This window comes from Cupressus sempervirens, chromosome 6 (assembly GCF_028749045.1).
Source record: "Cupressus sempervirens isolate cs-2001-9-10 chromosome 6, ASM2874904v1, whole genome shotgun sequence".
Taxonomy (NCBI): domain Eukaryota; kingdom Viridiplantae; phylum Streptophyta; class Pinopsida; order Cupressales; family Cupressaceae; genus Cupressus; species Cupressus sempervirens.
Genome location: NC_143123.1, coordinates 11120137 through 11264315, shown reverse-complemented (window position 1 = coordinate 11264315; position 144179 = coordinate 11120137). Strand labels below are relative to the sequence as shown.

The 144179-nt window shown below is 36.5% G+C and overlaps 2 protein-coding genes across 4 annotated transcripts; one reads left to right on the top strand and one right to left on the bottom strand.

The window, feature by feature from the left end:
• Positions 1–33811: 33811 nt before the first annotated feature.
• On the bottom strand, positions 33812–125296 carry PRP40C (pre-mRNA-processing protein 40C). 3 transcript variants are annotated; one of them, XM_089786325.1, is made up of 16 exons: positions 125194–125296; positions 124969–125039; positions 71390–71680; positions 70992–71276; positions 69651–70880; positions 69509–69546; positions 66796–66874; positions 61824–62297; positions 45714–45797; positions 37228–37368; positions 36883–36989; positions 36357–36480; positions 36114–36257; positions 34601–34747; positions 34376–34498; positions 33812–34279 (listed from the first exon to the last, which is right to left on the bottom strand). In XM_089786325.1, exons 3-16 carry the CDS (start codon positions 71672–71674, stop codon positions 33953–33955), a joined length of 3588 nt encoding a protein of 1195 aa, XP_089642451.1. In that variant the 5' UTR covers positions 71675–71680; positions 124969–125039; positions 125194–125296; the 3' UTR covers positions 33812–33952. The 3 variants fall into 3 exon arrangements, with proteins under 3 accessions (XP_089642451.1, XP_089642453.1, XP_089642450.1); XM_089786327.1 differs by lacking the exon at positions 125194–125296 and having other exon boundaries at positions 71390–71684; positions 124969–125181; XM_089786324.1 differs by lacking the exon at positions 125194–125296 and having other exon boundaries at positions 124969–125180.
• Positions 100447–102249, top strand: LOC149550763 (uncharacterized). The gene is made up of 4 exons (XM_089786323.1): positions 100447–100764; positions 100883–101106; positions 101232–101419; positions 101526–102249. Exons 1-4 carry the CDS (start codon positions 100447–100449, stop codon positions 101828–101830), a joined length of 1035 nt encoding a protein of 344 aa, XP_089642449.1. The 3' UTR covers positions 101831–102249.
• Positions 125297–144179: the final 18883 nt, after the last annotated feature.

Below are 144179 nucleotides of genomic sequence, written 5' to 3'. Positions count from 1 at the left end.
TAAAACTATGATTTAATATATTTTTTTAAACTTTTTTATGATTAACTATTAATATCAAAAATTATTTCAAAAATTTAATAAATAATACTACATATTTTCTTATAAGTGGGTTTTTAATATTAATTATTTTTAAAACTCTTAGTAGATTATAACTTGTTTTATAATTATTAATGCAAGTGGTTTTTAATACTACTAAATAATATCAAAAATTATTTCAAAAATTTAATAAATAATACTACATATTTTCTTATAAGTGGGTTTTTAACATTAATTATTTTTAAAACTCTTAGTAGATTATAACTTGTTTTATAATTATTAATGCAAGTGGAGTTATAAGTTAATAAATATGTATTTGTGTTCGTAGTTATATTTTAATAGAAGTTATAGTGAAGTTCGCTATATAATCATCTAGTTATGAATATTTAATATAATGAGAGTAATTATAAATAATTTTATTATTATTATAATTTCAAGTTTGAGTTATCTCTAGTTGCATTATGAATTAAATGAAAAGTAAATATTAATATTGGACTTAAATAGAAGTCAAATTATTATTATTTTAAAATAAAATTGATATTAATATTTAATCTAATAATATACATTTAAGTTATTAATTAAATTATTTGTGATTTAAGATTATTTAAATTAATAACATGATAATGTTGCATGATACTTTATATGCACAAAGAGATCTGACATTTAAATACTTATTTATTTAAATAAGTATATTACCCTAACTATTAATCTAGATATTTATATTGTTACTTTAATGCTAAACATGTCTTTATGGCCCAAACTAAAGAATAGAAAATTATGAAATTAAACTATATGGTTAAAAGCTATGTGTTTTCTCATGTTCTATTTATAGTTTTGTGATGTTTATTTTCGTGATAGTTTTTCTTTGTGGGTTGTTTAGTTGGCCAAGTTAGGATGTGCACAAGAAGCGTTTTTTAGATTTCTTTGATGATTATTTGACTGGATATCATAATGTATTTTGACGAGCAATTATGAGAACTTGGGTTTTGAGAACTAATTTATTTTTGTGTTACATGTTAAGGAATCAAATTTGATTAATATTAATTTTGTGATATTGAACCCAATTGTGATTTACCAGTTTTGGGAAGGTAATCTAGGTGCACGTCTATGAGAGTGTCTTGCAATGGGGCCAAAGTCCAAAGTGGTTGTTAGGGTAGTGTTACATATTGTGCCCCCTCGCCAAATATTTGAATTTTTAAATATTTTCCCATCCAACGGTCACTTCCCAGTTTAATGTTATTTTTAAACATCCCAGGAATATCGAAAAAATTAAATGATCGAACCTTATGATATTCCTTATTTCTTAGGTTTATTTCTGCGAGCCCACAAGTCAAGATCATCAAATCAGTCTAAATCCATGGTCGACACTATCTCTCTATGGGAAGTTGTGAGGATATTATGCATAGCTACATAGTACCTCGGTGACACATGTCCCAGTGGGTTCGGTGGAGGCAGTAATGGTTAGATGCGCTAGCAGTTAATGTGACTGTCGCAGTTGGAGTTTGAGGAATTGGTGCAGTTAGTAAAGAAAGATTGGTCAACCTCTGGAAGACATTATGGGGTGGCAAAGTGAAAAGAGATCGTTGGTCCACGTGGCTCATTCTGCTGCCAGGGTTATGTTGACCTGCTGACCATGCTGGTTCGTGAACTGGGAATAGGGGATACCGAGGTTTTTGCATAATCTGATCTTATGATTGATTCCAATCACCCTGGAGTAAATATGAAACAAAGAGGAACACTCTACCCCCCAATCCAACCTATCTACCTGGTCAGAGCACAGTTATGGCACCGTTTCTATCTTTTTGAGGCCCTATTTTAGTTAAAAATCAGATTTCATGGCACCAAAAAGCTATATTCAGATCAGATTTTCTTCTGGATCCCCATGATTTTTCTCTATAGAACTTCAATGTAGTGGTTGGGGAGTAACTTCAATTGGAGGACATCTCAGTTATGCCTGAGCTATAAAGGCAACTTCTAAAAAATTTGAAGGGTCGACCTTTCTCTGTTTTCTCTGATATTGCTCTACAGATTCTCAATGTAAATTCCCTTGTGCCTCTGAACTACATGATTTTTTGCCTTATCTCTTTCAACCATTGGTATGAAAGTGCAAGAACTCTTTGCCTCTTATTGGTGTTTTGTAGAGATCTATGATCTGCATGACTATATCTCCTTGGCCTATGAATGATAATATAAGTGAATCTCTCTTTCCTTGTGTCATTCATCTTGGTCTTCTGATCTGAATGTGATTATTAGATTAAAGCAAGTCTGAATGTGTATATCATTAGTTTCATTCTAGTTCAATAGTGCATATATGGGCAAAGTTTGGTCCGAACACTCTATTTTGGTGCATCGCCTCTTTAGATTAGATTAGGTAGGTTTTCTTTCATGCTCTCCTTCTCCCTTTTCCTCTCTAGGAGTAGTTAGGTGCATCTTGATAGTAAGAGGAAGTTGGCTTTCTCTAGAGACTCAACCTCATAGTTCAAGTCTCACAGCTTGGTGGTTGTTTCCATGTTTCACGAGGTCATCCTTAGGTAACAACTTTGGACAAGGGTGCAGACTTCAGTGACAATAGTTTTTGGCACGCCCGATGGGACAACTTTTCAGAAAACTTCAAGCCTACTGGTGTCAAAAGGGAAGATTTCAAGATCAATGTCGAGGAGATAGTATTGGCTTCAGTGTTTAAGCCTTCAAGAGGCTCATTCTTCAAAGTACTTGGTGACTCTGAGCTTCAAATACATATCTGGTTCCAGACCAAAGTTGCAATGATTTATGCCCAGAGTTGAAACAAGGGCATCTTCTACAGGTAAGTTTCAGTATCAATAGCTTTCATTTTCAAACCCTAGAAGAAGGAAGACTAGAATATCTTTATCACCAATTAGGAGTGCAATAGTAACAAATACACCTACAAGATCTATCTCTACTCCTCCTGTTGTTAGATCTTAGCCTAGACTACCATCAATACATATCAATAGATCACTTGTCTCTATGGCATTGCCTAGAGCTTATAATTTTGCCACCGTTAATGGTGGGAGCCCTCTCTTATTAGCCCAAAGACATGACATACCAGTAACTACTCTCAAAAGTATACCAGAGTTTACTAGTGAAACTTCTATCTCTCCCTCAGGACACATTCAAGAGGTTGCAAATGTCTGCAATATCCATGGTATTATAGAGGATGATGTTGTAGTTAGGCTCCTAGCCTCATCCTTGAAAGGAAAAGCATTACAATGGTATAGAGGTTTAGCTCATGGTTCTATAACAGATTGGGATGGATTAGAAGCAGGATTGTGCAAACATTTTGAGGATAAAAGTGACTATTTGTCACTTTTAGAGCAGTTGAATACTATAAAAATAGTCCCCCATGAATTTATGACTAATTTTAATTATAGATTTCAAAAGACATGGGATAGAATACCTACTTCAATGAAGCCTACCCCTGGTATGCCTTCTTGCATTACCTTAGAGCTTTTAATAGTGATATTGCCACTACAATCCAAACTATGGGAGGAGATACCTTGCCTAATTCTTATGACATAGCAATAAAATCAGAGAACATCCTAATACAAGGAGGTAATCTAGCTCCAAGGCCTCCTATGCCTTTCTTCCCTGATGTTCCAAATCATCAACTGGCAATGGCTCCTCTTCCCACAACTTCTACATCACAATTCCTTATCCCAGTCCCTCAAGCTTCCACATCTTCAAATGGGATAGATGAAATAAAAGAGATGATGCAATCTTTGATGCAGAACATGGATAAAAGAGAAAAGAACCTAGAGAAAAGATTGCAAGATTATGGGAAGAAGTTGGAGGATAACTCCTCTACGATTCAGAAAGTAAGCAACAAGGTGGTGACTTTAGAAAGACAACAAGATCAAGGTAATAAGCCTCATAAATTGCCATATCAAACTCCAAGCAGTGGTAGGCCTCCAAATCCTAATCATTGGAACAATTCCTTTGATCAGAACAGGCAGGGTAGCCATGCTTCAACCTCAAATGTAAACAAAGTAGGGCCATAGTCCCTCAAAACAATATGGCTCAAGATCAAGATTTTTGTCCCTCATGTAACTACTCCTATGCCTATTGTATGTGTCAGAAGGCTAAATCTTTTATGGCTTTGATAGTCCAAGAACCTACAGCAAAAAAATCATACAAGGAGGACCAATTTAAAGATGCCTCAGATATGCAAAGACAGGGCAATTGCTCTTTTATGAATCATCAGATGGAGGAGCATTGTAATGTAAACTAGGATTCCATTACTCATAACACTAGAAGCAAAAGAAAAGCTATGGAAGATCTTGTCCCACCTCCTCTCAATCAGGCCTCAACTTCAAATGTGATATCTCATGAGCAAGTAGCAAATAATCATTCAAGTACCTTTCAATAGCAAAGGCAAAATCATGGCAGAAAAGATACAAGTGATCCTCAGGTTATTCCATCTCAACCTCATACAATTGTAGCTCCCAAAGCTTCTACCAAAGAACCTGCTATGCCATTCAGTGTGATAAAGCAAATGAAGAAGACAAATGTGAATATCTCCATGTGGGATGTTGTTGCTACTATACCCATGTAAAAGAGGTTGCTGCAACAAGAATTGGAAAGAATTGAACCAAAGGATCAGACACTCAGCATGGAAAGTGCCACAAGCCTAGTACAACCATCAAGGGAGGTAGAAACAAGTAAAAATGTTAGACCTCCACCATTCTATGTTTCTCTAATTATAGGGGGCAAACTAGTCCATAATTGCATGATTGATTCAGGGGCTAGCAGTTCAGTGATGCCTAGGTGTGTTGTTGATGCTTTGGGAATGAAATATGAGCCCGTTGTTAGGGATGTATTACAGTTGGATGGTAGTACTTTCAAGACTGTAGGGATCCTTAGGAATGTGGAGATGGCCTTACATGCATACCCTGGTTGTATTGTAACCCAGGATATCTTTGTTGCTGAGGTCAAGCCATATTTTGTCATCTATCTATCAAGAGACTTTACTGCCCAAATAGGTGGTTTCATATCTTCTGATTGGTCATATATGTCTTTTAAAATGAGATATGGAGCCAACACTTCAATTAGAGTAGAGCCTCAATCCCTCCATCATACTGAATCTTACACCCCCGACCCCATCAACATAAATTGCCCTATTCTAGAGATGGATGAGAACGACATGGTGAATGAGCCCACCACTCCCCTAGCAGAGATACCTAATTTTTTCTTGGATGAATGGACTAATGCATATCAACTTGACTTTATGTCAGAAACCCTTGAGACAAGCCTCGGTACATATTGTATATTAGAAAAGGATGCTCTAGTTCCCAATCTTGTGGGGACTAAAGAAGATATGAGTGGGATATGGAGTATGTACTTTGATGGATCAAGGAATAAAAATGGATTAGGGGCTGGTGTGATGTTAATTTCTCCTACACAAGTAAGGTACTATTTCTCCTTTAGGCTCTAGTTCAGTTGCACTAATCATGTGGCCGAGTACGAATCCTTGATTCAAGGTCTCCTACTTGCTCAAAAAAGAGGAATTCAAGCTTTAAGCATTTATGGAGACAGTGAGTTGGTGGTCAATCAAGTGAGAAATCAGAATACCACCAAGAATAGTTTTCTTAAGTCTTATAAAAATAGGATATGGGATTTGCTTGAAGGTGTCAATGCATTTAATATTCAAAGCATCCCTAGAAAGGAAAATAGATATGTTGATAGACTTGCAACAATAGGTGCATCTTATGATGTGCCAGGGAATCTTGAGGAGGAGGAGAAGCAAAAAATCAGAGTGGTAGTAAGGCTTGCTATCCCTGATAACAACATCCATTGGCAACTGTTTGAATCTGATGAGAAAATTGTCAACTTCTTGCAGAATGAAGTAGAGTTTTTAGGAAGGAACCAGTTGATATTGTAGGATCGGTATGGTGATCAGATTATTCATCTTAGTTCTAACAAATTTCCTAAGGGTGTCATTACCTTAGAGAGTTTTTTTAATCCTGATGACCAAGCAAGAGGCAGAGGTATGAACCTAGCTACTAAAAAGGATGATCACATTCCAGTCATGGTTGCTGATGGAAAATCCTTGAACATGGGTAAGGTATGTTCTGAAATTGAGCAGGAGAGTTTTATTCATCTATATCAAGAATTTAATGATATATTTGCCTAGACATATGATGATTTAAAGGGTTTTGACCCAAGGTTATTTCAGCATACTATAGATTTAGTTGATAATGGCAAACCAGTAAGACAAAAGCAGAGCCCAGTGAATCCTAAAATTGAACCCTTAATGAGAAAGGAGCTATCCAAATTGATTGATGCCCACATAATTTTCCCTATCAAGCACTCATCATGGGTAGCAAACCTTGTCCCTGTTAGGAAGAAGAACAAAGAAATTAGATTGTGTGTGGACTTTAGGGACCTTAACCAAGCTTCCCTTAAATATCACCATCCTCTCCCTTCTATGGAGCAGATTTTCTCCAAGGTCAGTGGTTCAAAGAGATTTTCATTTCTTGATGGATTTTTTGGCTACAATCATGTGTTGGTTAAAGAGTCTGATACATACAAGATTGCATTTACCACTAAATGGGGTGCCTATGCTTATTGTAAGATGCCATTTGGGCTAACCAATGTAGGTGCTACATTTCAAAAGGCAATGGAGATGGCCTTCAAAAATTGATTGACAAGTTTGTCTTAGTTTACCTTGATGATATTACAGTGTATTCTAAGAATGCAAAGGCTCATTTTGATCATCTAAGACAGGTATTCCTAAGATGCAAAGAGTTTGGGGTTTCCCTTAACCCAAGCAAGTGTTTCTTTGCTACTAACCAAAGAAAATTATTAGGACACATTGTATCTAAGGATGGCTTAACCATTGATCCAGAGAGAACAAAAGCAATACTTGCCCTCCCTCTTCCTAGACACAAGAAAGGGCTGCAAAGTTTCCTAGGTAGAATAAATTTTGTGAGAAGATTTATTCCAAATCTTTCTACCATGGTGAAACCTCTTATAGCTATGCTCAAGAAAAGTATGGTCTTTGCATGGACCAAGGAAGGGAAGGAAAGTTTTGAAGAGATCAAGGCAGCCATAGCCTCGGCCCCTACTCTCATGAATCCAAATTTTGAGAAAGATTTCATCCTTTATACCTTAGGTGGTGAGTCAAGCATTTCTACTGCCCTAACTCAAAGAAATGATAAAGGTGACGAGTAGCCCATAGCTTTCTTTAGTGAAGGGCTTAAGGAATATGAAGATAAATACAGCTATGTAGAGAAGCAAGCCCTTGCAGTCATTAGAGCTTTAAAAAAATTTAGACACCTCCTGTCTCATAATAAGATTCATTTGTTAGTACCCCATGCCAGTGTGAAGGATTTCCTTTTGAGAAAATATATTAGTGAGAAAAGAGCTGGTTGGATTACAAGAGTGATGGAATATGATGTTGACATCCAAATCACCAAGCTAGTAAGAAGGAGGGGGTTGTGTAAACAGATGTTATCATCTCAAGAACCTGATGAGGAAGTTGCTATGATACTGATAGAGAAACAAGAGTTAAGAAATAGAGACCCAAGGAGTTAGATGGGTGATATGATGAATTTCTTATTAGGCAATGGATACCCTCAAGGATTAGATAGAACTAAAGGGAGACAGTATAGATTACAATCAATTCCTTATGTCATAATTGATGGTGTCCTTTTTAGAAAAGATTTTAATGGAGCCCTATTAAAATTCCTTGATACATACCAGGATGAAAGAATGATCAAAGAACTTCATGATGGTCTTGATGGTGGTCATTTCTTAGCAAGGAAAACTGCAACGAAGATCATGAGAGCTGGTTATTATTGGTCATCCCTGTTTCATGATTGTCATAGGTATGTGAGGAAGTGTGAGAAATACACTTTCTTCTCTGGTAAATAGAAGCTTGTAGCTCTTCCCCTTCATCCCATTCCAGTGGACTAGCCTTTTTCCCAATGGGGATTGGATTTCATAGGCCCTATTAATCCTCCTTCTAATTCAAGTCACAAATGGATTTTAGCTACTACAGATTACTTCACTAGATGGATAGAGGCAGTTGCATTGAAGGATGCCACTGAATCTTCAGTTGTTGAGTTCCTTGATGGAATTGTGACCAGGTTTGGTGCCCCTTCAACCATTATTTCAAATAATGCAAAGTCTTTTTTTGGAGCTTAGATTTGTGCATGGGTAGTGGACCATAATATCTATTTGAGCACATCCTCAAATTATTACCCCCAGGGTAATGGTTTGGCTGAGTCCTCCAACAAGAACCTGATCGAGCTCATGAAAAGGACAATAGAAGATAACCAGAGGTGTTGGCATAAAAAATTGAAGACTGCACTATAGGCTGACAGAATAACACCTAAAAGGTCAATAGGAAATTCACCATTTGTGTTAGTTTATGGCAGAGAAGAAAGACTTCCAATTTTATTAGAGTTCCCATCCCTAGAGCTAGCTTGTCAGTTGAAGTTGATTGAAGATGATGCCATGACAGTAAGAATGGCAGAGCTGATGGAGCTGGAAGAGAAGAGAAGTAAGCTATGTAGACCCTAGAAACACACCAGTAGCAGGTAAAAAAGAGTTTTGACAGGAAGGCTAGGGTCAGAATCTTCTGAGAGGGAGATTTGGTTCTGAAATGGGATGTAGATAGGGCAAAACTAGGAAGACACTCAAAGTTTGATGCATTATGGAGTGGTCCCTATCTGATTGGCAATTGCAAGCAGGGCAATGCTTTCCAATTAAGTAAGCCTGGTAGTGAAATTTTGCCCATCCCAGTCAATGGGATCCATCTCAGGCCATGTGCGTAGCTAGAGTAGTTTTGTTTCCTGTTAGTTCCCTATTTTCCAAGAAGTACAGGAGCACAGGATTGTCTCTGTGAGGCAGCAAGTTTTGAAATTTTGAAGGTTGCAGAAGGAGATTTTGGTCTCTAGTTCCAGTTGTAGAGACAGGGGTTTCAGGGTTTTCCTCTCAAAGGTAGGGTTATGGTTTCACAGTATACACAAGATCCACATCTTTTTGACTCTGTAGCCCAATGGATGTTTTAGGTCATTGGTCTTATGCATAGCAGGCTAACATCCCCTATGAGTCACCAGAAATGTTACATATTGTGCCCCTCGCCAAATATTTGAATTTTTAAATATTTTCCTACCCAATGGTCACTTCTCGGTTTAATGTTATTTTTAAACATCCCAAGAATATCAAAAAAATTAAATGATATTCCCTATTTCTTAGGTTTTTTTTACGGGCCCACAAGTCACGATCGTCAGATCAATCTAAATCCACGGTCGATGCTATCTCGCTATGGGAAGTTGCACTTTGTTTTTCCATAGCGACATAGCACCTTTTGGTCACATAGCCGATGGGTCCTTCTTTTCCTTGTTGTTTCTCCAGCATCGAGTTTTGATAGATCCACGGCGGGCGCTATGGCGCTATCAAAAAATCTATGTTCCTCACCATTAGTGACATAGCACCTAGACGAAAAGTGATCTTGTGACGACATCAGAAGGAAGGTGGGTCCCAAGTATGCCCTGTCAAATATCAATGATGAAATTTGGCACACACGGTGAGACCTCAGGCAACATGGAAGGATGATTATGCTTGAAACGAAGCTTTGATTCGTTGCCAGCTGGGCAGTTTGTTGATGTCAGCAGTTACCTAGACCCACGCCCCTTTCAAATGCATGAAGATTTCCTCACCCTCAGATCAATCTGGATCAACGGTGGACGTTATCTCGCTATGGAAAGCTACAAGGATATTACCCATAGTGACATAGCACCTCGGTGATGTGTGGAACTGATGACATCATGGGCCCGCCCTTCTCCAAAATAATATTACATCTCATCCTCAGTGGTAGTTGTCAGGTGGGTCATAGTACAATGGCAATATTTCATTGGTCCACTCAACCAACTCGGTGTGCAGTCATACAATTTTATTGATCACCATAGATCTAAGGAAAATCAACAGTGGGTGCTATCTCGCTATGGAAAACTGTGAGGATATTATGCATAGTGACATAGCGCCTCAATGACATGTGTCCCAATGGGTCTAATGGAAGTAGTAACGGTTAGATGCGCTGGCAATTAATATGATCATCACAGTTGGAGTTTGAGGAATTGGCGCAGTTAGTAAAGAAAGATTGGTCAACCTCAGGAAGACCTTGTGGGGTGGAAAAGTGAAAAGAGATCGTTGGTCCATGTGGCTCATTCTGGCGCTAGGGTTATGTTGACCTTCTGACCACGCTGGTTCATGAATTGGGAATAGGGGATACCGAGATTTTTTGCATAATCCGATCTTATGATCAATTCCAACCACCCTGGAGTAAATATGAAACAAAGAGGAACACTCTAACCCCCAATCCAACCTATCTACCTGGTCAAAGAATAGTTATGGCACCATTTCTATCTTTTTGAGGCCCTATTTTAGTTAAAAATCAGATTTCATGTTACCAAAAAGCTATATTTAGATCGGATTTTTTTCTGGATCCCCATGATTGTTTTATGTAGGACTTCAATGTAGTGGTTGGGGAGTAACTTCAATTGGAGGACATCTCAGTTATGCCTAAGCTATAAAGGCAACTTCTAAAAATTTTGAAGGGTCAACCTTTCTTTGTTTTCTCTAATATTGCTCTGTAGATTCTCAGTGTAAATTCCCCTGTGCCTCTGAACTACATGATTTTTTGCCTTATCTCTTTCAGCCACTGGTATGAAAGTGCAAGAACTCTTTGCCTTTTACTGGTGTTTTGTAGAGATCTATGATTTGCATGACTATATCTCCTTGGCCTATGAATGATTATATAAGTGAATCTCTCTTTCCTTGTGTCATTCATCTTGGTATTCTGATCTGCATGTGATTATTAGATTAAAGCAAGTCTGAATGTGTATATCCTTAGTTTCATTCTGGTTCAATAGTGCATATATGGGCAGAGTTTGGTCCGAACACTCTATTTTGGTGCATCACCTCTTTAGATTAGATTAGGTAGGTTTTCTTTCATGCTCTCCTTCTTTTTCCTCTCCAAGAGTAGTTAGGTGCATCCTGATAGTAAGAGGAAGCTGGCCTTCTTTGGAGACTCAACCTCATAGTTCAAGTCCCATAGCTTGGAGATTGTTTCCATGTTTCACGAGGTTGTCCTTAGGTAACAAATTTGGACAAGGGTGCAGACTTCAGTGACAACAGGTAGCTCATTGTAAGTTGTGTAACAAGCGATAACATAGTAATTAAAATACTTTCCTCCCCCATGCCTTGAGATAAATCAAAAAGATAAGTAAAAGATTTTGCTTCGTCTATGCCTTGAGTGCTTGTATAGGCTAAGGATGACAATGGGATGATACCTTGAGAGGTATGACTAGTTTCCTTTTCTTCACGAGGGGTATTTTGGTACCTCATAGATTCACTAGGGGGGCAAGGTCTTGAGAGACTACCAAGGTAACCTTAGATTTGGCTCATGTGATGACACTCCATAGTATGTAGCCTGAGTCTCCTTCATTTATTCTTTATCTTTGCCTCTAGTAGTGTACTTGTTGGATGTTACTTTTGATGGTGTATTTATTGTGAGTTACTAATTATTCATTGGATGTCAATTATTGTTGAAAGTTGACTTTTATTGATGAGTGTCAGTTTTTCATTGGTGGTATTTTTATTGTTGGAGTTAGTGATTAGTGGTTTACTTTTATTGATAATAGTTTTTATATGTTAGTTATTGTGCATGTGACAATTGACATTGATTTGGAGGTTGTTGCATCTTTTTGGTTTTGATATTTGATTTGTACTTTGTATCTATTGTTGATTTTGGTATGTGATGTTAGTTTGGATTAGTGCCTTTTCTACTTTGGTTATCTTTTCTTCATCAACAGTTTGCATACCCTTGAGGGAGATTTGGCTATTAGAGTTCATTGCCTAGGATTAATTCTATGATCTGATAGTCTTATGTGAATTATACATTATCTCCCCTGCACAGTGGGAGTGGGAGTCTGATTAGGTGACCACGTGGCTGGGGAGGTAGTGACTCCTTACCATTTGGGTCCCCCTCAAATTGATAGATGTTGGATGCTCGTTGATGTAGTTGTACCACTATCATTCTTATTTATATCTTGGAGATTTCTATTCATTTAATGTATCTATGCATTATGTATCTTGTATTTTGAGATCCTACAAGATGTTGTATTGTATATTGATGTACTTGTATTTATTATTGTATACCCTGCAACATGTGCAGTGAATGATACTATCTAAATGTACCTTATCATATCACCTATTTTTATGTATGTGTAAATGAGATTATGTATTTATTTATTCATTTTATGATTATGGACATTGTGATTGAGGCTTAAACTTATTAATAAAACATTCTTAAATGTGACCCAACACGAAGAAACCCTCCAGGAATGAAATATGTATTGTAATTGCATTTGTGTAAATGTTGTGTTTGTGTATATTGCTTTCGCATTGTTACTATGATGTTGTTCAAACCCTTTTTTTTAAATAGTTTAGTAAACTTTTTAATATATTAAATTTATTTATTTTGGGTACCCAAGTCGGGCGTTATAGAAAAATTCTAAAGAAATATGCCTATTCAGAGCCTTTCACCAATTATGACTTAACATCACCAGTATGTTTCAGGGATGTCCACCACTTGGATGTCAATAACACTGGAGACCTAGGGTTCTTGGACAAGTTGGATTTGAACATTTTTTAGCTTGCCCAGCATTTTGATGATAGTCTTATCAAGTTGTGCTATCGCACCTTTAGATGGGGTGGGGACCAATCTGAGCTTCTTGCAAATGGAAAGAAGCATGACATTACTAAAGGCTCCAGATTCAACCAAGCAATTATGTGAGATTTTACCATAAATTTTAAGGCTGAGCAGGAAGGGAGGATCCTCAGTATTTCTCTAAAAGATGGCTTCATTGGACACCTGAGGTTCTTGGACAAGATGGATTTGAAGATTTTTTAGCTCGCCATCATTTTGATGCCATTCTTATCGAGCTAGACTAACACACCTTTGAATGGCATGGGGACCAATCCGACCTTCTTGTAGATGGAAAGAGGCATGACATTACTAGAGGCCCTAAAGTCAACTAGGTAGTTGTACAAGTTTTCATCATTAATTTTGAGGTTGAATAGGAAGGGAGGATCCTTGTTATTTCCTTGAAAGATGGTTACATTGGCATTGTTAAAGGTTACATTCTTGGTAGCAGTTAGGCATGTTTCGCGCAAGTCAAGTTGGTGTATGAGGACCTTCTATTGTTTGGGGCAGCCCAACAACATGTCCATCAATGACATTGTAATATCAGTATTCTCCATCACTGGCTTGATGTCAAATTTCACTGTAAAGGAGCCAAACATCCTCATTATGGAGTTGTGAGCTTGTCGGGCTAGTCACATAGGAGAAGGTGGATTTACGTTGGTATGAGGGTCCGGTAGTATGTATGTGTTCTTAGGCAAGATTGGCATTCTAAAGGGGCCCCTATTAAATTGGCTCCTAGTATTGTAAGGAGGTCGTGAGTTAATTAAATTATTGAACTCAAAGAAAGGATGGAGTTATCAAAGAATCCTTGGAGAATAGGCTCCTCATCCTCTTGTTCACCTTGCCCATAAAAGATAGTCTTGCAAACAAAGGCAGAGTTGGAGGGTTCCACCGAAGTCTTTGGAGATGTCTGTTCAAACTGTGCTTGCGAGTCTGAGTGGGAAATCTAAATTACTTGCTCTAGGATGGCACAAGTGGCCTTTGAATGTGATCTAGTATCATGCAACTAGAACCAATTAGTCAAGCGGTGGAATTCTTTCATGTGAGTGGAATGAATGTGTCCTGCATGCCCTTGATTATCTGGCAGACTCAAGTGGACATCCCCATTGTTCGACATGTTATTCCATTATTGGTTTCCTGGTTGTTGGTTGTAATCTCTATTATTGGTGTCATGGGGACCAGAGTTATAGAAACCTCTTTGTTACAACAATATATTCCCTTTGTTGCGGGGGAGCAAACTATTGATTGGTTGTCATAGTTTTGTCTATCTTGAGTTGGCTCATGTCATCAGCCATACTAGTGACAATCCTCTAGAAGGCTTCTATGTGAGTCGTGAGACATATAACTTGATCAGGTAATTATGATGACTGCATCTGCATGTCCACCAAGATAATGGGTACATAAGGGTTTTTCCCACTTAGTTCAATAGATAAAGGCAAGGACTTTGTATGGCAACATGACCTTTGGGGTTATAGTGGGGAATGAAGTCTCAGGTACCTATCCAATTAGAATGTTCTAGAGTGGAAGTAGGAGTTTCTTGTGGTGCATAAGTATAATGGGAAGTGCGATAGGCTTGAAGTCCTACCACAAGTATTGTGTTATAACTGCTCATGTGAGGAGCCACTCCAGGCTGAGGATGACAAGGCATGCTTTGTCGAGAATCAAATAGGTTATCAATTAGTTGTAGAGAGACCTCCAAGTCCAAGGATTAAACATTTTCAAAAGTATCTCGGTCCCCTTGAGGTATGATATGCATGATAATAATTGACACGACTCGGTCAATATCATCCAAGTAAGTCCTCAGGGCAAGTTTCGATTGGATGTGAAAGCATCTAAACATCGAGTGAGAGCACATTGAAATTGGCAAATTGAATATAAGAAGAGGTTAGTCAAGTTCCTTTTGGATTCCAATTAACTGATAGTGGAACAAGGTGGGGTCGATTTGGGACTGAAATGTCAAGAGAAAGATTCTCTCCATATCGATCCATCCACTGATGAAATTAGCAAGAAGGTTAAGGTACCAATTCCGCAGATTAGGACCCAGTGTCATCAAGAACAGGCAATAAGAAACATCTTCATATTTCACATTATTCCTAACCACAAAATCCTTGAGTGTCTGGATATGTTCTTTTTTTGTTTGGGGACCTAGATAATCATATTTCAAACATAGTTTTTTAGGGTGAATGGCATATTATGAATTGTAGGAAAACTTGCCACGGGTGAAAACTGACCTTCGACAAATGTGAGTTTTTGTGGAATAGCCATTATCCCTATTGTTAATTGGGATGCAATTATACTCTAAATAGTAGTAGGTTGAGATACGGATGCCTTACCCTTCTTATTCTATTTGTTTTTATTCTTTCAAATGATGGGTCCAAGTTCTACAAACTCTGCAGAGATGGCAGACGATTACAACTATCGAAAGTGAGTTGCAGAAAAGGAGTCAAGTCAATGCAATTTTTGGACGTTGTGATATTTTCTAAATTTTCATTTGGGTGGAGACTAGTCAGGATCTTCAAACCCAAAATCGAAATCGGGTTGAGCTAGCGAACTTGAATGTCCTTGTGCAAGTTTTTACACTGCACAAAATTGAACAATGTCGAGACTGAACACGGTATACAATAAAGTTGTGTGAAGGCTTGATTGTGCCCTTCTTCTACCACCATTAAATCTGTTGACAAGATTTTACTTTGCATAATGCCGACAAATGTAACAATTGTCACTGGACTAGAATGTTCGGCCAATATAGCCTGAAAGAGTAGAAAACAAAAACTCTCTACTTCCAAGCTCCTTGTAGATAGGTTCTCGGTCATGTGACGATAGGAAAAAGTGGATGAGGAGGTGATTGAATGTATAATAGGTGGGTGAGGACTTTAGCAGTTCTCTATGCATCTTGGTTTAGACAATGAATCACTTGAAGTGCGTTAGGCAAATATCTTAGGATGTAACCAGGGGGGTATAAGGAAATTAAATAGCAGAAATGAAAAAGTTTACAAGTTTAGAGATTTAATCTGCCTATAGTCTATTTTTGTGCTATTATTATCAACAATACATAATTGAACAGTAGGATAACTTAAATACATGTTTGATCAATCAACCTAACATAAATAAGTGTTGTTGATGAAATAGTACTGAAGTAAAAAAGATCATTTATGGAGATTGAACTAACTTATATTGGCAGAAATATTGTACTGATTAGATATATATGTATATGTATATGTATATATATATGTGTGTGTGTGTCTGTGTATGTGTATGTGTATGTGTATGTGTATATGATATATACATGTGTATGTGTGTGTGTATGTTGATGTGTACGTGTATGTGTACGTGTATGTGTATGTGTATGTGTATGTGTATGTATATGTGTATGTGTATATTAGATCAGACTTTCATATATTATATTTTCATCAACACACACACACACATATTAACATATAGAATTTATAGAATTGGCTTCAATTCACTATGAGGCTAATTTCTTAGCACTCCCTCTTTAGTAAAGAGGGAATTGAAGCAATCTCCATAACTTTAATATAAGTTTAAAAACCACCTTAAGTATGGCATCATCTTAAGCTTTACCATAAACCAATTAGCCATGAAGAGTTCCTGCAGCAATTCCAGCACAATGAGGACATTGTCGTTCCTGTAGCCATAGAGTTTGGGTCTCCTACCCTGATTCCTGATACTTCTTGACTCTGATCAAGGCATTCATAATAAATACTTTCTTTTTCAAAGAACTTTCTTCACATCCATTCCATTTCAACTTCTCTCTCTTCCATCTTACCATTCCATCCCATCACTCTGTAAATTCGGATGATCTTTCCAGAACATCTTTCCTACAGCGGTTGCCAATCACCTCCAGCATAACTTCGCATGCATTTTATTCTATTTTATTCATGCTTTTTTATGATTCAGTATTGTTTATAAATTTTTACTCTTGCCTATCCTGGCCTGGTGGGACCCATGCTTTTCTTTAGTTGGGGGGAGGGAAATATTTAAATGTTTATTTTTAAAATTTTCAAATCTCATGTACCTTCAAAGTGCATTGAGATGACTGGAAATAAGTGCATATTTAATATCACATGTTGGTGACATGTCCTTCTGCAATTCTGTCATTATGAAATTAAGGACATTAAAAGTAATTACTTAACTTTTAATGATGGTTTGCAACGTGTTCGAGTGACGAACCTATACACAAGAAAAAATTATGAAATTTGATGCAAGAAGGATATTATGAGATATGGTGCATTAAACTCTCCAAGTAGATTTCGTTTATTTTTGAAAAACTAGGGTTGACGTTGTAAACCTTGATCTGCTAAGCTTTGAAACATCACGGTTTTTCCACAATTCAATTGGAATTAACCATGGGTGGAGGTATACAGAGGAATGAGCCCATTGATCATCAAGTTCTTTTGGGAGATGCAGTTAGCTATGAAATGTTTAGGAGAAGAGGATGGTTGGATTATTGTCTTAGTTTGAATGGATTTGATGAAGAGATAGCTCTTTAATTCAAGACCACCTTAAGAGATGGTGTTGCAGTGGTTAAAGGTTTGAGAATTGAGTTCTTAGAGAAGGTAATAGTCGAGATCACTGGGTTGCCCCAAGAACGTAAAAAATGGGAGAAAGAATTTGACCCAAATATAGCTAGGGCATAATTCAGTATACACTAGGACCTACCATTGGACATTGATAATAAATAAGGTACTTCTAGGCTATCCTTGCCAATGGAGTTTACTCAACCTTACACGTTTATCATCTGGTAATTCACATGTGAGGGATGTTACAAATACCTGCATGCTCTACATTTCAAAATGTTGGCTCACCTATGGCATGAATAAAAATAGGTAAACCTTCCAAATTTCATGTTTAACATTATTAAGAAGCAAGCTTCTCTAGTGTAGTCAAGAAGGGATCAATCTATCTCTCACCATGGTTTAATAATATTAATTGTAGAAAGGGAATTAAATAATCAAGCAATTGGATCATGGGAGGAGTTCTTGTAGTTAAAAGAGGTAGAGCCTACGCATGTCGGCCCTAGAAGCCAGGGCGTAGGACGAAGGGAAAGAACATCCACAGGTTTTTGTAAAATTTTCCCCATAACTAAAAATGCTCTTGAAGCCTCTCCCTCTAGTCTTAAACCAACTAAGAAGAGGATTTACAAGGCTGAACCCTCCATTGTTAACAAAATGAAAAGCAAAAATGTAGAAGTTGCTAGTGCTCCTAAGGCCCCATCATCTATTAAGAATAGGTCTTCCACAGAGAAAGAAAAAGGTAAAATTTTGAAACCTCAAGCAGAAAGGCTAGAACAACTAGATGAGGAGAGTAACCTTAATGAACCTCTGCACACTCAAGAGGAGGAAGATCTAGAAAAACCTCCTAAAGTGCATATGGTGGAAACATCTGTAAGCATGAGGAAAAGAAAGAATCCTTCATGCTTGTCAGCACCATCGATGAGGTGAAGTGCGAGACTCTCCGAGAGTAGGGTTCCAAAAGCCTATGTTCCCATAGTTACCCCTGAAGTGTCTAAAAGTGTAACGGAGTCCTCTCCGGAGGAAAAATTGTAGCAAACTGAAGCCAGTGAAACTCAGAGCAAAACCTAAAATCTACAACTAGAAGTTGACTGTAGTGTTCATTATGTGCTTATCGACAGTGATAAGGAATCTGGTGAGCTTGAAATGTCTAAGGAATTTCAAGAAAACCTTGCTATACAAGACATTAGTGAAAATTCTAGAGAACTCCCTTCAGAGGATTATCTAGAATTTAGACCTGAAATTGTTAAAGTACTAGAAAAACTAGATCAAGAAGGGTTAGATACATTAGTTGCAACAGCCAAAGAATTTGGTAGGGAAGGAAAGGAGGAAACAACTATTGTCATAAGAAAAAGAGGGTGCTCCACACCACAAAGTCTTAACAAGACTCGCCATTTGGCACCTGAATGGATAGACCCCTTTAGTCACAAGCCATTGCCACCACCAGACCTGTCTACACCCTTGTCTGTAGGAATTAATTTGCTCCAACAGTTGTTGTGGGAGAGAGCTCAATGGAAATTAGAGAAAGAAAAATTAAAGCATGTTATTGATGAGTAGAATTACCAATTGACACAAAGTTCAAATCAGAATGAAGTTCTGAAGAGAAGAATTGAGAAAATCACAGGATTGATTCCTGAGTTAATAAAACATAGGTCGTCATCGCCTATATCTACTTTGTTTCTTAAAGAACAATTTGAAAATTATAAATTGACTAGAATTGTGGAAGGTCTTAATCCCTCTATCCCTACCCCACATGAGTTTTAAGATGCATTTCAATTTGTTCCTATGGCTTTGAAAATTTGACTGTGTGAATTGTATCTTCACAATCTAGCAGTGCCTAATGACATTGAATGGAACCGAGTCTTGTAAGTAGGCGATGTGTAGTTAAGGGCAGCAATGTCATGGATATAGAATGAAATAGGCAGAGAACATCAAGCTACACCCTATAGGGAGAATGAGATGACAGCACCCTTAGTTCATAAAATCAGAAATTCAACATTCCAGACAGACATTCTGGGCAATCCTGCATGACTTGGTAAGGTGAGTGCAGTCAAAGAACAGGCCTTTACAGACTAGGAATAGAACATATCTCAGAATGTTGAAATAGTAATTGATGCCTCAAGGCAGCAATGGGTTAGAATGTCACATGATCTAAAAATAAGAGAACCCCACTCTCCACAAAACTTGACTCTTCCTACAATTAGGATTCCTTGGTATATCAACTTGGGGAGAAATCAGTGTAAACATTGGTTACCATTAAGGTATTAGCCCCCAGTTCTCCTACAGCCACTACTTGCAACAAATGAAAATGCAGAAGATCATGACATGACTACTAAAGTTCAGCGCTGGAAGGGGCTCAAGGAAAATTATGGTTACTTCAATTATGTGAAGAATGAGCCAAGTGACAAGACACCTAGTGACTGGAGAGTGTGGGCCCAGATTCGAAACTTCATGATTGTTGGAGACCAGCAATAGATCAGTTGGGGGGAATGATGATCCTCTAAAAGGCCATTATTTTGAGAACCTTCTTGTTTTTAGACAATTATCTTGCAAGAAACATTTTATGACTCTGGTTTAAGCAAAAGAAATTATTTTTTTATGAATATATTCTCTATATGTTTAAGACATGGAGATTGAAGTATAGATTGTTCAAATATGTTGTGTTTGCTTGAAACTATGGACTTCTATGGTTTAATGAAGGAATATTGCATGCTAATAAATATTCCTCATCTATGCTATGTTTGGGTAGGTTCCTTCCTGTAGCCATAGGATTTGCAAAGAGTGACAATTTGGACATTATACCTTTTTCTAATATTGATGATGAAATGAATATATATGTATGTAGAAGTTGTTGGGTTTAACGTTTTGTAGGTGTTTGTTGCACATATTTAAGTCAGCATTTCAATGCTAAGTCAAAGTCGAATAGATTGATGAATCATCGCAACAAGCAAACTATGGCATGATTTCTGTTATGGCAGTGCACGAATATAGCTTCATCAACCTGCTATATTCTTGGAGGAGTTAAAATGTAATTAATGATATTTTTGTTGTGAACTTTATTATCTATAATTGATCTTATTGATGGAGCGATTGTAGAAGTAGGAAGTTGTTGTAGCTTTCCTTTAAATAATTCCCGTTGTAGCTTTGAAAAGGGATTTTTCCTGGTTTTGACCAGAAGGAAGATAGTACAGATTTTTCTGTTCAGCAATGTGTAATCTTTTTTTTAGATGTAATCTCTTACTATGAATGAATAGAATACAAAGTTCAAGTTTCCACCTTCAGAGTTTATCATTTTTTCGTTCACTCATCCAAGGGGGTCTACTTGGTGACAGAATAGCTTTGTTAGAATAGATTTTATTTGTTTGTTTGTTTCTTTGCAAATTAGACTTATGTTGTTCCTACAGCCATTGATAACAAAATCATCGAACTGTTCCTATAGCATAGGTGTATATAGAGTTTATGTTTGCAGAATTACTCTAAGTTTTAAGACAAAATGACATTTCAATTCCTAGCCTAGTTTTGTTCAACATTTCTTTCTTGTTTTTGTTGTAATGACTTAAAGAGGAATCGGAGCATATACTTTACAATCACCCTCTCAAGCTTGCGTTCCCGGGTTGACAAAATAAAATGAAGTCAATATGTCATTCTTAGAAAAATACATGATTTTGTCTAATCATAGAGTCAATGTAGAAGGATGTCCAATCCTTTTATTACTAAGGTATTTAGTTGACCAGCCAGATATCTCAAGATATGTTTAGCAGCCATCAAATGAATCTCGTTCAATTCACACATGAAGTGTCTTAATAAATTGGTGGCATAGCAGATATCAAGGCTAGTGTTTACAAAACACATTAGTGATCCAATGATCTATCTGTAGAGAGTGGGATCAATAGATTCTGAATTCGTTGCTGCTTCTTTTTGTATATGAGCAATGTTAGTATGCTAATAGAAACCAAATTTAAATAAAGCTTCTACAAACTAAACAAAATTCATAAACTTCAAGATAGACTAAGATGAGCTCTCAATTGAGAATATGAGCCATTAATGGACTCTCTCAATAAGAAGCTCTCTTTTTGAGTAGCTTTATCTAAATGGATAGGATGTATGCTCAATATGCTTCCAAAAGCTTCAATGGATGATTGTGGATTTTTGGTGTGGATAGATGGCTTTAGTATGGATTTGGCTCTCAAAATAGCATTATAACTTTACTTCATGGATTGTGTTATTTTGCAAAGGGGAAGGATCCAATTTATAGGCAAGAGGCTTGAGGGATTGAGGGCTAAGATGCAAGGATGGGAAAAAGCTCATGGAGGGCTTAGATTGCATGAGAAGAGAGCACATGGATTGTGCTTCCTTATAGCCAATCAAGGAGTGACACATGTCACATGGTGAGAGGATGGAGGAAATGGGAAGGATGAGTCAACAAAGTAGGCTCAAGGGATAAAATCTTCATAAAGACCCTCATAATGACTTGTAAGAGCAATAAAAGGGCTTGTAAGAGTCATTTATGACCTAGTGGACTTCATAAAGTTTTATGGTTGAGATATTTTGAGGGTGATGAGAGCAATTTCGACTTAGACTTGATTAGGAAGGTTTTAAGCTTGTTTAGGCTTGTGCAAATGATTAGAGGATGGATTAGGATGGTTTAGGATTAGCTTAGGGATAGGCAAGTGGATGGCATTTAATGAGGGTGGGTGAAGGAGGAGATATTTGTTAACTTTGGCTTGGGTTAGTAAGTTTTAACCCATGTTTAGGGAATGTGACAAGGTTAGAAGGGGATTAGGATTAGGTTTAAAGACGTCTTCTAGAAGAGTCTAGACTTTGGATGAGGATAAAGACTTTCTAGAATAGTCTAGAATTTCCTAGGATGAGGATGAAGACTTTCTAGAAGAGTCTAGAACTTCTTAGGATGAGGATAAATTAGATTTTTAGGAAATAAATAAAGTTTTATTTATTTCAAGGGTTTGGGTTGAGGAGATATTTATTAAAACTTTTTTAATAAACATGAGGATTAATATTTAATCTTAATTAAATATTTTGAGTTGGGATTAGGGGTAGGAAATGATGGTAGGAAGAGGTTATTGGTCATAACGAAATTGGCCAAGTTTTGGGCAAAAAAATAAATTTTTTATTTATTTTAGGATTTTTGGTCAATTTATTAATTAAATAATTAATAAATAAGGAAATAATGTTTAAATAAGATTTAAACATTTTTGGGAGGGATTCCTTAATTAAATATTTTTAATTAAGATAAAGGGATTTAATGGCATAAAAATTAATTAATTAATTAATTAATTAATAAATGATGATGTCATCAGGGATTTTTTCAAAAAATAAAAATACTTTATTTTTTAAAGGATTTTTAGGTGTCTACACTTTTAACTTGTGTAGATTTGTTTCCATAGCAGTCGCTAGGGGCTTGCAATCCGTCATACCAAATCTAGTCAAGATGTCATGGGTGTACTTCTCTTGATTTCAAAAAATATGATTTTTCTTTTGACATACTTCTAGACCCAAGAAATAGTGTCGTAGGCCTAAATCCTTCATTTCAAATTTAGCCACAAGATCTTGTTTGCATTTTTCAATTAGATGATCTTCACATGTTGTTAATAAGTCATCAACATAGAGAACAAGAATTAACAAGTCACCATTAAATATTTTGAAATATATATTAGGATCAGCTTCATTTTTTGAGTATACTAGTTTGGAGAGATAGCTATTCATCCTTTCATACCAAGCTCGTGATGCTTGTTTAAGGTCATAAAGAGATTTCTTTAGTTTACATACATATAGGTTCTTATCTTTTATAGTAAAACCTTCAAGTTGTTCAATATATACTTCTTCATTAATGATACCATTCAGAAATGCAGTCTTGGCATCCATTTGATGTATTTTCCATCCTTTAGATGCTACAATTGCAATAATTGTCCTTATTGAAGTGTATCGAACAACTGGAGTAAATATTTCCTCATAATCAATACCTGCCTTTTGAGAGAAACCTCGTGCAACAAATCTTGCTTTATGTTTTTCAATACCACCATCTAAAGCATACTTGAATAACCACTTTAATGAGACAACAGATTTGTCTTTCAGCCTAGGTACGATATCCCAAACATCATTTTGTAATATGGATTGATATTCTTCGACCATAGCATCTTTCCATGCTTGACATGATAGAGCTTCTACAACAGTTGATGGTTCATATTTTGTAAGCTCAATTACTAGTGCAATGTAGCATGATTTATTTCCGGTTTTCTTACTCTCTCTCGAAGATTTCATCTAGTTCAATGTTATTCTCTTTAATTATTTTCCTTGCCCATAGTGATCTTTTCTTGATAGTAGAGATGTCCCTATCTTTAGTGTTTGATAATAGTTCATTTTCCTCCGATATGTTCTCCCTCTGATTTTTAGTTTGTTGAGTTTCATCCAATTATGTGATGGACTCATGTTTTGTACTTGTGGATAGTTTGAAGGTAGTGTGTTCTTCAAATTTGACATCTCTACTAATTTCGACTGATCTTTGCCCAAGTATAGACTCTATACCCTTTAGTGTTTTGACTGTATCCAACAAATATACCTTTCTTCTCAGATGGTTCTAACTTGGTTCTTTTTTCTTTAGGTATATGAATGTAAATGGAGCAACCAAATATTCTAAGATGACTTAGGTTAGGTTTTATTCTTGTAAAGGCTTCTTTAGGGGTTATGTTTTCTAGGATTGAGTGTGGGCATCTATTTTGAATATATACAGCAGTCTTAGTGGCCTCAGCCCAGAATGAGAAGTGTAAATATTGATCATGTAACATGGCTTTTTCCACTTCAACAATGGTTCTATTTTTCTTTCTCCTACTCCATTCTGTTGAGGATTATAAGGTGCAGTATACTCCCCCTTAATCCTAATAGAGGTGTAGAAATCATTTAAATTTTCAGAGGTGTATACACCCTCATTGTCTGATCTTAGAGTTTTATTATCTTTGATGTTTGATTTTCCACAAGTGCTTTGAACTCTTTGACTTTTAGGAAGTAAATCCAATTTTTACTAGAAAAGTCATCAATAAAGATTATGTAGTATGAGTATCCTCCTAGAGAGAGTGTTGGCATAGGTCCACACAAATCAGCGTGAACTAGTTCCAATACTGATTTAGATTTGTGTTCACTTGGGGGAAAAGATCTTTTTACATTCTTTCCTAGAGCGCATCCTTTACAAATGTCTATATGGTTTGAATTTAAATTAGGTGTTCCAGTGGTGATTTTTCCTATATTTGGTAGTGCATTGAATCCAAGATGTCCAAGCCATCTATGCCATATTTCATTAGGGTTCGATACTTCATGATTTAGGGCTTCCTTTTGAATGTTACATAGTTTATATAGAGTTCCATCTCTAGACCCTATGGTGACGGCATTCTTAATGTTAGAATTTGTACTTCATTAAAAGTAACATGGTACCCTTCATCTACAAGTCCTAAGATGGATACTAGATTCCTTTTTATGCCAAGTACAAAGAGAACATCTTTCAATTTTAGAGTGATCCCAGTTTCTAGTTGTATAAAACAAGTCCCAATTCCTTTTACTAGATAGGTGGAGTTCTCTCCAATGGTGACTCCTTCAATGAGATAATTTTCAAAAGTTTCAAACTTATCTCTGAATCCTATTATGTGATGAGATGCACCACTGTCAATTATCCACACATTTTCATTGGAATTCATCTCACTTGATAGAGCTAAGTAGAATAATAGATTATCTTCCTTTTTAGCTTCAGCTATGGTAGCTAGAATTTTTTCCCTTTTTGGATAGAATTTGTAAGTATGTCCAAATTTCTCACACTTATAACATTGAACTTTGGAGAAGTCTTTCCTATTGTGATTATTGTTTCCTTTTTTTTGGTCATTTTTCTTCCCTTTATGTTTAAATTTCCTCTTCTTCCCTTTGTTACTAGAGATTGAGAAAAGAGCTTGATTTTCTCCCTCTTGGTTTGAAATGATCCCTCTAGAAATTAGTCTTGATTCTTCTAAGGTGCAATCATTTTTAAGTTGATCAAAGATTGGTATTGAAGGTTTGCTGACGACTTGGATAAATGCTTCCCAAGATATAGGTAGCCCTCTAAGTGTTATTATGGATAATTCTTGATCGTCAACTTTATTTCCAATAGATGATAGTTGATTCTTTATTTTGGAAATTCTTCCAAAGTAGGATGAGATCGACTCTCATTTATTCATTTTTATATTCATAAGTTGATTTTTTAATGTTAGCAATCTACTTGAGTTATTAATCTTAAATGTATCCTTAAATGTTTTAAATACTTCAAATGCTTTCTTTAGATTTGAAATGGAAGGGAAAATGTGACCTTTTACTGAATCAACAATGATTTTTCTAGCTTGATTATTTTCGCCTTTTTCCAAGTGAATTTTTCTGCCTCGCTTTTAGGCATTGAAGTGTCTTCTTCAATAAATGATTCTAATTCCAACTCTTCGAGGATTGTTGTAATTCAAATTTTCCATGAGAAGAAATTTGTTTCTCCTTCAAGCCTATCCTCAACTCTAACAGTGCTTGCCATGATGTCACTTTTATTTTGTGATTTGAGAATTTGTTTTAAGTAATTTAGCAATCTCTCTACCAATTAGGCTCTGATACCATGTTAAGAAAAACAAATCAATTTGGTGGAGACTAAACTAACTTATATTGGCAAAAATATTGTACTGATTAGAGTATTATTCAATTTCCCTTTTGAGAATTATGATATATATTTGATTGACTTTCTTTTGCAATTTGGTTATGTTGATGACAATAACCATGAACTTCAATGGGAGCAGATCTATTTTATTGTACTGAAAGTATATTGCAGATCGAATTTGAAATGTATAGTAGACTAAATTTGTTGAGTTGAAGACTATGATTCACATTGCCTTGTGATTGATATTCTTCAGTAATCTTTGAAGGCATATTAATATATTGAGTAACATGCCCACATAGGGGCATGACCCTATGTGGTCACATTTAATATCACTTGTGACTGCCAATTCAAACTAATATGACTATCAATGATGATCGATTCTTAATCGACATTTAGTCCTTAATAAAGTTGATACTTATCATGTTTTCAATAATACACTTTTGATATATGATATATGTAAATATATATACGTTGATGATGATATATGTATATGTATATGTGTGTGTTTGTACATATTAAATCAAAGTTTCATATGTTAGATTTTCATCAACACATATATCTTATCATATATTATATGTAGAATTGGTTTCAATTGACTATGAGGCTACATTTCTCAACGCAAGCCACCAAAGATAATAGCAATAAAATAGAAAAGATCTCACTACTTTTGAAGATAATGAATCCCATAGCAAACACTCCAAGATTCTTCTACTCAAAACACAGCTTATAAATACCAGCATGCACTAGGTGAAACAATAGGTACTACAGAAAAGATAGTATTAATTTCATTCATAACAATGGTGCTACAATGAAATGAAATATAAAATCATCAATTTCATTGACCCTAAAACACTCGGCAATCTTCTTATTTATAGACAAGTATCTACAACTTTTGACGAGAAACCAACTTCATGACCTAGCTAACTCACCTATTGCCTTTATTTCCTGAATCTACAAGATCTATTGCTATCGTCACACGTAAAATGTTGTGGAAGAGGAAATTACACTTGAAAAGACATGAAAAGGAGGATGAAAAGAAGCATGGAATGGAAGAGGGGATTTCCCAAGGAAAATTTGATCCATAAATACTTATCTTTACACGCTTTTTCCATCAAATCTCTGTCAGTTATCTCCTCAAGGCACCTGATTATTGATTAGAGCACTCCACTTCTATGACAAATTTAAATGCATGGAAACATGCAATTGACAAAAAGGAATTTCTTTATATGTCATCATTAATTGTCTACCACATCATTAATATGTTTGTTAGCCAACAATGGCAGTGAAAGGCCAAATTCAAAGGGAATCCTAGCACATCCACCCACACGTCAAAAGGACTTGAGTTCCAAGACTCCCAGACACAGAACGTTGAATATCAACTCTTGTGAGTACAAAATAGATAGTGTCAAACTTAACAAAATATCGGTTTTTTGCTCTTCACCAAAAACAAAAAAGTTACATTGTCCAAACAAAACCGCTGGCAGCATGGCTTATGATGTTGAGTTGTCCTTGCACAATTGACAAGACCACTATTCGACATTTTCTCGTGTGACGGATGGATTTAATAAATGTTGGGTACTTTTGATGTGATGGTCATTTAAATTCAAATTACTAGCCAACTTTTTGTAAATGACACAAGATACTCAACCCGAGGAAGGATGTTACATCCAGGTAGATAATCGAAGGAAGAAAGCCACCACTAACAGTCACCCAAAATACAATGGAATAGCCAACGCAATGCTAACAAGCCACCACACACCCTACTAGGACTGAGGTCACACATGTCCACATAGCTTGTGACAACATACCCATGTTTTCTATCTTTCAGAGCCAAAACCACCAACCAAACACCCATGAAGGCGTGCCTACAATATCTTGGCCGAGTCGAACAAAACCAACTCAACCAGTGAGATCCTACCTCACGCAAAACCAAGACAAAAGAGGGTGCCATAAGGCAACCAAATGGTGAAAACCATTCCTCTAGCAGAGCAGACACCCAAGAAAACCAGAAAGAAGTGAAACTATGCCACCAAGCCAAACAAACCAAAAGAGGAAAGACAAAACCAAACCCACATTCCCCACAGCAAAATGTACCTTGCACTATGAATTTTGAACAACCCTATGATTGCCCAAAATCCAAACTACCAAGTTCATTCCGTCGGAAGAATGCTTGGGTGGAGCCGAAGCAACTCTGCCCTACAACAAACAACCACATGGAACAACAAAAAAAGCACAAAACCCGACCAAAGAGAGTCGAACAACCACCAAAATGATGCCAAGAAGTGATGGGGGAAACAAAACGACCCAAAAGAAAGAAAAGAAAAGATGGACTACATGAAAACCAAAAAAGATGCACAACTACAAAATGAAAAAGTAGCAGCAAAGGGGAAGAACACCAACCTAGAGCACTAGAATGTAGAGATGTTGTAGCGTCAGGACCTGCCTTTGGCCAAACACAAACCAGAACTAGTCCAACCCAAAAAAACACTTGCAAACCTGTGGAATGACTATTTATAGGTGGGGTGGCGACCTAAACAAAGACTTTTACTTGCAAAGCACAATTGCAATTATCAAACAAAGTGACAATATATTCATTCAAGCATCTTAAATAACCCATTGATCATGATAATTAAAAGGGTGCATCACTAGTACTTGTCCTTCATTAATGAAATTTGTCATGCGTCCAACTTAAGACTGTAGAAACCTTTTCCCATCGTCAAAGACACACAGGAACAAGCTCCTATCCAATCCAAAAATTGGTTCTTGAATACCACGAATTCCTATCACAAGGTTGGGAATCCTCACTTCCTTCTCCCACATGAAAGGGTCCAACATCCTGGATAGGGATGTGGGGACCTAAACATTGAAAATTGACACCAAAACAAAAGGCTTACCTCAAACAAGGTAAAGCACAAAGTGAAAAGAGGGGACCCAACTTTTTGCTCACAAAAAGTAGGGACGGGTATACAAGGCATAACAAGTTTCCAAAGTATATAAAAATAGAGTTGGTTGTGTTTTACACATGTTAGTATAAGAATTTCTAAAATTATGTAAGTCGTATAATTAATCTATTTGAAAATAGTCATATTAATTATTTTCAGAAATAAAAAATTAATTACCTCATGTATGATCCTATAATGTTATCATCCATAATTGGATGTTTTTAAGACCTATTAGACCCCAATTCAATGATTTCAAGATTCAAATGTCCATTATGCTTAATGTCAGTAACTTATCCTTTCTTTTCATGCATCTATAAATTGCCCTTGACCTTATGAAGTCAAAGCCCATCACTAGGGTCTCTTTTGAAATTTTAAATTGTGGTTGGCCTTTGATCAAATTTAAATTCCAAAATGAGGGAGTTAAGTATAAAAGAACTCCTCTACCCTCATTTGGCAACATTCACTCATTCAGTCTAATGCAAGCTATCAACCAAGCAATCAAGTTGTGTGATAGAGGATTTAGATTCAAGCTTTGAAGTCAAGCTTCTAAATTAAGACTTCAAAGCCTCCATTTCTTCAAGATTCGTCAAATCAAAGGCAATCTTCTCCACTTAATGCAAGTTTCACTTCCATGATGGCTAGCCAAGTGGAGGAATTCTCAATCAATCAAGAAATTTCATCCATTCAACATTTTCTTTCTTCTTCACATGTGGTTATCAAGCATATTTATATTTGAAATCTTGGAGTGGCAATCATAGATTTATGCATTTGAGAGCACATCTTGAATTCTACATATCATTTCAAGGTAGGATCTTTGGATTCCAAGAACATTCAAACATCTTCACGATTTTGAGAAATTATTACTTCCAGTCGTGTGGGTTTTATGCAAGTGAATCAACAATATATCTTTTTACATTATTTACTTTATGCAATTTCTATCATATTTGATAGTTCATCCATAAATAAGGGATTGACCAAGACAAACCCCTTTTCTAACATTTTATTCTTATCTTTGTGTACATAAATAGGCTTTGGAGTTGTCAGATCTTTTCTACGCAATACAAGAACAATTTGTGAAAAAGTCTCGTCTAAAAGCATAGTAACATGACGATGCATTCCCCCCCTTGTTTTGTTCTACATCCCAAAGATAGAGGCACGCTGATGGGACGCACCAGAGACTTTGAGACTCCATCCTCCTGTCCCCAGCAACACCACCAGATTCTACCACCTCCACCAAGAATGGAGGATGTCCCGATGTTGACTATTTTTTTATTTAACTATCTATGTTCTATGTTCTATGTTCTATGTTTGATGTTCCAATTTAGCAAGTATTTACTCTTTTACATCTTTATATCTTATATTGCAATACATCTTTTTATAACTAGCTAGTGTTTTGAATACCATATGTATAGTATATACATGTATACCCCTTAACAATTGACCCAACAAACCCCTCAACAACAACAATCACTGGAGGTTTAGGGTTGTGTGCAAAAATCATGATAGGAAGGGGGATGAGAGACCCCAACCTAATAGCTCTTGACACCATCGAGGAAGAAGTAGAGGTACTAAGCATCAAATCCATATGTGAACGATCACACAACCCTTGAGCAACAACATCCCCCTAACCTAAATTAGACCCAGTCACAGTAAAGCTAGAAACTATGCCATTGCAAGTGGACACAATACCAACAGGATCTCCATTACCACCCTCGCCACCAACGCCAAGGGTTTAAGATGCAGGAGTGGAAGTTGAAATTAAAGGACGGGAGGAGACAATGAGTAGGAGCAACATTGTGAATAGCACCCTAATTATACAATAGTTGCAAAGGATAACAAAATACAATAGATATTAACAATAAAGGAGCAAAGGATATAAGGGTATGGTTCTATTATTGATACAAATGGAGACAGTGATAAGAGGAAATGGGAGAAACCGATGTTTGACAATTGTGATAGTCTTCATTTCCTACTACTATTTCTTTTTAAGGCTAATGAGTATGTCATCAAGGTTCTCACAAACAAATTTATACTCCTTTGGTGTTATCTTTCCTCTCCATGGCCATCAATTACATTCTTCCAATGTTAAGGATCAATAAACTAAAAAATAGTTATTAGGTTTCCAAAGTATATAAAAAAAAGATTTAGTTGCATCTTACACATGTTAGTATAAGAATTTGTAAAATTGTGTAAGTTGTATAATTAATCTATTAAATAATAGTGATTTTAATTATTTTGAGAAATATATTTAATTACCTTGTGTATTATCCTATAAAATTATCATCCATAATTGGATGCTTTAGGACCTATTAAGCCCTAATTCGATGGAGTGAAATTTGAAATTAGAGGACAAGAGGAGACAATGAGTAGGAGTGACATTGTGAATAGCACCCTAATTATACAATAGTTGCTAAGGATAACAAAACACAATAGATATTAATAGTAAAGGAACAAAGGATACAAGGGCTTGGTTCTATTATTGATACAACAATGGAGACAGTGATAAGAGGAAATGGGAGAAACCAACATTTGACAATTGTGATAGCCTTCATTTCCTACTACTATTATTTTTAAGGCTAATGAGTATGTCATCAAGGTTCTCACGGATAAATTTATACTCATTTGGTGTTATCTCTCCTCTTCATGGCTACATGGGAGATCAAGGGGCGGCGTTGGAGGTAAACCTACCATGGCATCAACCTGCTAACTACCATTTCCACTCACAGAGCATTATTCCAATGTTAAGGATCAATAAACTAAAAAATAGTTATTAGGTTTCCAAAGTATATAAAAATAGAGTTAGTTGTGTCTTACACATTTTAGTATAAGAATTAGTAAAATTGTGTAAGTTACATATTAATCTATTAAATAATAATAATTTTAATTATTTTGAGAAATAAAAATTTAATTGTCTTGTGTATGATCCTATAAAATTATCATCCATAATTGGATGCTTTAGGACCTATTAGGCCCTAATTCGATGATTTCAAGGTTCAAATGTCCATCATGCTTAATTTTGGTAACCTGTCCTTTCTTCTTGTGACATTTTAAATTGGGGTTGGCCTTTGATCAAATTTAAATTCCATAATGAAGAGTTAATTATAAAAGAACTCCTCTCCCCTCATTTGGCAATATTCACTCATTCAATCTAATGCAAGTTATCAACCAAGCAATCAAGTTGTGCGATAGAGGATTTAGATTCAAATTTTGAACTCTAGCATCTAAATTAAGACCTCAAAGCCTCCATTTCTTCAAGATACATCAAATCAAAGGCAGTCTTCTCCACTTAATGCAAAGTTCTCTTCCATGATTGCTAGCCAAGTGGAGGAATTCTCAATCAATCGAGGAGTTTCATCCATTCAACCTTTTCTCTATTCTTCTTCATATGTGGTTATCAAGCATATCTACATCTGAAATCTTCGAGTGGGAATCACAGATTTATACTTTTGTGAGCACATATTGAATTTGACATATCATTTCAAGGTCGAATCTTTGGATTCCAAGCACATTCTAACATCTACATAGTTTTGAGCAATTATTACTTCCATTGACATGGGTTATATGCAAGGTGAATCAGCAATATATCTTTTCACATTATTTACTTTATGCAATTTCTATCATATTTGAAGTCAATGCATAAATAAGGGTTGAAGTTGATGCATAAATAAGGGTTGACCAAGACAAAACCCTTTTCTAACATTGTATTCTTATCTTTGTGTGCCTAAATCATATCTTTTCTAGCCAATGCAGAAACAATTTGTGTAAAAGTCTCAGCTAAAAGCATAGTAACATAGGACGCATCCCCCCCTTTTTGCCCTAATCCCAAAGACGGTGACGCACCAAGGACTTCGTTCCCCGTCCCCAACAATGCCACCATATTCTGCCACTTCTATCAAGGCTATGTTGACTATTTGTTGATTCAACTATTTATATTTTATGTTCTATGTTCAATGTTCCAATTCAATGCAATATTCAAGTATTTACTCTTTTACATATTTATATCTTATATTGTAATACAACTTTTCATAACTATCATTTTACATATCATGTGCATTTTTAATACATTTATAATTCTATTTATGTATGTCATATGATTCTAAGTTTTCTATTTACTTCAGCTACAATTTACATTTCAAGTATGTGATGATTTTTTCATTTATGTTCTTCATTTATGCATGTTAGCTACTACTTGATGATGTTATAATGTTTTTAAGTTCTATTCAATCAATGGTGCCTGAAATAAGTTTTAGATCGTTAAAATCTCTAAATTTCAAGAGTTTTTTCACTTTGCCAATTCATAGTGATTCATAGCTGATTCTGATCCGATCCACGATTCAAGTCAGCCTTGCCCATTCCACATTTTAGTTCTTTGTTTATAAGTGAACAATGTTGAAATTACCAATGTTGAGGAGCCCTTAAAGTTGCCTTAATGAGATCACTGATTACTGTTTTCCTTTTTCAACAGAACAAACAATAATAAGTATAATACAATCCATTTATTTGCATGATACGGCAATCGTAAAATTTAATTAAGAAGACATTTTTTGCTTAGATAAGATGAAATTTCAATACCATTTTATTTATAGGTTATGCACCTTAAGTAGAGAATTCACTTTATATTAGGCTAACATGAAGCCCAGGTCGACGATTATAAAATTTGATTACAATTTGTGAGAGGAAGAGTGATCCAAGTGCCTCTCAGTCGAAAATTTGGTATCTATACCTAAGCATCCGTGGCTAACATAAGTTTCTTCCAAAAGTCTAGCAAACCTTATAAAGTAACGATAATGGAATTGCTTAATGGCATATCATAGAACCTACTATTCTATCCATTACACATGCAGCAGTGCTATTGATTAGCAACATATACAGAAAAAAAACTGCAGCCCTGGCACTTTAGTAGTGGAAATTAAGAAGCCTAAAATGGCCTTAAATCTTATTATAAAAGAACTGTACAGCCCAAACAAAGCCATGACCGCAATATCAATTAATGGAAGTAGACATTAATATTACATCTCATTGTGTGAAAAACGTATTTACAAAATTACCTACGGCTCTGGGTTTTTCTTGATCTTGGTGATCGTTTTCCAGTATCTGTAGAGGTTAATTTATTGTCATTGTCTGCATTTAGCTTGACCTCATTCCTCTCTGAAGTGGCAACCTTTAGCCTTCGTTGAACATCTTCAGCATACCTATGCCACCATACTTCTCGCTCTCCCCGTGGCATCCTAACATACCTTGGATCTGGTTTCAAAAGGCGCTTTGCCTCAGACCATGATGTAAGAATGTTCTTTTCATCTTCAAGATACTTGGCTGTTGAATCAACAACAATAACATCTGCCAGAAGTGACCGATAGTCCCGCACGCAACGCTGAACATAACAATCACCCTGACTATTTTAGAACTATAACCAGTTTATTTAAAATGATATTGCTACAACTCAAGACTTCAGATTCAAAAGATTCACCTCATACAATCCATTGACATGTTCACGGAAAAGCCTCTCCCGATCTGCTGGATCCAATTCAGGATTAACAGCACGGCCTAAAGGATCCTTCTCCAACTTAGGTTTTGACTCGGTCCAAGATGCCTGAAAAATTGAAAATCATAGGATCAATGTTCAGTAAAAGGAGGAGATGAATATGAATGCCAGGTAAACAGTTCTAAACGAGACGTCTGAAAAGAAAATCACCTCAGGATCTTTTATCTTTTCTGTTAGCAAAGCTTGATATGAGGTGACTGCATCCTTCCTCCTTGCTTTCACCCGCACTCTTTCCATTTCCTGCTCCTCTCTTTCTTTCCTTTTCAACATCTCTCGTTTCCTTTCTTTCAGCTTCTCCTGCATATTTACCGAAGGTTAAGGGAAAAAAAATCAGTACACCTGTTTTCAATTTTCTGGTCAAATAAATCAGCCAATAATACTTCCTTCAATTGATTTTTCAAGCAATAATGTTGGGGCTCTTTCTAAAAAAAGCATTGCCTAATATTGAAATAAAGTTCAGCAGATTTTTTTTTTTTAAATCGATTCATTCTAGCTTTGTCATTAAACAAATAGAGCTTAAGGTTAAATTTTCATGCTTCCTTCAATGATGATAATGAGCTTTCTGAAGACCCATATGATGCTAATTGTTGACATTATTAATATCCTATTGAACAATGAATATTTATTATGACATCTTGGTTTGACAAATCAGAAATGAAGAAGCCAATATTTCCCTGGTTATCTGTCTTTCATGAGAGGAAAATGTTTCAGGGATGCCGAATGAGGACAGAACATTTCCACTCAAATCCCCTTCCCTAAAAAATTGGTGATGTCTTACGATGAGGGACTTCTACAGGGAACATACCCTAAAGCCTGAAGGAGTACCCTAGCATGATGCCCTGATCATATCTCTCTCTCTCTCTCTCTCTCTCTCTCTCTCTCTCTCTCTCTCTCTCTCTCCATGTGAGTTGGTTACTCAAGAAATTAAAAAAACTCCGAGATACATTGAATCCATAACTAGTCCCATTCCTTTCTACAAAGGAAGAGCTAATTAAATACCACTATTTAAATATTACATCTTATTGTTATACTTGATCAATTATTGTACTGTGCTCTCAATTCAGCATCATATATATGCGCACACGCACATGGAACCATGGCTCCAGACACATTATCAAATCCTGGAAACTCGGGAACACTCAAAGTAGCATTTCTATTATCCCATTCCATTCCTTTCTAATTATCCCAGAAACACCGGAATACATTATCCCATTCCTTTCTACAAAGGAAGAGCTAATTAAATACCACTATTTAATTAATACATCTTATCATTATACGTGATCAATTATTGTACTGTGCTCTCAATTCAGTATCATCCATATGCGCACACACACATGGAACCATGGCTCCAAACACATTATCAAATCCTGGAAACTCGGGATTTCTATTATTTGTGGTGGTGGTGTTCATTACAATTATATGATGCTATGATGTATTCTAAACTTGACTCCTGCTTTTCAGCGGCAAATATGAATGTATTTATATTTTTTATAACTCTTTTTGTGGATGAACCACAGCCCCAAAAAAATTGCTCAATCCATCCAGTAAACTCCCATACCCAGATCCGAACTTGAGTAAAATTGAGAGAAACTACAACATTGGTACCGTTGACTTGAAATTTCATGTGTTAACATTGAAGGTATTAACTACACGTCCATCTCACCTCTTCTTCCCGCTTTGCTTTGGCAGCCCGCTCAGCTTCTTGTTCTACTGCTCTCAATCCTGAGACATATTCATTGAATAAAGCCTCTCGATCTTCTCGTTTCACTGCTTTGTATCTTGAATCACCACGCAAGCCATCTTTGATCTATATGGACAGCAACAAATTCAGTACACAGCCCAAAAAATAAATAAGAGCAGCATCATATGGAAAACAGTAATGCATATATAGAGACGAGTAGCATACCCTTGACCAACGGCTATTTGCATTAATATCACCCTTTTCACGTAGCATAGCTTTAAAACTAGCAACAGCTGCAGCTTGGATGGCCTTCACTTTCTCTTCCACTGCTTTCCTCAGAGGAAGAACTCTACAAGAAGTTTTCCAAAATTATTATTATTGGTTTATTAATTGTAATTTTAAACTAAAGATACTTTACAACTAGCAATAGAGTGGTATGGATTCAAACAGGTACCCAGCCCACAATAATAAGAGTTCATGCATTTGTAGTAAACTGTAAAACTACACTTAAAGAAGCGTGTACAGCATCAATTTCCTGTAATGGAAACATGCATCTTGATGGTAATTTTACAGCATTATAAATTATTATCTTAGGGTTTGCACTCCATTTAATTACGCTACAGATATTCTGCAATCCAAATGCTAGACATAAGTATGCAGGTTTCATATATAACTGACAAAGAAAACGTCAAAATCGCACTACTAAATCAATTCTAAGTGGCAGTCATTACAAAGAATATCAGGCGCACACCTTTCATTTAACAATGACTCCCTCTCTTTACGATCCAGTGCTTCAAATCGTGGGTCATAACCCCATTTTTTAGCAAAAGTTGCATAATCTGTTTTGTAAGTTATATCCTGAAACAAGACGCCAAATGAAAACACAGCAAACCTATAAAAATATCATTTAAAGCCATTGGAAATATCCACAAGTAAAATATAAGTACATAGATGATAACCAAATATATTAACAACTGGAAGAGGCAAGGATAATATACAATTAGGAGATGAAACCATCTTGGACTTATTATTTCAAGAACTGGTGAATGGACCTACTAAGGCAAAATATCAAGTAAAGAAGCAAAAAAATCCATACATCTGAAGCTTCTTCTAAAAGTTGTTTAAAGCCCTCAATGACAGCCTTTTGAGCTGCTCGTTTTTCTTTTCTCTCTTCATCTGCACGAGTGCGAACATAGTGATCAAATATAGATCTGCGTTCAGTGTAGCCTGGGATAGCCTGTAACAAAAGAAACCAATATCTTCAATAAATTGATGTTAAAAGGGCATCCAAAATACAAATTTTACTTACAATCCTCGAACACAATACTCCTAGGGTCCTACCTTTGCAAAAATTGATCCCACAACCATTAAAAAAACATGAAACAGAATATCCATATTATATACATAATTTTCAAATTCATAAATCATTTAAAACTTGATAACCTAGTTTTCTTCATAAGGGTGACAACACAAAGGCAAAGGTATTATCATCTATGTTCCGCTGAGTTTCCAAGATGGGGAGGCGAGGGGACAGCGGTAAGGCAAAAAAAATTTCCGATTTTGGGGATGGGGAGCAAATGGGAATGGCTATATAACAATAGGGAAACTTAAAATATATAGAGAAATTTAAAATATATATATGAAAACATAGATAAAGCATGTACTTTAAATAATAGAACCTTAAAACATAAGAATCAACTAGCATACCGATTCGTCTCAGAAGGCAGAGGCTTCCGCATCGGGATGTGGATGGATGCGGGATGTGCTTCTGGAAGCCCTGCAGATGCTGGCCGAATGCCAGCCGCAGGCTCCTGGATGCATCTGGAAGCCAAAGACAGATGCATGGCTGGCTTTTGGCCAGCATCCGCAGGGCTTCTGGACGCATCCGGGAGCATCTGCAGGCCCAGCAGCCTTTAAAGTGGAAAAAAAACCATTAAAAACATTTTATAAGACTTAAGTTGCCAATTAAACATGTGTTGTAATTGCTTTTTTAGGTTATTTTTGCTATGAAACCCTAAAACGACCCTAAAGATGAATATTGAAGCATTCACAACTCATTTTGGAACTTTGTTTGCACCTACAGACACTTCTCATTTGGTCTCCAGTTTTCATTGTCATTGTGAAGCCAAGTTCAGCATTTTCAAAGAGGATTGATCGAAGAGGGAGAGATAGCTTTCTCAAAGGAGTTTAAATCATTCAAGGTAAGTGATCAATCCCATTCTTGAGTATTTTGATGAATTTTTTTTCGTTTTGATGATTTTTTTCAAGTTTTTTGAAAAAAAAAATTAAGCTTTTCTTTTCTTTTCTTTTTTTTGAAAGATATTTAGAAGCAAGTTTGGGTATCTATTTTAGTAGTTTTTTCTCACCTCTTTCCACTTGTATGCATGATGTTCATAGTTGTTAGGACCTAATTAAAGTTTATTTATTTTCTTATAGAATAGGTTGCAAAAAACTAGGCAAGAATGGATACTGGTGGTAGTGCTAGTCAAAGTTTAGTGAGGGGCCAAGGAGGGGAGGGGACTAATAATTTCAAAATTGATAAATGTTCTCCTTTGCGAAGACATACAACACAGATATCACAAGTTTCAAGGGGTGGCTCATATTATTGGAAGTGCAATTATTGTCAAAGTAACAAAGGAAAACCTTTCAATAGCTCATATTCCCAAGTGAAGCTTCATTTTATCAGCCCCGCTGGCAAAGGATTTGAAATGCGCAAAAGCAAAAATGGTACTAGGATGACTAGTGCAGAAATACTTTCATTTGTAAGAGAACAAGAAGTTGATGCATTGATCAATAGATCAAAAAAAAGCTACTATCAAGGTCCTTCCTCAAAGAGCAAGTTGCATGCACCCATTGAACCAATTGCATCCTCCCAAAACCCATTCTTGGAAGTACCTGTGCCAGGAGAGGATGAGGAAGAAGTGGGAATTTCAACCCGCAAAAGAGACCCATCGCACACCACATTTAAATTGGAGGCAAGAGACTGTGCTGATGAAGGTATTGCACATTGCCTCTATGCAAATGGGCTTCCTTTCAACTTGGGGAGATCGCCATATTGGAAGGAAATGGTGGCAGCAATCAAAGAATCACCAGCTGACTACACAAGCCCGAGGTATGAAAAGGTGCATACGACTCTATTGCAACAAGAGAAGACACATACAGAGAAAGACCACCAACCAATCAAAAAATCTTGAAAAACTTCGAGTCTAACTATTATGTCAGATGGTTGGAAGGATACAAGAATCCAACCACTAATTAATGTGATTGCAGTTTCCCCCAAGGGGCAATGTTCTTGAAGGCTATTGATTGTGAGGGAGCAAGTGAAGGATTCTGAATTCATTTCTAGAATTCTCATCTAGGCCATCGAGATGGTGGGTAGTGAGAATGTGGTACAGGTGGTCACAGACAATGCCAAAAATTGCAGGGGTGCGAGTATTTAAGTTGAGATTCGGTATGAGCATATTTTTTGGATCCCATGCACTGTTCACTCCCTTAACTTGATCATGCAAAGGATTGGCACTGAAGTAGAGTGGGTGAAGAAAATATATGAAGAGGGGGAGGACATAGAGATGTTTGTGACCAACCACCACATGTCACAATCCATTTTTAGAACATACTCCAAATTGTAGTTGCTAAAGGTAAATTAATTTTTTTTAATTACTAAGTTTCATGGTTTTCTAATTTAGTTAAAAATTAAAATTTATAATTATATTGTCAATTGACATTGTGATATTGCTTTCAAGATTTAACTATGTGATTTTTGAGTCAAACTCATTGACCCATGTTTCATGAGTAGTGATTCAACATGAATCCATCTCTCATGACAATAAATGGAACACTTAGCACTCATTGGATCTAGCTGATGCTCACAGGGGTGAAGCACCGGAACTTCCCGAGAGGTCACCCATCCCAATACTACTCCAGCCTAAGCATGCTTAACTACGGAGTTTCCTCCATGGTTAAACCCAAAGCTTGCAACCCCATTTGCAAAACCTTCACCAAGTGTTGTGTCTTATGGACCATTCATTAGAAAGCCCCTTAAGCTCATCAATTGATAAGTCAAATCCTAATAGCAATATCACAATTTGACTTGCTGTGGAAATTATCTCCTACTTATCAATTGACATATTGTTAACTTGCTTAGGTTGTTGAGACCCATTTTGCATCTCATACAATTGTTATGAGACGACTCCTCAAGGTAAAAGCTGCATTAAGCCAAATGGTCATCGGTAATCAATGGGGCGTATGGAAGATCTCAAATTTAGAAAGAGTAGAAAGGATCAGGAATTTTGATCTTGAATGAGAGTTGGTGGGCTCGTGTGGCATATGTATTGGATTTCACCAAGCCCATTATGACTATGCTTTGTTTTGCTAATATAGATACACCTTGCTTGGGGGATGTGTATGATGGCATGGACACCATGGTTGAGAAGGTAAAACATTATATACAAGCACATGAGAGTGACCACACAATGCAAAGCCTTATGCAAACAAGTGCAAGCAATTATCCACCATCACTAGAATAAGATGACTACCCCATTGCACCTCCTTGCATATGCCTTATCTCCTAGGTACTACAGTGAGGAGGTAGTTGGTATGCCAGGTAGATTTTCACCATTTGTGGATGAGGAGGTTGCTGAGGAGTGCCACAAAGCTCTTACAAAACTCTTCCCACTAGAAGAAATGCATGAAAAAGTGAGGGAAGAATTTGGGTTGTTTGCTTCAGGGTTAAGGCATTCTCCATTTGCACTGAAGGAACTTGATAGAATGGGAGCTATCACATGGTGGTACATGTATGTTCAACCTTTCAAGCATCTTCAACCTTTTGCAATCTCAAGGTCCTATCACAAGTAAGTATTTTATTTTGTTTTGTAAATTCGTTTTAAACTTTTATGTTTACACTTACATTCTAGAATTTAGTGTTTCGCACATTCTTTAAAATTAATTTGCTTTTCATTTGTATGTTTTGTGACAACTATCTAGATTGCTAATTCTTCTACTGCTGAAAGGAATTGGAGTACATAGTCCTTTATCTATTCAATGAAGCGCAACCGGTTGGGCTCAAAGAAAGTTGAGGACTTGGTCTTTGTCCACACCAACTTGTGTCTTTTGTTGCGTAAGAATGATCATTACAAGAAAGAGGCAACAAAGCTTTGGGATGTAGCCCCTGAATGTGCAGATTTGGATGCAACACTTCATGATCTTATTACAGTTGGAGATGGCATGATGATAGTGTGGCACGTGGTGCATCTAGCATAAGTGGAACCATGTTTGGTTCAAATGATCTTTTAGTAGTTGGAGATGATGATGAGAATGTGAATTTTCTTACGAATCCCTATGATTCAGAGTCAAGACTCTGATTGATTGAATCTCCAGACTTCAATCATTAACTATGTTTTTATTTTGTTGAAATCTTGAACATGACCTATTTTAACTTATTGTCTAACAGGAAACGCTAATGTTGGACAAGCACATATTGATATTGATATATCATATGAATTTTGAAACATCTTGAATTTTTATAAAGGGTCAAGTATCATAGATTCATAGTCATACTATCAAATGATTTGTTTTTGTATATTTCTTGCATTTCTTTGCATATTTTAGTATATTTGATATTTCTTCCATTTCTTTGCACATATATATATATATATATATATATATATATATGTTTCCTCCCGCATCCTGTATCCGCTTCGGAATCCGCATCCGAATCGGCAACTTAGAGAATCAGCAGAATTCATATGCCAATTTTGTGTTACTTTGAGAGTCAAAAGTCAAAGACCCCTAGGTGTCCCAAAGTCTCCAGGACGGGGACGGCTGAAAATGTACTGGGGACATGTCCCCAGGTAACACTGGTTATCATCAATTTTCAAGACAAACATTTCAGTTTCTGTAACACAAACTGCATTCAATTACATGGATTATTAGTGCATTTGAGTAAGCATCTAGTGAAACTTTTATTGCAGAAATAACTTATAAGCATAGCAGAAGCTGCATAAAGAGATTAAAAAAGCTAATGCAAATGCAATTTCAGTGTGCCGGATGTTTATCAGAAAGTATACACATAAGGCCTGTCAGTCAATATTGGCAGCAAAGAACAAAGATAATCACATCCCATGGTTGTATTATAGTGGCCTTTGCTCCAGATTTTAGTTAACTCTAGCGACTTGGTTTATAATATAAACAGGATCATCATTTTCAGAAATGTAGAAGAAATTGTTTGGACTACTTCTTTGTGGGAATTTCATGGCAAACTAATGACCTAACAGACATCACAATCCCATCTCGAAAATGTGCCAAAATCCATTGAAGTAGCAGCAATAATAGGCACTTGCTGAATGCGGTTAGTAGCCTTCTCAAGACAAGTAGATGGACGACCTAATCATGTGAATAGCTTCTTGCACATGAATAGGGCATGTATACCAAACAAGAAATATAGTGAAGCAAATTCATTTCTTTTTTAATAATGTTTACACAAGACTAAGCATTTCTAAATTAATCTACCTCAATCAGACGAGGGAAGCGGGCGAGAGTGAGGGAGAACATTAAATGATAAATCATATACTCAAGAAGGTATTGCCATTGTAGCTTTGAGTCTTGCAACGATTACCAACAGAAAATTACTGAGGATGACCAGTAGCCATCATACGAGTTGTATTAGTAATAAGTTTGAGCCCTCAAACTTTGACCATCCCTTTGGCAGATAGAAAGATGATGTTCTTGAGCCTACCACTCATAAGTTCTAAAATACCAGATGAGAAAAACCATGATCATGACCAGATTCATTGTGTTCTATAGTGAATTAGTGATAGCAATACAATAGGACAAAACAAGTCAAAAGAACAATTTTGCATATGGGAAACATCTTGGATATAGGTGTTGGTCATGGCTTGCAGCCTATAAATGTGAAACCTGGGATAAAGCAGCTCGTAGTATTTAAGACTCCACAAATTGTTTATATATCAAATTAAAAGCCTAGTTACCAGATTCGTGACGAGGAGACCGGATTCAGATTCAGATCCAATCCAGATTCGTGCCAGGATTTGTCCAGATCCGGGCAGGATCCTTGTTTTGGACTGTGGATCCATCCGGATCCACGAACCGCAAATCCGGACGAATCGGGTCAAATCCAGACCCTGAACGAATTCGTCACAAATCCACATGAATTTGTCTTGAATCCCCAAGGACCCACAGGCCAAACTTGAAATATATATATATATACACTCACAAATCCTCATGAATCATATTGGGAAAAATAGAAAATCACGAATCCATGAATCCGATTAACATGCCCGAATTGGATTCGTATCCCGAATCAGTAACTAAGGAAAAAACCAAATGATAAGATATATATTTTTGAAGAAACCAAATTATCCAGTAGCTGTGAATAACCCACCTACACTAAATCACAAACCCAGAGGCTCAAGTAATACTCTACATTGTATCCCTAAAGATAAGAAATAAGAAGAACGTGGAATTGGGATACCTGAAAATGTTTGTCATTCACATTCACCTCTTAACTAAAAAAAATCATCCCTGCAGTAATATTCTTGAAACAAAAGAACAAAGATATAGAACGAGCACGTTTCCATCTTGCCATAAATCTTATATGTGCCTTTTAAGTCTCAAAAGTGTAAATAGAACCACAATTGAAATGTAAAAAAATAGGAATTTTGTACATATCAGATTATGATTAGACAAGTTTGTAATAGTTCGGCTTTTTCAAGAAACAATCTAACTAATTTAAAAATATCTAACTAATAATATAATACACAAGAGCTCCAGTTACAAGAATGCGTGGAGATGGAATATCACAAATTAATAATAATTATAAGCCAAGGTCTGCTTACAAGCCAATCCAGACTATGAAATCTCCTAGAAGCTAGGACCTATTACTTACATATAATGTATTAATAAACTAATAAATTAATATCTTACTAGGGATGTCCAAAAATTGATAAAAAAAATCGTCAAGGTATAAGTCAATGGATTGAAGTGTTATCATTCTAATTGAGCTTTGAACTAACACTTTATTTGTTCTGGCAGTGGCATCTCAAGTTTTTGGATACCTCAATGCACATTTTAGATCTATCTTACAATATATTTGTGCTAGTAAGATTTTAGGCATTATAGTTTTCTATTTATTTAACTGCTAAAACCTAAAATTATATTTTAGGTTTCTACTTCCTAATTTTCTGTGTATTGTACAAAATTGTATCAAAGGGATAGGTGGTTGTTGGGCATAAATTTTTCCTAATTTCTTGATCATTATTAAGAAAATAATCATTTGCTAATTGTTAGTTTCTAATATGGGTTTCCAAGTTCTAATTTAGAACTTTATTTCTCCCGGTCAAAATCCTAGTACTCAATTAAGGTATAGGTTTCCTTAATTCTTAATTTTGGATTGACTAAACAGGTAACCAAGATTTTATCTTTGGAAAAAGAATGTCGTCCCCAAATCAATAAGAACTGAAATTTTTTACTTGAGGGAGAAAACAAGATTATATTTTAGGTTTCTACTTCCTATTTTTCTGTGTATTGTACAAAATTGTATCAAAGGGATTGCTGGTTGTTGGGCATAAATTTTTCTTAATTTCTTGATCATTATTAAGAAAATAATCATTTGCTAATTGTTAGTTTCTAATATGGGTTTCCGAGTTCTAATTTAGAATTTTTTATTTCCTGGTCAAAAACCTAATACTCAATTAAGGTATAGGTTTTCTTAATTCTTAAATTTGGATTGACTAAACAGGTAACCAACATTTTATCTTTGGAAAAAGAATGATGTCCCCAAATCGATTAGAACTGAAATTTTTTACTTGTGAGGGAGAAAACAAGAAATTGTTTAGTAAGAGGACGAGAAATATTCCCAACACTTCAGATGTTGAATAGGAGCTTCGCACCTAAAGGGTTGTTTCAGGAAAATCCAAATCCCCAGTGTGATTCTTTCGCTTAGGCATAAGAAAAACAGTATACTGAGAGAGTATCTTACGTTGTATGGTTCACATTGGAATAAACATATTCAATCTACTCAGGAACATATGTTTGGCTGTGGTCAGAAGAATGTTTTCAGAATGTTTTCTAGATGCATGATTGGTGCCAGTTTGTTTCTAATCAGCAGATAAGATACCACTTCTGTGTGCATGAGTTCCACTTCCACTGAGGCAGTTTTATCATCACTTCAATAGTTATTTGATTACAAATTCTGGTAATACTTTGTCCAGTCATAATGACATTTGGTTGACATTTAGCAAAAGCATGTTGTCTTTTTCTTACAATCTTAAAATTCAACCTGGTATGGATTGAAGTCACGACATAGAAGCTGACCTTTCAAGTGGATTTCCTCTTCTATGGTATACAACTGTCTTTCACTTAAAAGAAATAGGACATCTCAAAATAAAATACCATGAATGAATTTTAACAAGCATTATATTAGAAGGAAAATACGAAATATAAATCAAACACACAAGCCTTATGTCCTCGCTTACTACTGAATATTTCATAAATCCAACAAACCTGTTTCAGGTAGATCCAGTTGTACGAAAGCCCCAAAATTCCTAGTCTTTAGACACAACAAACCTTAAATCGTGGGTCAAAAATGATCTTCGGTAATTCCTTTTCCCATTTTGAAAATGGCGCCACTCCTTTCTCTTTAAGCATTTCCTGCACATAGCTGCATAGTGTCAACATTTGTTCTAAAAGCCAATGTTGATATGGTCTAAAAATCAAACTGGAAAACAAGCTCAGTGGATCAATGATCTAAATTCTGCAATAGAAGTCTACAATGTTGCATGGAAATGGGTGTGCAATCAAACCTGATACATACGTATGCTAGACATTTTTGCCCTTTAGAATTATAAAACAAACTGGATCTTGGCAATGCAATTTGAAAATCGCACAGTTTACACTTACAGAAAATTGTTCCAAGTTCCAACAAAAACGGTTCCGAGTTTTATGTCTTGAATTTTCAATTAAAAAATTTCTAGACAATTAAAATCACTTGTCAATTATCCTGAGGGAGTAAGATTGCATAATAAGTTCATAACAATATGCATAGATATCTGGTCTTCCCTCGGTACCGTTTGTTAACATTAAAAAAAGTTACACATCAAAACCAGAAATCTATGTCAAAGAATGAATTGTCACACCCACCTGCACATAAACAGTAGTCATATGATCATTTTGCTACACTGTGGATGCCTCTTAGTAAAAATACAAAAATTAAAACCTATGGTTATAATTCTAGATTATGCACAAGAGTGCTATTTTTCTTCCTGAAGAATAGCCTAATACTGGAGTTTTACTTCTGTCATTTACTTTTAAAGGATATAGTAAAATAAAAAATGCATGGACACTGGTACATCTACAAATATCAGATACAGCTGTGCCACTTTTGATAACCACTAATATTGATATGGCTGGACAAAACATTTTTATAAATAATCATACACCTATGTTTAGCACAAATTTCTACGTTATTAGGGGAAATTCCATTAGTTTGAAACCAATACATAGTATATACACATAAACCAGGATCCATAATTGAATTATAAATTATGTCATTTAATCCCCAATATTAAGTAGTTGCGTTGGTGTTCTTACCATCAAGGTTCAAATGTCATTGAGGATGAGGTTCCCCATTTGTGGCCTCACCAATCCATAGCTCCAGATGAACCCGACATGAATTTGACAGTTTTATGGCAAATTTGCAAATCTGTGGTAGAATTCAAAGCTGAAATTTGCCAAAAACTGGACTTTTTGACATTTTAGAAGTTTTTTTGGGTCTACTTTTGTCAAACCAACCCTCCAACCCTAGAATTGACCCACTAAAAAGGCCAAAAAGGTAAAACATGTCATTTGAACTAAAACATAATATATATGGTAGTGTACTTTGCTATTTTGTTTTACTATTAGCATAGTGGTGTGTTGAACTTATTTGTTGCAGTATCAGTATATATATATATATATATATATGTTTTTGTACAGGCAAACCCACAACGAATTTGAACCCACCTCAAAAAAAATTGAACTAATTTCAAACCTACTTCAAAACCCGAATCTGAACCGGCAACTTAGCATGTTTTCATTCCGTCAACATAAATGTTCTATTGAAAAACCTTTATATGATATGTTTGCAAAGAAACACCCACTGCAGTAGTGGTGGAGCCACCAAGATGAAGGGCCTAAGTAACCAATTCTTCAACTTGTGACAGAAAAATGGTCACTTACAGTAACATCCTTTATTAGAAATTTATGAGCAATTAAATGTGCAAAGAAGGCATAGAACCTGATCTAAAATTCATAGCATAGTTCACCTCACCTCTTGCATATTCTACATTCCTGTTATGGTAACTCTTGTCAAATATGGCTTTAATGATTTACAAAACTAAGATAAAAAGCCAAAGAGTATCTGGAAAGCATCCTAACAAATATAAGAGTTAAGGCTATCATATTGGATGAGATATTATTCACCATAGCTGGAAGACTTGGCTAGGACTAGCCAAGACTCACAAGACTTGTGACTCTACTGGCTCATCAAGTCAACTCACCGGACTCAGGAGCCACATTCTGAAGAGCTTTCGGCTATCTTTAGTTCAATAGATGGTTGCTCCCCATTGGTCCCTCTTCCTAGCCTATATAAGCATGCTACCTGGCTTTTTTTTGCATCCTCTTAATGCTATTTTGCTTCTAGCATTTGCATTACTCTCTTGGAGACTAACTCTGTGTTGCTATTTTGATTTTGTATCATTTGCATTCATAGTTTAGATATCTATTTTTTGCACTAGTTTTCTGAGTTATTAATCTTTTCAGATTCTAACATGGTAGCAAAGTTTTCCTATGTGCAAGAGTAGATTTAGTTTCCTTATTTGAGAGATTCGAGGGGCGGGGGGGGCGCTAATAAATCTTATTGTAAGTTTTTAAAAAACCCAATATGCTCCTCTCTCGCATCTTTCGTTGATCTTGAGAATCAAAAAAGTTTGACAAAAACATTTTTAAACTCTAGGGTTTATACATGTGTTTTCTGAAATCTGGGTGATTGCAGCATTTCTGGTTATACTAGCAACATTTTTTGTTCTTTCAACACATCTAGGAGGCTTGAGAAAGTCAGATTACACTTTCATTCACCGAGATCAAAGATCATCATACAAGTTGCAAAACTGGGTTTCAATCTCAAATCTAACAACCAACTTGCATATTTGGTGTTTTTAATCAATATTGCAGGTTCCAGCATGCCATTTATTGACTTAGGTAGTTGATTCAATCTTTTCACGACGTCTTTTGGTTGTTGAGGTCATTATTTGGTTGTTGGGGCCGTTTTTTGTTGCTAAAGGCGTCTGATTTACACTACAGCTACATCTTCTGTACATCAGCAAGAAAAACGCTTTCTGGGTTTCATTTGTAGCACCGAAAAACCATTTGGGTATCATTTAGTTTTTGCATGCAATCTATATATTTTGCAAAATCGAGCACAAAAAGCTACATTCGTACCCCTCTCTATTGGCAGTCGCAGATTTGAACATAGTTTTCAAATGCCTCGTTCTTGCTCATACGGACTCCGATTTCGATGATTCTTGTTATGATCTTGGCTTTTTTTTGTGCTCTATCCACTAGTAGTCGTTTTTTTAATTTTCATGCACATATTTTTGGAAATTGTAGATTCTTGGTCATGACTTTGCACAGTTCTCGTTTGGAAACTTCGAAGGATTATAACTTTCTCATATGACCTCATATCGAGGCGACTCTTTTTTTGAAAGTGCGTGATTTTTCGAGCAGATCATAGTGGTGCTATTTGTTTCCTTGAGTATTGTGCCCAAGTTTCACTTTCAGCATATGCTCTTCATGAAAGTTTTGTAATGCATTAAAATCAAGACCACTTAGTATTTCTTGCTAATGGTAGTTGTAAACGCACTAAATAAAGTGCCAAATCATATTTCTTTGGGGAGGTTCTTTGATTGAGTAAAAAAGGGGGGCATTGTTGTGGTTGCATTCTCTTCTTTTTTTGGCATTTCTTCTCTACATTTCTTCATTATGGATCAAACAAATATGCCCATCCTAACTCCATACAATTACTTTGAGTGGAAATCACACATGACAATTCACTTAAGGAAAGCTAGATTAAATAGAATAACTATGGGACTTGAAACTAAACCTGATAAAGATGAAGATAAGCCGAAGTAGTTTAACAAATGTGATGAGGCATATGGAACATTGTGTTTGTCTGTTTCTCCTGATTAGTTAGTTCACATTGAGTCAGATTCAATGAGGGGTCATATGTTGGAAAATGAACTAATTAGTTTAAGTCCAGGCAATTTCAACACAATCTAGGATTTCTTCACTAAATTGAAATCACTAAGGCTGTTGTTAAAACAATGTGGAATTGAAAAGAAAGATCAACAACTAATTCTTAGAATTCTCTCTAAGCTAAGTTCAAAATATTATGTGTTTGTCTCTACCTTCTATGCTACTAAGGGTGCACTTGGTACTCAATTCACCATGCCATCTTTAGATGATTTTGCTGTCAATCTCACTCAAGAACAGGACAAGCTAATCCGGATGGGCACTCTTAAGTCCTCCAAGTCACATGCCTTGGCTGCCAACCAAAGTACAAAAGAACAAAAAGGACAAAATAGTAACAACAATAGTAAGGATGAGAAACAAAATAATAGCAAGGAGAAGAAGGATCAGATACCGGTTGCTTCAAAGCAACTATTGATATGCCATCTTCCAAGGGCGATAAGCCTAAGAAAGAAAGGGTCCAATGTGCCTATTGTAAAAGACCCAGTCATGATGAACATAAATGTTTGAAGAAACCAATTGATCACTTGACACACATTCTTGAGAAGAATAATATCAATGTTCCTAAGTTTATCAAACAAAGTTCTAATGAAGGGTCTAACAAGGCAAAAGAAAACAGCAAGGGGAAAAGAAAGGGCAAAGCCCTTGTTGCAATTGCTTCCTCACCATCCACTTGAGTTCTTGATTCGGGTGCTTCGCACCACATGGCTTCATCTAAGGAAGAACTTGCATCCTTGGAGCCGTGTACTATGCCTTCTATTTTGATGGGTGATGACACTCCTGTTGAAGTGTGTGGGAGAGGGTCTATTGATGTGGGGGATGGCACATTGCATGATGTTCTTTGTGTACCCTCATTATCAACTAATCTCCTATCGGTATACCAGATCACTCACACAGGTTCAGGCAAGTGGGTTGAGTTCAATCCTGATTCAGTGGAGATACGTGGGTTGCACAGTGATTCTACAATTGCAGTTGGGAGAGCAAATCATCAGTCACGACTCTATCTATTTTCTCACTTTGTTCCTGATCCTCCTTCGACTGTTTTCCTCACTCACTCTAATGGTGTGAGTAAATCATGGCATGAGCAATTTGGCCATCTTAACTTCCGCTATTTGCATCAACTCAACCAGCAGAGCATGGTCACAGGGTTGTCTTCAGTTCAATTCTAAGGCGATGTTTGCCAAGGTTGCATTCTTGGTAAGCATCCTAAGGAAAAGTTTGACAAAAGTAAGGCATGGAGAGCTTCACAAATACTAGAGTTAGTTCACAGTGATTTGGTTGGTCCATTTCAGCATCCTCCTTTCAGCAGGGCCCGATATGTCCTCACATTCATTGAGGACTTTTCTCGATATACTTGGGTGTACTTTCTCAAACAAAAGTCAGAGGTATTTGATCATTTTCAGGACTTCAAAAAGTTTGTAGAGAAGCAATCCGGGAAAGCCATCAAAGTTTTGCGCACAGACAATGCTGGTGAGTATGTCAACCATCAGTTTGAAAGATTTTACACTTCAGACGGGATTGATTTACAGCATTCAGTTCCATACAATCCTCAGCAAGAACGATGTTGCAAAACGGAAGAATAGATCCTTGAAGGAAATGGCAAAATGTATGATTCACTCTAGATCTCTTACACCACAATATTGGGCAAAGGCCATTAACTCTGCTTGTTATATCCAGAACCGTGTTCCTCACCGAGCCTTGAAGGGAGTTACCACTTTTGAAGCTTGGAGCAGTCGAAAACCATCAGTTAAGCACTTCTGAGTTTTTGGCTCTCCTGCATGGGTCCACATTTCTGCAGAGAAATGCAAGGCCTTGGATCCGCAGAGCAAACCTTGCATATTTGTAGGTTATCCTGATGGTGTGAAGGGTTATCAGTTGCTCCACCCTACTACACATGAGTTGCTCATTGAGAGGAGTGTTCAGTTTGAGAAGGGATCTTCAAGCTCACTTTCTATCACTTCTCCAACTCCTACTTTGACATTGGAGTCACTTGGAATACATGACTAATCTTCTGATGAGTCAAAATCTCCTGAGCAGTCTTCTACCTCCACTTCCGATGCAGAGAGTGATTCAGAGAACTCACCTCCTTCCTGTCCTAGTCATCATTCAAAGGTTAATGATTCCCCTCCAGATTCTCCATCTTCAGGTCCACTTTGGGCTAGACAGACCTTGCAGTCTACAGGTGATTGGGTTGGGGATCCGTCAGACACCAAGCGGACTCGTCCACAATTCCAGGATGCTCCACATGTCTTCAGTGCTATTGCCTCAAATCCATAGTCCTTTCATGAGGCTTCTGGGATTCCTGAGTGGGATACAGCTATGCAGGAAGAGTGTAGTTTCTTCATGAGGAACCACACTTGGGATCTTGTCCCTCTTCCTAAGGGAAGAAAACTTGTTCGATGTAAGTGGATCTATCGGACAAAATTTGCAGCAGATGGGTCAGTTGACAAAAACAAGGCTCGCTTGGTCGCCAAAGGATTCTCCCAGGTTCCTGGGATTGACTACTCTAAGACTTTTGCGCCAATTGCCCGAATGAATTCCATTCGACTTGTTCTTGCCATTACTGCAGCTAATCGTTGGGAAGTACATCAGATGGATGTGAAGAGTGTTTTTCTTCACGATGACCTTCATGAGGAGATCTACATGGAGCAGCCACAAGGCTTCCTTCAGGATTCTTCACTTGTGTATCGTCTTTGGAAGTCTCTCTATGGCCTCAAACAGGCTCCTCGGGCTTGGTATGCCAAGATGGACTCCTTCCTTCTATCAATTGGGTTCACTCAATGCAATTCTCATCCTAATGTCTACATTCTGCAACAGGGTGATTCAGTTCTATTTTTGGTTTTGTATATTGATGACTTGCTGATCACAGGAAGTACTTCACCCACCATTAAGGCTATCAAAGTTTCCCTTCAAGACAATTTTTTGATGACTAACTTGGGCTTGTTGCATTACTTTATCAGGATTGAGATCTTTCAGTCTCCTTCTGGGATCACCATCACAGAGTCCAAGTATGCTCTAGATTTACTCTCGAGGTTTCATGTGGCTGACTGTAAGCCTGCTATGACTCCCTTCCTTTCTAGAGTCAAAATTGAGGCTTAGTGTTCTTCTCCACTTGTTGATGGCACTTTGTACCACCAACTTGTTGGGAGTCTCATTTATTTGACTCGTCAAAGACCCGACATCTCATATGTTGTAGGCATAGTTTCGTGATTCATGCAAGAGCCTCATGAGTTGCACTAGAAAGTAGCCAAGTGGATCCTTCACTACATTCAGGTTTCTCACAGTTGTGGGATTCACTACGCAATAGGCAAGGTCACCGAGAGACGAGGAGACTTCGAGGTCTTTGGTACCGGTACGGCAATTTTTCAAATAGGAGACGAGGGTACTTGGAGACGGCATTTTTTTATTTTTATTTTTTTAATAGTCTAAAGAGTCTAATACTAAAGGTATATACAAAATTTGAAAATAGTAATACTATAAGACTAAAAGGCTAAAGTAAATAATAATACTAATGTCACATAAAAAATTAAAATATACTCAGAGTCAAATATTTCAAAACTCACATGATCACAATATTGTATCTCATAGACATTTGTTTTTCGAATATTGCATATGATCACCATAATATCAGATTGATAATCGCTGAGATTATCATTACATATTCAAATTTTAAATCCAAAAAAGTATAGTTTGATGCTGAATTGCCGATATGCAAACAAAAATGAACACTTTGTACAATAAACAAAAAACAAAAATATATCTAGTATTAGTATGTAGATGGTACTATCTTCTACTCCACAAGGTTGTGATCATCCATCTCAAGGTCTTCAGCTATCATTCTCTCCAAAAAATCATCACTCTCCAACTCAGGTTCCTTTGATGGCAGTACAACCGGGGGCAAATCATTAAGACCATTTAAAGTTATTAATTTATTAAATAAAATATTTTAAATGATTTAATCATTTAAATTGTTGGTGGTCTTAATTTTTGCATTAAAAACATTAAAAAAAGGGCTAAAATATATAAAATTATTTAATATTATATTTTACATTTATATTTTATCAAGAGACTTCAGGGAGACTTCACTTTTTGGATTAGCAGACGCGGAGACTTCAAGAGACTTCGTCATTAAGTCTCCAACCTTTTTTGAGGTCTCCGGAGACACGAAAAGTCTCCGAGACGTGTCTTGGTCTCCGAGACACGACTTTTAGGGGGGAGACGGGTCTCTCGATAACCATGGCAGTAGGTATTGAGCTTGATTTGATGGGCTACACAGATTGGGCGGGTGATTCTTAGGATTGCAAGTCTACTTCAGGTTATAGTTTCTGATGGGGACACAACCCAACAACAGAATAGACACAACAGAAAAGGGAAATTGTATTAACTGAGAAAATAAGCTAGTACAAACAGTACAGAGAAAATAAACTTCAAAGCATGCCCTAAGGGCTTACAATAGCATAAATCTGGAGATAATTTCTCCTTTCAGTACCTCCTCTCAAACTCCACTCCGAACTGCCTTTTACAATGCCAAAAATCTCCTTAAATAGACCCCGGAGGGTCTAGGATTACATTCTAGAAAGTGCTAGTAGACACCCACCGACCAAATAGAAAGTTTCGGAAGCTGCGGTAGAAGTCGGCGCAAATCTAGAAGAATCCAGAAACAGTAACCGAACTTTCGGGAGGCATAACTTTTGAACCGTAGCTCCGATTGACGAACCGTTTACATTTTCGGAAAGCTCTCGAAGCGCTCTATAGCCCTATGGACAGCTTCGCTCGTCCCCCATTTTTCGGCCCTTTTCGAGGTCATTTAATGCCCCTAACCTGACTTTGAAGCATTCTTAGGTCTCCAAAACCCGAAAAACTACAATAACTTTCAAACCGTGGGGCCTATTGACCTGATTCTTTTTCTGGAATGCTCTAAATCACGATTACATTCATCTGGCCAATTCACACCTTCTAGTTTACCAAAATGATGGCCCAATTACATGCTCCTATTTTTTCGGGATTTTCAAACACACTGATAGTGGAACTGTGACAGTTGAAAACTTTATTTGACCCAAATGGGTATCCAAAAATGAAAACACATGAAACAGAAACTAAGTCTAAGTATATTTTTTTTGGGTGACACAGGATTGCCCTTATACCTCTGGATGCTCCTGCATCAGACACCCAGGGTAGATTGAAAAGTGACCCTGTCACTTTATGAATGGTAGAGGAAATCCCAAATGGGAAACCTCAGCTGCTGAAATCCAAGTTGAGTCCTCAATCGGTCGTCCTTTCCATTTGACCAAATATTCTTCATACTGCCTATTTCTGGTACTCCTACCCACACGATGATCTAGAATGTCTTCTATCTCCTCCTTCTTAGAAGCAGGAATTGGACATGGCTCTAACACCTCATCTGCACCATCATCATGATACTCTGTTAAATCTGCAATGTTGAAAATGGGAGAAATGTGAATACCATCTGGCAGCTCCACCTCATATGCATTTCTTGAGTCATGTTTCTTCAAAATTTTGCAGGGGCCAAATTTCTTCATTTTCAGCTTGTTGTAAGTACCAGCTGGAAATCTTTCTTTTCGTAAGTGTACCATGACTGGATCCCCTACTTGGAATTCCTTATGTCTTCTCCTTTGATCAGCCCTAGCTTTATACTCTTGATTCATCTTGGTAATGTGTGCCTGAACCTCCTCATGTAGACGCTTGATATGTTCAGCAAATTCCTCAGCTTCAGCACTTCTCCTCTCCCCTTGTTCTATCTTCCTCAATTCTGGTGCAGTCCTTGGGCTATTCCCATATACAATTTGGAATGGTGATTTTCCAGTACTCCTATTTATAGAGTTATTGTAAGCAAACTCTGCTTGTGGTAGAATCAAATCCCATCCCTTGGGCTTATCCCCAACTAAACATCTCAGCAAATTGCCCAGAATTCTGTTTACCACTTCTGTTTGGCCGTCAGTTTGTGGGTGATGCGTGGAACTGAATTTCAAGTCTGTTCTCAACTTTTTCCATAATGTCCTCAAAAAATACACCACAAATTTAGTATCTCTATCAGAAACTATACTCCTTGGAAGACCATGTAGTCTTACCACCTCTTTGAAAAACAAGTCTGCAATATGGACAGAATCATGAGTTTTGTGGCATGGAATGAAATGTGCCATTTTGGAGAACCTATCAACCACCACGAATACTGAGTCATTACCCCTTTGTGTCCTTGGCAATCCAAGAACAAAATCCATACTTATGTCCTCCCATGGCCTTGATGGAACAGGCAATGGCTGATATAGGCCAGTATTGTGACTAAACCCCTTGGCAACTTGACAAACCTAGCAACTCTGTACAAACTTCTTCACATCTTGTGAAATTTGAGGCCAAAAATAATGTTCTCTAAGAATGGCAATGGTTTTATCTCGACCAAAATGTCCTGCCATCCCTCCACTATGTTTCTCCTTAATCAGATTTTCCCTCATGGAACTCCTTGGAATGCATAATTGACTACCCTTGAACAACATGCCATCCTGAATCAAATAGTCTAACCACTTGGTTCTATCTACAGCAACAGGCTCTTTACAAGCTTTCCATGCTTCAGCAAAATCAGGATCCTCGGGGTACAATTTCTTGAGTTCATCAAACCCAACTACTTCAACCTGCATTACTGTAAGCAACAACTGTCTCCTACTTAGTGCATCTGCAACCCTGTTAGATTTTCCACTTCTATGCTTCAACACAAATGTATAGCTCTGCAAGAACTCTACCCACTTCATATGCCTCTGATTCAATTTACCTTGGCTATTTAGGTACTGTAATGCCTGATGATCAGTATACAAAACAAATTCCTTTGGCAATAAATAATGCCTCCATTTCTTTAAGGCCTGAACTATTGCATAGAACTCTTGATCATAAACAGAATACTTCTTCTTTGCATCATTCAATTTTTCACTAAAATATGCAATAGGCTTACCTTCTTGGCTTAATACAGCCCCAATAGCGCTGCCACTGGCATCACAATCCACCTGGAAAACCTTTCTAAAATCTGGAAGTACCAACACAGGCTGTTTTGTTAACTTCTTCTTCAGCAATTCAAAACTTCTCCCAGCTACTGCAGTCCATTTAAACTCTTTTCTATCCCCTCTTATTGTATCAGTTAGGGGTGCACATATGCCACTGAAATTCTTAATAAACTTCCTGTAAAAACTAACCAGACCGTGAAATGATCTTACCTCAGTAGCAGACCTTGGAGTAGGCCATTCCAAGATGGCTTTTACCTTCTCCGGATCCATTTTGAGACCTTCAGGTGATATGACAAACCCCAAATAGACTAACTCCCTTTTTGCAAAGTTACACTTCTTCAGATTAATTAACAGTTTCTCTTCCCTTAGCCTTTCAAGGACACTACGAATATGCAATAAATGTTCTTCCAAAGTCTTGCTGAAAATTAAAATATCATCCAAATAAACAATAACAAATTTTTCCAAGAACTTCTTAAGTACCTCATTCATGAGCCGCATGAAGGTGTTTGGGGCGTTTGTCAATCCAAAGGGCATGACTAACCACTCATAAAGACCCTCCTTGGTCTTGAAGGCTATTTTCCACTCATCTCCTTCTCGAATCCGTATCTGATGATAGCCACTCTTAAGATCTATCTTTGTTAAGTACTGAGCTCCACTCAAGCAGTCCATAAGATCATCCATCCTAGGAAAAGGAAACAGATACTTGATGGTTATCCTATTTATAGCTCGAGAATCTGTACACATCCTCCACTCTCCATCCTTCTTTGGTGCGAGTACTGCAAGTACTGCACATGGACTCAGGCTCTCTCGAATCAAGCCCTTCCTCAACAGCTCCTGAACCTGTCTATTTAGCTCCTCTGTTTCAGTAGGAGTCATCCTGTGAGCAGCTTTGTTAGGCAAACTAGCTCCTGGAATCAGATCTATCTAATGACTGATTCGCCTTACTGGTGGCAATCCATCTGGAACATTATCAGAGATAATATCTCCAAATTCCCCTAGTAAATCTGAAACTTCAAGTGGCATTTCACTACTACCTTCTTTATCTTTCCTAGGAATCAAAGCATAGCACATATGCTGATATTTCATGCCATCTAAAAACTTTCTTTCATCAACAAGACAACTCTTAGCACTGCTACATACCTTTTCACCTTCCTTTTTCATGGGCTTCAATTTGTGGCGAACTCCATCCTTTGTCAGAGAGTATGTGTTTGCATGTCCATCATGTACTGCATGTCTATCAAACTGCCATGGTCTACCCAACAATAGATGGCAAACATCCATCGAAATAACATCACAGAGAACTTCATCATGGTAACTCCCAATTTTGAATTTTACTAAACATTGTTCACTTACCAGGACCTTATGATCATCTTTTACCCAAGCAATCCGATAGGGCTGGGGATGTTTCTCCATCTTGAGCTTCAGCTTAGAGACCATCTCTTCTGATACCAAGTTATTAATGCTATCACCATCAATGATCACGTCACAACATTTATCCTCACACTTGCATCTAGTACGGAACAAACTCCTCCGTTGTCCTGGTTCAATCTCACCACTTAGTAGGACTCTTTCATTTACCAAGGTCTCTCCTCTTTCTGCATCCTCTGAATGTGATGATTGTGCATCTTCATCCACATGAGCAACCCTAGCTTGGCCCTCAGCTCTCCTATCTGTACTTCCTTGTCGTTGAGGTCATTCAAAGGCACGATGACCTTCTTCATTGCAATGGAAACAAGTACCACGGAAGTCGCCTCTTCCTTGTCCATGTCCTCTACCTCTTCCTCTCTGATTTCCAAAGTCTTGATCATGGGAGCGGTTGAAACCCTCATTCCTCTGGTTCCTGCTAGTACCCACATCTTCATTTTTCTTTTGGGTTTCATTGCGGTTTCCAGATGATCTACCGCTTCCCCTTCCTCCTTGACCGCGCCCTCTTTGTCTTCCTTCAAACCTTTTATTCAGCTTCTCTTCAACTCGTAGGGCAAACTGGTATGCCTCTTCAACGCTGGTCATTCTTACTAGACTTAATTCCTCTTGGATGCTAGGTCGCAACCCATTGATATAACGAGCAACCTTCTCCTTATTTGCTTTTGCATGTCCCGCTCTAATCAATAGTCGGTAAAATTCCTCTGTATATTCTTGGACTGATCTTCCTGCTTGCTTTAACCCATGCATCTTCTTAAACAAATCAAGCTCATAGTCCATAGGAATGAACTGCTTCTTCAATCTGTCCACCATGCGATCCCATCTTGTGATCTTCTCCTTTCCTCTTCTGTTTCTTTCTAATTGGACCTCTTGCCACCAGATTTTGGCATGGCCTTTCAGTTTGGCCTTTGCAAACTTAACCCTATCTAGGTCCCTGATATCCTCATACTCAAAGTATTCTTCTAGTTCATCGATCCAATCAATCAACTCATCTGGTTTCAGATTTCTTGAATATACACCCACTTCAATTGTGGGTCTTTTCCCAAACTTAGTAATAGCCCTAAAAAGCCTTTCCTCTGCATGATTTAGAACTTCCCCGTCAAATTCCCCTTCTGGTTCCATTACTTCTTCTTCATTGTCATCCTCACTGTCGTCACCTGCGGCAACATTTGCTCCTCTACGGAGCTCCTCTTGCAATGCTTGTACCTGCCTTTGGAGGGCTCTAACCTCCTCAGGATTAATAGCTCTGGCCCTTCCGCCACGCTCTCTTCGTGGAGGCATCTTCTAACTCGATCCCACAACCACACAGTCCTGGTGCAAACTGCCTCACAGTCGGCACTCTGTCTACACACTCAGAAAAACCCGCTCTGATACCACTTGATGGGGACACAACCCAACAACAGAATAGACACAACAGAAAAGGGAAATTGTATTAACTAAGAAAATAAGCTAGTACAAACAGTACAGAGAAAATAAACTTCAAAGCATGCCCTAAGGGCTTACAATAGCATAAATCTGGAGATATTTTCTCCTTTCAGTACCTCCTCTCAAACTCCACTCCGAACTGCCTTTTACAATGCCAAAAATCTCCTTAAATAGACCCCGGAGGGTTAAGGACTAGGATTACATTCTAGAAAGTGCTAGTAGGCACCCACCAACCAAATAGAAGGTTTCGGAAGCTGCAGTAGAAGTCGGCGCAAATCTAGAAGAATCCAGAAACAGTAACCGAACTTCCGGGAGGCATAACTTTTGAACCGTAGCTCCGATTGACAAACCGTCTACATTTTCGAAAAGCTCTCGAAGCGCTCTATAGCCCTCTAGACAAGCTTCGCTCATCCCCCATTTTTCGGCCCTTTTCGAGGTCATTTAATGCCCCTAACCTGACTTTGAAGCATTCTTAGGAGGTCTCCAAAACCCGAAAAACTGCAATAACTTTCAAACCGTGGGGCCTATTGACTTGATTCTTTTTTTAGAATGCTCTAAATCACGATTACATTCATCTGGCCAATTCACACCTTCTAGTTTACCAAAATGATGGCCCAATTACATGCTCCTATTTTTTCGGAATTTTCAAGCACACTGATAGTGGAACTGTGACAGTTGGAAACTTTATTTGACCCAAATGGGTATCCAAAAATGAAAACACATGAAATAGAAACTAAGTCTAAGTATATTTTTTTTGGGTGACACAGGATTGCCCTTATACCTCTGGATGCTCCTGCATCAGCTTCTCACTTGGTTCAAGTCCTGTTTGTTGGTCGAGCAAAAACCAATCTACTATTGCTCTATCTTCTACCGAGGCTAAGTATCAGGGGGCTGTAAATGCCACCACTGAGGCCATTTGGCTTCAACATCTTCTCACTTAGTTTGGTATACAAATTAGACGGCCATCAGTCATATTTTGTGACAACCAGAGTGCCATTTAGATCTCATGGAATCCGGTCCATCATCAGCGGACCAAACACAGAGATCCACATGCACTACATTCGGGAGCTCATCCATGGTCACGTCATCAACCTTCACTATTCTCCGACTTCCGAGCAAGTTGTTGATATCTTCACCAAACCCTTCACTGAGAGCAAGTTCCTTCATTTGCGAACTTTGTTGGGGGTGCGGGATGCTTCATCTTTTGGGGGGGCCTCTTCCTCTCACTCGGAGTCCTGACTTTTTTTGGGGGGATCTCTTTTCTCTCTCTTTTGGGAGAATTTTATGTACATGGGTACCTCATCAGGCTTGACTTGCCAGGACCCATTTCTACATCCACCTAAGCTTCGCTAATGGGGGGTGTTACTGTAGTTTTTTATTTCCTAGTAGGTTATTTATTTTTCCCTATATTGCTAGATTTTTCCTACACTTATAATAATCTCGCTTAGGTTAATAAAGCATGTCTTATTAGGTGAATGGTTGCGAGGTGTCACCTTCCTACATGTGAGCATCCATTAGCTATCTTGGGAAGATACTTTGCTATTTTTAGTCCGATAAATGGTTGCTCCTCATTAGTCAGTGTTGCCACCTCCTCCCTCTTCCTAGCCTATATAAGCATGCTACCTAGCTTGTATTTGCATCTCTTGTTTTTGCATTCTCTTGATGCTATTTTGCCTCTAGCATTTGCACTACTCTCTTTTAGACTAACTCTGTGTTGCTATTTTGATTTTGTATAATTTGCATTCATAGTTTAGATATCTATTCTTTGCACTAGTTTTCTGGGTTATTAATCTTTTCAGATTCTAACAGCTGGAAACACATAGCCACTTTAAAAAACACACTTGTTAGTTCCTTTCCATTGTCAAGTAGGGTTTAAAAAAGACAAGCATACAAGATAACAGATTGTTTTTTTCTTTTTGGTAAAACTACAGTTTTCTTCCTTGCTGAGTACTAGCCGAGATTTATTCAAAGGATGGATCCTATTTTGGGCTGCTGAGTCCGAGTTTTCAAACTTTGTGATTAACAATTATAATTTTTATTTTCTTATTCCTGAATCTTTATATATTTATCAGCATTTCAATATGTAGTATTTACTTGAGTCAGATGTCTTAAAACTATATTGGTCTTGAAGTGTTATAACATTTATGCTTAAATCAGTCATATCATCATCATGATAATCAGCTAACATCATAATTTATCTTTGTTTTTGTTGACCCCTATTTGTCAAGTTCCCTGTCATTTTTTATTTCAAACAGCTCAATTTTTCAAGCTCCAGAGCTACAGTTATATTAATATTTTCAAAATGAAAAAATGATATATCTTGAGACATTTTTTATTTTTGTCATCTTAAAGGAAATAATTCTCATTTTTCCCTTCAGATGACATAAGGTTGACAAGCCCTGTCTCCCGGTAACCACACATGAAACAGATCAAAATGTTCCAAAAATAGATTATGGTTTCAAACTTTCAAACAAAACCAAAAGGATTATCATTAAAACATAAAAGTGCACCTGACATCCTTCCAGATTAGGACTACCTTAAACTGTAAAATCCGCTCTTCCTTTGTCGGTCCACTGTCTTCATCTTCACTGTCTGATGAAGAATCTGATAAAGTGCCCTCTGGTACAGTGCCTTTCAGCTTTTCTTTGTTACTCTCGGATGTTTGGTTCTTCCCGCCAGTTTCAATCACTGTACTGCCATTCACATTTGATATTCCTGACGCAGATCCAGCATTGGAAATAGATGCCACAGTCACCGGTGCCCCAGAATCTTGTAATTTCTTCTTGATCAGATCTAAAGAAGTTGACCCCAATGCTGTTGTTGAACCCTTATGTCCAATTGACTCACGCCCACCAGTAGTAGCAGCAGGTACAGTTAAACTGAAAGATACAGGACCTTTCTCAGCTGAATTTGAGATTTGCCCGGAACTTCCAGTTGCTTTAGCAGATGCCTCCTGTAGTTGCTTTTTCCGCAGTTCTGCCACTTCTGGAGGTACTTGCCAGCTTGTAGCCTGCATATATGATAAACAATATATGATAAACAATATGTATAAAAAAATACTTTAGAAAAGGAAAGGTTACAGAACATTCACAAGCTTGACAGCAACATCAAGAAAAGCTCTCTTCATATAGGCTCTAGAAAGTTCTGCAACCAACCAAAATTGTATTCTGATAGTTTTAGTCAGTTTTAATATTTTACATCAACAACTAAACAAGATCAACAGAATAGAAGCCACTAAGGGCATCGGCCAGATTTACAGAATGTTATAATTTTATAGAAGGGTCATAATTTTATCCATATTTTATACATTCTGGATCTTTTTAATCAAGCAGAAAGACAAGCCATATATCATGCCCCAACTTGAATCCCAATAACATTCACAAGGCCCAAGCTAAACATTCTCGTCTCTGGGAGCTGTTCTGTGAATTTTATCATAGACAACATATTACATGACTATTTACAGTTGTGTAATCATATGATGTATCAGACATAAGAGAAAATAACTTCTAATCTGGCACTTCTAAATTAGATAACATAAATTTAATTACTTCAATAGATATCCTCCAAATGAAGTGCCATATTCCTACTTCATGTACTTTTCCAAGAGGGAATGATAGATTCAAATTCCTTGTAGAAGGTATCTCCTGGAAATAACCTTCTGCGAGTTGTTTTTTCAGTGTTGTAGAGAAAAGGACTTCAAAGTATTGCTGTGGTGACATATCTATATTGAACAAACTGCAATGCCATCCACACAATGCATGTCAATTTAAGGTTATAACTAAGATACCGGGTTCTTCATTTCACTCTGGAATCAGGTTCTGGTACAGTACTGATCCCAGTACAGCTCGGTTTTGTCCAAGGTGCTGCCTGGGCACCCAGGTTCTAAGCCCTGTATGCAACTTAAGAGAGGACATAGCAGGTGCAAGCTGTGAGGTAATTCATATGGTGGGCTGCAGTTAACATATAGATGGCACTAAATCCTCATTTCCTGTTGCCAATCATTATAGCAGCAAAATATGGCACTTTTGGATATGGACATGGAGCTAAAAGTCTCTTTTGGTGATATCCAGTAGTCATCAAAATTCTTGCAGCTGTTTGAACAGTCCAATACTGTCATTGTAGCAACTCCAGGCAGTTAATGGACTTCTAGGAAAATTTTGAAGTTCGAGAGTTCGAGAACATAAAACCCATGCAACGATGAACGTCAAAATCTGCTGTCATTATCTCACAAATTATGTATGGGTGTGTGTACCACAGTACAGATCCACCCTTGCCGAAGGGAAAAAATATAAGTTACCGATTTGGCTTCGGGTTTAGGTTTGGGGACGGAATTGGGTTCGGGGAAAAAAACATTCACATTTGGGTTCGTGGGTGGGTTCATGAATGTCTATACACACACACACACACACACACCACACAAAACAAACAAACAAAAAGAAACGTGCATAATTGCAAAACTTAGTCATTCTTTTTTGTAGTTATCAATGCCAAATGTTGAAGATAAACATTAAATACCCGCTCATTAATCTATGTTCATGATTGTATAAGGAAAATCATGCATTGAATTACTAAATTGCAACATAAAATTTCAAAACATAGAGTAGCTCATCAAATAAGTTTGAAACATAATGATAAATGAAAAGTGTTTAATAGTTTATCAATGATCATCGTATCAAATGCCCTTCAAGGGTCAAAGGGGTCATCAAACAATGAGGGATCAATGGCTTCATCCTCGGCTCCAGGTATATCTAGATCTTCATCATTGAAACAAACAATCTCTACGACCTTCTCCTAAAATTTTCAAAATGAGCACACCAAAATGAGAGAGCAAATGAGAGATTAGACGAGTGAAATGGATTTTATTAGGCTCCTTTTAGGATTACATAAATAAAAATAAATAAATAAACTTTATTTTAAGTTGTTTTATTTCATTTCTTAGACCCTACTGCTGCAGGTCCTCCTAGATTCGCCCAGGTTCGTTCCAGCAAGGACCCAGACAGACCCACAGTCCGAAATCCGGATCCTGCCCGGACCCACAGTGAACCTGGATGCAAATCCATATCCACGCGAAGCCAGACCCAAATCTGGGCTGCAGGGTGCGAATCCAGTAATGGAGGAAAAAATCGCATTACTTGTATCCCATACTTGAATTGGCAGCTTGGTGTCATAAAATATTAGAAAGTACTTGCTCAGATTATAGCTCAACCTAAAAGACAGCATATAGTCAACAGAAAGACCATATTGGGGAATCGCAGTACTGATACCATGTTGAAAGCATATGTATAAGGGAATCAACATAGACCAATGTGACAATCACTCCATGGGACATAAAACTTCAATAAATTAATTTTCGGCTGTAGAAGATGTATTGATGCTTGTACACATGTCAAAAAGAAAAACTAGACATGTAGCTCACTCTATCTATCTATAGTTGTACACCTTGAGATATTGCATATTAGTGCGCATGATATCTTATAGGCTTATAGCAAGTGGAAGATGAATGATTTCATCTTTCCTTCTATTCTTCTCTCTGGTAACAATCAATAAATATGAAAACAAAATCGGAATTCAAATTAGAGGTTGAAAATGTTGGAATTTAGAAGAATGATGTTAGAGAAGCATGGGAAGTAAAGGAAGCTAGTGAAGAAATTTAAAAGTCATGAACTGTAAATAGTTTTTGTAGTCGGGACTTGAAAATGAAGAGTTAAAAGGATGGTTTACTAATGAAGCTTTTCCATGTACAATGTGCATTTCATCATCTGAAAACTTCATGAAGAATGTTATTTTCCCATTTTTTACATGTTTGAAACTATGTTTGTCTGTGTGCTCTGATATGCTTCATTTACTCTCAATAATGTCATCGGTAATGTAGAGAAACTAAAGAAATTGAAATAAAGTTAACACAACTAATTAAGCACTTCTATATTACCCAATATAACAATCAATGCGATCAGATCAGCAAGAGATATATACTAATATAGTGGTAATGGTGTGAAAATAAAATGTGATTCCCTTCTACATATTTGGGAACCTCCTACACAAAACACATAGAAAGTAAGCCATGGATATGATCCCTATAATTTGAATTCATAAATCCTCAAAGAGAATTAACAGCTGAATAAGAATGGCTACAAACAATATGAAACAAATCCTACTCTCTTTCTTTCACATAAGCATATTTCAGGGGAAATTGGGAGCTTAAGAAGAAAACAAGATATTAAATTTCAATAAAACCAGAATCAAAAAGATAGAGTTCACTCAAAGAAAAGTACAACGGTAAGAATAGTAAGTTGTGTCTTGTGTGATATTTCAGGTCTAGGTTCTGCTAAAAAACTAGTGAGCAAATACTTACCAAACCATATCTCATTTGATGTTTCATACACATCTCACTTGGAGACAAACAAATAGCAAAGTCAACCGTATGTTGCATTTTTATGGCATTAACTTCTATTACTCAATCAATGAATGGTTGATATTATTCCAGTGACACTGGAAGGATAAAGAAGAAATACATAATACCAGCCAACTACAATATTCCATGAAACATGTTGAAATGCGATCTGATTGAAATTAACAAACTTTGTAACCTAAGAATCACTAGAAATGCACATGAGGGATTCCATACAAGTACAAGCAATAAAGCTCTATAAAGATTTACAAATGGTTACATCTGACACATCAGCAAAAAAGTTTAATTTACAACAATCCAGCAGACTATGTTCTGTCTACAGCAGCATGAAATGAAAATTTTCTTTTGCAAAGTGCTAATTTTACATGTTATATTGCAAATGCAGTATTTTAAAAGTATACCAAGGACAATAATAAAAGACAGTTTGCAATGATAGCATTTAGATAACTCCTACAGAAACATCGAAGTAGTCTGCTGTCTCTCATCTTGACATTTATTTAAAGTAACATATAAGACATGCCAAATAATGCAGGATCAAGAAACTCTCTCAATGGCAAAATTCCCTTACAAAAGAGCATCATGAATGTTGTGCATAGCTGGGGAAGCAACATTGAAAATAGATATATTTCTCCAGGTCTCAGCAGTTTCATCGCTTACCAGATCCATATACGTAAAACTGTCCTTTCGTAAAAAACACCACGTACGCATAAATCAGAGGCACTCTCCTAGCACCACCCTCTTGCATATGGTTCTTAAGACAGAATTCAAGTAGGAGGTCAAAAAGTCAAGATTAAGATATATTATATGTATAGTCTATGTTCTTATCATAAAGATTGGCAAAAGGTGAATTGAAAAAGTGGACATATAACTTGTTATTACTTTCTAAATATGCTCTAACATGATTTGAATCACTGATTTCCAGGTTGCAGGCTAACATTAACAACAAGCAAGAAAGCAAGATTATCATTAAATTGTCTCCCTAAAAGAAACTTGTTAATGAGAGAAGAGAAGATAAGAGATAAGGATCAAGGAAAATCAAATTCACAAACATCAAGAAGATATGAAACAGATAACAAATTAGAACAATGCACAAAGGTACCTGACTTTTCGTGTTGTAGTAGTATTTTTTGCCATCATTTGTGCTCACCAGAGCCCAGTCCGTACCGGTCAACTTCTCCCTGTTAAAAAAACACACCCATAATCATTACCAGCCATAACAGGAAAAAAAAGATGTAAGAGAATACAATGACAATAAAAATTAACATATACAATTAATGCCATCTTGCCATGACCACACAAATGCTATTTAATATTTATGGTAAATAAACCACATATTTTGAATTTGGGAAACAACAATTATTAATATGATATTAGTAATATTATGGATTTTGTTTATGAATGTCTCCAACATATAACTTATGTTTTCCATTATTAACTCAGTTACCGATGGGTGGCACCCTGTCTCAGAGGCGGATGCGTGCGGGCACGAAAGTGCAGCAGGATGTGCACAGGAAGCGCATCCAGAGCATCCAGATGCACTGTGGATACTCAGCCCTGGACGCGCTTCCCGTGCCGCAGTTCATCTGGATGCCATGAATGCACTTCCTGTGCGCATCCACAGGGCATCCGTGAGCATCCGGATGCCTCCACGCTAAAAAATTCCTCAAGTCAACTCACTTTTTGACCAAAAAACAACTTGAAAGCGCATTATAACATGTGCAATGTATCATTTTTTAACATTAATTTTGCTCCTAAACCCTAAATCGGCCCTTTAAAAGGCCAATCATGCATTTTTCTGCCCAAGTCAACTCATTTTTTGAACAAAACAATAACTTAAAAGAACTTTATAACATGTGCAATGTATCTTTTTTTAACATTTATTTTGCTTCTAAACCCTAAGTCGGGCCTAAAGAGGCTTTATGCATTTTTCTTCTCATTTTGTTTGCAGCTGGGCCTCTTCTCATTCGATCTCCATCTTGGCAATTTGAAGGAAAAGTGATTAATTTCCAAAAGGATCATTCATAGGGTGTCAAATAGCTACCACAATGGAGCTCTAAGCATTTAAGGTAATGCATTTGATCCCATTCTTGAGTCCTTAAATGAACTTTTTAAGATTTTGAAGTTTGGGAAGAAAATTTTCAAGTGTTTTTGTTTTTCGCTTTTTGTTTTTTTAAAGAACTAAAGAAACAAGGTTAGCTATCAATTTTAATAGTTTTGTATCATTTTTCTGCACTTGCATGCTTGATGATCATAAAAATTTCTAATTTTAATTTCTTTATTTTCTTATGATAGCAAGAAATTAGATTGTATAGGACAAGAATGGCCACTACCGCTAGTCAAAATTCAGTAACAAGGCAAGGAAACGCTAACTACAAAATTGATATATGATTTATGGAGACATACTACAAGATAACCAAGGTTACAAGAGATAGGTCATATATTTGAATGTGTAACATATGTCGCAGTAAACCATTCAATAGCTCATATTCTCAAGTCAAACTTCATTGTATGGGCCCTTCTGGTGAAGGAATGGGAATGTGCAAAGGAAGTGAAGATGCAAATGGGATGACTAATGCATAAATAGCAGGATTTATAAGACAACAAGACCAAGCTGATAAATGGGTTAAAAGATCAAAATAAATCTTCTTATCAACCTCCATCCAGAAAAAAAAAATGTAATTTCCAACTGATCCAATTGTATCCTCCAGACATCCATTCTTGCAAGAACCTATATCAGAAAAGGAAGCAGGAGAAGTAGATATCATCGGTTGTAAAAGACGTACAGTGGACACAGCATTTAAAGTGGAGGCGAGAAAGCTTATTGATCAAGCCATTGCACATTGCCTCTATGCAAATGGTATTCATTTCAATTTGGTTAGATCACAATAAAGAAAGGAGATGGTGGCAACCATCAATAAAGCACTAGCTTGTTACAGAGGTCCTGGGTATGAAAAGGTGTGTAACACCCTATTGTAAAAAGAGAAGAATTTTCCAAAGAGAATTCTTCAACCAATTCAAAATTCTTGGAAATGTTTGGTTGTTTCTATTATTTCTGATGGATGGAAAGATACCTAAAAAAGGCCATTAAATAATGTGATTGCAGTGTCCACCAAAGGGGCAATGTTTTTTAGGGCAGTTGATTATCAAGGGGAAGTGAATGATGCACAATTCATTACCAGAATTCCCATTGAGGCCATTGCTCCAGGTAATTATAGACAATGTCAAACATTGAAGGGGTGTAAGTGCCTTGGTTGAGGCCCAGTACGACCAAATCTGAAAGGTTTTGTGAAATGCAAATCTAATATACATTGTAATAGTACCTACTTTTGGGTGTCAATCTTAAAACAGATAAACCATCCCTAAGTGGAACACTTTTGCAGTTTTGAAAATTATCTGACATTGCAGAACTGTGATATCTAGATTTGAATCACACACTTGCAGCAACAACAACATATCCAAATGTATAAGTGAAAAACCCAAAGCCTCCTGAAATGGTGTCAAGATTCATTAAGAGAAGTAAGGTTGGTATGTTGGCTACAGCTGTTCTCTTCCAATATGTAGTACTAGAGTAATGATGATTTTGCACAATATGGGGCCAATAGAATTAGCCTCCATTCACATCTTAAAATTGCAGATTTACATTATTTGAACTCAAGAAACCACTTGCTGAGATGAAAATTTTCAAAATAGAATGCATTATAGTAAATGTACATTATTACACTAAATGAGGTGAAAACTTTAGAATAGAAGGCATTACAGTAAACACTGCATTTTGAGAATACCTAACATGAAATCAAAATGAAAAAAATTACCATGAAACTGGTGTTGGTTGCAAAGTGAGCTTTCCCGCCTGCAAAAAGCATAAGGCAAATTATTCACACTACTATTATATATGAGTAAACTTTTGATAAAACTATGAATTCCAGGGGAAAAGTGGATGGTTCATATATACACCTCTCCTCTGAATCCAGGGGGTTTCTCATATGTTGATTCTCCTGTGAGGGCATTGTAATAATAAACTACCCCAGACTCAGTTTTGTGTGCAGTCCAGGAATCAGCTTCAACATTTTTTAAAATCTGGTCCTCCTTATTTGTCACCTCACTACTTTGCTTTTCTTTATCCAACGAAAAAGACTTCAAGGGCGCCAGTAGTGCAGCTTGATTATTGATATTCATCTGATTGGAAATTTCCTGATGCTGAGGTGGAAAAGCTGATGGACTCACACCAGGTGGTAGATTGTCTCCAAAGCTGTTGGATGGTTGCCCACTTACGGCTTTAGCTGGAGCTGTTCCTGGAGGTCCTGGAGGAGAAGTACCAGGAGGTTGGGATGGAGCAGGAACAGATGCCTGAGGTATGCCCACAGGTCGTGCTGGTTGAGGAAATGGCCCAGAAAATCCGCCTGGGTATGGTACATAGGTTGGTCGATGCAGTCCAGGAAATTGTGGAGGATGCAACCATGTAGCTTGTGGAGGTGGACCAAGCGATGGACCTGGTGGATATATCAGATAGGGTACTGGCTGTACATGTGATGAGGAATTACTTACAATTGGACCTGATGTAACAGAACCAGTTGTTGCTATTGCCGGTCGGGGAGCTGGAGTGGTGACATCACCACTACTAGCAGGTGTGGTCTGAGTTTGGGTTGTGGATGAAGTAGCAGAAACGGAAATTCCTGGAGGCCCTGGTGGACCAGATGGACCAGGAGTTAAGGTTGGTGTAGAAGAAACAGAAATTCCTGGCAGCCCTGGTGGACCAGATGGACCAGAAGTTAAGGTTGATGTAGAAGAAGCAGAAATTCCTGGAGGCCCTGTTGGGCCAGCTGGACCGGGAGTTGATGTAGAAGAAGCAGGAATTCCTGGAGGCCCCGGTCCAGCAGAAGGACCAGATGGTATTAAAGGTGATGTAGCAGAATGAGTTATTCCAGGAGGCCCTGGTCCAGCACACAGACCAGGTGGCGGAGGTGGTGGTGGCTGCCAACGAAATGTTGTATAGGCATTAGGAGCTGCCATAGGAGTTGGAGTTGGGGCATGTGTTGGAGGAGGAACTAAAACATGTGATGGTGCATACATAGGCACTGATGTAGTTTGAGCCGATGATGATCCTGGTGCTGCAGGAGCCCTGACTGGGACCGATGATGATCCTGATGCAGGTGGCCCAACTTGTACCATTCCTGTTGAGGTGACCTGCCAACATTCTTCATAATTTCAATCAAGGTCAAACAAGCATCTATGTCAACACTCAACAAACAGCTACTCATGCGAATTATAAAATAAACACAAGATCTGCGGCTCTACCGTCCCAGACGATTGAGATTGGTGGGGACTTTCTGAGCCAGGGCTAGGATGTGAAGCTCCACTGTATGAGAATTGTGTTGCAGGAGATGAACCATATCCTGGAGGAACAGTAAAAGCAGGCCGAGGTGGCATACGTGGTGAATTTATTTGTGTACCAGGAGGTCCCCAAGAACTTGGAGGTGGTGCCACTTGAGACTGTCCTGGAACTGGAGGTTGAGATTGAGGAGATGCCACAGTTGATGCCGTAGCAAAAGTCCCACCTTGTGTGATTCCTGCACAATTGACCTACCCAAGGAAAGAAAAGAAAAGAAAACATCAATAAAAACTAGTCAAAGTTCCACCTGTTTGTGATATAAAAGAATACATAAAAGAGGATCATTTTTCAATGTGAAGCTTACGTGAGAAGAAGACAATGAGTGCTGAGGGCTTTCAGTGCTGCCACTAGCTACTGATGTTCCAGGGTTGTAAGAAAAGGTAGGAGCAGGTGATGATGGATATCCAGGAACATTAGGAACAGAAAATGTACTTTGAGGCAGTGCTTGAGTTTGGCTTGGCACTGTATTAGGTGGCGGCCACAAATTTGGAGGCCCTGAGCCAGTTGATTGTCCTGAAACTGGAGGCTGGGAAGATACCCCAGGAGATGGAGCTTGGACAGGCTGTGACGACCAGGCCTGTGTCTCCATAGGTTCCTGGCTAATCAAACAGCTTTAGGACATAATATGCAAATATCATGCTTAAAAAATATTTTTACAAATATGAATTCACTTTTGACAAACAAGCATTCAAATTTGCCAAGTTCAAAATGCATACTACATTTAACAAAAATCAAAATAGTCATTACACACAAATTCAACATTATAAAACCAAGATTGCATGCTGATGGGGGTACTTGGATACTTAGGGTACGGAAAAAGGTATGGGTGCGACTATTTTTCAAAATAGGGGACGGGTACTTGGAGCATGTCAATTTTTTTAATATAATTAATAATTATAGGAAATCTGAAAATATAAGTCATAACAATGGTTTTTTTTAATTATAAACAGTGATAAAGTTTACAGATGGAAAAGATTGTTTTCAGTTTCGGACATGAAATATGTTTGTAACAATAATACATGATGAATGTTTAGATGCATAACAAAGAAGGCAGACTTTAAAAATGAACAATAAGTTCATAAATCGTATAGCAAGACAAACTTCCAACTTGAACAATGATAAAGTTTACTGTTAAGCAGTATTGTATCAAACTCTCAAACAGATTACGTACTGAATTAAGCTTGATAAACAACAAGTTTATACACAAACAAAAAAACAAAAACAAAAATCAGAAACCTTAACCAAGGTCCTTAGCTATGATGCTCTCCACCGCATACCCAGTACTTGGGAACATGTTTCCAGTACTTGGGTATTGGGTACACATCCTAAGGGTGGGTATGCATACCAATACAACCTTGTATAAAACAAACCATGCACAATGAGTCCTTGTGAAAGCTTCCATTCATCTTTATACATTTTATTGCAATGATTTGTCTACTAACAAAAAGTGTTTACATATAAATCAATAATCATTAAGGACTGTAACAAATGAGAAAATTACTTAAGAATTTTGAACTTTTTCAGTTTTCAATTCCAAATGTTGTTGAGTACTTACTCGATATGAATTGCACTCCTCTTAGACTTTCCCAAGATAACGACTAAAGCAAGTCATCACATCTATTATAGAATTTAAAGTTGTTCATTTTTATATGTATAGTAAACTAAAATTAGAAAAATACTTTGTTAAATTTGATAAAATCATAGCTTCATAACAGATAAAAAATATTAATAAGTTCAAAATGTCAACTTAAATATTTAAATTTTGATTTAAAAACTAAATATTAAATTTATTAATTTTACATTTGTTGAGTTTATAATTTAAAACAAATCTAAATATTTAAAGATATTTAATCGTAATAAGAAACAATAGTTCATAGATTTGAATTTAAATAGTGTAAAGTTTCTCCAAATTCTGTTATAAATTGTCTATCAGTAAATATGGTATCGGAATGTATGTCATCAATATCAAGATGTATGTCGCCAGTATCAAGATGTATGTCGTCGGTATCAACCAACAAGGTGTGTATCGAGATGTATGTCAACAGTATCGGAAAGGTTCTACGTCGGTATCAAGAAGGTTCTTATTATGTACCCAACATGTTGTATGTAGTTGACGGACACCTTCGGGAAGGTTCCTCGAGATGTATATATACCCCCTTCCGGATCATTGTATTCATTAGGATCTATATGTAACGTCTTCTGGCGTATGCGAATAATATAAGGAGTTATGCTATTCTGATCCATTGTCTGTATGCATTAATTTCTTTACAAAAGACCAATTTTGTGAGATTTGCCAGATCATGGGACATTCGATAAAGGAATGCCCTTTCAACCTGAAAAGAAGAGCACCACAGCACATATTCCTGACACAGGATGTGTCTGCGTCGGGAGGGAGCAAGAACACCAATACGGAGGGTGCCACGTCGGGAGGATATAGAAATAATCGACGCAGACAAAACAACAATAGCAACAATAATAATGGCGGGACGAGTCGAATTCAGTACGATGCGAATGGCCGATAGATAGTTCAATGCAGGGCACGTAATTTGTGGGGCCACTTCGCCCGAGACTGTACAATGGCGAACACACCAAAATTATTATGCAGATGGTGCAGACTCAGAGATCATGAAGATGCTAAGTGCCCAAAGTCAGGAGTAAATTTGATCACCGTTAAGACGGACGAAGAAGAGGTTCTGGCCATCACACGAAAGCAAGCGAAAGTATACCCCGATCTAACAGAGGAAAAGAAGAGACTGGAGGAAGTACAGGCAGAGATCCAAAAAGCAACACAGGCAGAGAAGGCACACCTAAAGGACATTACTAGTACCTCCGCACAACACTGCACAAAACAGAACATCGTACGGCAAATATTACAAACCGAGGTACCCATCAGGATAAATGATCTGTTGCTCACTACGGCACTCACGAACATAGCTCCAACTACCAAGTTACCAACAAAGCAAGGAAGGGAGAAAGAAGGTGGCACAAATACAGAAGATTCGATGCTATTAGCCCTCTCATCCGGACGCCATCCGACAGTCGTCGAAATAGGAATTCTGGGGATTGTTCTGACAAACACGATTATGGATGGAGGGTCCGATGTCAATGTGTTACCAGAGGACACTTAGAAAAGGTTGGGACAACCGATGTTGTGGCCACCTACGTTCCAATTATTAATAGCAGAGCAGCACGAGATCAAACCATTGGGAGTCCTCACGGCACAACCAGTGACGATTGGAACACAGCCATTCATGCTCGACTTCGTCGTCATTCCACTACAGAGGAGAGGGTACGACGCTATTCTTGGCCGTGGATGGCTAGTGCAAGTAAGGCTTAAGCACGACTGGACGAAGAATACTCTATCAATGGAACGCGGAGACAAAAGATTCATAATTGACCTGCACATACAAATGGTAGGTGAAGAGGCAACATCGTCAGACTCAAAAGATGAAAATGAGAATGCTGACGAGGGGAAGAAGAGCATGGAACCTGATAAAGCGGGAGTACTAAGACTAGAAGGAGGGTCGAGTGAGGATGATCTAGACTCATTGAACGGCCTCTTTCAATGGCAGATGGAGGATTACGAGCTCTTTTCGAGCTGTAATATGTTAAGGGTCGACGAAGGTAAGAAAGAAGAAGGAAATGAATGTCCGAAAGAATACAGAGAAGCGGAAGAAGGAAAGGTGGTTGGGATTGAAGCTGAAGGGAAGAACACACAATACGAACCCAAAAGAAGTAAAGATTCCATCGTACGACCGCGCAAAAAGGAAATGCTACGTTGAACCACAGATATAGCAGAAAGGTGCCGGCAGCAAGGAAGACACATCATACGGTCTGCACAGGAAATAGAGAGGAGGGGTTTAATAAAAGTTGCAGCAATACGGAGTGGAGATGTTATTGACAACAAGAAGGGGCAAATGAAGTCCATGGTACCAAGCTTTTGGAACAAACTAGGCGATATGGAAAACCGGATGAAGAGATCGTGTACCTTAAATAAACTAGAGGAGCGACGACTGCAGGCACAATGGGCCACAGAAGTTACACAAAACATGCGGAAGAGATGGCAGGAGAAGTTGAAGTATGACGGACGGAACGAGATCAAACTAGCCAAGTTTCAAGTGAAATGGATCAGCATGCCGTACCAGATTCGGGAAGTGGGTGATAACGGAGCAATAAAATTATGGACGCTAGACGAAAAGGAAGTGGCTGACACAGTGCATAGGTCGAAGATGAATGTCTACCATGAAAGAAATTAATGTGGCCAACACAGTGCATAGGTCGAAGATGAATGTCTACCATGAAAGAAATTAATGCATACAAACAATGGATCAAAATAACAGATAAGAATAGCAGAACTCCTTATTTTATTCGCATACACCAGAAGACATTACATACAGATCCTAATGAATACAATGATCTCGAAGGGGGTATATATATACATCTCGAGGAACCTTCTTGAAGGTGTCTGTCAACTACAGACAACATGTGGGCTACATAATTAAAACCTTCCCAATACCAACGTAGAACCTTCCCGATATTGTTGACATACATCCCGATACACACCCTGTCGGCCAATACTACGACATACATCCTAATACCAACGACATACATCCCGATACTGACAACATACATCCTGATACTGACGACATACATCCCGATACCATATTTACTGACAGACATAAATCAAACTAAGATAATACCTTCTTTCTTGCTTGCTTGAGATGATCTTCTTTAGTTCAGAATTGTGTTTGTCAATAGTATAGATACTATTCTACAAATGTTCTTACTCTGCAATGATTTGAATAAGGCAGTAATGTAGAGGAGCAAACTTTATAGTTGTATTGTGTGCTCTCTATCCTCATACTTAACCTATATTTATATTGAATCCAAGAGGCATATCCTTACAAAGGACATGACTCTTCTAGGTCGGCCCTTAAAATAAGCACATAATTATCCTCCAAGATCGGCGGCGTCTATTAGAAGATCATATTACATAGCAAACAAAGTTTAACAACTATGCAAACTAAACATTATTTAATGTTCCTAAATGAGATGCCGATAAGGTCATTCATAAAGGGTTATAAATAGGCAAATCCTACATGAGGATGTCCATGCTTTATCTGATTATGGACGATCTTTTGTTCAGATCAGTATGTTATTGAATTTACATACAATTAACACTCCCTCTTAACTTGATAATCAAACTGAGAGATAACACAGCTAGCAACATCAATCAAGATGAATAAGCATAGATTGATACTCTACTATTTGAATATTCTAAGCATGTGGTATCATAGAACACATGATACTATGTCATATTACCATCTTGTGTTATGACTTACCACTTGTACTAGTGATAACAATATTGCATGGAATGCAACATACAGGATAAAATCCTAAGAATGATTAAATTCTTCATTTCTCCAAGCTGTGACTCATAGGTACTGGCATTCGTATATCACAACATGATCCTAAGTTAAGATCTACCAGAACACAAGATAATATCCAAAGAATGATTAAATTCTTCCTTTATCCAAGTTGTGACTCATAGACATAGAAAGTCTACATCACAAAATGATCTTGAACTCATCTAGATCTAACAATAGTTCTCTACTATTCAGCACATTATTGAAGAGATCATCTCTCATAATGTCTTTTATACAAGTGTTTATTATCTTAGAGATCGTCACCTCTTAAATAATGAATACAAATGGTGAAAGCCCATAACAATGAATAGCTTGACAAAAATAATTTTGATTAAAAATTATTAATAACTAAATAATATAGATGTATTACAATTCAATCATACCAAGTCTTTTCCTGAAGTGATCTATCTTCACTTGAGAGAGAGGTTTGGTATGAATATCTATCCTCTGATCTACAGTGCAAGTGTATTCTAATTTTACAGTATTCCTATCTACCATATCTCTTACATAATGGTAAGGAATTTCAATATGCCTGGACCTGTCGTGAAAAACTAGATTTACAAAAAACTTGATGGAACTCTGATTATCACAATGAATAATAGTAGGATTTATGGGTTGACCAAATAATCCCACAAGTAACTTTTAGAGCCAAATTGCTTCCCAGGAGGCCATTGTTGCAGCAATGTATTCAGCTTTTGTGGAACTTTGTGCTACTGATGTCTTCTTTCTACATATCAAAGATATCATCGCTGAGCCTAAACTGAAACATCATCCTAAAGTGCTTTTCCTATCAGTAACACTTCTAGCCCAATCTGAGTCTATGTACCCATGTAAATCCAAGTCAACTTTCTCATACTTGAGCCTAAGATCAAGAGTGCCTTGTAAGTATCTCAAGATGTGTTTGACTGCAACTAGGTGAATCTCCTTTGGCTCACACATAAACTGACTTAAGGCATTAACAACATAGCAAATGTCAGGTCTTGTATTTACCAAGTACATAAGAGACCCAATCATCTGTCTGTAAAAAATAGAATCTATGGAAGATGATTATGTTGTTGCTTCCTTAAGTTTATGTAGATTAGTCTCCATTGGAGAAGACATAGGCTTGCAGTTCCACATTCCAAATCTCTTCAAGATGTCTAATGTATACTTTTCCTTGATTAAGTAAGATGCTGTCAAAATTCTGCCATACTTCTAATCCTAGGAAGTAATGAAGAAGTCCTAAATCTTTCATCTCAAATTCTCTAGTTAGATCTTTCTTGCATTGATCTATAAGATGATCATCATCTGTTATTAGTAAATCATCAACATAAAGTATCAAAATTATCATATCCTCTTTATCCCTTTTATAATATAGATTTGGATCAACTTCATTCTTGGAGAATCCTAATCAATTCTTTCATACCATGCCTTTGGAGCCTGTTTAAGCCCATAGAGAGCTTTCTTGAGCCTACAAACAAAACTTTTAAGGTTATGAGTTTCAAATCCTTCAAGTTGCTCCAAATATACCTATCCTGTTATCTTTCCATTCAAAAATGTTTTTTGTACTCCACAGGGATGCGTTTCTGGCCTTTTTAGGCTCGTCCTCGTACCGAGTACGAAACGGGAACATGGTTACCTATTTCCGTCATCCCCTGTGACATCCCAAAGTGGGGAAAAGGGGTACCGTCTCCGAAACTTGCAAACTTTTTGGTTAGGAAACGAGGGTACAGAATCTCGTACCGAGGACTCCATTCCCGTCCCTCGTCCGTCCCCTATGGCTAATGTCGTCCCCTTTTTCCCAGCCAGTAACGGCTAAGTTAAAAGCCCAAAAAACAATTCTTCTTTATTGCTTTTTCACATCTGCCCGAGCCCCACAAGGGTGTTAGAGATTTTTAAAATAAGGGAACCCTAATGTGGCTTCAAATAATAAAAGGTAAATACTTAAAGAGTATTGTTCATTTCAATTTGTAAATGTTTGCATGTTGGTAAGAGGAAGAGGAAAACTTCAAAACAACAACAACAAAAGAGGAGTGTGTTTTGGAGGTGCAAGAGGTTTTGCCTTCATTTCTACTTCATTTCAGGTTTTTTCTTTTTTCTTTTTGTTTGATTCAAACTTTATTGTTGTTTGTTGTCATTTTTCAATTTTTCTAATGACATAGAGAGGGCATGTTGAATGGAACATTGAAATATTTTTTTCCATAACTTTCAACAGTATAATCCATTGTAAAATACAAAGGCAAAAACATGAGCAACAATGAGAATGAGGAAAGTAGTGATAGCATAGAGGTTGCCATGCAAGAAACTCAAGTGTCACATTTACAAAGACCAAGAAAAAAACCTAGGGCAGCCATGAATGATTTTTCAAGTGAGCCTAATATAGATGTCCCTATGGAAGATGCAATGCCAAATCCATTTCATTGGCCTTCCAAAGCCCTAAAAAGATACGCCAAAGGCCCATTCAACCCTAAAAAACCTCTCCTACAACTTGCCACAAAAGTAGACAAAAATAAGAAGAAAAATTTGGGGGGTAGTAGGGAATGGGAGTGTCATCTATGTAAGAAACATTATTTTGGGAGCTACACAAGAGTGTATTGTCATCTTTTATGGATAGGTGGGCAAGGGGTGGAAGGTTGCAACAAAATTAAGGATGATGAAAAACTTGAGGCCGATAGGTTGTATGTGGAGGGGGAGTTATTGAAATCCGAGGGTCCTATAGGTAGCACACCCACACCCTCATTCACTCCCACTAGCACTGCTAGTAAAGGGAAGGGAAAGGCCAAGAGAGATACCAATGTGGCTGATTTATTTATTATACAAGCAAAAGAGAGGGTTGAAGAGTCAATTGGCAGATTCCTTGTTGCTCATGGCATACCATACCATGTTTCTCGTTCCTCATTCTATAAACAAATGTGCAAATATATTTATGCTGCTAGCGTCTCATTTGTACCACCAAGAGAGACTAAATTACGCACCACTATCCTTGACAAAGAGTACTCAAAAGTAAACATTTTGATGGAGGATATGAGACAAACACAGATGAGTGATGGATGTTCTATCATCGTGGATGGTTGGACCAATATCAAACATCGGTCACTCATCAATCTTATTGTCACTAGTATAGTAGGGGCCTATTTTCTTAGAGTCATTGATTGTTTGGGATAAAAGAAGGATGCATCCTTCCAGTTTGAGATTTTGAAGGATGCTATAGAAGAGGTAGGGGCTTCAAATGTTGTGCAAGTAGTCACTGATTCAGCCAGGATGTGTAAATCAGCTGGATTTATAGTAGAGAGCACCTATAGACACATTTTTTGGACCCCATGTTGTGTACATGCATTAAATAACACCTTGAAGGACTTTGGGAAAATTGATTGGATAAAGACTATGGTGTCTAAGGCTATAGACATGCAAATGTTTATTTGCAATCATCACACATCTCTTGCATTATTTAGGACATTTTCCAATTAAGCATTCCTCAATCCTGTGTAGACTAGATATGCTAACTACTTCATTTTGTTGGAGAGGATGCAAGGTCCAAGAGGCCTTACAATACATGGTGGTCAATGCAAAGTGGAATAGATGGCATGAATCAAGCACCCCGGATGGAGCACTTGTCAGACAAAGAATCCTGGATGAGAACTGGTGGACCACAATTAGGTAAGAAACTTAAATAATTGACATCATAATTGTTATTGCTGATTTAAGCACTTGCTGATTTTTTTAACATATGTTGTTTCTCACTTGCAATTTTCTTTCATTTGCAAATACATTTGCTCCTTTGTTGACCCTATTGTGCAAGTCATTAGATATGTTGATACTGACTCTCCTAGCCTTGGAGAGATTTATGAGACCTTCGATAGCATCCTTGGGTAGATCAAGCAAGTTATTAAAGAGAAGGAACCTACTTTGGAGTTTTCCAAGGAGCATCTTAAGCCCATTGTAACGAAAAGGTGGAACATTATGAACACCCCACTTCATATGGCAGCCTATGCAGTGAATCCAAAATGGTATGCACCAAGGCCTAGGAGAGTGCCTTCATCTAGTGATGAGGAGGTGAGTTTAATTTATGTTTAAGATTTCTAATTTTATAATATATTTTTAAATTTTTGATTTTATTTGTAAAGTTCATAAACTCAACTTCTAAATTTTTGTTTGTTCAATATAGGTGAAGGAGGGCTTCTTCAAGGCCCTTTCAAAAATGTATAATGCAAAGGATGTTGCAAAAATTCGAGGGCAATGGCTTGACTTTGTCAATCTTTGTGGTCCAACATTTCGTAGACCAAAGGCGAGGACTAATAGAAGCTCAAAGGGACCCGATTGAATGGTGGAGGTGGCATGGTAGAGACGCACCTGAGCTGAAAGGCCTTGCCATCTGTCTTCTCTCACAAGTTGCAAGTGCCTCTGCTACAGAGAGAAACTGCTCTACATATAGCTTCATCCAATCGGTCAAGAGGAACAACCTTACCTCTAAACGATCGGAGAAGCTTGTGGTTGTTCACAGTGTATTGCGACTACAGGAACGAAAGAGTCTTGAGTATCAACAGACTCCAACACTATGTTGGGATGTTAATCCGGAGGATGCATTACAGATTGATGAGGGTAACACACCTCCAGGGCTGCTTGGTGTTCCATTGGATGAGGACCATCTACCTACCCCTGCCAATGATTCAGAGGAAGAGACTGACAATGCTCTTGATTTAGATAGAGATTTAGATTCCTAGAGGACAGCCATATATTTGGCTTTCCGCTTTGCAGATAATCAGATACATTATTGCTTTTGATTATTACGGAGTTGGACATCTCATTTACACTTCTAGTATTTACTTTCATTATGTGATTTTGATTTCATACATAATAATGATACATTGATACTTGGAGCCTTTGGGCATTTTTGCTAATTGTATGTGATATTCAGATATATCATCATATCATATTCTCATTTTGATTTTAATCTTGATAGTTTTCAATTTCTATGTATTCTATGTTGAATGGTTTATCAATGTTATCATTGTTATGATATGCATATTTGAAATATATCTCTAAAGAAGTCTAATTCTCCATATATAAAAAATTTTAAATCTCCTATATTTTATACCCCTCCCCTCAATTTTGGCTTCGACCCGTACTCGTACCGAAAACACATTTTCGTTCACGTCCCCATCCCAGAAACTCCATGGAGCATAGGCACTTGTTTTTACATCCATCTAATGTACTTTCCATCCCTTTGATGCTGCAATAGCTAGGACTGCTCTTACAAATGTGTATCTGGCAATAGAAGCAAAGGTTTCTTCATAATCAATTCCCTCTTTCTGAGAGAATTCCCTGGCTACAAATTCGGCTTTATATTTTTCAATGCTACCGTCAGCAATATGCTTGATTTTAAATATCCACTTAGAAGAAACAATGGATTTTCCTTCAGGTCTTGGAACAATTTCCCAAACATCATTCTTAATAATGGATTGGTATTCTTCCTTCATAACATCCTTCCAAGCTATATGTTTAATAGCATATGAAACATTGGTTGGTTCTGATTTAGATAAATAACTCATGTTTGTTGCATAACTAGAAAATCTTTTGAGTCTTTTGTTTTCTCTGAAAGTTCCAGATGGTGCAACGAAGTCGTGTGCTTCCTCTACTGTCTTAATGGCCCAAAGTGGTCTTTTCTTTGGATTTTGAATTTCCTCAAGATTAAGATTTTGAATTTCATCATCAATTTCTTCAATGTTCTCCCTCTAAAACTCAGATTCGGTATTTTTTTCAGAACTAGGTAAGGCAGACGATTCTCCAGAACTTAGGGCTCTTTTGAATGCTAAATCTTCTTCAAATATTACATCCCTACTAAGTTCAATGTTTTTCTGACTAGGTACAAAAATCTTATATGCTTTAGATGTTTCACTATACTTGACAAAAATACCTTTCCTCCTGAAGGGTTCTAACTTAGTTCTTTTTTCTTTTGGAAAATGTATATATATTGAGCACCCAAAATTCCTAAGATGACCTATATTAGGTTTAACCTTAGTAAAGACTTCTTCAGGAATTTTAAGATAGGAGTGAGGACTCCTATTTTGAATATAGACAGCAGTGCAAGAGGCTTCTGCCCAAACATAATATTCTAAATTTTGATCAAATATCATAGCTCTTGCTACTTCTATAATTGTTCTATTCTTCCTTTCTGCTACCTCATTTTGTTGTGGGTTATAAGGAACAGTATACTTCCTCTTAATTCCTGTTTCTTTACAAAACTCTTTAAACAAATCTTAAGTATATTCCCCTCCATTACCAGTCGTAAGAGTTTTAATTTTGTGTCCTAATAAGTTTTCAATTAAGGTTTTGAATTTTTTAAATCTCTTAAGGATTTCTTCTAATTCTTTACACTTTAAGAAGTAAATCCAAGTTTTCCTAAACAAGTCATCTATAAAAAGTGTATAGTACCAAAATCCTCCAAGAGAAGGAACAGACATTGGTCCACATAAATTTGAGTGGAGTAATTCTAAAACATTGTTAATTTTTCTAGTGCTATCATGAAATGGACTTTTGGTGTTCTTACCCAAAGCACATCCTTTGCATATGCTTGAGTGATCTTTATTCAGTTTAGGTAAACCAGTTACCATCTTCTCCATGGTAGATAAGGTTTTGAAATTTAGATCTCCTAACCTTTTGTGTCATATTTCGTTTACATCAACAGCTTCATGAATTAAAGCTTGAATAGGGTGACAACGTTCTGTGTTTAATTCATACAAATATCCCTTTCTTTGACCAATTAACTTTGATTTCTTAAATGAACATTTCTTAGACCAGGTCATTACTTTACCGTCCATGAATGCAACATTATGTTCATCATCTTCAAGTGCTATAACCCAAATTAGATTCTTTTTTATTCCTGGTACTTAGAGTACTCCTTTGAGATGTAGAGAACTACCCGACTTCAATTTCAAGGTGCAATTCTCAATTCCTTTGACTGAATGAGCAGAATTATCACGGATGGTAACTTCGCCATCAACTTCTTCAGATATAGAGCCCAGTGCTTCTTTGTATCTTGTAATGTGTCAAGATGATCCGCTATCAATTACCCATGTTTTGCTTGATACTTCCGTGACAACCCATTTTCTCGGGTCTTAATTAACAACTAACATATCCAAGAATTACAGTTATTACTTCATTTTCATAGGAAGTCAATTAAATAAGTTACGTTCATATGAATGAGATTTACAGTTAGAATCAGTTAAACAAAATTTCTTAACTAAGAATTGAAAACACCATCAATGAATTTACTATGGATGTTAAAATCTACATATCATGAAATTTGAACCGATAAATCATTGAAGAATGCTTTTGCAATCACCTAGATTAGTCCAGAAATACCACTATAACAATATCATATAACGACTACTATCCAATACCACTATATCAAAATCAAATGACGATTACCATTAAATACCATTATATAAAATTAGGGCATCACATACCACTATCAATTAGGGCATCAACTACCATTGGATCATTTAGGGCTTCAGATACCACTGTATCACTTAGGGCTTCAATTACCACTAGATCATTTAGGGCATCGATTACCATTGGATCATTTTAGGCTTCAATTACCACTAGATATTTAGGGCATCAAATACCATTGTATCAATTAGGGCTTCAGATACCACTGTATCATGTATTTCCTTCCAATTGCTTAATTGTGGCAATAACTCAAAATTAGAAGTTATGCTCATATTTATTATTCATATAAATAAAAGACTGAAATAACAATCATCAGTTAAATCTCTCTCGCGACTAAATATAAAATAACTGTAACGACGATAAAACTCAATTAATCTTACCTTAGTCTTGCATATACATCATAAAGGTAAAAATACCTTTTTCCAACAAACAATTGAATGTGTAGCTTATCTTTGTCTTTCGTAAGTCCGACAACTTAGGGAGAGGTGAAAAATTGCCAAGGGCTTAACCACCCAACTTCGAACCTTAACGTATTCCCCCACACAATCTCTAATGAGAAAGACCCTACCTACCCAGAATTGGACTTGGAACATCTCTCATCTACTGGGCATCCTGGTATTTAAACATGCCATTCGACTTGACAAAAGGAGGATACAATTAAATGCGTAACTTATCTGTCTGTTTTTTGACAAACAATTGAATGCGTAGCTTATCTTTGTCTGTTGTAAGTCCGATAACTTAGGAAGAGGTGAAACATTGTCAGCGGCTTAACCACCCAACCTCAAACTTTAACTTATTCCCCACACAATGTTAAATCCCAATTTTTGCCTTAAAATTTTTACGCTACTTATAGCCGTTGAACCAAATTATGTTTCATATTCATGTGAAATTCAGTTATTCATTATAGCCATTGTTATATCATGTAGTTATAGTCGTTATTTATTTCTTCATGTTCATATGAAATTGAATCAGTTAATTATAGTCGTTGTATTGATTTGATTATCAAATGAAAATTAGTCAGTTAAATTTAGTCGTTGTGTTCATGTGAAATGGAATTAGTTAATTTTAGCCGTTGTACAATGACATTTCCTAACAATCACTTGAAGATTTTGCTTAACAAATTATTAACCTTGAATTGATGTTTTGGCAAGAATGTTGTTTAAAATGTTTACAAGATGAAGACTGGAGAGAGAGGGGAAGCATTACGAAACGAGGTCATCAGAAAGGGATGGGTTGGATACAATTGTTCAATTGTGTGTTGTATTTGATGTCACACAAATGTCATATTAGTCATCAAATAGAGTCTACCGAGCTCAGAAGGTCAACAAGGCAAAGGATAGTATCTACCGAGCTCAAAAGGTCAGGAAGGCAAAGGATAGAATCTACCGAGCCCAAGAAGTTAGTAAAGAAAACTTGTAGTATCTACCGAGTAAACAATTCTTACTGAGCTCACTCGGTCATCAAAGGAAATGTGGCAAAAACAGTTCTTACCGAGCTCACTCAGTTATCAAAGGAAATGTGGTAGAAGCAATTCTTACTGAGCTCTCATGAAGGAATTCAGTTCTTACCAAGTAAACTCGACAGCCAAAGGATTTTGTGGATATTGCAATGTTAACCGAGTCAAGAAGGTTAACTTTGAAAATATCTGGAAGCAGTATTTACCGCACAAGGTCAGCCAGTAAAGGATTTCATTGTTTTATGAAATAACGTTTATTTGTTTAGAGTAGTATTTGTAGCTGACTGATGTATGGTTTATTAATAAATGTAAAACATAAATGGGCCGACTCGATAATCTGAATGGTATAATTAAGAGGTCAAGTTGCGAATTCTAAGTGACGAAGAAGTGTGTGTGGAATTAATGTAATATGAAGACTGATTATTGTGGAAGTGAATTGGAAGGATGATCAGAGATCATTGAGGAGCAGCAAAGTGATACTTGATCAAGGAGGATCTAATAATGCTAAACAGAGACCTGTAGTCAGCAAATTCAGTTGCATCTTGTTCAGGTCAATTCATTGTTGCTTTCTAACCATTGTAGCAATGATTTCAAATCTCTTAACAGAGTTGGTTTAACAGTCAGTTTGTAAATCCTCTAACAAGGTGACAGTTCAGTTGAATTGTTCTAAAGACCTCAAGCAAAGGCCACTCCTAACAGGGTGATTAAATCCTCTAATAGGGTCACACCTAACAGTGTGTATTGTAACCTTTAACAGAGTTGGCTCCTAACAGGGCTCACTTCAGAAGAGTGAAAAATTGGTGACTAGTTACTCGGTGGTTTTTCCCATATTGGGTTTCCACGTTAAATCTAGTGTCTCTTGTGTTCATCTTGTTTTCAACTGCATGCACGTTTGCTTGAAGATAAGTCACAGTTAATTTACCGAGTTACAGCATTTTTTTTGTTATGTTTACCGAGTATTAGCAGTAACTAAATCTTTAAGACATCTAAGGGATTTGTGGATTAATTTTTGTGAGTAACTGATTCACCCCCCCTCTCAATTACTCTACCTTTAATTCCAACAGAATTATCATATGATTTAGTCATCAGGATGACAGGTTTGACCTAAAAGGTGCCATGGCAAGGTTAATAGGGCTTGACAATAAAATTTTTAGTGAAAATTGCATGAGCTAAAATGAAACATTAAAAATTAAAAACAATATAATTATAAAAATAAACAAAGTTCTTACCTTTATTGATATTATTAAATAATAATATCACTTAATATTATTTTACTCTCGATTAAAATCATAAATAAATAAATACAAAGTGGCACCATTACATTAGAGCTATTAATCCAATAATGCCACCTTGCAAATACGTATTTACAAACTTAAACAAGATGATAATATAATATTAAATAATATTAATAAATAAACTTTTCATTTTCTCTTTTTGTTTCAATTTTCCCTCTTCATATTTCTTTTCAAATTGAATGATAAAGAATTCGAATGAATTCTTGTAATGGCAAGGAAGCCGTAAGGTCGGCTTGAAATATATTAATGGGAGCTTTGTCGTGTTCTGATATACCAATCCTAATATCCGACTCCCTATTTCCATACGATTTTATTTCTGTGAATTGCCCTTTCCTACTACGGTGCCACCAGCACCAGAATTTCATCATTCTATTTTGCAATCTATAATCCCTTGTTGTCGTGGAAGTTTGAGAAGGAAGTAGTGAATCCAAGAAAAGCACTTTTGACTGTAGAGTCGTGAGCCAATAAGCATCAGAGTTTTATATCTTTTGCATTCAGAGTTTATTCAACTTTGCATCCAGAATAATTACTTCCTTGAATTCCCAAAACAACTGCTTTTTGTGGAATCTGAAGGAGGCGTTAATTCCAGTAAAGTAATTCATTTGCAGGGCAGTGAGCCACGCACGAAGATGTTTTGTCTTTTCTATCTTATTTCTTTGCATAAGCTTGCTTAGGCTGAGATGCTTTTTAAGCCTTTATCCATGCTTCTGGTCAGTATTAAAAGAAGTTGTTATAGAACATAAGTAATCATCATAAGACAGTACTTATGTCCACATAACTCTGCTAAGCATAAACTTAGTTGGATAGTAATGATTGTCCAAGTAATACTTGTTGTGACCACTGGTCACACCACGCCCATGCCTGGGACCCCCACCGTTTTGTTTGGATTTTGCCAGTTTTTTCCTTTTTCCGCGGAGCGCAGTTTTAAAGAAGTCATGGAAAAAATGAAATCCTCCAATCCTTAAGAATCCCGCTTTCCATTAAGGCACGGAGCGCAGTTTTAAAGAAGTCGTGAAAAAAAAAAAATCCCTCATTCCTTGAAAATTCCGCTTTCTATAAAGCGTGGAGCGTAGACTTGAAGGAGTCATGGAAACATTTCATTAAGGATAAAATCCTTCATTCCACTAAAAGCCCGCTCCAGCAAATTTCGAGCACAGAATTAGGGATTGCAATTTTTATCTCCAATCCAAGCATAGATATCGAGATTGATAGCGCAAGCCTGAAGATAGTAAATGAAATGTTTTAGAGAAGACAAAATCCTCCATTTTGGGAAAAGTCAGATCCCGTGAATCATGGAGCACAATTTTAGTGTGGCATAGAAATATTATCATTAAAAAATTAATATTAGTTTACTAATATTTAATTTGATTTTTATTTATTTTTTTGAGTAATAATCCAAAAAAAATAAAAATGGAAAAAAAGTTGCAAATGAATTTGATTTTTCATTTAAAAATGGAAGTTAATTAAATATTGATTTTTTTTAATTGATATTTAATTAATAAAACTAAAAAAAAATCAAAATAGAAATAGAAATACTTATCTTCATCATGAAGTTAAGAGCATTAAAGATGGCAACTTTTTGAATCAAGTAGCAAAAAGGCGACAAGTGGCACAAAAAATGGAAACCTTAATGGTTAAGTAAAGCAGCTGCCTAATCTTAGTCTGCAACTTTAAAGGCATCTTTTTGAAGAATGATTTATATAAGATACCCTCTCATTCATTCAGGCTCACACAGAAATTTGAAGAGCAGATCGAGAATAGGAGTAAGATTTGAGGAATTCAAGGAAGCAGATTTTTTTTTTGAGAAATTTTCTGAAACTGTTGAGGAGTTTTCTGGGAATTCACGACAGAAGATTTTGAATCCTATCAGTAAGGAATTTTCTTCACAGTGAGTTGTGGAATTTCATTTTTTTTTGCGGAAGTGTTGAAAAGTGAATCTTGAAAGGAGTATGGAAATTTTGGCGAAAATCCAAAATCTTTGTCTTATGGACAAGTCATATCTGTTGTTTTTAATGCTTTCCTTGCATAGTCTTATGTATGTACGTTTTCTATTTTGCAAGAAAGGAAAATGGCAGAGCCCAGGGAACAGGAGAAACGCGAGGACAATTGATAAAGAATGAAAGGAGAGGATTCTATCCTGAATCCAAAATCGTGTCAAAGTGGACAGAAATTGGAGATACAAGTCTTGGCGGCCTTGATTTGAGAGATTTTAACCGGAGAATGCTCAGATATAACGACTATCACCCAACACACCTGGCTACAAAAATTGTGAGAAGTGGAATTTTTGCTGCAGCTGGTTTCCCTCCTTTTCAGCATCCAGAGTTAATCGTGGAATGTACCAAGCATTACAGTCCTAGAGACAGAACCATCCGAGATTCTGAACGAAATATTTTGGCAAATTTTTCTCCAGCATCCATTTCTGAAGCATTTGGAATTCCTTCAAATCCAAGGATGGTCACAAAAACACAAGAGCAAGCACTGAGAATCTATACATCTAGAATCAATTTTTGTGAAGAAATAATCAACAAAAGATGGTTGAAAAAGAATAGACCACATCATTCCAAGATTCCTAAAGAAATAGTATGGCTCGACTTGTAGAGGGAATATAGTGATATGGTCATGATGCTGAGTCGCATATTTGGCATGCCTTATTCTTATAGGTTTGAATCTTGGATGTGGTATTTTGTTGAGCAGGTAATGGAGGAAGGTGACAGAATAGATTGGGTTGGGCTCATAAGTGATAACCTAAATGAGCAGTTGATGAATCTAGAGCATACAAGGAAATTTTACATGAGCTCCTATGTCATCTACATGCTAGCACGGAGGACAACGATGCAAAGGACCAATTGGAAGCAGAAGCCAACACCTCAAAGTCCACGAATGTTACCCGCAGTTGCATTTGTATTCAAAGGATGATTACATGAGGGTTAATGATATATTTGCCATGCGCATAGTAAGAACACTACAAAAGAGGCCACATATAAGAATGTCAATGGGTGCAATGAAGTTGGTTGAAGAATATGGCGCCTAGTTCATTCAGTTTCCTACCTTTTCATACATCCGAGTTCAAGGATTCTCCACGGAGCCATACAAACTTCCCAGGTATCCAACGGATAAGATGGTCTTGTTAGAGCTTACTCGACAACTTACTGCCTATGACAAGATTCAGAAACGGAAGAAGAAGTTGGGATTGCAGTTTCCAATTTCCATAGGAGAAGGGAAAACTGAGGTATGCCCATGTCTAAAAGCTGCAAAGAAATCATCAGATGAGCTCCACTTCTTTCGCCTTCCGCTTTATCCAAAGAGGAATGATTTTGATCCTTTCAACAAGATCTCATCAGTAGGAGGGTCAAAGTACCAACACAAGGTTCACCTTGAAGACTTTTGGGCAAATGCAGCAGACGAAAACGAGATTAGAAAAAGATTACATTCAAGACTACCATTGAACATTATTGGAACATGCAACATATTCAAGGTTCCTGATCAAATGGAGGAGGACCCAAATGTGATGCGAAAAGGATTCAATCCAAAAATGACAGCTCAACCATTTGATTGGAAGAAGAAAGAAATTATAGATCTCGAAGCCCTTTCAAAACCAGTCTTAGATTTTACAAAGTGGTGGATCGAGCGTAAGCTTGAAAAACTAGTTGCACCAGCTAATGGATTCACATATAGGTTGCTTGGCCACAGACCACTTAGGGATGAAAGATCAAGACAAATATCTGAAGGGACTATTGAAGAGAGGGGAACTCCATCCGAAGATGTAGGAACCAAGAAAGGGAAGGAGGCACCTCGAGAAAAGCATCCTAGGATTGAAGAAGTCATCCAGGAATCTCAAAATAAGAAGCAAAAACACAGAGATGCTCCCTCTTCTCCAAGTCGAACACCAAGTGTCCAAGAGATAAAAACTTTTGAAAGGCAGGATGTAGGGACAAGTATAAGGAGATTTGAGCAAGAAGAGAATTTGGATAGGCCAATTCATGATAGGTTGAGAATAAATGCTTATGAAAAATCCATGCAAGAAAGAGGGAGAGATCAAGATATTGCTACAGAAGAAAGTCTTGCCACGATCTTAGAGCGAGAAATGATTAATGATGGAGATAGTCCACTAGAGGAAGAAACTCCAAGAGTAGTAATACATCTTCCAAGTGCCGAAGCTATAGTTCCTGAGATTACAATGGATAGTCCAGGAGGTGAAGAAGAGATTGACATTCGAGCGGTCCAAAGGAAAGAACAATTGGTAATTCCGAGGGACCAAAGGATACCCATTCCGGAATGGTTGAGGCAACGAATTCAATTGCATCAACAAAAGGAGGTTGATCCAGCAATTGAATTACAGGAAATTTTGGATCGATCAAACCGATCAGAAGAACAAGGGAAAGCAAAAAGATATACTAAATTCATCAGAGGAGAATCAGGATCCAGAATCTTGCAAATTGCGACTCCCACAGTTGACAAAGGGAAAAATCAAATTGCTCCAGATGAATATCATGTTACAAAAGTAAATCTTGGTCGGGCCTCCCGAGAGCAAATATTGGAAGAATTTGATGACTCCACACAGGCTTTGAAGGATAGGCTGAAGAAAGTAGAAGAAGGGTATGAAAAGCAGAAAAGAAAAATTCGGGCCTTATGTCAGTACATCAATAACTTGCCTCATCCAGTAAGACAGGAAGGTCCATCATTTGTCCCTCCAACAGGTGTTTCCAATGAAGTGGTAGGTGATATTGACAGAATCAAGCGGATTGCTCAGGGTGCAAAGATTTGGATCGAAGGAATTCAGGAGGTAGCCTTCAAACATGCAGAAGAATTAGTGCAAGTGCACAATAGGGCATTGGCTGCAGTCTCTAGGATTCAGTGCATGGAGGAATCATGGGTGGATGAGCATATTTACCAAGAAGAGGTGATTGCCGACATTCAGAGTCTGATGGATACCCCAAAGCAAGAATTGACTGATGGTCGAGTTATCAGCGAGGGGGATTTCTATGATTTTATTCGATGGTACAGTGCAGTGATCATGGCTAAGGAAATGTTCGAGAGCTTTACCAGGGAATCCAGTCGATGGAAAAAGATTGTTGATAACATCAAGCAAGGAATATCAAATGCAGTTGCATCCTTGTTATCACAAAGATTAGGGGAAGAGGAAATGACAACTGATAATCTGAAAGTCAAGCTAGAGGAATTCTTTCAACTAAACGTATATGGAAGAGATGATTTTGAGAACTTCTCCATCTTCTCAAATACAATGCACACTACTAAGGACTTACTACCAGATTGGGATGGAAGCTTGGGAAAAGCAGAAAGAGCAATTGCAGTTCTAGAATTCAAGCAAGAATTTGCACCAAGCATCAGTACAAAGGAGTTGGAAATAGTATTAGATTGATCTTTCAGGCAAAGAAATCAAGGATAGATGCATTAAATGCAGAGTGGGTGTGCATAGGGATCATTTATTACACCCCACTCCTTAAATTAGCATGCATGGTGGGCATTTATTACCCACTACAGTAGTTGATTCCTTATGGCATTAATGTAGATTCCTTTCCATTGCCCTAACCCTAATTAGGGCTGATGTTGCATGATCTCGGCCATCGGTTATTGTGATCATCCAGGCCACCCGTTGTAATCGAGGACCTATATAAAGGCCTCATTTCTCATTTGTAAGGGAGATTTTTATGAGATTGTTGCTATGAGTTACTAAGATAATAAAGTTTTCATTGGAGTTTGGTGAATACTTGACGTATCTTAGTTCTTGCTTGTTCTCCTAAAATTTCTTCAAGTAGATTAAGTTTAGCATAGTCAATGTGTAGTGATTACAATGGAGAATATGATGGTGTATTGATGAATTCCTTGGGTTCATACTTTTGACGTTTTAATGATTCTAATTCATTGTGTAAAGTTAGCCTGAACCCCTTTCAAGCATATGCTCAACTTTTATCATTTGTATACATTGTTCTTTATGATGGTGTATGCAGTGATATGAGAATCTTTGGCATAACCCTTGAAGATTGCACCGGTTCATGCTTAGTTGTAGTATAACTTGGCGAAACGAAATTCAGTAAATTGAGGAATTTGTCCACTAGAATACTATTTGTTGTTATCACTACCCTTAGGATTAGAATAGAATTCCTGAACCCCATCCTATTTAATTTTTGCATATTCTGTGAAAAATCCAAAAAAAGCGCTTCATTGCAAAACCTTAAAATAGCTCCCACATCCAGTATGGCTTGAAATGAATATGAATAAACACGTAAGGCCCTTTGTGATCATCAGCAAATCACATCAACCACCGATCTTATCCACAGTCAAGACCTGGCATTAAAGGAACCTTGAAGTCATTGTATGATCTTCTAGCAATCTTAGCATACACAAGACTTTATTCAAGAGAGGATAAGATATTTCGGTATTTTGTTCTACTATTTGGTGAGTCATAAAACACACATCAACAATACTCTCTGTTCAGTCAAATGTCTAGAAGGATGGAATAATTCCAAGTTTGTCAAACCTTTGAATAAATCTTTGAAGTTCTTCATTTATAACTTTACTTTTGTCTTTTTTGAAAATATGTCATAATATCTGATAAACAGTATTGAGAGCACCGAGGATGTCACCCGGCTAATGCTTGGATGAGGTGATGAAGGTGCAAGCTATACCGATTAAGATAAATGTTTAGGCACCAAAGAGTCACCGGCCTGATGGCCTATTATGGTGAGGAGATGTAGATGAACCTAATAAAAGAAACACATGAATGAAATCAGTAATCATTTTTATACAAATAAAAATCTAATGAAATTTGTTCATGCAATTTCCACTTTCGAAATTAGTTGTCAAGTTGAGTGGGGGAAATCGGGTTATAAACCCACATTTTGAAATCCTTGGCTAGGGTGGTAAAAGGCAGACTTGCCACAACAAATTGATTGTGTTGTTGTCCTGATGCTTCAGTTATTCTTCCGAATAGCTGTGGGGACTTCAACCCACCTGATTACTCCGATGGTTGGATCAATGAACATCCCAAGCCTGACCTCGGGGTAAGAAGGGTCGTTCTATTAAATTAGAACCTGTGGGGATAAGTAAAAAGGTCCGTAGTTGGGAGGTTAAGCCTATGATAATGCTTCTCCTCTCACCAAAGTCAAAGCTTGGACAACCAGTTTAGAAAGTCTCTCAACCAGAAAATAGTATGTTCTATTTAACCTGTAAACTTAGTATTTTCTTTTCAAGCTGCAGATTTCCTTTACTAAAAAATTACATTTTATCTTCAAATTTATTTAGTTGTTCTTGAGCATATAAAAACGCATTTTCATTTTAGTAGCTCTATAATTAGTTTAGATTTATTTTTAGTTGAATATATCAATTGATTAGTTAATGATAAACTTGTTCGAATAGAAAAGCAATGTAGACCTAAATTCCATTTTTAAACCGTTCTTGAATTCTATGTCAAGTGAATATGATTTATAATTCAGATAGTTTAAGGATGAAATTAGTTAGTAATTAACCCAACTGTTACACACAATCTCTAACGAGAAAGACACTCCCTACCCGGAATTGGACTTGGAACATCTGTCATCTACTGAGCATGTTGGTATTTAAACACGCCATTCGACTTGACATTAGGAGGATACAATTAGCAGGATCATGCATGAGCTATTAAGTATTTCATTATTTAAGTTATTCATGTTTGATTTCTTTTTTGTATCCTTACAAGTTCATTCCACCTCTTCACCATACGTGGCTTCATAGTCGGTGATTCCCAGGTGCTTCAAAGATTATGAGCACTCTGCCCTTTTATTTACACCTCTTCACCATTTCATGGCTACATTGCCGATGAATCCCAAGTGTTAGAAAATTCCTAAGCATTCTGCTCTTTATATCCTCTATCACAAATTGCGACGACATAAAACATTATTCCTTTTGAGATCAGCATTACTCTTTGGATAGTAATTCAGATTTAAATATTCTTACAAATGGGATTGTATCCAATTGACTTAAAGAAATTTAGGGAAAGAGGACTGATAATAAGGAAATTGAGCAAGTAGCAATTCATATTTTAAAAAAATACGTCTAAAATGATAAAACATCTAGATGCCTAACTAGCTGCTTTGGAAAAAATATGAGTAATACTAGAAAAGTCATATCATGACCTGATGTATCACTAGATATGCTAGAATCCTCGCAACCCAAATTTGGAATCTGTCCTCCTTTAATTGCAGACGTCCCAAATGCAGATCCCTCCAAGCTGGCTTCTTATGGCAGAGTTGCTATTGTATTGGATGCTCAGACGGGTAATACAAAATGAAACCTTGGCTCACAGTTCTTGTGGATTCGATTGTTAGAGAGGTTATTATGGAAAGTTCGTAGTGGTAAAGGAAGGTCGGTGGTTATGCGGATGCTCAGTTGAATGCCTTAATATGGCAAGGCAAACGAATATGTAAGGAAAAGGTGCCAAAAAAGGTGCCAAACTCCATTCACGGCTAAATTAAAAGGAAGGCCATGCCTTCTTGGCTTCCGTCGGTTATGTAATATATGTCAATTTAATTACCAAGCATTAAATTGATTTATCATGCCAAATGTTAATCAGTCAAAAGTAGGAGTATTAAAATAGAAAGAATAGAGTTGGAAGATTATAATTCGAATATTATTATTATCTTATATTTATATATGTACATGTAAATATATTAATGGGGTGACATCACTTTATTAAATTATTATAATATAAAGGTGTCATTTCAATTTTATATCTATATGTATGTATATAGATATATCTATTATAATAATAAGGTGAAAGATCATATTAAATCCTTTGAGGTACATTTTATATTTTAACTCAATTATTTATGTTTCTCAAATTATTTATTTAAATAGCTCATGCGGGTCCCACCGATGTATCTTGTTCTAAGTCGCTAAGTCCTCAACCCATCTGCCCAGCGATGGTGATGCTCCTGTGCCTAATTCTTTTCTGACAATGCTTCCACCCCTTCGACGTGTTTCCTACAAGGAAATTCTCCGCGATTGAATCATATTATCATAACAAGATATAAATAATCATAATGGCTAGTTGCCTTTTCAAATCCATGAATTCATGATAAATAATCAACTAGCATGTTATCTTCACATGAACTTATAACGACTAACCATCTTTTCATTTCATAGGATTATAACCAATTTAATTGTCAACTGACTTCATGTGAATCTCAACGGTTATATTTCAAATTAGGTCAAAAATTGGGATGTAACTTCATTTGATAGTGCAGAATACAATACATGATTCTCAAGATCATAGTTATCTTCTTCCTTAGTAATGCTTGTACAGTTCACTCGTTGCTTTGTATTCTCAGGGCAATTAGATCTATAGGGTCCAAATTTTTCACATTTGAAGCGTTTTATTTTCGATAGAAGTCTATTAAAATCTAGAAGATTGTCTCTAGCACTTAATCCTTGTGAAAATGTTTCCCATGAATCTGATAACCCATGTATAGCCATAAGTGTTAGTTACTTGTCTTCAATTATGGTCCCTATACTTGCAAGTTTGTCTCTTAGACTAGCCACCCTTACAAAGTAAGAGTTCATACATTCTCCCTTCTTTATCTGTATATGATTTAGTTGTCTTTTTAGTGCAAGGGTTCTAATCGCATTGTTAACTTCATATGCATTTAATAATGCATTCATCATATGAAATGTTGTTTGATGTTTCATTAGCGTAGGTACTATTTGATTTTTCACTCCATCTAATATGATCTGCATGGCTTTCTTGTTTCCTTTACTCCAGGTAGTTTTCTTAGGTTTAACCATAGTTTAAAAATTTGGTTTCAGCAATATCTTGTTTGACCTAAAAAATTTGAAAATATCGGAATCGGCAAAATCTCGGTGAAAAATTCGGCAATTAATCAACACTTTTATCGAACATTTGAAAATATACAATTTCCTTAAATATTCTTGAAAACTCATACATACACCAAATTTGTAGAACATATAATGATTTGAGATATCCACCATATATTAATCAAAGTTTTGAGTTAAACAGTAACTCATAGCAACTAAAACTTAGTAGATTAACACGGTGATAGAATCATATACCAAAAAACAAGCACACCATCTATATAAATAAGTTCAATATATATAGAAGTCAAACTCCATGAAACTAAAACTTCTGAATACATATTAGGTTCAAGTTTCAATATCAATGAAAACTAAAAGTAGCAATCATAAATTGAGTCATTTTCCTCCATCTCAAACTCAGCTAGTTGCTCATTTGTCAATAAAAGAATCGTCGTATGTGAGGCCCAATAGAAGAAGCCTCTCCACTTGTTGGTGATCCTGTAGAACTAAAAGTCCCCATTGAGACTTCCATGGCCTCGAAAGCCTTCTATTTTGCTGCCTTATTTTGTGCACATTTTTGAAGGCTTGTCAAAGCCTCTCTTGAAGGCTCTTCTGCACATTTATCACACAATGAAATATCATTGTTTGGAATCTTTGCAAGATGGTATTTCAATCGGCTTACACCTGAATTCATATGCTTGTGGCAGAAGATACATTGCACTTGTCCTTTGTTTGCTCCTTCGATCGCATATTTCCATAAAGGGTCCTCTCTGCTACTAGCCATTTTGTGAAGAAATAGGTAGACTTTAAGAATGTAGCCAAAAAAACAATCAATTATAATTACAAAGCGTCTAAATTTACAATAAATCAAATTTAATATTCTATACATTTATTTAAATATTGTTATAAATTTATTAACATCTATTAAAAACAAAAATCTATTATAAATCTACTAAAATCTATTAAAATATGTTAAAAAATGGTCCTCTCTGCTACTAGCCATTTTGTGAAGAAATAGGTAGACTTTAAGAACGTAGCCAAAAAAACAATCAATTATAATTACAAAGCGTCTAAATTTACAACAAATCAAATTTAATATTCTATACATTTATTTAAATATTGTTATAAATTTATTAACATCTATTAAAAACAAAAATCTATTACAAATCTACTAAAATCTATTAAAAGATGTTAAAAAATAGTAAAATACAGGGAATATTGTTAAATCAATTTTAAAAAATAGAAATAAAATAGTATAATACTAAATTTGAATTACAGTAAATCACTAAATTAGGAAATAGTATTAATCTAAACTTTAAATAGTAATTGTTAAATTATATATATAAATAATAATATAGTATTACAAAAAAATAAAAATTAAAATACAATTTATTTATGTATTTTTAATTATTTATCAAAACATAATATTTTGATTTTATTGTTACCAAATAAGTTAAGTTTGAAACAAACATTATTAACAAAATATATAAATTTCCTTTTTTTTTTAAATAGCAATTACTATAAATATATATATTTTTTGAGTTTTAAGTTTTAAACTAAATTGCTCTATAAAATTATCAAACTTTTAAGTTTTAAACAAAATATTAACGAAGTACTAAAATTTATAAAAATAAACTAATGTACCTGAAACTCCAAATCGCAGCTTGTCTCCAAATTGCAGCTTGTCCAGACTCTGAGAAGTTGAATATAGAGATATCCAGCTCGTCCTCAAATTCAGTCAAATGTCCTCAAAGACTCGAACGCATGTCCTCAAGGTATGAACTCTGAACACACTGTCCTCCTGGCTCCAACACTTGCCCTCAAACGCGCAAACTTAACACAAAAACAATGGTTGAAACCATAGATGTGAGTATCGCCGATTAATCGGCGATACGAGATAAAATCGCGATTTTTTGGGGCCGGCGATTTAGTCGCCCCAAAAATCGCGATTTTTTTTTGCAGATTTTTTCCAAAAAATCGCAGATTAATCGCCTAAAAATCGCGATTTTTTTGCTCGCGCCCGGCAGTCACATAAAGTGACGAAAAAACACGTTTTTTTCATTATGTTTTTACATTGCTTAGGGTGTTTTGGAGAGGAGAGGATAGAGAAGGAGTTCTTGGCAAGAAATAGGCAGAATCAAGTGCATTTGGAGGCCTTTTGATTCGATTTCTTCGTTACTAGGTAAGTGATTTGAATCTTTGTTTTTTGTTTTTGCAAGAGATTGTATTTTTTTTTCTTGCATGTAAATGGATAAAAATACATTCCTAATTAGTTAGGAATGCATTTGATGAATGTAAGCAAGATTAAATGCATTCATTTGCATTTTTTTCCATTCTAGATCGAATTTATGCTAAAAATTTGCCCTTTCTAAAAAAATTTGAAACCCTAGCAGCTAGTTTGTTTGAATGTTATTTGGATTTCAATTTATTGGTGCTGTTATTGGAATGTTGCTTGAATTCTTTGTTTAACTGTTAATTTTGATCTTGTTATAATTTATTTATAGTTTTTTTTTTAAATTTTTATGTGTAGGCAGCCCGCAGCAGTTTTAAATGGCAGACAAATGGCCATTGACTCCATGCCCCTCAGGCTACATTGGCACCAGGCCAAAGAATGCGAGAGATCAAGCATGGAAATATGCCTATGAAGCACCTGATGAACCAACCAAAGTGATTTGCATTCGATGTGAAAAAGTAATATCCGGGGGCATTTACCGGTTCAAATATCACATCGCAGGGATCTCAAAACATGATACAAATCCTTGTGAGAATACAACAGAAGAAATAAAAAGGTTTGCAAATGCCTTGCTCGCAGCTGGAGAGCAAAAAAAATTGCAAAGAGAGCGGAATAAATTGCATGTCAGGGCAGCCATAGCAGAGACCCAGGGCAGTTTCGTTGATGTTCAGGAGGAGGAGGCAGCCATTGAGAGCATGGCTGGCTCTTATCATGGGCCGCGTGTCCGCAAACAGGGTGTTTTTTCTTTCACGAGTTCCACTCCCACTCCCACTCCTACACCTCCTAGCACTTCCGCACCATCAGGATCAGCAGGTGCTTCTGGGATAGGGAGCTATTTTGTGACGAGGCACACACCTGGTGCACAACCTTCATTAGAGGCCACTAGATGGAATAAGGAGGTCCATGACCAGTTGGACAATGCACTAGCAGATTTCTGGGTTTTCAACAACCTTCCTATTAGTGTTGTTGACAGTCCCTATTGGGAGGCTTTGGCCGCAGGGTTGACAGTTGCAGGAAAGGGGTACAAGTCCCCTTCTCGTTTTGTGTTGGGTGGCAGGTAAGCGAATAATTTTATTACACTCGATTTCCTTTTAATTTTTAACTTTTTACTTAGTTCTAAATTTTAATTAATTTATCTAGAAATTAGAATGTTGATTACTAAAGTCTAAATCAATTTTAAATTACTAAGAATCTAAGACATAACTAAATTTTGTTTTTGTAGGCTTATTGGAAATGCTGTTGAGAGGGCCAAAGCATTTGTTGAGGAACAGAAACAAGAATGGACAAAATTTGGTTGCACCATTCTTTCTGACGAGTGGACGGATGGGAAGAGCAGGACCATAATTAATTTTTTGGCCTACTGTAATGATAATGTGGTGTTCCTGAAATCAATCGATGCCTCCAACAAGGTAAAAAATGCTCAGACATTAGCATTGATGTTGGAGAATATGGTCTTAGAGATTGGCATTGAAAATGTGGTGCAAATCATCACAGACAATGCTGATGCATATGTATCAGCAGGTAAACCGTAATTTTATGTTGCATGTGCATTGTGAATTTCACAACAAGAATTTTTAATAGTTTGATATATTTGAAAAGTTGGAAACTAATTAGTATTTGCTTTTACAATTGGCAGGAAAACTCCTACAGCAGAGGCACCCCACTCTCTCTTGGACCCCGTGTGCAGCACATGTCCTTGACCTTCTTTTGGAGGACATGGGCAAACTTGAGTGGGTCACTCCAATTGTGGAGGATGCAAGGCGGGTGACAAAATACATATACAATCACCCATGGGTCCTTAGCCTGATGAGAGAGCACACTGATGGCAAAGAAATTGTCAGGCCTGCCGTCACAAGGTTTGCAACGATTTTTTTGACATTGCAAAGCATTCTCGATAATTTGGCTTCTTTGAAGCAAATGTTTGTTTCCAAAAAATGGCTTGCTTCCACATTTTCAAAGAAGAGTGAAGGAGAGAATGTTGTGCGGATTGTGTTTGATAAATATTTTGAAGATAAGGCTGATGAAATAGTAAAGGTAACTACAAAACTTTAAGTTTTAGTTTGCACTTTACAACTTTATAACATACTAAGTTTGTAACTCAAGTAAATAATAATTTTGTAACTTGTCAACTAATTTCAAATTTATATTGCAGGTGTCTGAGCCTTTAGTCAGAGTTTTGCGTTTGGTTGATGGAGACCAAACGCCAATGGGTGAACTATATGAGGCCATGGACAAGGCCAAAGAATCTGTCAAAAATTACTACAAGGGGGAAAGCATCAAATATGAACCCATTTGGCAGATCATTGATAGAAGGTGGAATAATCAGCTTCACCAACCCATTCATGCAGCAGGATATTTCCTCAACCCACGTTTTAGGTATACTGTAAGCTCATTCTTACTCAAATTTAAGTTAACAAAGACTTGAGTTCATTTTGCTTTCGTAGGGTGTTGGGTGTGTACTAAAATTGGAAGACTTATTTGTTTTTGGTTTTTGGTTTTAGGGCTGATGGTACATATGCAGATCCTAATGGAGAGGTCATCAGAGGCCTAAGTGAGTGCGTCGAAAAGATGGTAACCAGCGAGGAAACAAGAGATAAAATCATCGCTGAGCAGGAGATCTTCACTTCAGCAGGAGGCAAGGTGTTCTCCACTTCTCTCTGCAAGAGAGCAAGGCTTACACAAACCCCAGGTAATACATTTGCAAACTTCTGAATCTCAAATGCTAAATTAATATTTATGTTTCATTTTTTGTTGTCTATTAGTATTTTCTAACTTGTACAATTTTTGTGATGCAGTGGCTTGGTGGACCACTTGGGGTGCAAGCACTCCAAATCTTGCAAAATTTGCTCTCAGAATCCTATCACAGCCTTGTAGCGCATCACATTGTGAGCGCAACTGGAGTTTGTTTGAGGCCATCCACACAAAAAAGAGAAACAGGTTGTCCCAAAAGAGGATGAATGACATGGTCTATGTGCAATATAATCTTAAATTGCGCATGAAAAAGGCGCAACAAGATCCGCCTGGGCCAATCGATTTGGATGAGATAGATCCTTATTATGATTGGACGGCACAAGAGCAGGCTCCCTTATTTACACAGTAGGACATCTCCAATTTGGAGAGGGAGGCCGCGGAGGAGGCTGCGAAGGAGGAAGGGGGTGGAACTGGATATGACATCGATTTGGATGACATCGAGGAGGGCGATGATGAGGATGATGACATTGAGCTTACTGCAGAGGACCTTGACATCTTGCGCGCAGCGAATGTGGAGATACCGACATCTAGTTCTATAGCTACACCATCTCCTGCATTGGCACAGACACAGACACGGGCACAAACCCTGCGGGGTTCTAGTTCTAGAGCGTTACCCTCTCCCGCACTCGCTAGTAAAGTGACTGGGAAGAGGAAGATGTAGTCCTGTATTTGACATTTGTACTTATTTGTAGTCATGTTGATGTGCTTATTTGAACTCTTTACATTTGACACTTTATTTATGAGAATACTTCTCATGTGTTGTGAACTTGTTAGTTGTTAGTAATTTACAACTTGTCACTACTTACTTGTTAGTAATTTACCAATTAATAACTCTTTTTGCATTGATATATATCTAAACATGATTGTTTCTTATGTATTGTTAGTAATTAAGTCATTAGATGCAAAAAAACATTGAATTCTGTAAAAAAATCGCATTTTTTTATTAAAATTTAGTGGTTTTTTAGTTCCCGATTTTTTCCCCGATTTTTTCCCGATTTTTCCCGATTAAACTTTTTCAGGCCTAGGCGATTAATCTCCTCAGGCGATTTTTACATCTATGGTTGAAACTGACACAGATGGAAGACAAATGAGGGTTTAAAATCGTGTTTTTGTGACCTAAATGTGTGATGACTTGTCCACACATTTTCCCCTGACTTTTCCCATGACTTCTCAACAGTTTTTACTGCGATTTTTCCATTTTTTGGCAAAAATCTCCCTGAATCTCACAGCAATTTTTTCCAATGTAACGGCAACAAGTTTTTGCCCGATATACTTGGATAGCTTTGCATTTCACGAAATACCTCGGTTTCAACGAGAAATGGCCATTTTTTTAAACTATGGGTTCAACAGCAAGTTGTTTGGATGCTGAATCAACAAACTGTTTCACATGATTGTCTTCCAAAATCATCGTAATTCTGAATTTCCAAGCAACAAAGTGTTCTTTCCCATCAAACCTCTCCTCAGGTCTGAGTGTGCTTGCCATTGAAGATAGAAGGATGTTGCTAGATATATAAAGTCTGATCATTTAATTTGCAGAGCCTAGGTTTGACTATGAAAGCTCTGATACCATGTAAAGTTTCTGCAAATTCTGCTATAAATCAGACTGAGATAATACCTTCTTTCTTGCTTGAGATAATACCTTCTTTCTTGCTTGTTGAAGATGATCTTCTTTAGTTCAGACTTGAAGTGTTTATCAATAGTATAGATACTTTTCTGGAAATGTTCTTACTCTGCAATAATTCCAATAAGGCAGTAACGTAGAGGAGCAGACTTTATAGTTGTATTGTGTGCTCTCTATCATCATACTTAACCTATACTTATATTGAACCCAAGAGGCATGTCCTTACAAAGGACATGACTCTTCTAGGTCGGCCCTTATAATAAACACATAATTATCCTCCAAGATTGGTGTCTATTAGAAGATCAAATTAGATAGCAAACAAAGTTTAACAACTATGCAAACTAAACATTATTTAATGCTCAAATGAGACACCGATAAGGTGTTCATAAAGGGTTATAAATAGGCAAATCCTACATGAGGATGTCCATGCTTTACCTTATCATGTATGATCTACTGTTCAGATCAGTATGTTATCGAAGTTACATAGAATAAACAAATAGAATAATATCTGACTCAACAGCAACCATTCTTCAGGGAACTCACAAGGAGGAGAATGAAAGGTATTTTCCTGATTGACATCCCAAAAAATTGGCAGATTCTGGAGGTGCTGTTGGGAGGAGATTTCATGTAAACAGAATACAGATACAGGCTTAACATTGACGTGGCCTCTGTGGTGTTTGCCTGGGCACTTCCTCTGGGATCGAAAGAGAGGCTCTGTGAGTGATGCACACTTGTGTGAAGCCGGAGTGAACCGGAGGAGTAGTCCCAATGCTGGAACCAGAGCTTGGTCTCCAAACCGAAGAGAGGAATTGGCAGTTGGTGGAGGGAACAAGGCAGCGGTCTGAACCTTCCATTGTCTGGAGTACTTCTTCGTGCAAGGAAGAAGATTTGAGGAAGCATGAAATGGGTGGGAGCTGTTCAAGAAGTATTTACCGGAGATGGAATACAACAGGAAAGTTAGAGAGGAGGAGCGTCAAATGGCCTGGAAGACAAAGCTGCAAACAAAAGGTGGGCTACTCAAACCTGACAGTTCCTCGGTCTCTGAAGAAATCCACAAGGTCAGGAAGGTCTGCTCCAGTAAAGATTTGGGTGGGGGTTTTGCTTAATGCCACTGAAAATGGTGTTCTTAAATGGTTCTTGAAGTCCCTAATTTGTGAATGTAGGAAAGCACTTATTAGTGGTAGAATGAAGTTGTTTTAGGTTTCAGTGTTAATATCAGTTTGTCACTTAGTTTCTGTGTGCCTAAGTTTTGTAGCTTAATGGGTATTTTGATTTTTAAAGGAGTAAGATATTACAGTAGACTGGTAGGACAGCATGGCTAATGGGATTATGAAGTAGGAGTTATAGGATAGTGGCATGGATGCCTAGCCTATGCATTTCTGTATCAGACTTTTAATTAATGACGGAAATACTATTATCACCAATCAAAAAAATAATATGAGCTCTAAAAAAACTTAAAATGTAAATGTTAAAAACCCCCAAAAAGAACATACATAAAATTAAAATAAACATAAACAAAAAATGTCAGAGAAAAAAAAAAGTCATGTGGCACTTGAAGGCTTGTGTCTATCAAGTGAATCATGCAAGGCTTCAGAAGTCCCATGTGAGTCGCATAATTGGAGTGGCAAAGTTTAAAATTCAAAAAATTGCCACCTTTAAAACAAGCTGTAACCTCTGTCATACAAAGCAACCTCTGCAATCACAGGCTGATGGTGTTCCAAATGCATTTATAGGTGTATCTTTATGATACCTCATAAAAAATAATAATGTTTGCTGAATTTCAAACTTCATGGCCAAAATTGAACAACCTTGTCAGTTAGCAAATGTGCATTTATGTATTATGTAAATATTGTAGTAGGAAAACATGTCAACACACAAGATGCAAATCTAAAAGATATCAAACTGACTACACTTGTAAGTAAATTATCTGTCAAGGCTACGCATATACTTGCTGAGATAAAAACAGACTTGCCCACATAACAACAAAAACAGAAGGAAACCATGGCCTTAAAACATTCAAATGATTCATTTACACTCATTGTGTCTTCTATAGGTGCACATCAAGATCATGATCGTTGTTGGAAAGCATTTTTGAAGATTCATCAGTGCAAGAATGTAATCATGACTATGAGTATTATACATCTGTATACGAATATTCACTATATAATTTATATTTATATAATGAATGCATGTATAAGTCTGTTTCACTACAGTCTCAAATACTATAAACTAAAATATAAAAATCAAAATGCACAAACAGACATATATAATCAATATACACATATATATATGTATAACTACAGGTTCAAATAAGACATTTAAAAAGGTCCTATAAACTGAGTATAAAAACTACAATACATATATAGATAAATATTTTTTTAGTTATGTTCTACACCCTTAGATATATAAATAATTAGATAAAAGCTTATATGTGTTTTTTATAAGTGTCATATCTTGTCATATCTTCAATATCTATAGACGGAGATCTTCATAGCCAAGCTCTTATCTGTTTTCTTAAAACTGTGACTTAAGGTACACACAATTGAAACTTGAAAATGGAGTACAAAATATGAAACATATAGCAAACAAAGTGAATATTATGCATACATTTGTCCTCTCCTTAAAATCTCTTTTAGATTTAGCCTTCATAGGTATTCGCAGTAATGAACATTTACCTTACAAAAGATCATCCAATGTGCTGGATCGCACCTTACATTTTGAATTTATAACTGTTATTAACGTTGACCAACAGTCCATAATTGCTGAAGATTTCTTGAATAAATAAATTGCAGAAATGGTTTCCAATTTTTATATCTTGTCATGTGCATACAAAGGACAAGGTACCTTGCATTTTTACTGTTATCACATTGAAGAATTTCAGTTTCCATAGTCCATGACGACATCACGTTGAGTGAATCCATGATAAGTGTTTGTGTTTTCACACATGGGAGTAGCCATGGTGAACATCGTGTTGAGTGACTCCATGATGCTATCAGGTTGAGAGACTAAGTGAAAAAAAATTGTTTCCTCACAAATGTGCATATCCGTTTTGAGTGTTGTATTAAAAGATTCCATGAAATGAAAACTTCGAAAGGTATCTCCTTTGCTAAGAGGGAGTGTTGATTTTATAGTTGCAAGATACATCCTAATTACCTACGATGGTGCTCTTGCATATACTCGTGTTTCGAAATTCGAAGAGACGTGCATTGAAAAATGAAGAGACTTCCAATTACAATATGAAGAGTCTCTTGGTTCTTCAACTCTTGAGAAGTTATGTCTCTGAAGGGCCTCAATATTGTATAGATAATATATCATTGCCTTGTATGATGATGCTTGCTGAGTGATGAGGGCACAACCCAAGACAAAATGAACACAACAAGAAAAGGAGAATTTTATTATCAAATATGATATGCTATTACATTCAGTTGAGCGAAAATAGACTCAACTACATGCCCTATAAGCTTACAATGCTATCAGATTCTGGAAAAAAAACCCTTCTCACAGTACCTTCTCCCAAACTCCAAAAAAGAATTGCCCTCACAATGCAAGAAATGACCTTAAGTAAGCCGAATTAGATTTAGGGTTAGGAATACATTTTAGAATATGCCATTTGGTATCCACTGCCAAAGCAAAAGGTTCTAGAAGACACGTTAGAAGTTGGTGCAAAATTAGAAGAATCCAAAAATGGTAGTCCAACTTCCGGGAGCCATAACTTTTGATCTAAGACTCCAACTAATGAACCGTTTACATTTTCGGAAAGCTCTCCAAGCACTCTATAGCCCTATGGACACGTCCCACATTTTACAAGGCCTGTACGAGGTCATTTAGTGCCTCAAATCTGACTTTGAAGCATTTTTATGGAGTCTCCAGGCAACTTAAAACTGCAATAACTTTCAAACCGTATAGCCTTTTGACCTGATTCTTTTTCTAGAATAATTTAAATTACAAGTACAATCATACCTCCAACTTACACCCTCTAACTCATCATAATTATGGCTCAATTGCAAAAATAACCTATTTTCTACACTGGCACATATCCCAAGGTGCTCAAAAACACTAACCCAGAAAAATAATAGTGGAAGTATGAGAGTTGGAATCTCTATTTGGCCCAAATGGGTATCTAGAAATACAAACACATTAAACAAAAACTAACACCAAGCATATTTTTGGGTGATACAAGATTGCCCTTACACCACTAGATGCTCCTACATTAAACACCCATGGTAGATTGAAAAGTGACCCTGTCACTTTATAGATGGTAGAGTAAAACCCATGGGCAACCTCCGTCACGGATATCCAAGTCGAATCTTCCACTAGTTGTCCCTTCCACTTCACTAGGTACTTCGACACACACGACTATCCAGAATTTCTTCAATCTCTTCCTTCTCACAAGTAGGAATGGGACATGGCTCTAGGATCAACTCTTCCTCTGTACCATCTTCATGATATTAAGTCTGCACTATTGAAAATGGGGGAAATATGGATCCCATCTGGAAATTCTACTTCATACGCATTCCCCGAATCATGTTTCTTCAAAATCTTACAGTGACCAAATTTCTTCATCTTAAGCTTGTTGTAGGTGCCTATTGGAAATCATTCCTTCCTCAAATACACCATAACCAGATCCCCAACGTGGAACTCCTTACATCTCCTCTTTTGATCTGCTCGAGCCTTGTACTGCAAGTTCATCTTGGTAATATGTGCACGTACTTCCTCATGTAGGTTCTTGACATGTTCAGCAAAGTCTTCTACCTTAGCAATAGTTCTCTATCCTTGCTCCATCTTCCTCAACTCTGGTGCAATCCTTGGACTACTCCCATACACAACTTGGAATGGTGATCTACCAGTACTCCTATTCACATTATTATTGTAAGCAAATATCACTTGTGGTAGAATCAAATCCCATCCCTTAGGCTTATCTTCGACTAAACACCTTAGCAAATTTCCCAAACTTCTATTCACCACTTATGTTTGTTTATCAATCTATGGATGATAAGCAGAACCGGACCTCAATTTCTTCCACAAAGTCCTTTAGAAATACCTAACAAATTTAGTATCTCTGTCGGAAACAATACATTTTAGGAGACCATGTAGCCTCACCACCTCTCTGAAAAACAAATCTGCAATATGCATTGCGTCATGAGTCTTGTGGCATGGAATGAAATGTGCCATCTTGGAGAACCTATCAACCACCACAAATATTGAGTCATTACCCCTTTGTGTCCTTGACAATCCAAGAACAAAACCCATACTTATGTCCTCCCAAGGCTTTGATAAAATAGGCAATGGCTGATATAGTCCAATGTTCTAACTGACTCCTTTGGTTGTTTGACATACTTGACAACTCTACACAAACTTCTTCACATCCTAAGACAATTAAGGCACTTCTTCACATCCTGAGACAATTGAGGCCAAAAATAATGTTCACCAACAATGGCAATGGTCTTATCACAACCAAAGTGTCTTACCACCCCTCCACTATGTTTCTCCTTGATCAAGTTCACCCTCATAGAACTCCTTGGAATACACAATTCACTTCCCTTGAACAACATACCATCCTGGATCATGTAATCCAACCACGTAGTCCTGTCTAGAGTAAGAGGTTCTTCACAAGCCTTCCAAGCCTCTGCAAAGTCGGGATCCTTAGGGTACAAATTCTTGAGTTCATCAAACCCAACCACTTCAACATGCATTTTTGTCAACAACAACTGTCTCCTACTTAATGCATCTGCAACCCTATTAGACCTTCCACTTCTATGTTTAAATACAAATGTATAGCTTTGCATGAACTCTACCCATTTCAAATGTCTCTGATTCAATTTACCTTAGCTATTTAGGTGTTGTAATGCCTGATGATCAATATACAAGACAAATTCTTTTGGCAACAAATAATGCCTCCATTTCTATAAGGCCTAAACTACAGCATAGAAATCATGATCATAAAAAGAATACTTCTTTGCATCATTCAATTTTTCACTAAATTAGGCAATAGGCTTACCTTCTTGGCTCAACACCGCCCCAATAACACTGCCACTGGCATCACAATCCATTGGAACACTTTGTTAAAATCAGGAAGTGCAAACACAGGTTGCTCTGTCACCTTCTTCTTCAGCAACTCAAAACTCCTTGCAGCTCATGTAGTCCACTTTAACTTTTTTCTATCCCCTCTCATTGTTTCCGTTAGGGGTGCACATATACTACCGAAATTCTTAATGAACTTCCTATAAAAACTAGCCAAACCATGGAATGACCTCACCTCAGTGGCAAACCTTGGAGTAGGCCATTCCAGGATGACCTTCACCTTCTCTAGGTCCATTTTGAGACTTTCAACTAATACAACAAACCCCAAATAGACTAACTCCTTTTTGACAAAGCTACACTTCTTCAAATTAATCGACAATTTCTCTTCCCTCAACCTTTCAAAGACACTACAAATGTGCAACAAATGTTCATCCAGAGACTTACTGAAAATCAAAATTTTATCCAAATAGACAATGACAAATTTTCTGAAAAATTTCTTTAGTACCTCATTCATAAGCCACATAAAGGTGCTTGGCGCATTGGTCAATCCAAAGGGCATGACTAACCACTCATATAGACCCTCCTTGGTCTTGAATGCAGTCTTTCACTCATCTCCCTCCCTTATCCATATCTGGTGATAACCACTCTTGAGATCTATTTTTGTGAAATACTGAGCTCCACTCAAACAGTCTATAAGATCATCCATCCTTGGCAAAGGAAACCAGTGCTTGATGGTTATCTTGTTTATAGTCCGAGAGTCTTTACACATCCTCCACTGTCCATCCTTCTTTGATGTTAGTACTGCAAGTACTGCACATGGACTCGAGCTATCTCAAATCAGACCTTTCCACAACAACTCCTAAACTTCTCTGTTTAGCTCCTCAGTCTCAGCAGGAGTCATCCTATGAGCAACCTTGTTAGGCAAACTAGCTCTAGGGACTAAATCTATTTGATGACTAATTTGCCTTACTAGTGACAACCCTTCTGGGACATTATTAGATATGATATCTCCATACTCACTTAATAGACCCGAAACTTCAACTAGAACTTCACTACTACCTTCCTTATCCTTTCTAGGAATTAAAGCATAACACATATGTTGATGTTTCATGCCACCTAGAACTTGTCTTCCATCAACAAGACATACCCTAGCACTACTGCATGCCTTTTCACCCTCCTTCATCAAGGGCTTCAACTTGTGATGAACAACCATCATGTATAGCACATCTATCATACTACCACAGCCTTCCCAACAACAAATGGCATACATCCATCGGGATGATGTGATAGAGAACCTCGTCATGGTAACTTCCAATCTTGAACTTTCCCACACATTGTTCACTAACCAAGACCTTATGATCATCCTGCACCCAGGCAATCCGATATGGATGGGGGTGTTTCTACCTCTTGAGATTTAGCTTTGAGACCATCTCCTCTGACACGAAGTTGTCAGTGTTCTCACCATCAATAATCACCTCACAACATTCACCCTCACACTTGCACCTGGTACGAAACAAACTCCTCCTTTGTCCAGGTTCAATCTCATCGCTCAGCAAGACCCTTTCATTAACCATAACTTCCTCTTTTTGCATCCTCTGAATGCGATGACTTAGCATCATCATCCACATGAGCAACCCTTATGACCATCAGCTCTCCTATTTGTCCTTCCTTGGTGTTGAGGGCACTCATAGGCATGATAGCCTTCTTTGTTGCAGTGAAAACATGTACCACAGAAGCCTCCTCTTCCCAAACCTTGTCCACGTCCTCTATCTCTTCCTCTTTGGTCTCCAAAGTTTTGATCACAGGAGCAGTAGAAACACTCATTCCTCTGGTTTTAGCTAGTACCCACATCTTCATTTTTCTTCTAGTCCTCATTTTGGCCTCCAAATGACCTACCACCGCCTCTTCCTCCTTGATTGTGCCCTCTTTGCCTTCTATCAAACTTTTTGTTTAGCTTCTCCTCAACTCGCAAGGCGAACTAATATGCCTCTTCAATGCTAGTCATTCTAACCAGACTTAGCTCCCCCTGAATGCTAGGTCTTAACCCATTAAGGTAATGAGCAACCTTCTCCTTCTTTGGCCCGTCCTAATAAGGACTTGGTAAAACTCCTATGTATATTCTTGGGAAAATTAACCCATTAAGGTAATGGGCAACCTTTTCCTTGTTTGCTTCCGCATGGCCCGTCCTAATAAGGACTAGGTAAAACTCCTCTGTATATTCTTGGGCAGATTTTCCCGCTTGCTTTAACCCTAGCATCTTCTTGAACAAATGAAGCTCGTAGTCAACTGGAATGAATTGCTTTTGTAGTTTGTCCCCCATGCAATCCCATCTTGTGTTTTCCTCATTCCCTCTTCTATTCCTTTCTAATTGTATCTCTTGCCACCAGATTTTGGCATGGCCCTTCAGTCTGGCCCTTGCAAACTTAACCCTATCAGGGTCCTCAATATCCCCATACACAAAATATTCCTCCAACACATTGATCCAGTCGATCAACTCCTCTAGGTTTAGATTTCCCGAAAACATGCCAACCTCAAGTTTAGGCCTTTTCCTAGTGTAGCAATGGCCCTAAAAAGCTTCTCCTCTACCTCATTTAGGGCTTCTCCTTCTTCTTCCCCTTCCTGCACAACATTTCCTCCTCCTTCATTTTCCTCCTCGCTTTCATCCCTTCCAACAAGATTCATCCCTCTTGCAATGCCTGAACTTGTCTCTAGAGGGCTCTAACCTCAAAAGGAACACCTTGGGCCCTTCCAACACACTCTTCGTGGAGGCATCTTCTCACTATCTCAAAACCCACAACCACACAATCCTGGTGCAAATTGCCTCACAATCAGCGCTCAATCTACACACTCAGCAACTCCCACTCTAATACCATTTGATGAGAGCATAACCGAAGACAAAATGAATACAACAAGAAAAGGAGAATTTTATTATCAAATATGATATGCTATTACATTCAGTTCAGCGAAAATAAACTCAACTACATGCCCTATAGGCTTACAATGTTATCAGATTCTAGAGAAAAACTCTTCTCACAGTACCTTCTCCCAAACTCCAAAAAAAATTGCCTTTACAATGCAAGAAATGACTTTAAGTAACCCAAATTAGGTTTAGGGTTAAGAATAAATTTTAGAATATGCCATTTGGCATCCATCGCCAAAGTAGAAGGTTTTAGAAGACAAATCAGAAGTCGGTATAAAATTAGAAGAATTCAAAAACAATAGTCCAACTTCCAGGAGGCATAACTTTTGATCTGGGACTTCAATTGACGAACCGTTTACATTTTCAGAAAGCACTCCAAGCGCTCTATAGCCTTACGGACCAGCTTTGGTCGTCCCTCATTTTTTGGGCCCATACGAGGTCATTTAGTGCCTCAAATCTGACTTTGAAGCATTCTTAGGGAGTCTCCAAGCAACTTAAAACTACAATAACTTTCAAACCATAAAGCCTTTTGACCTGATTCTTTTTTTGGAATGTTTTAAATTACAAGTACAATCATTCCTCCAACTTACACCCTCTAACTCATCATAATTATGGCTCAATTACAAAAATAACCTATTTTATGCACTACCACATATCCTGAGGTGCTCAAAAACACTAACCCAGAAAACCAATAGTGGAACTATGAGAATTGGAATCTCTATTTGGCCCAAATGGGCATCTAGAAATACAAACATATTAAACATAAACTAACACTAAGCATTTTTTGGGTGATACGGAATTGCCCTTACACCACTGGTTGCTCCTGCATCACTAAGTTGGGTTATTCTATATAGAAAATATAGATAGTCTATGGAATCAATTCTAATATATGTAATAAGTTGAAGAGTTTGTAGGATTCAATTGGAAGCATTGTACTCAAACCTCTATTGTTAAGTAAAAGAGATATTTTTTGGTGTGACCGAGTTTTCCCCCTCAAGTTGGAGGGTTTTCCAAGGATAAATACTGTCTTATTGTTTCTTTTCTAATGTTTGGTTGCTTGTTTTCATTTCTGGTCTAAATTATTAACACCTTGCATTAATCATGTAACCTTGTGACCATTTTGAGGAGTCTTATCCACCTAAGCATTCAAAGGGTTGTGGGAAGTCCTGTTAGTTTTGTGAGCATTTGTAGAGACTTGTCTACCTAAGAATTCTAAGTGTTGCAGGTATGCTTTTTTTGGTGGAAAAAGCTATGTCTTTTGTCATCAAATAGCTCCAATTAATTTTGTCTCCTCAACCCCCAATGTGCTAGCTTGTGGTGATTAATCAAGTAAGTACTATACACTTTCCATAAATCCTTGCCAAGGTTTGGGGTCAGGCCAGGGAAGTGTAGTAAGTGATAAATCTAAAGAGGATGCTTTACTTCTTTCTTTAGAAAATGTTGATGATTCATGGGTTTTAGATTCAGGGGGCTTCATTTCATCCTACTCCCCTGTTGCCAAGTTTTAGTCCTACTCTTGTAAAACTTAAAGTCGTTTGGATGAAAGTGAGTTTGTGTCCAAGTATGAAGTCTAAGTATCCTCTAGGTTACTTGCTTCTCATCTTTCCGAAGTGCTTTACTTTCTTAGTTTTTCAGGTCCTCCCTTTCATTACCTTTACCTAATCATTCCAAGTGAGTTTCCTGTTTTTCCAATGCACGAGGGATCTAGATGATCTAGGCATGGCTAAGATGTGTTCTGGTGTTTTCCCAATGAGAAGTAAGTGATTGATGTTTCACAATCTGTTATCTTGCCTCAGCATCCTTTCTCCTATGAGTTCTGAGTAATCAAGCTGGTTTTCCTAATTGATGAACCATATCAAGTGCATATCCGAAGGAAGAAGCCATGAAAGTAATCTAGAAGTTGTGGCATAATTGGAAAGATCCACGAAGCCGTGATTCATGTTTCACAATCTGTTATCTTGCCTCAATATCCTTTCTCCTACGGGTTCTGAGTAATCGAGTTGGTTTTCCTAATTGATGAACCATATCAACTGCATATCCAAAGGAAGAAGCCATGAAAGTAATCTAGAAGTTGTGGCATAATTGGAAAGACCAACGAAGCCGTGAATCACAACCAGGAAGAATTCTAGTCATATTTCTGAGGCAAAATCCATTTTCCATGAGCAAATACAGGTCTATGGGTTTTCTACTGCACACTCGTGGAAATGAAGATTTTTTGTTCTGCTTTTGAAGTTGTAGTAACTCAAGCCAAAACCCAATCTCAATGACCAAGTAGTGTGACCACGATGTTGAATGAATCATTTTGGGCTCATAATCACTAAGGAATACTTGAAACCTAGCCTTGCAGCCATCAATTTGAGGCTAAGGGTAAAGTGCTATTAGTTGTACTCCAATCCGGGAAATGTTGCTGAGTAACAGGTTCTTTGTCCCAAGGTAATGAAAGAGGTTACTTATCTGGAGGCTTTGGGGAATAGAAACACGAGCAACTTTAAAGTACGAATATTCTTCGAAGATGCTTGAAAGATACTTCCGAAGAAGTCAGCAATGGGAATGCAACCCCAATATAAAGGAAATGCAATGTTAAAAGCTTTAGGCGGAAAGTGAAAGAATGAAGTGCATAAGCGAACAAAGGATCACTCCCTGTGTTGCGATCTGGAATAGAGGGAAACTAGGTTTGCAGAAAAGCTAAGTCTCTCTCTCTCTCTCTCTCTCTCTCTCTCTCTCTCTCTCGCATGTGTTAATATTATCAAGTATATCTACATTCCAAATTTTGAAGCAAAGTAAGGCACTTCCCATAAAGCTAAAGCATTTGTGTTGCTAAGTGATTCTTAGTCATATGACTTTACTTTAAATAAAGTAATAAAGCTTTTGGGAATTTAATATTTTACATGCAAATGAGCATAAAGTTTAAATAGCTGTTGATAGTGGAATTAAATGCAAATCCTATCGTTATAATTGTTAGCCGAACTTAATTTCGTTCGTGTGGCGCCAATGGTCGAATTCCTACACCTATTTCATCAGAATTGCTTGAAGTTCATTTCTTCAAGTATATTAAAATGATTATTTATCGAGGACTGCATCCTGTGCAATCATAGTGAATGGCAATCACAGCTACAAGTTATGATAAATTAAAAGGCCTAGAGAGTGAATTAAAGAATCTTACAGACACATCATTCAGATTTTATGATTTGGGTGATCTCCATGGAAGATTAAATTCTAAACCCATTCACCCAATCACTCAGAAGCAAAAAGAGAGTGGGTTGCTAGAGACAATTGGATTCCCATAGCAGTGCACACACTAGAGCTTGTGAGGGAGTGTATCGAGAGATACAACCCCAAAACAAAGCAAATTGTTTTCCCTGAACAATCCATTCTTATCTCACTCAACAAGGCCTTGATGCAATCTTCATTCGGCATTCCTGTGAAGGAGCAGTATTGTGATGTTGATTTCATGACTTTCGCGTCTATGTTCAATGCGAAGAAGACCCTCAAACGGGAAGACATGCAAAGGTCACGGTTCCAAATTGCTCGCTCAAAGATGAGCAAAATGCCCAAGACCCTACTCGACACAAATTTGAAAAGGGGGATAGTGGATATTCTCACTCTTCTCCTTAGACTAAATGGAAAAGAGATCTTGGAGTTCATCGAGCATCATTTCTTCCTAGTACAAGCAATATGTGTTGACAATATGCAAATCGATTGGGCACAAATTATCTATGATAAGCTCGCCTCGTGGTTGAATTTGGCCAAAGATTCAAGCAATTTTACATGTCCTCGTATCTGATATATGCCTTGGCTACTCACCACTTGTGGCTCGGCCTCCCTAGCATCCAGAACTATAACAAGCACACCAAAGTATATGAGTTCTATCTTCATCTGCAGCTGCAAAGAAGTTTTGAGTATATGGCTGTAAATGATGCCTCCACAATGAGGCTATACCAGGAACTGCAAGGATGCCCCGAAAGGAGATTTTCACGATAGGCAATTTTGGCCATCAGCCAATTTGGATGCTCATTCATCCAGTTTCTGAGTTTCTCTTATTTACGAATAGGAGCTTACGACGACTTTCCTAAGAGGCTTCCAAGGTATCTAGAAGACAAGGTCAAGGTATCTAGAAGACAAGGTGGTTCTAATTGAACTATGTCAACAGATCCTTGAAGTGAACACCTTGTATTCTAATGTTAAGAAGATAGTCAGGATTCCTTTCCATATAGTGGTTGGACCGTATTCATGTGCTTCCAGATCAAATGCTCATAATCAAGTGAAAAGCTTTGAGAGCAAGATTAAGTTGTTAAGACTATGAGGTACTCGGGCCTCAATATGATCCAGTTGACTTCGTAAAGGATCACTTGAAGTTGGGATATACCTACAGGCATGTGTCGGATATTGAAGACTTTTAGTCTAGGTGTCTCAAGGAGTATCAAACCCGGGAAAGGTTCTGGTCACAGCTAACAATTAATGAGATTATATTATATAACGACTTTGCTGATGTTTCTGACCTTGCAGATGATGGAGCCTACATGCATCCCCCATCCTACGAGAAGATTAAAGGTACCCCAATTTTGTTTGCCCCACCTGCTGGTCCAATCATAGACACCATGGAGGTTCTTATGCAGGGGATAATGAAAAGAACAGATAAATGGGTGGAGTGGACCTGAGCGAGGGAGAAGAGGACGGGGACTACTGGTTCTACAGGTGAAGTCTCTTCTGGAGCTACCCAGTCCACTGCAGCAGCAACTACTACAACCACCACTTTAACATCAGCAGGCCCAGCTCGGTCTATTGGGCAAGGAAGAGATGAGCCTCTAGATAAAATTGTGCCAATTACTCCTACATGTGGAGATAGCTCTCTTCCTCATACTGGAAAGGTCGGAGAGAAGGAAGGCGAAAAGGAGAAAGAACCAAAGAAATCGGTTTCTATCCTAGTCTCCCCTGTTCAGAAAATCAATTTGGATGGCAACACCAACCCCATGGATGGCCAGGAACAAGATGCATCTCAGAGCAAGCAAGCTCCCTTAATTCTGAGGAAGCTATTCAATCCCACTGCCTTGCAGTCGACTATCAATGTGCTCTCTACAAAGTCATGGCTCGAAGAGACCAATGATAGGAAGAAGAGGAAGTATGAGGAAGCAGCTCCATCGAAGGACTTGATCACAAAGTCACCTCATCTCAGCCATCCAAGAAGACAAAGAAGCAGAAGACGATTGTTGCACTGGCTACAGATTCAACAACTGACCATATGCTAGTGGAGATCATTGAGCCATAGAAGGAAGGCAAATTTCATGAGCTTTCAAAGGATGACTTCCAGATCAAAACACAGGATCTTGGTATCCTTGTTCATGACTCCATGGTTAACATGTGGAAGTCTACCAACAAGAAAATTGAAGATAAGTTGGAAGAGCTTAGAGCAGAAAAAGAAATCTTGAAGGCCTCGAACAGAGAATTGATGGAGCACATCAAATCTATACTTGGGAGCACATCATCCAGCCAGTTTGATCTGAATGCAGAGGAGAGAAAAAATGTACTCCTAGAGCTGCAACAAGAAAGGCAATTCAGGCAAGTTGGCCGAGCATGGGTAGATTAGATGAAGGCTCAAGGTCCCCCATTAGTTGAAAACTTGGGAAGCCTAGTGTTAGATGCTCACAAACTTGGGGAGGCAAATTCAAATCATCAGACCACCATACAAAAGGCAGCAGACAAGCTGACAGAGCAAATGGCCCTTCCACAAGAAGTAATTGACATGAAAACAAGTGTTGCCATTACTCATGAGATCCTCAAGTTGGGCAATGAATCACTATTTCACAGGAAACAATCCTTGGAGTTTGTTAAAGAAAGCTCTATGAGGTCCGCAAATGAGCTCAAGGATGTACATGACCTGGTGCAGAGGTCATTGAAACGTTATTTCAATACTTGAAGATATTGCACACAGAGTCCTTTGTGTCCACTAATGGCAAGCTCGTGGATGTTGAGAGGATGAAGTCAAAGTTCTTCGCATTTGTTAATGAAGCCATTGACCCACTCAACTTCCAAGTGTCCAAGATCCAAGAACTCTCAGCAGTGGATGCAATCATAAGGAGAGAATCGGGGAAGTTCCAGTTGAGAGTTGCCAGAATAGATGAACTGATAGAAATGCATGACTAGTAGATGGTTCGAGTAGACAACATCATCATTCCAAATGTCGATGAGCTGGACAAAGTAACTAACGCCATGAAAGCCTATAGAGTCAAATTAGATACTCCTAAGAAGGCATGATGTTCTGATGCTTTTCCAGACATGTCATTCTCCCTCTTCTCTTTCTTTTTGTAGTCGTTTATGGCATTTTGTCAGTCTCTGTAACGGACAATGATTCAAGCTTGTCCTATTTTTAGTTTATTTTGTTCAAAGATGCTCTGCGAAGCAATCACCCAATGCAACTGGCCATTTTGAGAAGGCCTATAAATGTAACCTTTTGAGAAGTTAATAAGATCAGCAAAATTACCTTTGGGCAAACCCTTGTAGCTGGGACTACTAAAGGACTATGAGTCAATTTCTAGTTTTGTTGTTCATTTAATTTCAGTATAGTGTATGGAATGAATGTGTTGTTGTTGAAAATTGAATGAATGAAAATGACCTTGGTTTTGTTTCCTTCGTTCGGTTGATTGTATGTCTTACTTTCTTCAGCATAAGCATCTCTCTTGTTCCCTTTGTTGTATGTCGTCGTTTGTGTGTTTAGTGTAGTTTATTGCATAAGGAGGTCGAAAACTAGTGGATGGAGTAGCTAAGGGATAGACAATCCAAGTACTATCAAGACATAAACTAATTGTGTAAACTGGGAATTACCTATTTCGCCATCTTTTGCCCTGTCTTCCTGCTGTCATAATTGGTTATGCATGTTTCCATTCATTGCATTTACGTCAGAATAGATTGCATGTCGTAAGTTAGTCCCCCTTTCAATTGCCTAGGTTGTTAATGTGTGGAGCAATTTGGCATTTGCCTCTTCTACTCTCTAGTTAAGAGCATACCCCCAAAACCCGAAAAACAAAGTTCATTGCATATCTTGCATTCAAATGGGAGTTGTACCTTTCAATTCAAGGGTCTTTGATAGATTACTACACTGACCCATTATGTTGTTACCTTCTTTGTTTTCTACAAGCCATTGGACAATCTTAAGAGGTCAAGGTATAAACCAAAATATCAAAGAAGACAAACTGTTAACCAACATCCCCATAGAGGTTATTTTCTTGATTATGTCCAAGGGGATTTTGGGATTGTTAAATTGGAGGAAAATGAACCCTGTCAGATTGTTGGAAAGGGCAAAATTAAAATTAAATTGCAAATGGGAATCATTGGCTACTACAAGAGGTAAGGCATGTTCCAAAGCTGAGTAGAAATTTAATTTCAACAAAGCAACTAGGTGATGAGGGTTGCACAATTACTTTTAATGACAGAAATTGGAAGGTTTCAAAAGGTTTTTTAGTAGTAGCAAAAGGTGTGAAAGCAAGCACCTTATATATCTATACAAGTTGTATTGTTCCTTCTACTCTAATTGTTTCAAAAATAAATGAATGATCAGGAACAATTGCTGCAATTGAGCCAGAAGAACATCAAACAATTGCTTGAGATTCCAACACAGTACTATGGCACAACAGACTTGGGCACGATTGAGAAACGTATGAAATTACTTCATTCAAAAAAGGTTTTACCAAGTTTGAAACATGTTAATATGGATTTATGTGAAAGTTGTGTTTATGGAAAACAGAAGAGAGTGAGTTTTGTGAAGAGTAGGAACGAAAAGAAAAATGAGAAACTCGAGCTTGTGCATACAGATGTATGGGGACTAGCTCTATTATCTTACCTTGTTGGCTCTCATTATTATGTTACATTCATTGATGATGCAACCAAGAAAGTATAGATTTATTTCCTTAGACAGAAATCCGATGTATTTCAAACTTTTAAGAAATGGAAATGCTTGGTTGAGAATGAGACTGGTAAAAAGATAAAATGTCTTAGACTTGATAATGGTGGTGAGTATTGCAACAATGAATTTGAAAATTAATATTCCTCTAATGTTATTCATAAGTAGAAAACTGTTCTAAGGACTTTGGAAAATGGAGTGGTTAAACGCATGAACAGGACAATAATAGAGTTAGCAAGGAGCATGAGGTTGCATATTGGGTTGCCCTTAAACATGTGGTTAGAGACTGTCAATATTGTTGTATATTTAATCACTAAAGGTCTCTCTACTCCTTCGAGTTGTGGTTTTCCAGAGCAAGCATGAACTGGTAAGAAGGTGAGTTATTATTTTCTTCAAACCTTCGGTTGTGAAACATTTGCCCATATTGGTTCTAAAAATATAACCAAGTTGGAAGCTAAATCTAAGAAATGTGTGTTTGTTGGATATGATATTGATGAATTTGGCTATAGAATTTGGGATTTTGAAAATCATAAATTATGAAAAGCAAGAATGTCATATTCAATGAGAAAGTGTTATACAAAGATCTATTGCAACAGCATGAGAAGAAAGAAAATGATTATGTAGTGTTGGATGATACTCAAAAGGATGATGTTTCAGCAATTCCTAATGCTTTGCAACCATGACAACAACAAACACCACAAACCCCAATGGGTGTTAAACGTTTAACAAAACTAAGTAAACCTCCAAAGAGATTTTCTCCCTCTTTGTATTCTATTTTATTAACATATGCAGGTGAACCAAAATGTTATGTTGAAGTTGTGCAAGTGGATGCAAAGATTCAGTGGAAGTTTGCAATGACAAAAGAAATGGACTCCTTACTCAAAAATTAGACTTAGGATTTACGTCAAATACTTGCAAGTAAAAGGGTTTTACCAAATAAATGGGTTTACAGGTTGAAAGAACAGGATGGAGGTAAGATAAAATTTAAGTCAGGTTAGTTGTAAAAAGATTTGCACAAAAAAAGACATTGATTTTGATGAGATATTTTCTCCAGTTATAATTACTTCTATTTGTATTGTGTTAAGTATTGTAGCTACTAAAGATTTGCATTTGGAGTAGCTTGATGTTAAAACAAGTTTTCTTTATGGTGATTTGGATGAAAAATATATATGGGGCAGCCACAACGATTTGAGGTCAAAGGTAAGGAGAACTTAGTGTGCAAATTGAAGAAAAACTTATATGGCTTGAGGCAAGCACCTCAGCAATGGTATCTTAAATTTGACAGTTTTATGCATGAGCATGCTTACACTTGATGTCATTCAAACCCTTGTGTTTATTTTAAGAGGTTGGATGATGACAGCCACATTATTTTCTATTTATATGTTGACAATGTGCTTGTAGCTGAGTCTATCATGGGTCACATTAAGGGATTAAAACAACAGAAACAAATCCTTGGTTGAAAATTTGCAAAGACAGGAAAAACAGGAAATTGACTCCATCTCAGGCCGATTATTTTGAGAACGTGTTGCAACATTTCTCTATAAAGAATGCCAAAGTTGTTAGCACACCTTTGTCTGGTCATTTAAAATTGACTAACGAGTTGTGTCCAAAGACCAAGAAGAGGAGGATAAAACGTCTAAGATACCTTATGCTTCAGTTGTAGGAAGTTTAATGTATGCTATGGTATGTACCAAGCCAAATATTGCACAAGCAGTGAGATTCGTTAGCAAGTATATGAGTCATCCTAGGATTGAGCATTGGAATGCAGTTAAATGGATTCTCAGTTATTTGAGAGGAACATCCAGTAAATGTTTACATTTTGGGGGCTCTACCACTGATTTACATGGCTATGTTGACTAAAATTTGGCAGGATCTAGATACCAAGCGGAGTACTATAGGATATGTATTTATTGTTGGTGGGTCAACAGTGAGTTGGGTTTCTCAGTTACAGAAGGTGATTGTTTTATCCACTACAAAGGCAAAGTATGTTTTTGCTACAGAAGCGACCAAGGATATGATATGGCTTTAATTCTTCATGGAAGAATTGGGACACCCACTGAGGAATAATTATCTGTATACAACTAGCCAAAGTGTCATTCATCTTGCCAAGAATTTTGCTCTACATTCAAAGAAAAACACATACAATTAACATTTCATTCGGTCAGTTTTGGATGATTGACATTTAAAGTTGGACACAGTCGAGGGTAATAGCCCATGATAGTTGGGGGTTCGACGGTAATAGCCCCTGTGGAAAGAAAAATTGAGGCTATTTTTTGGGGGGGCCAACATGTTGTAATTATTCTAGCCCTAATTTTGTAAGTGGCAAAAAGCTTGTATAAAATGGCTTAGGGTTAGGGATTTCATAATGTATGATAAGATTGAAGCTTCTTGCAGCAGTATTGAGTTGTAAGGGATCATAGATTGTAATCAGGTTGTAATAGCTGGATAATAAGAATCTTGGACTCGTTGTTTGGTGGACATAGCTCTAGGATCGGGTGAACCACGTTAAATCTTTGTGTCTTGTGTTCTCTTCTGTGCAATTTATTATTTTCTGATATAGCAATGTTCAAATTTCTCAATGAAAACTTAGGGATATTGTGCTTGAGCAAATCATGATTCCCTTCAAGTGACATGTTGGGTTCTATGGAACTTTGGATGGATGAGCTCCAATCATGATGAAAAAATCCTTCGCAAAGAATAAAAATCGGCAAACTATTCTCAAATCGCATGTAAAGAAAGGGGACGAAGTGTTTCCCTTGTCTCATAGGCATGTAAAGCTTCTTTGCCCTATTTGGTATGAGGTATTTGTCTTGACAACTTGTGTGGTAGGGTTATTGGCCTAATTGTTTTGCTTCAAGTTTGTCATTTTTCATGTTATACTCTTGTTGTGTTTGGTGCTCTTGGAGAGGGTCCCTATAGCTGCCTCATTTTTTAGTCAATCATAAAACTATTAAAGTTTAATATCTTTGATTTATCGTATTTTAATTTCAATATTTTTTATTTGGTAAATGTATATTTTATTATATTAATTTCAGTAATACATTTTAATAAACTGAATTTATAATTACAGGCTACACTATGAATAACAACTTCAATAATATTCTTACAAATACACCCAAAACATACCCAAACCCCCAATAAATCATCACATTCCAGTGCATAAATCTCCCTTCTCAAAATAGTATCTTAGATATGTTATTCAATCTATTTAAAAATATTAAAAGATGAGCAAAAAATAAAAATGATGAGTCCTAGAAAGCATAGAACAATCAAAATAAATATATGCAACAAAATATTGCAGAGATATATTACACAACTATGTTAAGATCCTATATATTTTTCTCTTCTTACTAGAGCTACAGAAGAATTCCAGCACCCAATCAAACCTAACCAGAATTAGTGTTGAGAAATTTTCAAATTAAAATGATTTATGCATAACTTACTATATATTTCTAAAGAATGAGGAATGTAATATATTCATTACAAAACCTGTCCGAGAAATTGAGAGATTACAAAACCTTGCAGATATATTCATTTTATCCCTTTTCTCTTATCTGCAATAAATTATGTTGATCCAAAATATTTTATTTGCTTAATAAGAAGGGATAAAGTTGGGCTCTTATGATGGATCTATTCAAGGATTAACAAGGTCAAGTTAAAATCAAAAGTGGTCCATGGATGAATAAAATTAATTAATCAAAACAGGACAAGAACAAGTGACACAATAAAACTTCCTAAAGTAAAGCTACTTAAACATTTGTTTGTGTTTCATCTGAAATTATCCATGATAATTCTGACAATTTTTATACAATTACGAAAATTTGGCATGTAATCTAGCCAAGGGAAAACAGAAAATTAATTATAAACAGAATATGCATTAAACAAAAAAAAGAATGAAGAACAAAATAAAAGCTTAGCATAAATATTAATTTTCATCATTTCATCTGAAACAAAATGTGTCAATAGCAAATGATCAATATTTAGCTACACTTTACCCGGGTCAAAGTTAAAATACAGTGTTCAGTCTAACTTAGATTAAGCAGTTGAAGGCAACAATTAAAGAATAATTTTTAAACTTTATTTAATCAAATTACATATATCTAAACTTAAAAAGTGAATAAAGCACATGCTAAAACTTATGTGTTCATCTGGAATCCACTAAATTAATTCTAAATATTATGCTGCACTCCACTGGGTTCATTGTAGAACTGCAACACTTATTCCGACACAGAACGGAGGTAAGTGAAAAATAAAAACTGAACCAATCAAAGAATACTTATATCACAAAAAAAATAAAAATCAATAGAACAAGGTACAAAACACTTTTAAATTTTATAAATAACTAGTACTAAACTTAAACTATATTCAATCCAACCAACATAAACGATTGCATTGTATACAGAAAATCAAAGAAATACTAACTGAACAAGATACACGATAAAACGTTGCATATTTTTCTCTATTTTCACTGGAATCAACTATGCAAAGCGTGAATATCCTGATACACCTAATTAAGATTTTAAGTTAAGCTCTATTTCTCATTTCAATAATTGGTAAACGGTGGCATGTGAAAACCGATAGCAGTCATCCAACGCACGAATAAATTCAGAAGTCGAAACAGACAGAGTACACAATAAAGCTTTTCATGGTTACGCATTGGTCAATTAACCAGAACTAATGTTACACTTTAGAAAACCTAGGCGAGGGAAAAATAAAAATTAATAAATCGAAGAACACAGAAAATTAAAAATAAAGACAAAAAGAGCCACGCGGTAAAACCTTACACGTGCAAACTCTCCCTGTGTTTGATCTTGAATAAGCTATGTAAAAATCTCCTTTAACGGAATGTTCGAACACTCAGGGCAACCAAGATTGGGCAATGGCGACTGAAAATTAAAATTTAAACAATCTAACTACGCATGAAGCTGAATGTAAAAGGCGAGATAGAAAACCAAATATTGCTGAAAATCCCCTCAATAAGCTGTAAATGTCATAAGATGGTTAGGATTTAAAACTAATTTGAAAGCATACCTCTGTGCTAATTCTTTCTGCACGTACTCAGCCTCGAATGCTGGATTTTGCCCAGCGATTTTAAAGAATGCCTGCGAGAGATAATAGTATCCTTCTATCAGAGCGGTAAATTATGATTGGGAATCGTATCAACTGCAGAAAATTTACGCTAGGGTTTTGCAGCAATTTAAACAAATTGTTTTAAATAAATTGTTTCCAAAACAATTTGTTTTTCGAAAAAAATACCTGTCGGGGAACTATATACCCAAATGTACCTCCGTCTACATATTTCTGGCGGAGTTAATTTAGGAAGGAAAATTTTCTTATCTTAGCAGCGTTATTTGCTACATAGATATCTTGGCACCATCACGAAAGGTTTCTTTTACTATTTTAGCGTGGGTTCTCTAGAAGTCATGATGTATTAAAAAGAAGGTAGTTTTATTAATATTGTAATAATAATAAAATGTAAAGTTTAAAATTTTGACAATGTTTCCTAATGTAAATTTAAGTTTAATTTGAGAATTTGTTTTATTACTATGTGTTTCTCTAGGAGGAATTAATGTTTTGGTGGAGCAACACTCAATTAAATTTTAAAAGATGCAAAAAAAATTTCTAGCAAAAGTATAAAATTGAGGAAAAATAAGGGCCTACGTGTGATGTGTTTATAATGTGGTGGGTGGTGAATTAAATATATTTTGTGATGGTAAATGTCATGAGTGGTTGTGGTAAATGTGATGTGATTTTCCTAATTCTTATTGCTTTCGAACATTTGTAAGGACGAAGGGAGAGCAAAAGTAGGGTTTGTGAACGAGAGGCGAGAGCAAGTTGTGAGGTATGGGGTTTATTTTTTATTGTTTCATTGCTAGCTTTATCTGCCACCTATGATTGTTTACTCATTCTTTTAAAAAAATATGTTTATGATTATTTTCAACGTGCACTACTTTTTTGTTTTGTATGGATGAAGCGATAGACAATGTGGGGTTTGTGAAGGAGAGGTCACGACCGATTTTGAGATATAGCAAATAGTTTGTATTGTTTCATTTCTAGGCTTCCAATGTCCTCGACATTATTAAATAATTTAATTTAATAATTATGTATGTATGGCCCCAAAAATTCATGTTATTATCTCTTGTACCCTTTTTATTTTTACTCGGTAATGTTTTGGTCGTGTCTACAGGTTTGTAATGCTTCAAGAAGTTTCCTAAAGACATATACGGTCGAGTTAGTCATTGTTGTAATTATGCAAGTTTTATAATTTCTTTATATGTATGAATTCCCATTGGAATTTAGTTGTTTGCCCTTATAGAGGTGAAAGATTCTCCTTGTTTGGTATTTGTAGTTTCGGTGGGAGTTACTCCTCGCCCTATTATGCTCTTGTTCTAAGATCGTTGTAATCCTGAAGTGTTATCATGATTGAATAGCAATTCACTCTTCCATGTATGAATCTTCATCTTTGTGCAATACACTTTTAAAGCATCATTTTGTTGTTATTGTTTTATTTTACTTTCTACCAATAATAATACCCACAAAGGCAACATTGTAATTTTTGAAATTGTGTCAAAGTTGGAAACCCACTAATCTCATAACTATTGTACTAATACCCCTTGATTTTTGTATGGGTAGCACATAGTTGTACGGTCAGTCTATCGTACGATGGACATATCAAGTCATACAATGTGTGCAGGAGACAAATTAGCATATGATGTGTATGGTGAACATGAAGACAAATTGTTGTACAGCATGTACAATGAAGACAACTAAAATGTTTTCATACACTGGAGAACTAAAGGTGGGGGTATCAAGTTGAGCCAAGTAGTCATCCATACAAAAATGTATTACACTGAGTATGACCTTGTATTCTTATTGTACGAGCCAAGCATTAGTCATACACCCTTATGTCATGTCGACTTAGCCTCGCCTACACCGTCATTCTCAATCTAATCAATCTATACATAACAATAGGTTGTAGTTACACTCGTACAATTGTCTTATATCTTAGAGGGCTACATTACAACAATATCATAGCTAGTGATTTTGCCAGCATGTCAAGTAGTGGATGCAGGTGTACAATAGATGGAGATATCATTTTGTTAATAAAATGGGGCAACCACAAGATACTGTCGCTAAAGTCAAGCACTATTAAGGAAGCTAACCAGAAGCCAAACACATCTCAATGATGATATAGTCAAAGGGGAAGAATGAAAATGACTAATAGAGGAGATGTTGCAAAAATTGGCAAAAGAGAGGACGAATGGAGAACAAAATGAGCACAACAATAATTTTGTCACAGAGAGACAAAACCCTTAACATTCATGCTCGCAATCATCAGTGTCAATGTTTTTGCTAAGAATTAAAGCACCTCACAAAGAGTGAGATCCCACTTTCCAAGAAATGCAAGAATAACTAACATAATACAAGAGGAATGTATATCTCAAAGGAGACATGTCTTCTAGATATTATGTTGATTTGTGAAAGAGATACATTGGTAGTAAACTCACTACTAGGATGAGAAGCTTTGGGCATTATTAGATAAGTATAGTCCAGTCTTTCTTAACATTCTACACTGTGGCTTTGGTCACAGCATCGAGCTGGAGGAAGGAGCCAAACCTATCATCACCATACCCTACCGTCATCCTAAGAAGTTTAAGCATGAGATAAAGAAGGAAATCTAGGAACTCCTCAACAAATGATGGATCAAGCCCAACTCTAGTCTCTTTGCATCATTGGTAGAGCCAGTAAAGAAGGATGGATCCCTCAAGATGTACATGGACTATTGTGCATTAAACAAAAAGAATATAAAAAATAGGTACCCTATTCCCAAGATCAATGAGTTATTAGAGAGATTACATGACACGATCAATTATCCAATTTATATTTCTACTCTAGCTACCATCAAATCTGCATAAGGGAGAAAGATGTGAAGAAGATGACCTTTTATCAGCATTACGGATACTATGCATTCTAGGTCATGTTGTTTGGGTTGACCAATGTTGTGGCCACTTTCCAATCCTATATGAACCACACCTTCAATAAGAAACTACAAAAAGTTCCTATTATTGTCTTTAAATGACATACTCGTCTCCAATAATACATGGGAGGAAAATCTAAGGCATTTAGATTAAGTATCGAAGATTATAGAGTCAGAATCATTATTTTCCAAGAGGTCCAAATAGGAATTTGGAATGACTGAGATATTATACATGTGACACATCAATAACACTTGTTCAAGGGGTTCACATACACCATAAGAAGATTCAATCCACTCTAAACTTGTTTCCTCCCAAGAATCTCACAAAGTTGCATAAGTTCTTTAGATTGTGCAACTATTATAGAAGGTTTGTAAAGGGATTTTCACAATTTGGTGAACCACTGATAGAAATAGCAAAGAGTGTATTTTTCCATTAGGATGAGGAAGTGTAAAACACCATGAGTACTTGTCTGGTTTTGGCACTACTAGACTATACTCATCCCTTTATCTTGGAGTGTGATGCATTGAGAGAAGGCATTAGAGTGGTGTTAATGCAAGACTGTCACCCCATCATATTTGAGAGTCAAAATCTCTCAGTAATGGAGTAGTTGTCCTCCATTTATAACAAGGAAATCCTCACCATCACACATGCACTTGCGAAATTTTGGCATTGGAGCAAAATTTGTTGTACTAACATACCACAATAGTTTGAGATAATTCCTAGACAAAAGGATTTGAATGAATGTCAACAAAAATGGGGGCAAAAAATGTAAGCATGTAATTTTGATATTGAGTATGTTAAGGTCGATAAGAAAAATATGGTAGCCAATGCCCTGTCATGTCCTCTATAAAAAAAAATCATCAATTGGAATGCATATTGGATGGTTGAATACTCCAAGAATACATCTACATGTTAATTGATCAATAATCAAGTACAAGATTATAGGTACAAGTTGGTTGACAACACCATTTACTACAAGGGAAGAATTTATTTGGTACCTAAGTCCAAGATGAAGGAAAAAATTCTAAAAGAAATGTATGACTCACCCTTGGTTAGTCACTTGAGATACTCGAAGACCTATAGACAAATCTAAGAAATTTTCTCTTAGAAGGGCCTTAAGGATAACATATTATAGTACATGCAATAATGCTCCATGTGTCAACAAAACAAATATGAGCACACCTTACCTGTGGGACTACTTTAGTCATTGTCAAGCTCTAACCATAAGTGGGAAAACATCTCAATAGACTTTGTTATGGGACTTCCCAAAGTGCAAAGGAGACATTATGTCTTTGTTGTGGTAGATCATTTACCTATATATGCACACTCATTTGCCAGTTCTAGAGGATGTTAGGTAACTCAAGTGGTCAAGTTGTTTTCACAAGGTGTCCCACTTAAATGGTCTTTCAGGAACATAGAAAATGATGGGGACAACCATTTCCTGAGCAATTTTTGGATGGAGTTATTCTACGTGGCAAGAATAGAGTTGTCTCCAAGTGCAAGCTATCACTCACAAATGGATGGTTAGACAAAGATCATGAATAAGTGGGTGAGGTTTATCTCATGAACTACATTTCAACACAACAAAAGACACGGGTCCATTGGTTGAATTCAGTAGAGTATTGTTATAACACTACCTATCACATATCAATAAGTATGACACCCTTCAAAGCTCTCTATGGGTATGAGTCTTTACCACTTGTAGATGTGCCTTTGGTTGGCAATCATGCATCAAGGGCCAAGAATTGGTTGTAGAAAATTTTTGATACCTTGAGCTCTCTCAAGGACAACATACAAAGCACTTAGACAAGTACAAGACGTATGTTGATTGAGATAGGTTTGAGCAAAGTTTTGAGGTATGTGATTTGGTATATGTCTAGATTCAACCATACAACCAATCCTTGAAGAAATGTGGCATGGATAAGTTGAATTTGCGCTTCTATGGACTTTATAAAGTAGTTTGGAGGGTGGGAAAAGCTTCCTGCAACTTGAAACTTCTTGAGGGGAGTCATATTCAGAATTTGTTTGTGTCATGCATGAAGAAGACCATTGAGCACCATGTCACAGTGTTAAAGGAATTGTCACCCATTGATGAAGAGGTGAAATTAATTTTAGAATTGATGAATATCATCAGTGTTACCTAAAAGAAGTTAAGGTTGTGCACTATCAAGGAATTCCTATTGCAATGTCTAAACTTATCGATCAAGGTTGTCAACTAGGATGGTGAACAGATTCTAAAGCATCAAAGTTTATAATTGCTTGGTGTTAAGCAATTCTTGGGTTGGGAGGACTATAATGTCCTTAATATTATTTAAAAACTTAATTTAATAAGTATGTGTGCATGGCCCTAAAAATTAGTATTATTATCTGTTGGGCCCTTTTTTAGTTCATTTTTTATAATGTTTTGGTTGTATCAACACATTTGTAATCCTATGGGAAGTTTGTAAGAGCCATGTATTAGGTCAACTTAGTCATTGTTTTATGTATTTGAATTTGGTATTTTCTTTGTATGCATGAATTCTCATTAGATTTTAGTTGTCTATCATTTTAGAGGTAAAAGATCCTCCATGTTTGGTATTTGTAGCTTTGGTGGGAGTAACTCTTCACCCAATTCTACTCCTATTACAAGGTTATTGTAATCTAAAGAAAGGTTATTATTGAATATCAATTCTTCGTTCCAAGTGCAAATCATCATCTATGTGCAATACATCACTTTTAAGCTTCATTTTTTTGGCATTATTTTACTTTACATTATGTAAATAATAATACCCATGAAGGCAACATTACCATTTATAAAACTATGCCAAATTTGGAAACATATCAATCTCGTAACTATCATATTGATACCCCTTGATTTATGTATAGGTGGCACGTAGTTATATGAATAATCAATCATACAATAGACATATTGTTATACATTTTATACATTGAGCACATGATACACGTTATTGTATTGTGTGTATGCTGAATACAAAAAAAAAGTTTTCGTATGGTGAGGATATATAAGAAGTTAATCTACAAGGTAGGGTTGTCAAGTCGATGCAAGTAGTCATCTGCATGACATATATTGCATTATACTACCCCATATTATTTTTTGTACAAGCCGAGTGTTAGTCATACACCCTTCTATCATGTAGGCTTAGCCTCACTTATGTTGTCATTCTCAGTCCAATTGGGTCTTACAGAACTGAATACGATAGTTTCACATATAAGGTAGTAGTACATCTAAGATTATTTGTGGTGTGTTAGTTTTTTGTTTGGTTGTTAAAATGGTATATGTGTTGTATTTGATTGTATACTAGTTCTAAAAAAAAATTAGTTGGTTTGGATTAGACTAAATAATATAGACTCTGCGATAGACATTATTTTCATTATGGTGCAATTACATTGTACAAAAGTAGGGAGAATGACCCAATGATATGCATGGGAGGGGTTTGAGGTACTTATGTATTTGAGATCACACATTCATCTCTTGTTTTTTATTTTAGCAAGTCATTTCAAATGGTATTAATTTGCCTTCGTGATTAAAATTCCTATTTTCCATATTAGTTTGTTACTTACAGAATCCTACACTTCATATTTGGGAGACACACTTAAGGGTATTTCTCTTCTATTTGATGAAAAATTTATCACAACTACAGAGTATTCTTCACCTTCTTTGGAGATTAGCATTCATGAGTCTCTTCCTTCTTTTGTTATGTCATATTGCTTGGTTCAGGTTGATCACACTTTTGTAACGGAGACTCCCATTCAATTTTTTCAAAGGCATTATTGTTTAATTATACTTATGGCAATAATATTGTCACTTCGTCTTTTTATTTGGAACTTGTTCACATTAAATTTCTAGTGGTTCCTAATTTCTTGTTACCTTTTATTGTGATTGGTTGTGCTCTTGATTATTTCATGCCATCTATACAATCCAAGGAAATGGCAACATATGAGAAAATTTCAAAGATATCATCATACTACATCATTATTTCACTTCCTGGTTCCTATCCATAATGGGAAGCATTCTTGTATTTATACTTGGCTTATCTTATTTCGAAAGGAAGAGGTGTTATTTGTGGGAATCAAACATTTTTTGTCTTTAGGAACTCACCATTCTTGTAAGATATTGTTCATTATGGGGGGTATAGCATGTCTCTTATTTCCTTCCTAGAGAAGGACACTTGACTATATATACATGATGTATGTAATCCTCAGGGTTCTTAGTTCCTCCATCCATCCATGCATATTGTGTGTTTTTATCTTTCTTTTAGGTTGGGGCGAGGGGGGGGGGGGATTTTCTTGTACATCTTTTTTTCCCTTTCTATGTTTATCAAAGATTTATTATATTACATTACATTTTGTACGTGGATGCCTAACACGGCCTAGTAGTTGACACCCATTTTGTATTGTCATCTAGCATTCTGGGTTTAAGTGCATTCAACCTATACCATTGTAATATGGGAAGACTTAATTTTAAGACCTTTTAGCCCTCCTTGGTATGGTTTTGGCCTCTATTTTTCCTCCTCAATTCATCTCACACTTCTAGATCATCTTCTATCTTTTGATATGGTCCTTTAAATGTTGCATTACCACCTTTTTGGTCATATTTTTTGGTGGGCCCATTATTTCTAAATTTTATTTTCACTTCCTATGAGACTTATAGAGGCCCTTCCTCTCCCCTTCTCTAGGAATAGGTTGACCTCTTCCTCATTGATTTTAGAGCATGAGGCCCAAAATGTCTCGAGGTTCCAATTATTAATTATACATTTCCTATTTGGTTTTTTATTTTTCTTGCTTGGAAACTAGTATGTAAATAGGCTTGGGGATTCATTTCCACATCACACATTCACAAGACACCAGGCACTAAAGATATTCAAGAGCTTAAGGTGTTCAAGTAAGAAATCAACAATCTCCAATCATCTATCAGGTCCAAGCATTTCCCCTTTGCATCAAGTTTCTTCCTTCAAAGTGTTATTGGAGTTTGACTTCAAGGGGGGAGATATCATTCCAATTTCTTCAAGTTCTTCTATCACTTATCCATGACATGTCACATATATTCCTACACATAAGATTTTATCTTCTTTGATTTCCTTTTGGTTTCTTGGAGTCAAGGCTATTACATTTACATACTTGATCACATATCAGATTCAATTGCATCTATAAAGGTATTTATATCTTTCATTGGATATATTCAATCCTACTACATGTTAGCGTTTCCTTTACATAAATTTACATTTCAATTCAAGGTTGATTCCTCAATATAGGGTTTGACCAAGGCAAGCCCTCATCAAATCAGAAACAAAAATCTGAATTTATTGTGCATAAGAGTAGGATAGCAATTTTTTGGTTGCAAATTTAAAAATAACTCGCCAAAACCTTTATGAAAAATATAGGTCGGCCTAGTTACAATGCATTAGGAATATGGTGATTTTGTGGAAAAGTGTTCAAAAGGATTTCCACCAAGTCAACCTCTTCTTTGAGCCTCGATCAAAAAATAGTTTCTCAGTTTTTCTAGGTTTTTCATTACTTTTAGAGATCTATAGTTAGATTTCCAGTCACAAGTCCAAATTCACACTTATAAAAGAAAAACCACACTTTTCTCTATATATTTCAAGGTGAGTCATCTATAGTTTGTTTTGATTCATAAATTTAGCATAGTTTTGTATCCTAATTAAGATGATTGTATACATTTGACATCTAGATCTACATTAATTATTTAATTATTTTAATTTTGTATACATATCATTACACACATGGAATAAAAAGTATTTTCTTGTATTGTATTCCTTTCCACAATTCAATTTCAGCGTTGGCATCCCTTCCTTTATTTGGATCTTTCTATTCTAATTTGAATTTAAGGAATCATACTTGTAGATCCTCATTCTCCCTACACACATATTTGAATGCTTTAGTCCCAAAAAGTTGAGGCCTACATCATATTAGGGGGCTTCCATTTTTTAACTAAATATTTTGGTGAACCCAACTTGTGCCCCTTTATTTTTGGAGTTAAATTGTTTATTTTGGGTGTTTACCTTCTTTGGTGAACCTGTCTTGTGTCCTTTTCTTTTTGTGAGTTAGATTTGACTATCATAGTTTCAAAAATGAAATTTTCTAAGTTCTTTTTATGCACCATGCTTTTTATGATCACTATTTTCCTTGCATCTCTTTATCATGCCTATGGTGTTTATGCATATTTCTCTCATTTTATACTATTCATGTCTTTACATGCTTTTCTTAGATGTGTTCTTTTAAGGTTAACTAACACAATGTTTCTTGGTAAAGCATATTTTGAGACAAGCATTAGACTTTCATGTGCATTTCTCATTTATCTTTTAGAGGGCATTAGAGATCTTGTTAGTGATCCTCCTAATCACTACCTTGTTTTTCTCTCTCTTCATTATTCAATATTGGTGGGATAGAATCACGAGGGATGTAGTCCTTTATGACACTCTTGTATTTTCTATGACATCATCTATGCCTTGTAATAGCCTTCCAAATATGATATTATTGGGTTAGACATTTTCTTAGCTAAGGTCTCTTTTATTAATTGATTTTGGCTTTATTACTAACCCCTTTTGTGTCTTTTTGGATTCGTTTTCTTTTTCTTTAATTTTTGTGCTCTTACACCTGAGGATGGAGTTATAATCCTAGGTTTGGAGGCTTATGTACTTCAACTTGGTCATGTTCTACCTCATGACATTGTAATTTATCTTCTTCCTTTACCAAGAGTATGCATTGTCTCATACTCCTGCTAAAGTGGGGGCTAATTGTACCATCTTAAAATGGATGCACTTCATTTTGAGTCATTTTGCCCTCCTCAGTGTGGTTTTGATCTCTCTTTTTTGTCCTCAGTTCATCTTACACTTCTAGATTATCTCTTGCCTTCCAATACGGTCCTTTGACTATTACATTACCACCTTTTTGGTCATATCTTCTAGTGGGCCCATTATTTCCAAATTCCGTGTGCACATCCTCCAAGACTTTTGGAGGCCTTTCCTCTCCCATTCTTTGGAAATATGTCAACCTATTCTGGTATATGTTGACCAAGTCAACCTCTTCCCCATTTATTATGGGGCATGGGGCCCAAAATGTTTGGGGGTCCATTTATTAATTATACATATCCTAGTCAACTTGTATTATTTTTCTATCCAGAAACTATAATATAAGGAAGCTTGGGGGCTTCATTTTCACATTAAAAATTCACAAGACATTAAAAAAATCAAGACATTTAAGAGCTCGAGGCATTCAAGTAAGAAAGCAAGCATCTTCAATCATCCATAAAGTCCAATCATTTCCTCTTTACATCAAACTTCTTCCTTCAATGTGGTTGTGGAGTTTGACTTCAAAGGAGGAGATCTATCATTCCAATTTCTTCAAGTTCTTCTATCATTTATCCATGACATGTCACATATATTCCTATACATAAGGTTTTGTCTACTTTTATTGGTTTCTTTGAGTCAAGGCTATTACATTTACATACTTGAATAGATATCAAATTCAATAGCATCTACACAGGTAATTATATATTTCATTTGATTTATTCAATCCTACGACATGTCAGCATTTCCTTGACATACATTTACATTTCAATTCAATAAATATTGAACAAGGAAATCCCTCATCAAGCCCAAAAAAAAATCCAAATTTACTATGCATAGGAGTAAGATAACCAATTTTTGGTTATAGATTTGAAAATAACTCGCCAAAAGCTTTTCAAAAAAATTAGGTCGACCTAGTTATAGTGCCTCAGGAACATGGTGACTTTGTGGAAAAGTGTGTAGAAGGATTTCCACAAATTCAACCTATTGTTTGAGCCTTGACCAAAAAAAAATTATGGGTTCTTATAGGTTTTTTTGTTATGTTCAAAGATCTACACTCATATTTTCAATCTCACAACCAGATCCACACTTTTAAAAGCAAAAACACACTTTCCTCTACATATTTCAAGGTGAGCCATCTATATTTTATTTCAATTCATATTTTTAGAATTATTTATATTAATTGGGTGGATTGTATACATTTGACATCTAGATCTACATTACTTAGTCAATTAGTTCAATTTTGTATACACATTACTATAGACACAAGATAAAGAATGTCTTATTGTATTGCATTCTTTTCCATATTTCACTTTCGGAGGTGATAATTGTTATCACATTCCAATTAATGTGTGAGATCTACCTTTAGTGCACATATCACATTGTCATTCTCCACATGTTACACATACTACATTTCATAATAGAGGATGATCAACCTTTTATAGACATGTGATTCCACCTAGTTTAGGTGATAGGTTATCCCTTGTTTATCTCCATGTATTAGATGTATAAGTAGGAACTCCAACATTGTAATTGATTTCAACTAACACATTTATTATTATTGATTTTGTTAATTGTCTTGGAAAAGTTTTTTATTGCATCGAATGAATTCTTACATTCTCCATGTATTGAGTGATAACACCATTAATGATATCTAGGGACAAAGGACTAGCAATTTCACTGGGAATATTGAATTTGGTTTGAGTCATTGAGGAAATTTTTTGTTGCAAGGATAACATGATTTGGAAAGACTATTGATGGTGGACTCAGTGGAATGAGTGGTATTAGACACATGCCAAAGGTTTGGAGTATTATGAGAAATGGAAGGTACGTTAGAATATAAAAATGTCACATTATTGTAAGTAGGCATAAATGATGGTCAAGAAATACATGGAGCACTTGTAGGAGGAATGATAGGATTAAGAATACTTCCAAGACAGACATGTCTAAGATTAATCTTTGGAATGGATTTAGTCTTGAGAGGTGGAGTGTGTGTATGATCACTATCTAACAAAGTAGGATTAGGAATATAAGTTTAAACACTAGTGTTAGGTTGAGAGAAACCAAGATCCTGGGCACAAGCTTTAATAGGTTTAACATTATGATGAATAAGATGAGCAATAGTACACAAAAAATTAACACCATTGACAACATTTTAAATAAATTTCTCAAACCTTATACTAAGGAGATGACTTCTCTACAAGAATATTATTGACCTAACCATATCTCATTTTTTATAAAATTGTATGAAATATTTTCACTTAGGTAGGAAACACATTTAAAATTTTATCTTTAATATGATAATAATGTAAGATAAATTTTCAATAATAAATGAGATTTCATTGGTAGGTATGGTAGTGTAATCAACATTAAAAGGAAGCATAGATGATCCATAATCAAAAGAACCCATAATTTTAAGATTTACTTTCATTGAAATGCTATCAGTAGGAATTGATGTTATGATACTCATGCACAAGGAAAATAAAGAGAGATGTGTCTAAATAATGCAAATAAAGGAAGATACACACACTCGTTAATTTTATGCAATATAAATATAATTAAGACATAGAAAACATAGTGCATATGAAAGCTAATGAGATGTTATGTATAAAAATAAGATCTTGATGCCAAATTAGAATGAATGTCATGCCTCAAGTTCACCAACATGTAATATGAAGGCGAACCTAGATAAATATAATTATATGAATGAGCATCCTAGGTGTAAGGTCAATCTTACATCACCTAAAAATATTGTCAAGTTTGTTAATAAGGATTACATCAATGCAAAGTTAATATTTCTAGAAATTTACTATTTTTAGTAAGTTGTTTTTTAAAGTTCAAAATGCTCTAATTTATTCCTTGGAGGTTAACCTTGGTAATATTAGCCTGCCAGTAAAGTTTCATTACAAGATCAATTCTATGTTTGACAATATTGAAATTTTTAAACTTTTGTAGAGGAGTACAGAAACTTTGAATTTGGTTTTGAAGGATTTAGAAGCTTTAAAAAGGGGTCAAACCTCTTGTAATAGGTGATTTGTGAATAAAGCACTGTAGAGGACTTTGTGACATTTATGAAACATGGTTACAATAGACAATCAAAGCAATAGGTGAAGAGTTATGGTCTCTGGAAGTTGCACTACTTAGGATGGAAAATAAAAATTCTTTCAAAAGCTCATTTGAGTTCTAAAAGTTTTTTAGGCCTATTCCAAAGTACTAAAAGATAAATAATAATATCTAAGGGGTGGTAGACCTCAAAGTTTGGGGTTAGAATTTCTAGAGCCTTCTTAGGTAACTAAAACTCCACCTATATAATGAAGGCTTGTATGGTTATCTAGGGAAGTTATGATGGTGTAAGTGGTGACTCTGTCTTGTAGATATTTGTACTAAAAATACCCATTTGGTTATAGCATGTCATATTTTTTATTGTAATATTATTATAATACTTTTTCCAGCATCCCATCCAACATCATTTTCTTATGAAGTTCAAAAATTTGAAATTTGGTGGGGCACATCAACTTGTCTATGAAATCCTTATACGCGATATTCATGTGCTCCATATCAACAACCTTGCCTCTTTTTCTTACATGAGACTCCATGGGTAGCTCCCTAAGAAATCCAAAATGGTTCCCTCTTCTTTCTTCAGCAACTCATGCATCTTCTTCAATTGTTTCTCAACATTAACCATGCTTTCTCTTTTCAAATTGAGGGACTGCATCCAATGCAACAAAGGTTCTTTGCCATTTGTTTAAATTCCTAGGTTGATGGTGCTTTCCACCTTTAAACCCATAATCTCATACAATAGTGACATGGATTAATTGTACTTATCCACATATGCCTTGAGGGACTCAAGATTGGTGAACATGATCTCATTCAAATTTACAACCTTCTTACAAAGGTTCCCCAACTTTTATGTTAAGGGTAGGCCCCTGGTCTTCATATCCTCAACCAATCCACATCCAATCTAGCCAAAATGCCTCTCTTCTTGTAGTCTGGAAGTCAAATCCTTATTCTCCTCTACAAATAGGTTGAAGGGATTGATAGTAGAATAGTATCGGTGAGTAATTGCATGTTGATTGGACATCTTCAAATTCTTGAACTCCTCATTTACATGTTCATTGGTGAAATTCCACATTCTCACCATGGTGGCATGTTAGGAAGGGTCCATATCATGTGTTTGGACATTAAATTATATAGGGAAGAGAGATGTTAAGTATCCTTCTCCTTAAGCTTGAGCTATCTCCACGACAACATCGCTGAAAGTGGGGTATTTTCCTAGGGTTGCCAATATGTGAGGCTTCTTGGATAGAACGAAGTAGATTTCCTTCCTAAGAAACCAAATCCTTTGAGAGAGCACTCTCTTCAATCCTCTTCCTTTTCTGCTCTAGTGTGCCCTCCAGCCAAAATTGTGTGGGTAAGACATTGTGTGAAGATTGGAGAGAGTCAACATTGAAAGATTTCCTTGATAGGAGAGGAGTCTACTTCTACTTGGAAGAGAAGGAGAAAACAATAAGGTTAGTAAAAGTACTCACAGTGGGAGTTTTACCTTGATATCCTTGAGTTTGTGGGGTTTACATTAGTTGTGAGCCTCCATCAAGTCCATCATTTAGGTGGCTCTCATCCTAAATGTCTAGGGTAATCACTTCTATAGTAGAACCTGATAGGCCAACACTGGGACAAATAATAATAAAGAATTGATGATTTATAATAAAGTTCAGCTGGTCTATACGTGTCAATTCGAGAGCATAAGCTTGTGAAAGGTTTTCGAGCAGTATGCTATCAAGAAATGATCGTTGTGAAATGAGAAATTATGAATGCAACTAAAACACAAAAAATTTAGTCTACAAAAAAATGAAACAAACCCAATGACAGGAACTGTCACTTCCTGGCGACAGGAACATAAGAAACATAAATGAACATAAAGACAATGATAATAACAAATCTAAAAATTTACAAATCCGATGAACATTAATCTAGAAGAAACAAACAAACATCATTCCAAGGAAAATAATAATACAATAATTTTCTAAATAGAAATCTGACATGAATTTCTATACATATGATAGGCATCCAATAATCTACACATTAATACAAATAATTTCCTGTACAGGTTTAAGAGCATAAATTTGCAATATCAATTACTTTAAGAAAATGAATACAAACTTTAAACCATTTCACTATCTCTCTCAATTAAAACATTAACTAGATTAGATACGTACTCGTATGAAACCTTAAATACAAACCATATTAAATTGCTGAATTATGAATTATACAAACCATAATTATATTACAAATATCACCAGCATTCTACAGAGTGGGCCCTTCCTCCTCAGTTTGCTGAGTAATGAAATTCAAATGCTTCTCTTAAACTGTTTCAATCATACGCTGTTCTATATTTCTGATCAAAGTCTTGTTCCCCCAAGCTCTCTACCCAAGCTGCTATATATACCCAGAGCTGGTGACAATGTAATAAAATTACATGGTCTATATTTGACCTTCAGCCAAATAGCTCACGTAAACTATGGAATATATTATGGTTACAACAGAAGATAAATTTGGGGATTAAACTGATCATCAATTATTCCATCCTCATGAGAATACAAAATGTATCTCAACTATGAGATGTTTTTTTTTGTCAATTTCTCACAGCAGCCACACACAAAGGTTCTATGTACAACTGGAAAACTAAATAATGGGATGATCCATATTTGTTGTCCATAGAGTAGAAAGAAAGTTGTTACAACTATCGTAAATAGGGAAGGTGACAGTTTCCTTTGAAGAGAACGTTCCCATTATTATTCATGCGGATGCAACATAGAAATAATGTCATAATATGTTTTCACAATAAAAACTATATAGCTGGAAAATACATTCTCCACCAGTCTTCAATGTCCTCCCCACGTATAAATTCAGCTAAGCTGGAGGAGTTCTATATTGAGCTGGTAATAGTAGCAAAAGAATTAACAAACTTTGAAAATTGAAGTCCAAACCTGTAATAAAAAAATCACGATTTGAAAATGGTCTCCAACTTTTCCATCATGCACATTCTGAAGATTCTGCTGCACGGGATTGTAATTGGGTATGTTCTGGACAATACCCATGTCGTGGATTTTTGAGATTCATCTGTATTTGTTTGCAAAAGGAAATACAAAACTGCCTATCTTTATTTTTAGTTGCTAATTACTCTAGTTAAGCTATTTCAAAGTGGATGGAAATTTGTATTTTTGAAATAGCTATATGAACATGCATAGTGGGTGATAGGAAGAACCATATATAACTTGTTAGATAAATACAATCTCATCTATTTATTCACATATTCTATCTAATAACTATATTAAATATTACTTATAAATATTCGATCATATGCAACATAGAAAGAGAAAATGGAATAAAAGATAGAGATTTAAATGAGTGTGAAGGCTTATACGGAGGATAAAATATGGTATAATTTAGGACAAATATTGCTCTCATCATTCCCCCCAACTTAGCTTATTGCACGTCCTTGTGCAATCATTATGATCACGAGGTCTTTAGTTTTAACTAAAAGCACTTTGAATTTATATTTTTGGCTTTGTCTCTACCCCGAACCATGATAACTCATAAGCACAAATCCCTTTCTTTTGCTTTACATAACAAGCTTTGTTATGTTTCTTCTTCAATAGGGATATCACTTTTGACTTCTCATAATGTTTCTTTTCTTTTCTTTTCTTTTCTTTTTTCTTTTTTTCTTATAGCATCATGGTTCAAAGGGTTACATGTAGGAGAAATTTATCTCAATTTGCATAAGAGTTTAAATGGGTAAAATAGGAGAGATGAGAGAGTAAACAAAGGCTTTTGTATGATGGATATAATGGATAGTAGGATGGGATTATTAAGGGTGATGGATGGAAGATAAAATGATGATAGTCCTCCCCCCAACTTAAGGGTTGACCGTCCACGGGAAACAAGGAGAGGATAGGGTGTTGCATAATGATCAAATATAATAAGCAATACAAATAAAGTTAAGAGATAAAATAACGAAAAACAAAATTGATTGTTTTACCAACATGCATGTGCAGACAGACCAAGGCTGGAATAAAGAGTAACTCAGCAACAATAGCCACCAAAATGGAGGAATCTGCAACAATGAACGAAGAAGCATCCAAAACTGCAACACCACAAAATATCACCATCTGACTGAAAGCATCAAAGAGAAGACCCTTGGAAGGAACTAGAAAACTAGGAGAGTGACTGCAATTGGAGGGGCCGCCATCATCAGTTGAACTAGTATAGATCATATAAAAATAGCATACTCCACTGAAAACACCTCAACTGAGAAGGCAACTTGTACTAGGGGCGATTAAAGATTTGAGGATCACACTGAAGAGGAGTAGAGTTGCAGGAGTGAGCAATAGAAGGTGCCAAAAGGAAAGAAGCACTAAAATCAATGAGTGTTCCTAAAAAGAAGGATTAGTAGAAAAACTAGGAAAACTAATTATTGCATTTTTTTTTCAATTTTTGCTTCTTCTTTTTTTTTTTTTGCATTTTTTTATTTTGATAACGACAAGTGACCGTTGGCAAGCCAATTTTTAATCACTCACCGCTTAATGACGCTGTAAAAATAGTTTTCACCATTAAGGATTTATTTTGTAGTTAACATCCGCCAGAAACTGGTTTTCAGATATTAACTAGCCAACAACGCCCGAAGGTTTTCATTGTTGGATCTTTTATTGCTTCTTCTTTTCTTTTTCTTTTTTTTTTCTTCTTTTTTCAATTTTTCAATAATTGCATAGAATGACCAAAGAAATGATATCCTGACATGGATGATGAAAAATGATACCATCCAAAGCTTGATTTTTGACTATGACCATATAGAAGGCACTGTTGAGACTTGATTGCATAAGGAACTTGAAATGATCACCAAGAATAACCTCATCAGAACTTCATTCCCAAAAACATGAGTATGGAGTGCAAATCGATAGTAGTCACCAATGTGTCCATAGATTTCAAGAGAGACACAGTGTAGCAGTTGGCACTGTATTCAAAGTATCTTTAGATGTGTTGGTTCATGAATCTCATAGACCATGCTGCATATTTTCCTTCATGTGAAAAAGAAAATTTCATCTCAAGGTGGTGAACACCCTATGCCAAAATTTGCATGCGATCTTGAATAGTGAAGCACCAGTGAAATGGATATGCACTGGATAGCTAGCAAACCCACACAATTTGAACAAATCCAAAATTGTGTGTTATGCAATGCTTGTGTAGAGAAACATCATCAACTGGTATTGATTCTAAGATTATCATACCACAACAAGGGACCTGTAACCATATTCTCAAAACCAAGCATATCAAGCATAGTAAATGAATATAATCCATTCAATAACTCTATCATTAAGTAGGTTATTTAGTTTTACAAATGATAGATAGAGTTATTACTATGAATAGATACTTGATAGAATGGATAAATACAAATAAACTCTTGTGTTCATATAATAGCAATGCAAATTTAACACTAGAGCACATACCTTGAATTACGGAGACATCACATGTTGAGGTTTGCTAAAAGGACCAAGAACTACAAGATTCGAAGGATTCCCCCCAACTTAACTTCATGCTACAAGGTCATGAAATCATTGGGATAACCAAAGAAATTAGGTAACCCAAAGAGGTAACACATCTTTAGAATTTTGTGAGCCTTATTGGATGAGAGATAAATCAAATATTTCAATAATTCAATGGATGGATTCCCAAATAAACTATAGGTTATAAAAGCGGAGAGAAGTCACCTCATCCAAGGAATCAAGAAATTAGCATGTATAATCAATGAATGATCATTATAAGATACAAGAACCAAGAATAAAGAAAATATAGATATTAATACTTTGATCCTTGTTAAATAAATGAATCATCCATAGTTTATTTGGTCTTCTTAGGACAATGGGAAGTATCAACAATGAGGATTAACAATCATCCAGGTTTTAACATTTTGGCCATTAATGTATAGAATCCCTTATGATAATGTGTAATCAATTATTGGTCCCATATCAACAAGTATATGAGGAATGCACAGTTTAATCATAGTCCTCCAAATATCAATGTGTGTAAGTACAAAAGTAATAGAATATAGATCTTGGAGTATCTGGCAACACATTTGTGGAATATGGAATACATATGGTTTAATATTACTTAGTGCGTGATTGATATTAACACACCTACTCATGAGTCCATTAATTAAAAATGATGCAATTTGAAGTATGGGCTCATTTGTAGGTATTTGGAATTCACTAAGTAGAAAAGAAGAACAAAGTTGATTGTATTTCAATAAATAATAATATTGTTCTTCTAATTTAATTAAACCAAAATCCCATTCCTTAAGTCCATCGATATATTCCAATGTTGATTTATCAATTTCAAGCACATCATTATATGGTAAAGGGATCCGTGAAAGTTTATTAACCACCTTATTTTGAAGTCTTGT

Bases quoted from the DNA above. Each gene is read 5' to 3' on its own strand.
- PRP40C (XM_089786325.1), bottom strand. From the start codon at position 71,674: ATGGAGACACAGGCCTGGTCGTCACAGCCTGTCCAAGCTCCATCTCCT. The intron at 36,258-36,356 runs GTATGCTACTCG...CTGTCCATATAG, and splicing joins CAAATAGCCGTTGGTCAAGG to ATCAAAGATGGCTTGCGTGG. The intron at 34,280-34,375 runs GTGAATCTTTTG...TGTTATGTTCAG, and splicing joins ATGTCAATGGATTGTATGAG to CGTTGCGTGCGGGACTATCG.
- LOC149550763 (XM_089786323.1), top strand. From the start codon at position 100,447: ATGGGCAAACTTGAGTGGGTCACTCCAATTGTGGAGGATGCAAGGCGG. The intron at 101,107-101,231 runs GTATACTGTAAG...TTTTGGTTTTAG, and splicing joins TTCCTCAACCCACGTTTTAG to GGCTGATGGTACATATGCAG. The intron at 101,420-101,525 runs GTAATACATTTG...TTTGTGATGCAG, and splicing joins AAGGCTTACACAAACCCCAG to TGGCTTGGTGGACCACTTGG.